The sequence below is a fragment of the Homalodisca vitripennis genome, chromosome X (genome assembly GCF_021130785.1).
Source record: "Homalodisca vitripennis isolate AUS2020 chromosome X, UT_GWSS_2.1, whole genome shotgun sequence".
Taxonomy (NCBI): Eukaryota; Metazoa; Arthropoda; class Insecta; order Hemiptera; family Cicadellidae; genus Homalodisca; species Homalodisca vitripennis.
Window position 1 is genome coordinate 85,025,112 of NC_060215.1, and position 144,179 is coordinate 85,169,290.

The 144,179-nt window shown below is 34.2% G+C and overlaps 1 protein-coding gene and 1 long non-coding RNA gene across 3 annotated transcripts; both read right to left on the reverse strand.

Annotated features, from left to right (window-relative positions):
- Positions 1–4,243: 4,243 nt before the first annotated feature.
- LOC124369291 (protein FAM136A-like) lies at positions 4,244–33,403 on the reverse strand. Of its 2 annotated transcripts, none has more exons than XM_046827223.1 (4): positions 33,108–33,392; positions 22,180–22,320; positions 19,776–19,853; positions 4,244–4,926 (listed from the first exon to the last, which is right to left on the reverse strand). In XM_046827223.1, exons 1-4 carry the CDS (start codon positions 33,192–33,194, stop codon positions 4,786–4,788), a joined length of 447 nt encoding a protein of 148 aa, XP_046683179.1. In that variant the 5' UTR covers positions 33,195–33,392; the 3' UTR covers positions 4,244–4,785. The 2 variants fall into 2 exon arrangements, with proteins under 2 accessions (XP_046683179.1, XP_046683180.1); XM_046827224.1 differs by lacking the exon at positions 4,244–4,926 and adding an exon at positions 17,454–17,626 and having other exon boundaries at positions 33,108–33,403.
- Positions 33,404–40,672: 7,269 nt separating this feature from the next.
- LOC124369292 lies at positions 40,673–87,995 on the reverse strand. Its single transcript, XR_006923065.1, has 6 exons — positions 87,811–87,995; positions 79,321–79,420; positions 76,067–76,203; positions 73,712–73,809; positions 48,065–48,225; positions 40,673–40,721 (listed from the first exon to the last, which is right to left on the reverse strand). It is a non-coding gene; the product is annotated as an uncharacterized LOC124369292 (long non-coding RNA).
- Positions 87,996–144,179: the final 56,184 nt, after the last annotated feature.

Genomic DNA, 144,179 nt, shown 5'->3' on the forward strand with positions numbered 1-144,179 from the left:
CATGACACCTCTCCAAACATATTAGTACTAACAGAACATGGTCTAAAGCAGAATGAATTGTTGAATACAATAATTCCTGGATACAAGCTAGTCACAAATTTCTGCAGAACACAACATAAATAATGGAGGAGTAGTTATTTTCACAAAAGATGACACAGTGATTGAGGCAGAATCTATGAGTGTGGGGAGATCTTAGTGAGGAACTTACATGTGATAAATAGCAGTAGCAGCCCTTAAACATCAGTAAAACCAACATTACTATAATTGGAGTGTACAGACCCCCACAAGCAAATTTAGAAGATGCAACTCAGAATTTTGTCACACAAGTTTTAGAGCAAACTGAACCACATAAAAGTAGCGTTGTTCTGGTAGGTGACATAAACATTGATTGTTTAAAGGTACACAAATCCAAAAACAGATTTGAAGAGACTCTAGCAGCTTATAACTTTAACAGACTAAACCTTCCGCCAACTAGAATTACTTATCACACTCAGCTTCCTCCGATTGATTGTGTTTGTACAAACTTCCCCATAGAGAGCCTCAAAGTGCACATACTTGATACAGGTCTATCAGATCCACAAAGGACAACTTTGTGTGCTAGATATTACCACCGAGCAACCAAGACAGACATCCCAAATCAGAAGACAAATAAATGTTAATACACTTAACCACCTTAAACTTGGCCTTGCACAACAAATGTGGACCGAAGTCTACTCAACGATATCAGCCCGATGAAGCTATAACAATCTTCTAAATACTATGACTATGGAAATAAATGCTGCATGTCCACTAAAGAAACTTAGGCAGAGAAAAAGCAAAACCTATGTTAACTACAATGACATAGAAATTACCCAACTAAAGCAGGACTATCTTCAGTTGCTTCGTATGTATGAATTGACAGGGCTAGAGAGAAACAGATCGGCCCAGATGGCTAGTAAAAAGAAGCAATATGACCTAAGACTGAGGAAATTAAGGCAAGAAGAGTGCAGCAAACCATATACAGCAGTCCAGCAATAAATCCAAAGCAGCTTGGGAGATAGTGAAACTCTGAGAGGGCTACAAAAAGAGGGGAGAAGAACAATCCACTCATCAAATTAATTACTGAAGGGAAAACCATAGAAAAAACCTGAAGACATTGTAGAAGAACTCAACACCTATTTCGCAAACATCGTCAGAGGACACATTAAGAGCAGCTAGCAACCTAAATCAACTATCTACTAGAGTCACAACACCTAGGCCTAGGCTAACACAGACAAAGCTTATTCTAACAGACACAACTGTGAGGGAAGTTGAAGAAAATCATCTCCTCCCTGAAGAATAAAACCTCCAGTGGTCTAGATGAAATCTCTGCTAAGCTAGTAAAACACTGTGCTGAAACAATCATTGCTCCTCTTGTTGATGTTATCAACAAATCCTTCAAAAGCGGCATTTTCCCCTCGGCTCTCAAAGTATCAAAAGTGTACCCAAAACTGAAGAAAGGAATCTCAACCAACCTCAGTAACTATCGCCCCATTTCAATAATTCCCACCTTTTCCAAAATCTTTGAGAAAATCGTCCTGAAGAGACTCATAGACCATTTAAACACAACTTGACCCTTCCTCACTAACTGCCAACATGGTTTTTTAAAGGGTAGATCTACAGCCACAGCCTTAACAGACCTAGTAGAATTTATTATTGGATCACATTGACAAAGGAAAATACACCACTGCTGTTCTCCTTGACTACTCAAAAGCGTTCGACTGCCCTTAGCCATGATATCATTCTTGATAAGTTAGAGGCACTAGGGGTCCAGGAAACTGCTAAACACTGGTTTTGAAAGCTATTTCAGAGGACGGAGTCAACTGGTAGAGCTCAGTTACATGGAAAATGGTGTTACTCGAACAGTAAAATCAAAGTTACGTTCGATTGAAAGAGGAGTACCACAAGGATCGGTGCTTGGGCCTGTACTTTTTATACTTTTGACAAATGACTTCCCTGATTACATCAAGGACTACAGTTCGGTGGTGATGTATGCAGATGACACAACCCTTTTACTGAAAGGAGACACACCAGAGGACATCAGCATCAGTGCATACATTGCCCTAAACATGACATACGACTACTGCCTTACAAATAACTTGGTAGCAAAACCCTTCTAAAACAAAACAGATCAATTTCAGCAGAAGAGGTGGAACAAATCCCGGCCCTTCCTGATATTGACCTTGCAGACCAAACTGACCTTTTGGTCCTCACTCTAGACTCAAATTTGACATGGGGCCCACATGTTGACATCCTGTGCAAGAAACTCAACTCTGCTCTCTATGTAATAAGAAGAATTAAATGCAATCAGCAACATAGAAGCAGCAAAGATGGCATACTTTGCTTTATTTGAGACATACTTGAGGTATGGTAATAGTAGTATGGGGTGGCACATCAACTACCAACTTAAAATCGTATACTCACCATCCAGAAGTCAGCTATAAGATCCCATAGCAAACCTAAAAGCAACGAGACAGTTGCCGAGAAGAATTTAAAAACCTCAAAATTAAAACAGTAATCTCAATTTACATACAGGCAGTCATACTCCATGTTGATAAAATTAGGACTCCCCAAAAGAAACAAGATTACATTTTCATGACACTAGACATTCATCAAAGAATCCCCGTTGCGAGACATAGGACAGCTCTTTATGAAAGAAAACCATCATTCATCGGGCTAAAACTCTACAACCATCTCCCTGCTGACTTCAAGCTACTGACAGGCGAAGCGCTGAAACACAGATTGAGCTCCTGTTGACAGATAATCCAGTTCTACTCAATCGGAAGAGTTTTCTTGACAAGACCAAAGACAGTGGACTTAACTTAAGAACATGATAACATTGTATATTCATCCAATATTGAATTGTCTAAACCTCAACATACTTGACACCATTCTCCCCCCCCACTGTACTTGATGTTCAGGAAAATAAAGCATTATTCTATTCTATTCTATTCTATTCTACTCTAACTCAATATGGTCACTTCCCATGGCAGTCCTGTAGGTCATCTGAAACAAAAATCGGAGGACAGGATGGCGATGGTTGAAAAGGGGCTAAAAGAAGTGAATATTTTATTATGTACAACTTTCTCAGTCATTATCCTTGACTGGTGAGTTCATCCCCACATATTTACTCAATTATTTTAATTTTTGTGCATGCTTAACTTTTTCCTAAATTTTTTGACACCTGGGGATAGGATAGATTTCAATCCTGGAAGTAGTGTTCTATTTTTGTAACATATAATGATTGCAAATGTCCAAAATCCTACTATCCTTCCAAATCATCCATCGTCAATAACAAACTTTAAACAAAGAAATCAAATATACTTGAACAAATCTATGCTTGTATATATGTGTTAGACCTTTTAAATGACAACAACTTTTTTCCATACTCGTATTTTATGTAAATTTACTATTCATTAAAAAGTTATCCTTTTTTATGTAAAAAATAAAAATTTAAAATATGAATACCAATTTTAGGGTTGAATATTCAATTCTATGTTATTTATGTAATGATAAACTATTATTCATGCAATCACTCACTGAAATCAATCCCGAAATATCACTTCCATAAAAATAAAAGAATAAAAATTGTGCAATAAATGTAAAGATGTCCACAGCAGTGATTTTAGCTACCATTTAGCACTAGATCTATTACCAGAAACTAAAATAAAGGCTACCAACCCCGATATTATGAGAGGTTTGACTTTTCCTTTCAACATGAATTTGACCAAAATCAGATCTTTAATCCTTCAAAAGGTACTTTAATATGAAAGTATGTAAAAGTCCTAATGTGGTTGGTGTTGACACTTTGACGACAGCCTAATGCACCACGCATAAGTATATGTAAAACTTATAGAATTAAATAACAGTCTAGTTATTAATGGAAGTTTGACACTTTGACGACAGCCTAATGCACCACGCATAAGTATATGTAAAACTTATAGAATTAAATAACAGTCTAGTTATTAATGGAAGTTTGACACTTTGACGACAGCCTAATGCACCACGCATAAGTATATGTAAAACTTATAGAATTAAATAACAGTCTAGTTATTAATGGAAGTTTGACACTTTGACGACAGCCTAATGCACCACGCATAAGTATATGTAAAACTTATAGAATTAAATAACAGTCTAGTTATTAATGGAAGTTTATTATGGTCACACTAATATTCCTTAAATGCTTTCTAAATTATGGAACAGAGGATCGAAATATGAGACGAAATTTATAAGTGTAACAAATTTATTTCTCAATTACAAACAACAACATAAGTCTCTGGCACAAGGGTGTAACGCATATTTTACCATTATAAATAACAAATATTGTATAATTGTATCTCTTCACTTTTTGTATAAAGAAATTAAATATGACTTTGAGGCGAAGCTAGGACTACTATGACTATTATGAGTCCTCTATTCCACTTAATCTCAAGATAATTAACTAACATATACAGACATAACTATAACAAACTCAATTATTAATACAAGCTTGAGTCTCGTTACACAGTGAGGTAGATTTATTTAGTTGTTATTAATAACGCTTTATTAATTATATGAGTTAAGTAGTGTGTAACATACTCATTTTCCATTTTAAAAACAGTGATTGAGCTTATGATCTATTTATGATATAACAAATTTATTTCTCTGTTATAAAAACCGGATGGCGCAACAAACTTATTCTTTAATTACAAACAATATTATGCTATCACAGTCAAATATAAACCACCCATTGTGACAAAGACTGTAACGACTAGTACGAAGGAAACATTATCCTGGCTTGACTTTATTTTTACCCATTTTTTGACTGAGAACTTCTTGAACATTTTTAGCAAATTGAGGAAGAAGTTGCACATGCTTATCAATGCAAGTACGGGCACAATCCTCAAACATTTTGCTTGCTGCTTCTACCTAAAATATTACATAAACAGGTTAGGAAATGTTTAAATAACAGCATATCATATATTAAGATTTTCACAATTTTGTTGTTTTATCATATTTGTACTTAATACAGGAACGTATGTATACCTGATTGTATTCAATAAATAAGTAATGGCTCAGATATTTTCTCAGTTACTTATTAGTTATTTTATTTAAATGAGTAAATGGATTAAAAATACAGTTGTTTATACCATGTGTGCTTCTGAACGAATGAATCGATATCGTTTAGTGGTGAAATTCTGTTAGCTGCCATAATATCCATACATGGTGAGGCAGACCACCCATCCGTCATGTATAACAGCTGAACCGAGAAACCTACATTCTTTGTTTTACCGAACAACCCCATTATTTGAGCCCAAAGAATTCGGGAAAATAATTTACTAGTATATTGCACTTTTAGTTCATGGTACCTCTTACGGAACAGGAAGTATTAGACAGATGATATGAGAACACAATGGCGTATTAAATGCAACAAAACGTTATCAAAATTACTACTTTTAGCACCATCTCTCAACCATCCAATATAAAGCCAAACTTTAAATATGAGACCTTTAAAATAAGGTATGGCTCGAGCTACCTTTACATTTGAAAATTTTAAAAAAATGACCCATACCCCCAAAAGTGATATTTTGGGTGTTAAAAATTATTTTCAAATTCTTTGGAGTCGAAATATGAGGGTTTTAGTTATAAAACGAAGAAGGTAGGTTTCTTGAGTCAGCCGCTATACATCACGAACTGGTTGTCTGCCACACTCTGTATAACAACAATCTATCTCTAACTTTGATCTATATGGCTATTTAAGCTAAACCGATTTCATACATGATTATACATTGTTAATGAGTACTACAGTGTTATCAATGGAAATTATCTGTGTCTAATGTCTTATCTTATCTGTGAAGATAACACACTTCAAACTTGCCAGCTAGGCTGGGACTACAAATCTTTTACTAAAGAAATATATCCATGCAAATTAGTTTATAATATTTAATAGCTCTCCCAGGAATTTCTGATTAGCCCCTCTAGAATATTATTCTGTTATTTCGTAGGCACTAAGTTGAGGGATGTTTTATGATTGTCACCATCAGCATGGGGCAGCACCACAGACCACACTCATGACCGGAAGCATGAGTATCAGACCATTTCGGAACTAGAAATACTTTCTAATCTTGTACAACAACAAAAAAGACTGTTTTAGTTTACATTACTACTTAAATAGTTAAAGATTTGGGAGCAGTTAATGGTTAACTTGCCTACTTTCAGTTGTTATAAGTCATTAGATATTTACCCCAAAAAGCGTCCTCAATATTAAGACAATTTGTAATTGCTATTACAGTTACCTCTATATAATACATGACAAATTTCAATAACTTAGGTATTAATTACTAAAAGAACTAAACTAAAAGAAGGTGAAACTTTTGAAGATTTCTTTATAAAAAACATAAAAAACTGTAATGAAACTCTCCTAAAAGCCTCCATAAATAACCAAAGTAACCCTGTTAGAAAATCCTTTCCAAATGAATCTGTTGTATCTAACTCCTGTAATCAAGACCATGCTTTTTAGATGGGTTACAGCCCAGGAAATCACGTCAAAAAATCAGGGGATAGAGCAGAATTTTCTTAAACTCGGCTCTAAAAAACTCGAAAGTAATATTTCAAAAATAACTATACTCCACCAAAATATTAGAGGTTTGACCTGGAGGACAAGCTAAACAAGCAATAGAAATAATATATAACATACTGACTACAGCACGATCTGAAACCCGACCAATTATTTTAGTAGGTGATGTAAATTTTGACAGGTTATCTCCAAATACAGATACTATTTTATTTGACAAAGAACTATCTACTTATGGAATCAAAAGACTACCACTCCCTGCAACCAGAATAACTAACAAATCCCAGACATCCATTGACTGTATCTGCACGAACATACCAGATAATAAAATAGACTGGTCCATCATCAATTCTGGGCTATCCAATCACACTGGTCAATTATGTACCATAGACTTTGCATTAAACAACAACAAGACACAAGTAACCCTGACAAGAAGAAATTTTAACAAAACTAATCTTGACTGCTTTAAAACAGAACTAGACACAGTAAACTGGGGCAGTGTGCATAATGCCAAAGATGCTGAAGATCTTTCAACTTAATTCTAAGAAGAGCACTAGATTATTCATGTCCAAACAAGCCAACAAGGTCAAGACCAAAATCAAAATTAAAGGCTTTCTATGACAATGATGCAATGCAACTCAAAAATGGCTACTTAACATCTCTTAATGTTTATGAAATTACAGGCAGTAGTAAAGACACAGAGATAATGGTTGCCAAAAAAAGGCATATGATCTAAAATTAAGAACTCTTAAGCATGAAAACAGAGCCAAACACATCACCAAGTCGGATAATAAGTCAAAGGCAGTATGGGAAATTATAAACTCAGAAAAGCAAAATAAACAGATGGATAATTGCCTAATGCACATAGAAATACACAATAAAATCGAAGAAGACCCTTTAAAAATTGCAACCACCTAAATAAATTCTTTTCTAAAATCGCAGAAACAACGCTAGACGAAAACCGTAAACAGCTCCAAAACCTAACCTTTCCCTCTGAGCACAGAATACAAAATTTTAACCATCCTCATATGGAATTCACGCCAACAAACCAAGAGGAAGTTCTAAAAACCATACAGTCCCTAAAGTCAAAATTATCCTGTGAAGTAGATGAAATCCCATCAAAGGCTGTCAAACACTGTGCAAAAAAATTAGCAGGCCCACTTGTAAGCATAATTAACAAATCCTTTAGCCTTGGCCAATTTCCTTCTGCACTGAAACTAGCCCTTTCAATAATGCTTAAGCATCTGGAACAACACAATCTCATTACCAGAAACCAACATGGATTCCTAAAAGGACTATTACCATCACAGCAATAAATAGCCTAGTCGAATTTGTGACTGACCAACTTGAGAATCACAAACACGTCTCAGCAATTCTGTTGGACTATAGTAAGGCTTTCGATTGCCTAGGGCATAAACTTATCCTTCAGAAACTGTCACAACTGGGAATTAAAGGAAAGGCTGGAGATTGGGTAGAAAGCTACCTTGAAGGGCGTAGGCAGATGGTTGACGTCAAAAAATCAATTAAATGGGAGAGTTCAAATTTATACAGGTAAATCTGAACCACTAAAAATAGTACGAGGAGTACCTCAGTACTTTGTACTGTTTACAAATGAATTCCCACAGCTGTTTACAACTGAGAATGTGGAACCTGTACTCTATGCAGATGACACAACCCTGATTTGTAGCAATGACTCAGCTCAAGAACTGTACTCAAACATTTTAAAATCAAAAAATAAAGCACTTAAATACTGCCTGAATAATGACTTAGCTATAAACCCACTAAAAACAACACAAATAAATTTCAGTAGAAGACGAGACAACTGTCCAGAGATTCCTGACATTTCAGTTAAAAATCACACAAAATTATTGGGAATTACTATTGACTCTAACCTATCTTGGACGAATCACACTGACATCTTAACAAAAAAACTCAGTACTGGAATATTTTCAGTACGTCGGATGAAATGGATAGGTGGCATAGACATAGCAAAGACAGCCTACTATGTGTTGGTTGAATTGCACATTAGGTATGGCCTAACAGCTTGGGGTGGGACATCTGAGGCAAATCTCACTAGAGTTCTTGTTCTACAGAAAAAGTCGATTAGGGCGCTTGCAGACCTTAACCCAAAAGACAGTTGCAGAGAGGCTTACAAGTCACTTGGAATTTTAACTGTTGTCGCTCTTTACATCCACGCAGTAATCATTTACACAGAAGAAGCAAACTTTCCAAGAGGCAGGCATTTTCACTCGTACAGAACCCGAAGAGTTACTGACTATCATCTACCTACTCATCATACGACTCAATACACTAAGAAACCCTCCTACATGGGACGTAAACTGTTCAACATGCTGCCACCAACACTGAAAGACCTAGAAGGGACAGAACTGAAGACTCAACTAAAAAAATGGCTTATTGAGAGACCTGTCTACTCCATTAAAGAATACCTGGACCTGGTCAACACATTGTAAAGCAAGAAACTGAAGCTATTTAGTGATGTATGTTATTAACTTATTTATTTTGTTGACGCTAATACAGATCTTGATGATATGTAAATAAAGATGATTGACTATTGACTATAATTGATGAACTGATAAGCTAATTTTATTTTGAGCAACATGCTGAGTGACATCCTCACATATTTTGTGGATCAGACTCAGCTCAGTATGCTTATCTTCATCTCAACAATTAGTATCCAGAATTCTATATTCAGTCAAAATAAACAATAAATATTTCTTAGCTTCAAAACACAGGGTGAAAGGTTGACTGACATCTTGACATAAAAACTACAAATCTTAAACACACAAAAATCATTTATTCTTCAAAAGGTTTTAATTTAAAATCCTGTATGTAGTTCTTTCCAATATAACAAACCATACTTACCTATATTTATAAACAATCAATTACCAAAATTGTACTCACAACTTATATAAAAAGGTACTTAATAAAAGGCAGTATTTCAAGTAATGTCTAACTCAACTCCAATATATAATTTCGATTAACTCTGTGTAGAACACAAATTATGAAATTGGTGAAATTGAGTAGTGATCCTACTTTAAAACCAAAGTACAAATGAAAGACAATGTTCAGGGCTAGTACATATCAGCATTTTAGCATTCCTACTCTACATGGTATACACTTTATGCAGTTTTAATAAAGATAGTGTACTTTGGAAATTTGAGATTTTGGAATTTTTCCAATACCTTTCAATGTACGACATGGTTCTCTGCGAAATTTAAAGTATTTATATCTAAGTACTCGGGAAATAAAGATCAATTTTATGATCAATCTGGACACAAATAGTCGGGAGCCAGAAGCCTCTTTGCACTTTATAATCACACAAAAGGGTTTTTCTTTAAATGTATTGAATTTTTTCTAATAGACAAATCAATTGTCAGCCACACTAGTTTTGGTGAAGGTCAAAATAGGAAGGTATCACTGTAAGGGTCTGTATACGGTTATCCGATGCTGATTTAATATTTAAATACATGTCTGATGGTTGGTTTTGAGTGCGTCAAGCTAAGAAAATATGATCTGAGAAAATAGTAATAATTTCATATTTTAACCCTATTGATACTTTCCCATTAGGCTGGTGATGGTCTCCATATTATTTGATTAAAAAACAACCCCTGATTTTTTTAAGAGTTACTAATTGATACATTTTTATATCAAGCGGCTTAATACATCAGATAAATTATATATGTTACAATAAGTAGATAAATTTATAAATGTTACATTACAATTAATAGCTTTTAAAAGATATTGAGGAAGAAAAGGAACTTGTTTTTCTAACAAGATAGCGCTCCAACTCATTACAGTAACCAGGTGCATGCCCGGCTCTTGACACTAGCTTTCCAGGAGGGTGAATAGATAGAACTGGTCCAATCTCTTAGTCACCACGAGGTCTGGACTTAACCCCACTTAACTTTTTCTTTTTGTGCCACATAAAAAATGTTGTGCACCTGAAAATATCTGTGACTACTATCACTGACTGGAAAGAATCAGATACAGGAAAAGGTGATAGAGAAAGGATCATATAGGTATCATGTATCAATAATCATTTACAAGAAAGGTATAGTCTATAACACTTGCTATGTTGGTGAATCTGCCAAATACCTGTTAGAGAGGGGAAAACAAGACACATACACATTAACATATTCACAACGACGTGTACCCCACCAGGTACACATGATCTTTCAGAACTACACGTTTAACATTTTAAAAAATGATTATGGTTTTTTGCCATTATTATTGAAAGTTCTATGGCATATAAAAAGTCTGGAAATTAGCCGTCGCTGTGAACGTGTTAAAATAAAAACTAAAGATAAAACAACACAGTACATTACTTATTATTTGGAGTGAGCAAAAGAACTCTTAATTATTTTCAGTTATTTATAGTGAAACTTATATTTATACTACATAACTTAATACATCAAATAAGTTAGATAAATTTATAAACATTAAATTACAACAGGTATTAATTTAACATCATTTAAAGATACTATCACATTTATTATTTTGTCCCTGATCATTCCAGGATTTGGTTTGTCTGAAAAAAGGAAATGTCCAGTGTATTTAATTGCTGCCTCCAATGCATTCTTTATTTTCTGTTTGCAGGTGTTCAGACCAAAGACAATTTAACCTAAATAATATAGGTCCAAATATGATTTATTTATGAAATAACTGTATACATTTAAATGTATACACTTATTATGTTATTTGCTATGGTTCTTAGATTCAGTAACTATTAATTAAGCTCAGATTTGAGTGGCAGCTAAAAATATTTTATAGTACTCTTTAGAAAGAAAATGTATAAAGATTTTGATTTAATACTCTTTGATTTAAAAAGAAGTAGCACAATAATATAAAAATCAGTAGTAATCTTTTAATATGCTTATTAAATGTTTCTTTCACAAAATTCCATAAATATTAAAAACACAATTTTTGCATGAAGTGAATCAATAGAAACATTAAGTCAGACAACACATCTAACCAGAGCCCTGCGCTAAACCCCCTTCTAGAACCCGGGCCCCAGGACTCTGACTCCCCGTTCCCCACCCTCTCCCCAGCTCCTGCTTCAGTTAATTTTTTTGAAAGAAATTAACCATGCCTTGGATGAGTTACAGAATGTTACAGCTGGTGGCTATCTAATGTTTTTGATTCATTGGCTATCTCAAGTAATAAAAATTGAAAACTTATCACAGCCCTCATTATATTCAGTTGTTATCTAGACTTGGATGAGAAGGCACTCTTATCTTAAGTGCATCTGTTTATCTGATAGCCTGCTATGACCTGCTCTATGACAACACCAGTGATGTTTCAAATTATATATGTTGAACTTTTCTTCTTATAAATCCAAACCTTATTTCTTCAAATAATTAATTAATAATGTCCAGCAAGTATGGAAAGTATGATGATCAGTTGATGAGCAGTTATGATGACAGGTTGGAATGTGAGAACAAGTGATTGTAAGACGAAACTTGCGCATGCAGCTGCATAACATGGAATAATAACACGTGCAGTGTGCAAACATCAATATATTGAGAATCCCACTCATAGTCTCTCCTGCTTGGCTAAACAGGACTTGGCTGGCGGCTACAAATGTGGAGCTTGGATGCTGAGGAGGTTGCTGCTGCTTTTCTCCAACCCAGCAGGCAGAATGTATCTCAACAACCACCTGACAGCAAATAACAAGAAGCTCCTGGGAAAGGCAAGGAGGTTGTTTAGAGGGGAAGCTGCAGTAAGCTGTCTTCTACAAAAGCAAACTGCTGGTCTAACTATAGGGCGATGAAAATGTCATCAGTTTTCGAAACATAAGAATCATTTTCTCTCTCACATTAGATTGCAATTTTGCAGGATATCTCATTTTGCATTAATAAAAATTATGTAATGCTCTTATAATTAATCGCTTTATAACTTTTTTGTATAATAACTGACAATAATATCAAAGAATCTAAAAGGCATTTGAATGTGACAAATTCAATTGCATTAAACCCAAAATACAAATGTAATATTTTGTAGTGTAGTGTTATTGGAAATTTGTTTTGTGGAACTTTAATTGCTGTTTAAAGTGCAGGATTGGTGTGTTTTTATCAAGGTTATATGGGTGAAAATTGAGGCTGAAAAAAATGCAGAGACATAAAAATTACACCACTTATGTTACGATAACACAGTTTTAGACTAATAAACCAAATTTTACAAACATAATATTATTTTCTTGGTTTGTATCAAGTTAAGTTGCTCTCTAATTCAAAATTTTAATAAAATTTATATGAGGGTTGCTCAGAAAATAACTTATTTTGGTATGGCAGGTAAAGGATGGAGGCTATGAAAGCCATCTTGGTGTATGAACATTCTGTAATTCATTACATATCCAGCCACAGTATCTTATGGTTCTTCTTGCTTCTTCCTGGTATAATGTAAGTGTTAAAATTGTGTGCCATTATTCAAAACCCTGCAAAAATTTCAAAGTATGGTCTGTAATTAAATTTTTTTATTTATATAAGACTGTAAACCCACCGACAAACTTTTCAAACTAATAGTGAGATCATAAAGAGTGAAGGAAGAATGAGCCGTTCATGGCATTATGTTAGAAATGGACACAATGAGATTACAAAGGTAGTAATAAACGTGAATAAGAAATGAAAACCGCAGTTTCACAATCACAGCTTTCTTTGAACTTTCCACAACTGTGTCACATATGTTTGTATTACATGTTGTGTGCAGATGTGGTCTTGATACAGACATGGCAGCACCTTTTGACTTTTCATGAGGCCTATGACATAGATGTGAATCACAACCTGACCATATTGTGACTGAAGATGCGAATAAATTATGCAACAAGAACATAATCCATGGAGTGCGAATACACAGAATTAAAACAAAATCTATGATGGCACACCTTCTCCATGGCACAATTTTCTGGAAAAGGACAAGTTTTATTTTGTAGATTTCTTGGAACAAGTCCAAAAACATTAACCTCAGAAAGACGTTTTTTAAACACTACGAAAATTACAATTAAAATAAAAACTAAAGATAAAACAACACAGTACATTACTTATTATTTGGAGTGAGCAAAAGAACTCTTAATTATTTTCAGTTATTTATAGTGAAACTTATATTTATACTACATAACTTAATACAATCAAATAAGTTAGATAAATTTATAAACATTAAATTACAACAGGTATTAATTTAACATCATTTAAAGATACTATCACATTTATTATTTTGTCCCTGATCATTCCAGGATTTGGTTTGTCTGAAAAAAGGAAATGTCCAGTGTATTTAATTGCTGCCTCCAATGCATTCTTTATTTTCTGTTTGCAGGTGTTCAGACCAAAGACAATTTTAACCTAAATAATATAGGTCCAAATATGATTTATTTATGAAATAACTGTATACATTTAAATGTATACACTTATTATGTTATTTGCTATGGTTCTTAGATTCAGTAACTATTAATTAAGCTCAGATTTGAGTGGCAGCTAAAAATATTTTATAGTACTCTTTAGAAAGAAAATGTATAAAGATTTTGATTTAATACTCTTTGATTTAAAAAGAAGTAGCACAATAATATAAAAATCAGTAGTAATCTTTTAATATGCTTATTAAATGTTTCTTTCACAAAATTCCATAAATATTAAAAACACAATTTTTGCATGAAGTGAATCAATAGAAACATTAAGTCAGACAACACATCTAACCAGAGCCCTGCCGCTAAACCCCTTCTAGAACCCGGGCCCCAGGACTCTGACTCCCCGTTCCCCACCCTCTCCCCAGCTCCTGCTTCAGTTAATTTTTTGAAAGAAATTAACCATGCCTTGGATGAGTTACAGAATGTTACAGCTGGTGGCTATCTAATGTTTTGATTCATTGGCTATCTCAAGTAATAAAAATTGAAAACTTATCACAGCCCTCATTATATTCAGTTGTTATCTAGACTTGGATGAGAAGGCACTCTTATCTTAAGTGCATCTGTTTATCTGATAGCCTGCTATGACCTGCTCTATGACAACACCAGTGATGTTTCAAATTATATTGTTGAACTTTTCTTCTTATAAATCCAAACCTTATTTCTTCAAATAATTAATTAATAATGTCCAGCAAGTATGGAAAGTATGATGATCAGTTGATGAGCAGTTATGATGACAGGTTGGAATGTGAGAACAAGTGATTGTAAGACGAAACTTGCGCATGCAGCTGCATAACATGGAATAATAACACGTGCAGTGTGCAAACATCAATATATTGAGAATCCCACTCATAGTCTCTCCTGCTTGGCTAAACAGACTTGGCTGGCGGCTACAAATGTGGAGCTTGGATGCTGAGGAGGTTGCTGCTTTTCTCCAACCCAGCAGGCAGAATGTATCTCAACAACCACCTGACAGCACATAACAAGAAGCTCCTGGGAAAGGCAAGGAGGTTGTTTAGAGGGGAAGCTGCAGTAAGCTGTCTTCTACAAAAGCAAACTGCTGGTCTAACTATAGGGCGATGAAAATGTCATCAGTTTCGAAACATAAGAATCATTTTCTCTCTCACATTAGATTGCAATTTTGCAGGATATCTCATTTTGCATTTATAAATTATGTAATGCTCTTATAATTAATCGCTTTATAACTTTTTGTATAATAACTGACAATAATATCAAAGAATCTAAAAGGCATTTGAATGTGACAAATTCAATTGCATTAAACCCAAAATACAAATGTAATATTTTGTAGTGTAGTGTTATTGGAAATTTGTTTTATGGAACTTTAATTGCTGTTTAAAGTGCAGGATTGGTGTGTTTTTATCAAGGTTATATGGGTGAAAATTGAGGCTGAAAAATGCAGAGACATAAAAATTACACCACTTATGTTACGATAACACAGTTTAGACTAATAAACCAAATTTTACAAACATAATATTATTTTCTTGGTTTGTATCAAGTTAAGTTGCTCTCTAATTCAAAATTTTAATAAAATTTATATGAGGGTTGCTCAGAAAATAACTTATTTTGGTATGGCAGGTAAAGGATGGAGGCTATGAAAGCCATCTTGGTGTATGAACATTCTGTAATTCATTACATATCCAGCCACAGTATCTTATGGTTCTTCTTGCTTCTTCTTGGTATAATGTAAGTGTTAAAATTGTGTGCCATTATTCAAAACCCTGCAAAATTTCAAAGTATGGTCTGTAATTAAATTTTTATTTATATAAGACTGTAAACTCACCGACAACTTTTCAAACTAATAGTGAGATCATAAAGAGTGAAGGAAGAATGAGCCGTTCATGCATTATGTTAGAAATGGACACAATGAGATTACAAAGGTAGTAATAAACGTGAATAAGAAATGAAAACCGCAGTTTCACAATCACAGCTTTCTTTGAACTTTCCACAACTGTGTCACATATGTTTGTATTACATGTTGTGTGCAGATGTGGTCTTGATACAGACATGGCAGCACCTTTTGACTTTTCATGAGGCCTATGACATAGATGTGAATCACAACCTGACCATATTGTGACTGAAGATGCGAATAAATTATGAAACAAGAACATAATCCATGGAGTGTGAATACACAGAATTAAAACAAAATCTATGAACATTACCTCCATGGCACAATTTTCTGGAAAAGGACAAGTTTTATTTTGTAGATTTCTTGGAACAAGTCAAAACATTAACCTCAGAAAGACGTTTTTAAACACTACGAAAATTACAGAAAAAGGTAATCCTAAACTAGCAAATGGAAAGCTAAGTTCCAATGTTTTTATTCTTTCACAATAACACTTGACCACTCACAGCAAATTGAACTTGGGAGTAAGCATCATAATAGCCATTTCCATGAACAAAGAAGAAATATAATTTTAATTTTGGTGTATGCTGGACAAGGATAGAAACAGACTACAGGGTACAGCATTGACCTAACGGAAGCTGACCTTGGACGAATGTAATCAGCTTATTGTTATTAGGCCTTCCATTGAACATTGTAGAGGGCTTTCAGTCTCATATACAATATTTGAGTTGAAATTTAATTTTTCTTTTAAAACATTTTGAAAGCCTTTTGTGTTTTATAAATCTAATCATTTTTAGGGGATTCATAACAGAGCCTCTTTTACATTTGTGTAGTATTTTTAAATTGTCATTACAATTGGTGATCTGCAAACTTAGATTGCTGGTTTGGAAAGGTGTTTAGCAAATTGTTTGTGGAATTACATGATTGTGCAACGTATAACTTCAAACAGTCATTGCATGTAAATTTATAGCCACCTGTATCATCTAAGATGTCATCATTCGTTCTTATATTTGTATTTTTTTTTTTTTTTTAATAACAGTACAGTTTATTCTTTATTATTATTTATCCCGGGGGTTTAGGAGACTAGAATACCTCAGTATGGTCCAGGAAGACTCCTGGACATTCAGCTATAGTAAAAAATATTACCTATCAAATTCGCTTTTGCCTCCAAGCTTTGCTGTTAAGTAACTAACTAATTTTGAAAAAAAGAAAACTTAAATATTAATAAACAGCATAAATTATTATTTAGCTGCATTGAAAATTGCTGTTGGTCCTGGGGGATGAGAGATCTGCAGCTAACCAGATCAAGTGGTCCATTGTTTTATTACCTCTCTAGTAATGTTTTCTTATGAAGATTTAAATTAAGTGTAATTTTGTTGTTCAAGTTTTCTGATATATTCTTAGGCCATATCCGTATGAGAAAATTATTACTTACACTGGTACTAGGTAAGACATGACCCAATTCCCTTTAACAAGCAGGCCTTAATATTTCAACTAATCAACTTCCCTGTCTATTCGCCATCCTCTTGCCAGCAACATAAATGCACATAATGTAGAAAAAGTTATAACACTAGCATAAGAATGGAATAACAAGAAAGGTTCTAGTACCCACACCTGGGAGTTTACCCTGCACAGCCCCTGCAGCTCTGGTGGTCACACGTTCAACTTGGAACAGTTCATATAACTGCCTCGGAGAACTCTGATGGTGATACTCTTAAGGAACTGAGATGTGACCCAACTAGCTCAGAGACGACCAGATTCCACACCAAGTGACTGACTGTGAATTACAAAAAGACATGTTAATAGCCTCAATATTGTAGTTAAAAGCCTCAGCTTTTTATTATGTGCACACCAGTCATTGATACGTACAACTGGAAAAGCACTGGACATCTATATACCGCCTTCCACGTGTAATATACTTTAAAACATAACATATGCATGTATGACAATTTTTGTATTTCAATTCACCTGTTCTGTAAAAACTTATGTGTAATTTGTTTGTACTTGAGCAGTGAGATGGAATAAATTGTAGTTATTGGTATTTCCACATTACCATAAATAAGTCATCCCAAGGGACATTTCACCATCCATGTCACAGTTTCTGTTGATACTCAATTTTTGAATTAGCAGTAAACTGATTGTAGAGCAGCCACACAGATATTTGTGAAGATGAAATTTTCTCTCAACGATCATGACTTACTTTAGACATACTAGGCAAATTTTATCTTTTGAAGTTTGAATTCCACATGGTACCACTGTACAGCGATTTCAGATATTGGCTTTGAATTTTTGTCTAGCAAAATTACAATTTTAAAAATAAAACACTGTTGAATATAAAGGTGAAAGAGTTAAAATTTACATCTTGAAATACATTTAATTCTAATTTCATCCTTTTTTTTATAACGCTGTTTTGAGATGCTTTTAAGAGTTATTTTGTTAATTTTTCTCTCTCTAAGGACAAGAAGCTGAGAAATTAGAATCCACTTAGTCCTAAAAGAATCTTTGCGCTAATTTCTGCAGTGACAGATATTCTTGATGGATGGTAAGGACCACCTTCTATCAATATCCATGAAGAAGGATTTTTGCCATTAGTCTCAGTCATGTATCCTAAGAAGAAGGGAAGGTCAGCTCTGTACCAGTCACTCCAGTCAAAGCAGGCAGGAGTAGCAGCACCCTTTTATATCTAAGCTAGCAACTGCTTTTAACACTTAAGAGAGCTCCACTAACTCCAACAGTCATCCCCCGCAGTAGACTAGACCTACCAATCTACTACCCTTGCACTCCAACATCTCGACATTTGTGGTTAGTGATGTGCCACTCCTAACATCCACAACACGGTTGCCCAGACACATCGGTGTTTACTGTACCAACTGTAGATTCAAATGGAAGGTGAACCCTCCCTGGGAATCGCCTTTAGAGTTGCGTGTACTACTAAGTTACATAACGGTGTGCAATTTACTCCTGACACAAACTGTACAACCTGGTCTAAAGGAAAACTGGACTAGATGGGATTGTTGTGTTTTATATTATTTATTACCTTTACAACTCGTATTTAAAATATAACCTGAAATTATAATCTTACTATTCAACTCATATGTTGAAAAATGCCTGACATGGTAATGACATCAGTTACAGTTTATTTCCAGATGGTTTATGGTATTTGCAAAAGATGCTGTGATCACTTGACATCTTAGAATCTAGTAAATTTACAGCTATACAACTGATGTAGTTTCTTGTTATCTAATTTCATGTTTGAATTTCACTTCAATAATACAGAATACTAAATAGAATATTTATTTCCTTTTTGTTACTAATAATTACACATCTAGACGTATATAATGGTGGAACTAGCAATGAGTAATTGTACAAAATGTTGTCCAATTCGAAAATTTGTCAGATAGTGAAAGTGATAAGGACTAGGTCTAACCACAAAATAATGATGATCCTCGTCCAAGACAATGCTTTGAGAAATACCATACCACGTTAAAAAACACAAAACTTTTCATATGATATTAAAAATTATCATAATGTATACATTATTACTAAAAGTTAGAATTTAGAATCTGAACACTTTTACCCATTGCAGCACACAAGCCTTTTGACCCTATATAATGTTATTTAATAGGTCCCAGTTGTGCAGGAATCAGAGTTATTATTTGTGAGAAAGGTTATTTGTAATATTAAGTATTTTAAACTAAAAATGCTGTCTTTAAATGTGATGACACAGGATTCAATGAAATTGCAATTTTTAAGGAAATATATAGAGTTGGACTGAGTGAAACTTACACTAAATGAAGCCAATAATATCAATTTTAGCATTACAGAAATTAAATGTGATAAATTATCATGAATACACACTGAATAAAGGTAAGACAGTGAAGGGTGGACACAATCATAATATGTGCAAAGAATTATATAATACCCACTTCAGCACTAGAAGTTTGAGCGCCCAATTTATCCTTGGCTGCATCATTGCACTCACTGACACACCGCTGGAGTCGATGCTGAAACAAAATTCCATTCAATAATCATTCATAACTTTACTCTTAATTATTGTAAATAGAAGTAAAGAATTATAAAGAGGAAAATTTAAGTAATAAATCAGCAGAGGCCTATTCAATGGTTCATAACTTACTTATAATAAAATGTGATATTTCAAATAGCCCGAAATATGATACTTCAAATAGAGGTTCATGGTGAAACCAAATTTTTTGGTGCACACAAAATATGATATTAATTAACATCCTTGGTTTTGGTATGAATCCTAAGCTAATCTGAGATTAGTAATTAATAATAGGAAAATAAAAACAGAAACTACCCAGTTCAAGCTATATTTAGATAATTTCATACTGAAATTAACTGTATAGATGTATCAACGCTTGAATGATACAACTTAAATTGTTTTCAGAAAATCTTAGAATTGAAGAATTAATAACTTAAAAGGGTGATTTGAACACACATAACAATTTCATTACTGTAAGAACGTTTTCTCCGTAAACACAGCACATTCTCCAATGGAATTCTGCTACACTACTCCCTTCTGTTCTGAGGCTGCCATGCTAATGCAACTGGAGCTCAGCCCAAACTGACTACTTGAACTCAACGATGACAAATGTTGTAGCAGGGAAATGCACGATCGACTACAGCGTACACCGAGGATCTGCCACGTGCCTGGCCGTAATAGCGTAAGATCGGAGGTTGAAAAAACTACCCTCGTACTTCATTTTAATATTTAAATTGAACCTCACAATTAGTGTATTTGAAATTAACTAAAAGTAATACAATATTACAGAATGTATTTTACCGCTTTTTACCCTGTAAGTAAAATTGAAAATTTATCATAGCAAAATGTACAGTCAGTGAAACAGACTTGGAGAGTCTCAATCTGCGAATGGCAAGGACACAGGCAGTGTACCCTGGAAGTAATTCAAGTTTGACCATTGCAGTTACTGTCATCATGATATGGTTGGGTGTATGGCAGTTTAACCTGTGTCTGATTATGTAAAGGCATGTACGGCTGATGTCTGAAGATAAAGCACACTATGTGTTGTTTCATACTCTTCAAAGTAAAAGTAAAGCTAGTTAATTTTGTTGTAGCTTTCAAGCATATTTACAATAAATTAAGTGAAGCAACACAATTTTAACACAAAATGATACTTATCATTCAACAATGGAACACGTTCATAACATAATCATTATTCTTCAAGCATTAATAATATTTGTTCATCTTCAACAATAGTTTTACACTAAGAATTAAAAGGTTTTGTGAGAGCATTCAGTCATACTATTAAGCTAGTTTATTTTGTTGTTAAGAATCGTGAAGTTGAATATTAATTTTTTTTATTAAATTTTGAGTTCTCTTGAAAAGTCTAATTTTTATCGCCAAGATAAATATTATTTAATCTAAAAATATACATTTTATATAAATTGATTTAATCAATTTATGATAAATATTACCCTCATTTAATTTATCACTGATTTTGTGTTTAATAAACTATTAAAGTCCAATTATTTCGTTTAAAAAATTAATTATTGCCCTTCACAATCCAAATTTGTTTGAGTTTATTTATTTTCTTTTACTATACATGATCATACAACATGAGTCAAAATTATTATATAAATAAAATTACAGAGTACTTAAAAGTTATTAAATCATGTTTTGTCAAATACAGGTCCATATTTTGTTTTCTTTCAAGTCAAAGAATTCCTTTTTAGAGTAGAATGGATTGTCCTAAAGCCAATTTTTCTTCTGATTTTCATTCTTCTTTTAAAACACGAATGCCATCAAGAAGCTTTTTAGTGAAGATGAGTTCCTTCTCTAAATCTTTCTTTTTTTTATAGTTAATGATCTTGAAATTTCCTGTACTAAATCTAAACGTTCTTAATATTCAAAGTACACTTACATTTTATTTAAATGCTCTTTTATAATCCTCCAAAGCAATAATACTTTTAAACTCCTGATGTATATGAATAGTGTGTTCTAAATCTGAATCAAAATTGTCATGTAAATTTCCTGTGGTAATAAATATTACTTGGACAGTTCCATCTCTTGATATTACTTGGCTACTTTAACCATTGTTAATTGATTGTACAGATAAAAAAAGGTTAAGTATTAACGTAATAACATTTAAAATAAGATAAATTTTAAATTAACATACATTTTACATAAATACCTGTATCTTTTGAGTGGAAGTACTCTACCCACATTTATATAATAACATTTTGGAGTTATAGTTGAGACAGGACTCTTCAAAAAGGATGATGTACAATTCAATATTATTTATTAAATTTAATTGTAACAAATAAACAATTAAATTTGAGCAAAATTACCTGATAATTGTTGAACTCATTAATACAGTAGTTATGGGACTCTTGGTACTTGGCTGAACACTTCTCTACACAATAGTTGACTTCTTCGACAGAGGCAGTTTTATTTTCACAACACTTTGCTGAACATTCAAACATTTCTTTCTGTAACAACACATTCTTTTAATTAATAACTTTTCAGGCATACCCTCTACCCACATACCCACAGTCAATCTTCCTTGGAGTAAGACAAGTTACTCCTGTGTACAGGTGGCTGTCGATTAAGAATAAGAGACAAATACAAAACAAGCAATTATCAAGACCAATCACAACATATCATTATTAACATATTTTAATATTAAAAACCCCTGCTGTTTATAAATAAGTTTTATAATGATTTAATAAAATATAAAAAATACTGACAGAGTGACTTATTTTATTTTCAAAAGTAAGATACCTATTTGTAGGCTACATGTGACAAAATTCAACAGTGTCATTACTAACATTCTGAAAATTGATATTCTTTGTATTTAATACCACCAGTTCTGGAAATTTGGCTAACGAGGTCATGATTAGTGGATTTAACTCAGATTCTGAGCTTACAAGAAATAATATCAACAGGATTTCAATCCCAAAAGTTATAATCGAAATTTCAAAAAGGATTACCGCAAAGCCATAAGAAACGCCAAGGCACGAGACGTTGAAAACCAACTAAAACATTCCGATAATCTTTCAAAAAGCGCCTGGAATATAATTAACCTAAACACAAAACAACAAAATACTTCCAAATTTTCAATTCCGAAACTTAAAATTAATAATAAAATTATTGATGATCCATTAAAAGTGGCAATTGCTTTTAATGATTTCTTTTCAACTGTTGCTGGAACAGACAGTTCTTTGAATCAGAATATACCCTGCGGAGGGTTATTGACTAGATCGGCCTCGTCCATGTTCCTTCGTCCTGTGAGTGAGGTGGAGGTGGCCCGTATCATGCAGGATCTCAAACCTAAGAGGTCTTGTGACATTAATGGAATGTCTATGTCAAAAAATCAAAAAGTGCTTTAAGCATATTTTGACACCACTCACAAAATTAATCAATCTCTCGTTTGCATAGGGTGTCTTTCCGTCCATACTGAAGATATCCACTGTGATTCCAGTTTACAAAAAAGATGATCCTTGCACCTCTAGCAATTATCGTCCAATTTCTATCCTCCCAGTTCTTAGCAAAGTTTTTGAAAAAGCTTTCCTCAATCAACTTGAAAAATTCCATGATCGCTTCGAAATTCTCTGTCCTGAACAGTTCGGGTTTAGGAAAGACAAATCGACCATCGATGCCATAACTGAACTTATTCATAATGTTGTCGATGGCCTGGAGAGAAGAGAACGTGTTATGAGCATATTTCTCGACCTCTCCAAAGCCTTTGACTGTGTGCATCATGCGACACTGCTGCACCAGTTATGGACTAGTGGTATTAGGGGTTTGCCGTACGATTGGCTCTCGTCGTATCTTAAAGATAGAGAACAATGCGTACGGATTGCGAATGCTCTGTCTAATAGGGTCAAAATGCCCTATGGTGTCCCTCAGGGATCAATATTAGGGCCAGTTCTCTTCCTTATTTATGTCAACAAGTTGAATACATCAATCCAGAATGGAAAGGTGATTCAATATGCTGATGACACGACTCTGTATTAAATCGAAATATAAAACTGATCTTGAAGTGAAATAATTTATCGATTTAAATTCATGCATCGAACATTTCTCAAGACTCAATCTGAAAACAAACAGCTAAAAATCAAACTCAATAAATTTTTGCCTTCGGCATCGACAAGAACAGGAGTATCGTCCCGCGGTAATGATGGACGATGTTCTCTTGGAAGAGGCCGAATCCGTTAAGTTCCTTAGAATGTACCTTGATCGAGGACTGACATGGGACTTTCACATTGACAGCATCTGCTCCAAGGTTGCTTCTGGCATTTATGTTTTGCGTAACCTTGCAAAAGTCTGTTCTATTGATGTATTAAAAACTGCCTACTTTGGCCTGATACATCCATATTTGTCTTACGGTTTGAGATTGTGGGGCAGCTGTTCTAAATACAAATTCGAAAGAGTATTTAGAACTCAAAAGAAAGCTATCAGAATTATTTACAAATTGAATTTCAGAGAGTCGTGCAAAGATGCCTTCAGAGAGCTTGGATTGTTAACTTTACCCTGTCTCTATATTCTCGACGTCGTTCTATACTGTCGACTTAAATGTGAGTTGATCCAAGGCAGTGACGTCCACCAATACGAGACAAGAGGCAGGGACCAACTTTCGGATTGTACAACATAGAACGAGTGCATTTGAACACTTGCCGTCCCAAGTTGGTGTGAAACTGATAAACAAGCTGCCTGAGGGAATAAAACATCTCATTGATTCTAAACTATTCAAATCTCGATTAAAACACCTCCTAGTGTCAAAGGCGTTTTACTCCGTTGAAGAGTTCATGTTGAGTTGCTGGGATGAAAATTATTGAAAACAAGAATAAAATTAAACCCCCAGTTCTGCTATACAATTAAATAGCAATAAGTGCAATGGAACTGTATATTATTATGAATGTACTTGACACATGCATGCAATGTAATAATTGTTGACGCAATAAAGATTATTATTATTATCATTATAATGAACTAATATAACCTCCATAAAACTGGGAAATAATTAACGGATAGATAAAAAGAGAAAATTTAACATCAAACTCAAAACCCATTAGATTACTAATTGAAAACCATTCCTCCAAAAGTTTGCTTCACCCAATGAAACCTATTTATAGACAGTGTTCTAAATTCATATCAGGGAATCCTAATATTTATTCTATGGGTCAAAATAAGACTTTTACTCATATGAACATGCGTCCAGAAAAGCACCTATTAGGAGCAAGTATCGTCCTCCTAAAATGTACAAACAGTCATAGTATTTATGTTAAAAGTTATTATAAAATATATTATAACTGTGTTTTTAATGCAAAAACAAACTTAATTTTCATAAAATAAAAAGTCAGGGGTGTTTGGTGAGAGAAATTTCAAGAGTAAAATAGAAGTCAGAACTATTTTTATTAATTCGCCAAGAAAAGGAGATAATGTAAAAAATATTATCCCTTGAAACATTTGCTACAACACACCTTTCTGAAGATAATTGAGTTTGAAATATTAGCCTCCCTGTGGAGGAATGGCCAGCAATGGTGGTTGATGTGGATGTGTAAGAGACCCTCCCTAAGTTAATTTTAGAAATGTTAATGTTACAATAGTTTTTTAACGAATATTGGGCAATCAAAAAGGTTAGAGAATACCAATCTAGGCCCAAGTTTGGAGGGCTTTAGCTCCCCCATACGGAAAACATTTTGCCAACCCCTTCAAATGAGAAAAATAGTCATATTTTGACCCTAGAATATACCCTAAATTGGTCCTCAACATTATTAGAACGCCCAATATTCACATTAAACAAGTATCATATATGGACCTGAACTCTATTAAAAAAGTTGAGATGGCTGGGATTGTGCAATGGCTGAATTTAGTAAACCTTTACTATAACTTGAACAGAATTTTCATTTTGTTGGTCAATAAATTTTTCTTACAAATATTTCATGACACTATTTACAAAACTTGCAATAGAATTTTTATTTTGCTGATTAACAAATTTTCCATGCAACTATTCCATGACACTATTTACAAAACTAGTGAATTTTTCGTTTTAATAATTATGTAACTTTATTACTTATACTTCAACACAGGAGTATGTTGAGTATTTTGACAACACAGGAGTCCAGTATACTGGACGTAACAATTATTTCAGGCAATTTATTTCCACGTGATGTTACACGAACTAACAGTCTGAACAGGGTGTGATTAGTTTTTAAACGTTTACTTCAGAATATCCCCAGTATTCTCTCTGATATTGTATTTAATAGCTCAGATGCCAATATATTGTTGATGTAATGACGTTAATGCTTATTGTGTGTTTTTTTACATTAAGGGCGTGATGTTGGTTAGCAAACTATCAATAGCTATAATTTTGTTCTTTATGTGAATTTTAGGAGAAAAATGTCCCTAATAGCAAAAAAGTTTACATTTTGTAAAGTAACTTAGATGATCAGTCTCAGCAGCTGATTTTATGTATTAACCTTCATCAGCTGATGAGTTTCACTGTTGCTTTTTTATGTTTTGCTTGGTTATATTGTGATTTATTAATATTATGTACTTGGGGGTTATTTTGTGGGTAAAATAAAATTTAGTGTCTCAGTAGCAGTTAGGTGGACAGATAATTGCAAGTGTATTATTACTTAAAACTTGTGATAGTAATTAAAATATGTGTAAAATTATTATTTTTGCTCAATTTGAGTTAAAATTTTTTGTGCTTGTACTAAAACTATATGACAATTTAAATAACAATTTTCAGATAGAAGAAAGTGTTTTTCTTACAAAATATAACATATTAAACAAATTTTTTATCAAGGAAACAGGATTTTTCCGAGCATTTGCTATTGTTCTGTGATAGAAAAACTCAGTTCAAACTTAACAAATGTTATTTTTGATGCCCTTGCACTCATGGATAATTAAGGTGGTCAAAAGGCCTAAGCATTTGTGACTGTCGCTGTACTATATGAACATACCCAATCACACATGGACAGTGGAGGGACTGGCGGTCACAAATAGCTAACCAACTAACCACCACAATTGTCTGCGACTGCAGGAACCTTTAGAATAAATAAATTCCACAAAATTAATAAGATATATGTGTTGTAAAAATTGAGCTTAAGTACTTTTAAAAAAACCTAAAAAATTTCTCTTTATAAACAACAAGGTTTTTGGACAAAAAACTACTTATCTAAAAAATGAACTAGAATATTTCAACAAGCATATTTTAGTCTACTTTTAAGAGTTAATTTTTAGATCTTCCGATTTCCAAGTACAATGCTCATATTATCATTTGTCCTATGGAATTGTTGTGTGGGGATATGATAACAACACAAAAAGAGTAGTTGATAATTGAAATTTGATAATAATTTCTAGTGCAAGTGGTAGGATTATGTTTAGGCTATTGTTTGTCATTACAGTACTTACTGTGTATGCATTTGTATCTTTATTGTATATTAAAATAAATTTTGCTGATGTTCACATAAATATTGTGTTCATGGTCACTTTCCTAGAGGCAATCACCCGATGTAATTATCAAGTAACCATAACCCCACTGTTGAATATTTATAAAGATATATGCATCATGAATATAACAACAGAATTAAAATTTTAAGAAGATTAATAAAATGATGCCATGCTCAATTAAATATTTAGATGATAGGAGGTTAACAATAGCCTAAATTGAAAATATTTGCTGTTAGAACTAAGTATACGTGATATTACAGATTTCCTTGATTACCTTGCCAAACAATCAAGTTTTATCATGTGAGATGTAACATGAACTGGAGTCTGTTCTATAGACCCCTTTATAGACTGTGAACTAGATATGGATGATGCCAAGTATTTTTGTAATATGTAATAAAGCCATAAAATAATCTGTAACTTATTTCTGATAAAATTGTACCTTTCAGTGTATTTTTAGCAACATAGTTTGTTGTTTTCCATAAATACAGCAGGTTAATTTTTTAGTTACAGTGTTAATATAAGGTTTAAGTTATTGCTAGTAGTTATTATATTTTATATGTATTGCCCGGATATATATTTAATCAAAATAATAGGTACTTTTTTATTAGATTATCTTTTGATCGATGACCCAACTTCAATCAAATACTATATACTGTATAGTTCATTTTCATGCAGATAATAAACATTTTAGATTTTGGTTTGCTGGTTCATATTTTAAACGTCTATTAAATATTTTATTAAGATTTTAGTTTGTGGAGTCTTTTTTAACCTAATATTTTGCAAAAATTTCATGTTTTTCTTGTACTATGAAGAAAAACATTTATTGTTGTAATAAACAACATAATATTTAAGTCTCATGGACCAAAAGACAATCCAGGGTAGTTATTACAGTAATATCGAAGACTTATATATCTGAACAGATATGTGCTAATCAAAACGTGGCATGTAGCCTATGAGTAGCTTGGTTACACACACTGCCACTTCCAAACAGTATTTTGCTTACATAGTTCAATTCTGATGCCCTTTGTTAAATTAAGTAAATGGTGAGATGTATGTTAAAAAAATATTTAAATATTTGGTTGAGTGACCGTGTTGGCCATGTTCATGTGAGACAATCACAGAACAGTATTTTAGCTACGCAACTCTGAACGCTCGGCAATGTTTGTATTCTAATGTCACTTTAAACCTTCTGATACTCTGATTTAGAAAATGCCTTTGTATTATTAGTTGTATGTTTGATCAGTAGAATTTGTTTTGTTCACTTGAAAATGCCAAGAAAGGAATGAGATTGGGCTAATTGGTAAGTTCATAAACAGAAATTGCAAAGGTCACAACTTCTCTGATAGGTCAGTTCCTTTATATTGTTTATCTTGTACTGATCTACACTGTATATGTTTTTATCCTGTGTTAGCATAGTATACTCATAACAGTAGCATGTTCAAGAAACCTTTATTTGTTGAATGTTAGGTGTAAAATAATCTTTTCATCTTAAAATACTGCTGTCTCTCAATATCAGTTCACCACCACTCTAGCTCTGAAGACAGAAGTAAGAAGAAATATTTATACAAATATTTTATTACCAAGCTGGAAACCGGATTGAAGTTTGCAGATTCTTGTAATTGCCAAGCATCGAGTAGGTGTTTTTACTTGTTTTCAAAAGGAAGGTTTCATTTTTGTATCACACCTGTTGAAACAAGAGGGTGTTACTAATAAAGAATGTAAGAATGTACAAGGACAAAACTGTATCCGTCATTACTTTTACTAGACGATGAGTTTGAATCACACTACTTTCAAAAAGGAGCAACAGGTGTACCTTGATTAAGTACCAGCAAAATGTGGTGGAGATACTAGATTTCAGTTGAAAGTGAAAAAATATTACTTTTCACTATTTAGTAGGACCTTTTAAAAGTGAATTTCAGTTTTAAGTTAAGTGTACATACGTTTGCTCTACTTGTCTTTATCTTAGTGAAACAATTACAAGAGAGAAGGAGTAAAGAAAGATTCTCTAATAATTCAACTGACTTTTTGTAAGACAGTAGCCAAAGCCTTTATTACACCTTTGAGACAACAAGATCTGGATTAGTGCATTGTTTTATACGCAAACAAATATTCCAGGTTTACTATTATTCATAGCAACTAAACTTTTTATAGTTATAATCAAACAATATCTGGAATTTCTTACGGCAAAAGCGCCCTAAACAAAATTAATGCATATGGATCGAAAATAAAATAGCAAGTCACTCAATGATATAGTATCAAAAGCCTCACAACTACATAGTAATACTCACCGAAGGAGAATTTGTCAATTTTCATACTGTTTGTTTGGTTGCTGAAGGATGCTGTGATCAAAACAAGAATTTAGTATTCACTACGTGTTTATGTTGGTTTTTAACCACTGTCCAGCAATGTAAAAAGAATGAAAATTAATTAATCCATCTCATAATACACAAGATATTTGAGGATAATTTTACCAATCTTGTCTAGTTGGTTCCATACTTGTATATAATATGAATAGTTTTATTTGTGATAATAATGTCAGTTTGGCTATAATTTTAATAAGCGACGCCATCAATGAAGCTGAACTAGTCACAGGTGAAGACTTCAGATAAGCTATATTTAAAAACTATTTACACATACAGTGTGTTGAATAGTCTGGAAACACCTTAATACTTTTTAAACCATAGCTGAAAAAATATATAGACTTTGCACAGTGTTATACAGCTATCTTAACTAAATTTTTACCTAATAACTTTACATTAGGTGTCATTAAAAGTGTCATTGAAATCTTTTAAAGTGTAATCTTGGGTCAAGTCATACCTTACTTTACAGGTCTAATTTATCAAAGTTCAAAGCCATAAACCATCTTGCACGATCCTATCAGAAATGGTGGAATGTAGAAGAAAACAATTAACAAAAAATAATTGTGGAGAACATAATTATCACCCTATTTTAATGGTAATAAAACCCAATACACAGTTGAGAGGGTTGAATGACATTGTTGTTTCGAATCTTGCAACTTAAAAATAAGTTGATTTTATCCTAAGCACTGTCTTAACAATATAAATAAAGTTTATGTTTGTAAATTTTGTCATTTCTCACTCATTAATAGTTTTTCATGACATTCCTAATCTAGTTACATTTCTAACTACTACTGGTGAATTCTTGTTTATCTAGTTTTCCCAGAAACAGATAAACAAGCCTTATCACTTAAATAAGTCTTGGTTATATGCCTTATCACTCAGAGTGGTCAATGTTTAGATAGAAGATTTTATTTCTTCTTTTGAGCTTTATGAAGGAAGCTAAGATTTTCTGAATTGTAGCCAACATTTTAAAATCGATTTTGCTGAATACTAAAGCTCTGCATTTCTCATTAAAATGTCTCTCAGTGACCTTTCCCCTGAGGATACTGGGTACAATCAGTTGAAGAAGTTGATAATTCATTTAAAGACAGATAGATTTCCCCACCATATCTCAGTTTACTGTGTTCTAAACAGTACAATCCTTTAAAGAGAATGGCAGTAGCTTGTATCACTCTCTTGAATTTCACCTTTCTTTTCATGTTGTTCAAGATGTAGAGAGGAAATAAAGTGACCACCTAGATCACCTGATCAAAATCCTTTAGATTATTTCTTATGAGTATATTAAAACAAAAGGTTTATAAAACTAAGCTTCGTTACATAAGACATTTAACTCTGTGCATCACGGTAGGGGTTCAACGAATACCTCCTGTTGTATTATATAATAATGTTCAAGGATTTTACCTGTTAGCACAATGTCAAATAGGACAGCATTTTCAACATTTATTGTAACTACAATGTACTGTTTCTTGTTTCATCTTTTATCAACAGTTTTGTTATACTTTCTTAATTGTTATTCTAAATTTACGTTGTATTTCAAAAAATATTATTTATAAAGTTTTTTTAGTTGTTTTCTTCTACATCTGCTATTTCTGAGTAGATCAACCTTTTGAGATGTGTTTTTCAGCATTTAAATCTAATCAACAAGACGTATAAGATAAGGTATGCCCATACTTACATTTCAGATTTCTATGACACTCTTTATGGTCTGTCCCCCAATGTAGGAGTGTGATGGTTACTACATAAATAAATTGTTAAGATAGCGTATAAGAAACGGTAACAAAATTGAGGTGTTTCCACATCTTTTGAAACAAACAAACAAATGTATAAAAACAGGACCTGAAAACCAACACAATACTATTTTAATCTACTAACCTAATTTATATCTGATTATTTATAAAGTCATTGACACTGTAACAAGGTTTGTTATCCCTATATCTCACCATTAATTAGAATTTAGTTGTATTTACCATCACATATTAAACCATCAAATCAAATAATGGCCCCCAATAAGTGTTTTATCTATGTGTTCCTAGTGAATTAAGTATAAAATGAGGTACTTTAAACTTTTACAAATTTGTTGGTGGATTTTAATAAACAATAAAAGTGTATGTGTAGTTTTTGAACACCATAATTTTGATACATTAGTTCAGTTTCAACCTTGATACTCATAAAATTCAAGTAATCAACAGGTGCTGTATATCAATTTCAAGCTTAGATGCTAAGCTATGAGATAGTATTCTATGTATTGTTAGAACGTTTTTCCTGGAGAATACTATAGGTGTTATAATTTTTTAAAGTAAATTTATACATTTCACAATTCTATTTCAAAATTTGTTTAGTACAATGAACAATAAAAAATATTTCTCATCCAGCAAAACATACTACAGATACCTTTATTATAAAAAAAGTTTTAGTGTAAAACTTAATTTTTATTTAAATGTTTTACAATTTCTTACTTGTAGATATATTTGCCATTATTTGCTTCTCTTTATTTATGGTAAAATAATTTTGGTTGAATTAAGAAATCCAGAGCTTCATAACATTATATATGGTTATCATATTTCTGTGAGAAAATTTTAGTTTCTTCAAAACATAATCAACTTTTTAATTTCATGCTGTAAAAAGTCGTAGGGCTATTCCATTTAAATCAACCAATGAAAAATAATTTTGGACCTTGATCTTGAGTGTATAAGTACTCAAAACTGTGCTTTTGCGAAGAAAATTTATTACATACTATTCCAAACAATTATTTAACCACCTCTTAGCCTTCTTGATGCTACTTTGAGGTGACTTCTTTTAGCCCACTCAGATTCTGTCTTCGAAACAGCATAGTGTTTAGTACTTATACTGTAGAGGTCTGGGTTAAATTTTAAAAGATACAAGTTTTTTATGGAAAATATATTTTAAAATGAAAAGACTTACAAAATAAGAATAGGGTTCATTGAATGCTTGCCTACAAGACGGACGGCTCTCTAAACCAATTATGATTCAGCGTGTTTTCTTCGGCAGCTGAAAAATGTAATTGATACTGAAATTGTTAAGAGTGCATTAAAAACCAATATAAAATGAGATAGGTGTAGATGCACATGCTCACAGGAAATGCTCCATATTCGCCTCACAAAAAAGTCTAAATGAGGTTCCAAGAATTACACTCTTCGCTACAAATGAAGCACTAATGCTACCACTTTGAATACTGCTTATTGGATCCACCAGGACAATTTTGTGGAATAATACACCAGAATAATTAATTTGTTACTTTCATCCAATAGAATTCCAACACTTAGCCTAGCCTACGTTTGGGGGACAACTGGCACACTGAGCCCATAAAAACATAGTAAGCCCACTTTTATAACAATTTTACTCAAGGTAATAATGTAAACATTTTAGACACGTGTATTATGTTTAATAACTGATTTCTTTTTAATAATAATGACGTAATTCGTATTTGGACTTACCTTTATATCTCTGAGATACATTTTATCTATATAATTCACTTGTTTCTCGTAGGCATTATGTACCTCATCTCTCTTGTATCCTTCCATGCTCGTTCGTTAATTAACGAAATAAAAATAATAAAATTCAGCAAATTAATCTACAGTTAGCCGGCTTACGCACTAGGCATCTAGGTTATTTTTCAAAATATAACTGCCTGTCACTGGTTAACCCAGCCCCTCTCGTGTTCGTGTGCAAATAGAATAGAACTAAACTCTTGACATGACTTACTCTTTACCAGAGAAGTGTGTCGTACCAGAGAACTGTAACAGCTACTTTGTAACGGGTACTCTTCAGTCCCAAGAGTACTCGTTATCGCAAATCATGGTACACATTACAGGTACTTTTACGATATCTATACTTAATACGCTTCCTCTTACAAAGTACTCGGGACGCTTTTAGCACTAAATGGAATATATGCCATTTTGGGAGTACTCTATAACGCGTGATTGTAAATCAGTACAGTTTGTACTGTGTTACCAGGAGTACCGGTTACAAGTTGTCACTAATATAATCAAAGATACAGCCAAAACTAACCTCACTTTCATTGTTGCTGTAGCGGTGAAAATCAAATATTTCATATTTAGAACAAGATTGAATTATTGTAGCCTATGTGCAGTGCCATGTGTTTCAAAAATTAAAATATTTATAACTTTTAAATTTATATATTTGCCTATTTTTCTTGTATTATTAGATGTATAAATACATGTTTTACGTAACTATAATTTATGGTTACTGCAAATTAAAATCATCTGTATTATTTTATTTGTACTTTATACAATACGGTTTTGGTAAAAAAAATTTGGGTTACGTTTAGTTTGCACTGTTTTTAAATCCAATTATTTAGTTTGTAATTAAATTTTTGCAATACCCGGCATTACTCGTCTCGTCAAGGAAGATGCAGTGGCGTAGCTACCTTGGGTGGCACCCGGTGCGGAAGTTGGTGTTGTCACCCCCATCGAAAGTAAAAAGCAACAAATTTTATATGATAAAGGTCATGTATATAATATATTTTTCTTTTTGTTATCTATCACTATTGAATAATACATGTTTAAAAATTCACGCCAACCAAACACAACAAACTTCACGAAACAAATGATAAATGTTGCAACTGAAACGTCAAAGATCGCGAGTATGGGACGTGGAATCCCCCACGACAGCGTCAGGCTCTTTTGCGGGAATCCCTGAGTTATAAATAGAGCTGTGCTAGTGCTAGTGGAGGAATCCCCGAAAAAGAAATTTTTGTGCTAGCGATTGTACATTGTTCTTAAAGTTGAGAGACCAGGTGGGTGTCACCCCAAAAAAGTGACACCCGGTGCGGCCCACCCCCGCCGCCACCCCTTTGCTACGCCACTGGGAAAATGTACATATTTATATGCATAGGTACCAATTAAACAAAAAAGACACAATATAAAATTAAAGGTGATTGTTACTACTAACCTGCTGAATTTAAGAGAAGCAAACAAGGCTGATGTTTATGTAATATGTTTTCTCCTGCAGAGAACAATCAACATCACAAAAGTGTCCGCTGAAAGGTGCCCTCTGGGCATACTGCGCATACTTAATTCCCTGCATTGAGCCATTAACGGATCAATCTTCTCTGTAATGAAGCAACAGAATTATGTCGAAGTTTGCACCTAAAACATCATCAGACATTAATATGAAAATATTTAAAATGTTTCAAAAGCAGATATTAGACTGATAATGATCTGTATATTCCTGATAAATGTTTCTATCTGTGGTGTCCTCTTTCCAGGGGGTTAAAGATTTTTATTTGATTTTACTCACAGCCAAGCCATTAAATCCGATTTTAAATCACAGTATATCATGCCAAATCAAGGAAAACAGTCAGTCAGATCAAAACATCACGTTATAAAACAATTGTAATCATACAGTATAAGAAAGTCAAAGTTTTTGAATATACACTAGATCAACTCAATTACACAAAGAAACTCAAAACACAAACTAAAAAGAGTGAAAAGTGGCATCCAAAATAAATATACCTTACAGTGCATCTAAATGATAATTAACTATTGTAAATAATGATTAAAAATGCCATCTAAAAACTAAAATAACATGCCTTAAGTAGAAGGATATAGAGCCATACATAAATTAAAGATTGCATTACATATGAAAGGAATAAATAGTATATGACAAAACCAATATAATAAATATGCACAATAACAATATTATTTACAATACTAACACAGATAGCAACAAATAGCAAAGGGGATAGTTGATAAACTACAATCATTCAGAATTGTAGTAGGCAAATCTTGTTATAAATATATATATCTTATAACAAATAGCATAATTATAGTACATGTCTACTATACAAATACCCAATATCAGTGGCAAGAAGGAATATAACCTAGGCAGTTTTGAAAAAGTCTATAAATATGTCCAATGACTTCTAATGGTCTCCTATTTTGAGGAAGAACTGTCTCTTGTCAGTAAGGAAACATAGAGGTGTAATCTAGTGGACTGCTAGCATTACTTCGAGGAAAAGTCCTCTTCAGGAGAGCGAAGGTGATTGGTTTTTATGGAAACACATCACAGGATGTTGATCCAGTACAACAAAGCCATAAGGAGGACTAAAGGGCTATCATAGAGAGGATTGTGTAATAACATTGCCGGAATGCAAGAGACCTTTAGGATTTACAATCTTCTAGCTAGTGAAATGTACATCTTGTTTGGGTGTTTGAGGAGCCTTCGAGTGAAACTGTCTCTAATCCACAGGAGATGGTAAAACTTTTGGTGAGCATGCACTTCTATGATTACATTGTTGCTGACTGCTCTGCACTTATCACACAGGAGAGATGGGGACAATTAGTGCAACATTGACAAAGTGGATGAAAGCCAGCCACATTTCAACATTATAAGATGGGCAATTAACAATTTTAAATTGATTGATAGTTGTTGTCCATGCACTATCAACTTATTGAAAAGTTGAACCTGCATAAAGCAGTGACTTTTTTAATCTCTCAAGTATTACAGGAATTAAATTCAAGATATGTTTGGCCCTTGTGTTGTAGTTATGAATGTCATGACACATCTCATACTCATTCAAATTTTCTTTGACTTTAACTAAACAATAATATATATACATAGATGGTACAGTCATTATTAAAAACTCTTTAAAAATTGGTCTACAAGATTCTCTACCCTTCACATTCTTGATCAACCGCAAAGCTTGCTTCTGCCACAGGAAAACTCTTTGGGCTCCACTACTGTTGCCCCACAGAATTATTCCATATGACAGAAGTGAGTGAAAAAAGGCAAAATATGATGTTAATAAGGTATATCAGTCGTAGGTGGTCAGTAGACGAGTGAAGACGCATTGTGACCTGTATTCCGTAGTTTAGTTTTAATGATGTGTTTTGTATAGTTTTGTATTAAGTGCATGTCTTTAGTGTTAGTGAAGTTGACAACAACATGTAGGTTGTGATTCCTGACTTAGGCGTGCCACAACGCTTTAGTAAGATTTGTTTATTTTAACTTAGTTTGTAATTATGTATTAGGTTAGTTATTTACCTGAAGAAGAGATCAGATTGCAGATCTCGAAACGTAGTGTTACTGTTTTCTTGTTTCACTGAACGATGGCAAATGTCCGGAAAAAATCCTGTTTCCTTCACAAGGTATATCTATTTACACATAAACTTAACCTACGCAATAAATAAGTAACCCTAGATAGCTTTGTACATAAACTACTTGTGTGAGTATTACTGTTCATTGCTGTCAGACCCAAAATACCATCAAACAGAAAAAACTTTGACCCAAAGAAAGTGCATACTGGTAAAACCAATATACGAGACAATATGTTAATATTGTCTTGAACAGAGCCAAATCCTGGCTATCTGTTAATTGAGATGAATGCATTTTAGCCAATAATCTTCGGTGAGCAATAAAACAAAGGTTCTAGAAATTCAGGTTTTAAGGCATAAAGATTGCAATTCTGTTAAATCACAGACGATGGACAAATCAAGTAACCTACTAAAAAGTGATACTTCAGACTCTTCAATATATATAGTATCCCCACTAAGCCTGTCATCCAAATGAACCCCCAACAACTTAACTGAGCTATTTATATTTGTTACAGCAGAGCTTAAACTAAATTAAATATTTTCAGTTTTATTAGTGTTTATATTTAGATAATTTGCCCTAAACCATTCAAAAGCAACCCTCATAGCATTACTCTGTACAATGTCTAGGTTAGTTAAATCTTTTCCAAAATTGAGTAAGGTTGTATCATCTGCATATAAGACAGACATACAGGGTACATTAAATGCAAAATCATTTACGGCTACAATAAACAAAAAAAGGCCCAAGGACAGAGCTATTTTAACGGTTTTAAACTCAGATACATGAGAGTCTTGAGCTACCATTTGCCTTCTATTATTTATATAGGAGGTCATTAATTTTAACCCTTTACCTTGTATACCATAACATTGGAGTTTTCTTAAAAGCAAATCATGATATATTGTCAAATGCTTTAGACAGGTCAACTAAAGTGGCAGATAATGTTTCCTTATTTTCGAAGCTTCTCAAGATTTTAATGACCAATTCAACCGCTTTTATAGTGTTTTTGCCAGGCAAAAAACCAAACTGCTCTTTACAAAGAAGTTTGCTCCCCAGAAAGTAATTATATATATTGCTCTTTCATACAATATTCAAGAATCTTACTAAATATAGGTATTAGTGAAATTGGGCGATAACTAGAGGGGCATGATTTATCTCCTTTTTTGTAAACTGGTATAACTTTGACCACTTTAAGAATATCTGGAAAAATACTCTTCTCAAGTATCAAATTAAAAAGAAAAGTTAAGGGCTCAAGTATAATATTTATTATTTCTGTAACTATTTTGTTGGAGAAACCATACACATCTTCACTTTGTGATGAGCTCAATTTAGAGACACACTCAAGTACACCATTTAAATATATCTGTCTCCATTGGAAAATATTAGTTCTAATATTTAAATTAGAAGTGTATGTACTAAAAAATTGTATAGCAGAGTTATTACAATTACTCACATTAGTTACTAGTTGTCTGATTGCGAAATTAATAATATAGTCATTAAAAATGTCAGAATCAACTCTTATTTCTTTATTTACTAAATTTAAATTACCTTCTACCTTAATTACACTCCAAGCAGCTTTAAACTTGTTTTTTGAACTAAGAATGTAATTTTCATGAGATTCTATCTTTGCCTGTTTTATTTTTGCCCTATAATGTCTTTTAGCTCTTAAATATACATCCTTGTGTACATTTTCTTCTACAAGACCTTTATTGTTCTTGAAACAGTCATATGAATACATGACAAAATCTCTATAAGACCTCAACTCTGATGTAAACCACTTATTCTTAAACCTATTTTTTCCTAAATCTATTTTTATTCTCTTTAAAACACAGCATTCTTCAAAAGAAGTTGTCTAGAAATTGATAAACTCATTAAAAATAAAATCAACACTATTGTATGTTTTTACAGTTGGAGGAATTTAGCTGTGCTCGTAGGGCCAAAATACTACCCTTTCAACAAATAAATGCTATCTGTGTGGCGGGTTGCGTTTACGTGCTAGCCGCTAAGATGAAGGCACAACAATCTCTTTAACGACTTTAAACTCACAATTTCGATTTGCAGATTAGTATTGACAAATATGTTATTTTCAAAAACATGTTAAACAACACTATAACAACTGGAAAACCAGGATAAGTCCTATTATTGCTATTATTTGGTATTCTCTTATTATTTAATTCCACTACAGTCAGCACTGCCACAAAACAGACTGATTTTAGAGAGAGGTATGAGTTATTTGGGCCAATACGATTCCTGAAAGGAGGGTTTTACCTATGTATCACAGGAAATGTTTTCGGGACGCAGTGCATAATGCTACCCCGCCACCCCTCCCGCCTATCACCACACACTCAAGGTCACGTGCGCAGTTAAAGTCCTCGAACTGTAAGTATGTCCAGTCAACCTCACTTAACACATCTCTGAAACGTCTAATTGCTTTGGGAGTTAAGTCCCTGACTAACTTGAAATTTGTTTGTTTATTAACGTTGCTGTCCAAAATATCATGAAAGACTGCCCAAACACCAGAGTGGTCAGAGATATGTGGCTCGATGACTTAACATTCTATATTATTTTTTAACACATTAGTAACAATATTATCAATACAAGCTTCATTTCTTGTGAATTCACCATTCAAACAATATTGCAAACATAATGTAATAATATGGACATATTTTCACACACTTTAGGAGAACAGCATATATTGATAAATAAAACTTATTCAACAAAAATACATTTTTCCTACTTAAAACGTTTTGGTCTATATTTTCCAAATGCTGGCTGGACTATCCTAAAATGTAAAATGTTGACAAAGTTAGATTAACAAAGCTTTTCGTAAACCCTGAGATGTGAGAAAGGCGGACCCCAGAAGGTTAGCAGACTTATGCAATAGTCTGTAACTTAATGGACATTGTTAGAAAAGCACAAAAAACCCCACTATAGTATGGGCTTCAAACCATACTCTTCTCAAGGAAAAGTTATCTACCTTAATAATGCCAGGAGACACTTGTTTGTTATTCATGTTTCCAGGTGACATTCTACTTAGATGCCATTGTAACACAACATGTAGCAATGAAACAGAACAAGTAGCAATGAAACAGAACAAGTAGCAGATATGGTGTTTTCTTAATTACTTTGATATATTTCAATGAAGCTAGAGCAATTTTCAGTATCTAAGACTTAGATTATGGATGACATCCTTATTAAAGTTAAGTGTCATTTGTTTTTTGTTCTCTTAGAACAAGAAGCTTATAAATTGCACTTAGTCCTGTAAGAACCTTTGTGCTGCTTTCGGAGTGACAGGATATTCAGGATGGGTAAAGTTAGGGAGTACGGGCTGCCTCCTATCGAGATCCATGAGGAAGAATTAGAGCACTACATCTCAAAGTCGTGTCTCGCCAGAAGAAGGGGAGGCCAGCTCTGAACCAGCCTCTCCAGTTAAAGCAGGCAGGGCGTGGCATACCCTTGTTGAGTTTAGCAAGAACCTCTGATAGTTAGGGAATAAACCCCACCAACTTCAAGAGTCATCTCCCACAGAAAACTAGACCTATTGAATTGCCCATGAACCCCAGAATCTGAACATTTGCGGTTAGTGATGTGCCGCTCCTGGAAATCCATAAAGTTGCCCAGATTTAAGTGACACATCGGTTTTTGCTGTGCCCAGTGGTGGGTTCAACTGGAAGGTATAAAACCAGCCAGAAGTGATCCCTGCTGGGTAAGGTTAAGTGTCATGCAGCAATCATTCATATGTCTTACAGCAGAATGACAGAAAAAAGTGAACAGATGGGGATTTTTCCAAATGACCATGACTCTTGTCAACGATACCAAGGAAATTTCATTTTTCATGTTTGAGTTTAGGAGAACTCAGATCCTAGTGTAATGTTTTACAGTCGCAGGATAGGAAAGACTGTCTAGACTACATTTTTCCAAATAACTATGACCTTACCTATGTAATGTTGCCGTTCATGTTGGGGTCCGAGTGACGCTTCTCTAGAAGACCTTAGGAGCTACAACAGAGAGATACAATAGACTACAGGGCTGGAATGTTCATCCATTTTCCATGACTTTCCACAATGACATTACAGAAATAAAATTTTTGTTGTTTATATTAATGTTCTGGTTGACATCTTGGTAGAAGGCCATGTGTAATGTGTACCTGAGCAATGAGACTGAATAAAGTGTAGTTATTGTGATATCTTAAAATTACAAAAAGAGACTTTAGAAATACTAAGCAACACTATGCTGTTCATGACACAATCTCAGATGATGCCTTTTTTGGATGTCATATAAACATATTGTGAAGTAGCCAAAGAAATAGGTTTGCAGAGTTAGGGATTTCTCCCAAAACCATTCTTTCTTTAATGAAGTTTGGGAAAGCTTTTGCTTTTGATATTTAGTTTCCAGATGACACTACTGTTGGACTTGTTCTCTGTGAATTTTTATAACTATCCCTTAGAGTGCTAAACAATACGTTGTAAGAAGAAAGAATTTCTACGCTTCAGGTGCTTGGATAGCTTCTAAAGTACTGGAGGTGACCTGAGAACACCTCGCTAACTGTAGGACACCATTTTAACTCTTGAGCACTACACAGTGATATGACCCTCTATATACACGAGAGGGTTAATACAATGTATAGGTAGGTAGCTTAAACACTTATAAACAAACGTGTATATGAATGAGATCAAAATAAAACTTTTAAGCTAGAAATTAATCTAATTTGAATTTTTATTTTATTTTTGTGGGAATCAGAATATTGTTTAAACCTATTTTAAAGCTTCATCATTATTGCATATGCTATTTTTTCCATGATAGACGTGGGTGACACTCCTATCACAGACTGTACAACTTGGTCTAAACGATACTGTTGAGATTGTAATATTATTTCAGACTTGGACTAAGTGAAATTTAGACTACATAAAATGTTCCATTTATAATTTTTTTAGAAGATCTGCCCCAAACCTTAAATTGAAGGTTAAGGTTAGTTGAATTGTTTTAGACAAGCAAGAACTTTAATAGTAATAAAACAAACTGTTCATAAAAATATCAGTGTCATGAGTAACAAATTTAAATAGTAGCCAAATTACTATATTTTAATGCTTACAATTAAACTTAATATTTTTGTATAGTTATATGAGTTTTGAAATGAACTAAAATAATAAGAAATATGTTTTACCTGAGATTCCTGGGATCTTAGATTCAAAATAGTATCAAAATAAAAAAGAACAGGGTGATACGCGGGCAGTCCTATATAGTGCCTGATCTAAACAGGTTCTAAACATTATAACTGATCGATTATCATAATTATCATTACATTACTTGCTTCATGATTCAAGAAATTCAGGTACCTATGGAAAGCTCAGTATGATGGCAACAACTCCATTTCAAATTAAAGGAAGATGTTGACTAAACTTCGTCCGAACTGCAATACCGGCTTGTGTCTCTGTTTACTGAAGTTTATGGATGCTACATGATGCTATTTGGTATTTCTGACTCTTTTTAATATTTGTAAGTTATTTTAACTGGCTACTTTTTTGTTCCTTTCAAACAATATTTATGACTGAACACAATAAAGATTATTGATCACTTAACAACGGAATATGTCATCCTAACACAGCATCCATTGCTAAATTGTAAATGTTAAACAAAGAATAAAAACGTTGTGCCAAGACATTTAAATACTGTTACACTAGGTTTTTTCCTAAGAACTGTGAAATTAAGTGAAGTTAAATAACAAGTTTTAACTAGATCTGAAACTTAAAATTTATTGAATTTGATGGCATTGCATATTTGGCATACAATTATTATTCAATAGGCCAATAATTAATGCCTATAAGTTAACAAATGATTGCATCCTTCTGAAAATTTGCACTAAATTTGAATTTTTACTGATAAGATTATTACTATTTATATTTTTACAGAACGTATTATATTTCATGTGAACTGTTTTACTTTATATTAAATATTACCTTACTATAGTTCAGATTTTTTTAAATTAATAAATCATTCCAAATTGAATCAATTGTTTTGCTTCCAACTATAGATCTTTACAAAGTTTGTTCAAGTACATTTACAAGTACATTCAAAAATAAAATTTGTACATCTGCCTTAAAAGCAATATAATATTTTCATGGTCCTAATGTACATGGATATTGTGCAGATTAACACTCTCCTTCAAATCTACATTGGCAATTAAGGTTGATTGGATTGTTCAATTAACCCGCTCAGTGTCAATGCCAATTTACTACTATAATTATTGCTGTTTATAATCAACCTCATGAGCATCAAGGAGTTTTGTTTTCCCTCGGCGTTACCAAAAACGATTTTTTAGGCCAATAACGGGGTTAGGTTTTGGCTCCACCCAACCTATCAGTATGTTCGAGTGATGTCTCCTGCATTACATCTGTAGAACACCTTCAATGCTAAAATACTTTATTTAAATGCTCAGTCATTGATGGACAAACGTGACATGCTTGAGATTGTTTTGGCGGAATCTTGCTCTATTGACTCTGTGTCAGTGAACACTGGTGCTCGGAGCTAACTTCTGATACGGTTAACATCCAAGACTTTGTGCCAGCTAGCATGTTACTACTGCCGATCAATTAGTCAACGGGGTGGCTCGGGTGTACTTCTGAGGCAGGGAATCAAGTTCACTGTTGTAGATGTTGATGAATTTTGCAGTGAGATGAACATTGAAGTGGCAGCAGTTATGTTAACGGAGTATAAAATTATCTTACTTGCACTCTATAGACCTCCTGGGGGAATATGGACACTTTTATGAGTCTCTTAGAACGATTGTTTGACCACCTGATTAAGTTTAAATGTTTATTATATGTTGTGGTGATTTCAATATTGATTTTTTGAATGTAAACTCTTCCAATGTTCGTGGTTTGAAAGACATTCTAAGATCAGTGGACTGTAAATTGACTATAAATACTCCCACAAGAGGCAATGCTTGCCTAGACAATATTGTGACTAATCGGGATGATAATTACTTTCAAGTTAAGGTCTTAAATGAGTGTCTGTCCGACCACAACATGATTGAAATTTCTTTCGTTCCTGAACCCCAGACTAAGAAGAATTGTCAGGAGAAGCAAATCGAGGTGAGATGTTTAGCTCCTAGCAATATTGAAAACTTAATCTCTCATCTGACATTGATTGATTGGCCAACCATTCTTGCAGTAAATAACAAGGAAACAATATTATTTGACATTTTTTTGGACAGATTTTTAACTATTTTTGATCTATGTTGCCCTGTTAAAACAAAAAAATCTTAAAATCGTTAGCAACTCTAAGTTGAAAAGCGTTAAACTCAACTGGTATACCGACCATTTAAGGGATCTTAAGAAACATCTAATGGCAATTTATACAGTCTACCTGTCATACCAAGTCTGAACCTTCACGAAGGGCCTACGTCTGTGAAAGAAACAAGTAATAAAAATGAACTGAAGAAGGCAAAGCTTAAAGCAAATGAGAGGTTAATCAGCTCTGCGTCTAATCCTTGTAAAACTGCATGGTCCATTATTGCTGCAGTAAGGAGCCCTACCCCTCCATCCAGTCCAGATATTTCGCCGGAGGCTTTCTCCGACTTCTTCGTTGAGACAGTGAAAGAGGTACGACAAAGCATATCTCCCAGTAACGTGTCTGCTGAGGATCTCCTGGGTCAAGCTCCACGTACTCCTAACACCTTTAAATGGAAGCCAGTGTCTTGTGATGAGGTTTTGCAAGTGGTGAAAGATATGAAATCTTCAAATAGTAAAGATATATCTATGGCCTGTCTAGTGTTCTTTTAATGAGAATCTGTTTCTCTATCATATTGGCCTCTCACCTGGTTTATAAATCAGTGCCTGTGTATTGGTGTTTTTCCCCAAAATCTTTAAAAACATCTAAAACTGTGCCTATCTATAAGAAGGGTCCCAAAGATTTACCCGTTCCTATAGACCGATTATCTCTGTGGTACCCGTTTTTTCAAAAATTTTGGAATTCATCATGAATGATCAACTCGGTAAATACTTTGAATGTTTCAACCTTTTTCAAAACTCTCAATTCGGCTTTCGAGCAGGAAGAAGTACTTTGGATGCGGTCGGAGCTTTGGTGAGATAGATTTTCGATGGTTTTTGAATCTAAAGCTGCCACCTTGGCGACTCTTTTCGATCTTACCAGGGCTTTTGATTGTGTCCCGAGAGAAATCCTGCTCTCTAAATTATCTTTTTATGGCATAAAACAACCTGAATTGGCGCTTTTAAAATCATTACCTGGCTGAGCGTGGGGCAGAGAGTTTGTGTTGGTGGTGTTCTTTCTGCCTATCGCTCGGCGAGTTTTGGCGTGCCGCAGGGATCGGTACTCGGACCCTTGTTATTCTTAATTGTTATTAATGATCTCCCTTGTAATGTTAAGGCCAACGCCATTCTGTATGCTGATGATTCTACTCTGTTTAGCTCTGACAAAAATACCATTAACTTATGTAAGTTTTATTGACGAGGCTTGCCTCGAGGCTAAGACATGGTTTCAGGCTAATGAACTTGCTCTGAATGAATGTAAGACACACAACAAATATTATTTGCACTACAACCCCGATCAGTGCACTTTTTTACCTAATGTCAAACTGTTGGGAATTGTCTTAGATAGTAAACTAACATGGTCAGATCACATTAGCCAAGTTTGTTCTAGATTATCTAGAGTTGTATTTTTGTTAAGACAGCTAAAAACACTTTGTACCTAAAGAATACTTAAAAAAACTCTTATTTTGCCTTTTTTAACAGCATACTCCTTATACGGCTTACTTTTTTGGGGAAACGGAGTTGGAATTGATAGAGTTCTTCTTCTAATACAAAAGAAAGCAATTAGGATTTTAACAAACTCAGACAGAAGTGCTAGTTGTAGACCTTTATTTATACAAGAATCCATTCTTACAGTAATAAATCTTTATATATACACCTGTCTTGTTTATGTTAAGAAGAATTCAAATGATCTTGTCCATAGGAGTGATGTGCACTCTCACAATACTAGAAATAGGCATTTACTAGACAAAGATTACTGTAGATTAAGCAAAACTCAAAAGAACTTTGGTTATTTATCCATTACCTTTTTTAATAAACTCGGTCGTATGGCAAATTCTGTAGACTTAAAGAAATTCAAACAGGTTATTTTCATTTGGCTTGTAAAAAACCCTTTCTATTCAATCAATGAGTACTGACTTGTAAAAATGTAGATTGTAGATTTTAACTTAAGAAAGTCCACATTTTTATTTTATCTACTAAATTTTATCTCGTTGATTCTATCTTGTTGATTTTGTCTTGTTAAATTTTATATTTTTGGATTTTATCTTGTTATCAATTTTATAGATTTTTTGTTATTGACTTGTTGATTATTTGTTTTTCTTGTTGACTCAACATTGTTGGTGTTTAGTTTATAAGTTACTCTAGTATATAATATTATGCTGACTGATTAATTGTAAGATGACTGTGTCCATTGCTCACAAGGCCTAAAGACATGAAATAAAATTCAATTCAATTCAATTCAATATTCAAAGGGGTATTCAAATTTAACATAGAAATTATTTACAATTTTTTAAACTAACAATATTGAACGTATTAATGTTAGAGTTAGAGAAATGCAGTGTTGAACAAATAGTTGATATTGTAACGAACTACTATTTATAAGTGTGTAGTGTAGCAACACTACTTTTATCCCAGTAGCAAAGTGACAACACTTCATTAAAAATATTAATGTAATAGAAATCACACTATTTTATTAGCTACTTTTTAAATCACAGAATATAAAAGGTGAGAGAATTCAATAATGATTTATTAAAATTTCATCATCTATTAACTATTCCAAACTGTGAAAGTGTCCCAGTTCAAGGGCATAGACAGCAAGGGGGTCTGAATGCTCTAGACCCCCCAAATTAAAACATTTTTCCATTTCTTTTTTAGTATATTTTTATTATTTAACAGGTTCACCACAACGGCATATTTCCAGACTTTTTAGTTGCCGTTAAATTGTCCAACAATAACATAAAAAACCGTAATTATTTATTTACGTTAAACATCTAAGTATAATGAGAAAAGTATGTAGGCTTCACATTTTTCAAAAAACAAATTATTTCGATATGTTGTGCCAATGTTACTCCGTGTACCCCAAGGGGTTCCTAAAAATCTAATTTACCTTAAGAATTACGAAATTGTGCACCTGATGAGTGTGAAGTATTTATTTAAGAGCGGGATCAAATTTTACAAACCATCAAGACAGGCAAACAATAAAAAAAAAATAAGGAAATTCATAGCAACGTGTACCCCATTGGACGCACAACACACTTTACAAAAGCCCGTTATGTACCCTATCGAGCACTCGATGGCAGTTGTGGAAGATCGCATTTACCCTATAGGGTATTCAGTATTACTGACATGTACTGCCGAAAGATCGTTCTGAACATTGAAACGGGTCAAGAACTTTTAAAGAACAAAATGGGGACTAAACGGTTGAGTGGACTTGCCTTAATTTCTGTCCACTACAAGGAAATATCAGTTGTCTTGACCCCCCCCCCTCCCCACCAAATTTTGACCTTGTTAAGTTCTTGTCCCAGTTGTCCCTAATTTTGGACAGAAGGAATGTGTTCGTAGTTACATGACTTTATGATGATTATGTTTAGCCTACACACAAGCTAAACCATGAGAAATATTATATATTACTTTCACCTTTCATTAAAATATCTACAAAAAGTATATTTAAAATAAGCCAGCCTATATGAGCTGGTCTAAATAATATTAAATTCCCTCAAAGATAAACAGCCTCAGGTGTACACTCAACCAAAGAAACTTGGCTATCCTTAGACAGTTGGATTCTTGTTAAAAATAAGTTGCGAAAATTCATTGGAAGAGTTGATACAGAGATTTTACTGACATACCTGTATGCTTCACATTGTTGTACCCTTCTTGTACCTAAAACTAACTACAAACTCTAATTTCCCAATGCAACAGAGTGGTAAAAATTTCAATGATTATATTACAAAGAAATTATATTACAATTGTTTTTAATTTCGGTTCTATGCAACATAATAAGTTTTAATAGTAAGTGGACCAAGATTTTTTCAGCATATAATTCCAATAGTCAATACTTTAAAAACAAATATTAATAAATAAAGATGGTAATTTGCTATAACCTATTTAAGATATGCTAATAGTAGTTACACTAAAAGAACATTAATATATAAATAATAAATATACACAAGATCTGGCACTTTTTAAATCGATTGTTTAAAATACCAGCCAATAAGGACGAGTTATTTTGACTAGCGCCCTTTCAGTATGTTAACCAACAACCAATATAAATGTTGAGTTTAGCTCCACTTTACCTTCTGCTTAGTGCAGCATCTGAAATCTGAATCTGGAGTCCACATCAGTCTGAAGAGATCCAAAATAGTCGGCGACGATGATGCTCAAAACAAACCCTTTGCATCACTTCGACATCAGAGACACAAACTGAATCAAGTGTGATCGAAATGAAGAGACATTTCTGAAATTAGACGAAAGAATACTTTCCCATGAGAAAAAGCAAGAGGGATCCTAAAATGTTCATTGGTGATAAGCTTCTTTAGCAGTTGCTGAAGTAAAGATTTACAGAAGTCATAATGAAAAGTTAAAATGTGGTGATTTTTCAAACAGTTTTTGACCTGGACTTTACAAAATAGCATAAATGTGAACAACTAGCCATGTTGGATGTCAAAACATGTTAATTCAGCTAGTTGATATACCATCTTATAGTAACTGTTATGGCCCTGCCATCAAGTTATATGCTGCCTTATTTATTAATTAGATATTCAACAGGTACGCCAGCAGTTGGCTACAACAGCTGATGGGTCGTGTCAAATAAAATCATGTTAGTTCAGGCCCAAACCTGAAAAACATCACCTTTATGGTATCATCAGGCGGGTAGCCTCCTCACCCTATGATGGCATATTGCTTGTTGAAACAAATCTAACACCTGATATTTATGATGCCGAACTTGGTCTCACAGTATTCAATATTTTTAGATGTGACAGATCTCAACTCACTAGCAATAAAATAAGTGGAGGGGGAGTTTTTATTGCTATTCGAAGCGGCATTTCTTGTGCCAGGATTCCCACTAGTATTGATGCCATTGAATGTCTTTTTATTCTCTGTAAGTTTTCTGTATCTACAATACTTCTTTGTGCTGCTTACATACCACCTGGTCAACCCACACGGATCTATTCATATTTTAATGATGCTGTGGACGATGGTCCTTGGTTCCTTGCGTTCGCCAGTTGAGGTGATATTGATGGGTGACTTTAATCAGCCTGATACGGATTGGGTAAATTTTGACGCCACTGCAGTAATCAAGCTCTTCTCGCTGCCTCTTTGAGCTTTCTTCTACCTACAATTTAAAGCAAGTTAATTTAGTTCGAAATTTTAGAGGGATGTGCCTTGATCTGGTTTTTACATCTTACAAAAACTCTGAGACAGTCCGAGCACATGATATACTGTTGGAAGAGGATAGACACCATCCGGCTTTGGCTTTTATGGTCGATGTCCCTCTTTTCTACAACAGTTAAGGAGAGAAGTGAAACACTGGACTTTCGCAGATGCGATATGGATGCAGTATACAGAGGTCTTCAGGCGATTAGCTACCCAAGGCAGGGGGACTTAAGTGATCCCGAGCGTGCATTCGACAACTTTTGTGATCACCTTAAATCTTTGATCATGGCCAGCACACCAATTAAGAGGATCGATAAAGCACGATTTCCTGTATGGTTTTCAAATGAGCTTAAACAGCTTTGTTATTAAAAAAGAAAATAATACACAAGACATATAAGTTGTCACGGTCCTCCAGTTGTGCTTGGAGGATTTCAGAGAGATAAGGAGGGAGTGCAAGGACCTTACCCGTCAATGCTACAATGATTATATCAACAGGGTTGAAAATAGCATACCCATAAATATAAAGTCCTTCTGGTCACATGTGTTGAGGGTCTCAAGAGCTCTCATGGTTTACCTGAACAGTTAAAGCTTGATGGAGGAGAGGAAGGCGAGCCCTTAAATGTGAGCTCTTCGCCCAATACTTCGCATCGTTTACGGTGATAATGTGGTGAATACCCCTATATTTGATTTTTGGTGTAAATCAATCCTTTTTCTTGCTGCTGCCCAATAACAGCCTCTAATGTGTATATTAAGCTAAACTCACTAGACGTGTTAAAGAGTGCAGGACCTGATAATATCCCTCCAAGTGTCTTAAAGTATTGTGCGCCGATCATTTCAATTCATTTGTCTGTTCTTTTTGAGCGGCTTCTCACATCGGGGGTTTTTTCCTTCTGTATTAAAGCAAAGCTATGTGGTTCCTATATTCAAGTCTGGAAACCGACGGTGATGTGCGAAATTACCGCCCCATAGCAATTCAATCTTCTTTGGCCAAGGTCTCTTTGAAAGTTTAATCCTCGATTATTTATACTTCAATTTTGAAAACCCAAATTTGTCTGGAGCAGCATGGGTTTCTGAAGGGCCGATCTACCACTACAAATCTTTTGATGCTCCAGGAGTATGTGATGATGAGTTTTTCGGATTCTTCACAGGTTGATTGTGTTTACCTTGATTTTAGCAAGGCTTTTGATAAGATTAACCATAGCCTACTAATAGCCAAACTTGAGGGTTATGGGGTCTGTGGCTCGCTGCTCCTATGGCTGAAGAGTTACTTGAGGGAACGCTTTTTGATCGTCAGGTGTGATGGTGGTCTGTCTAGGGCCTTTTCCTGCACCATCTGGTGTACCTCAGGGAATCGCATTTGGGGCCTTTGCTTTTTACCCTTTTTATTAATGATATAGCCACAAAAATAACATCTGAGTGTCTACTGTTTGCCGATGACATCAAGATTTTCAGGAGGGTGACATCTCTTCAGGATCAAGAGGACCTTCAGCACTCCCTCCTCGACGCCGTTAATCAGTGGTGCAGAGCCAATGCTATGGAATTAAACGTGTCAAAGTGCTTCCAAATCACGTACATTCGTAACAGTACACCTATGGCTTTCGGTTATTGCATCGACCAATTCTACCATCAAATCAGTTGAGAAGATTAGAGATTTGGGAGTTATAATGACACCTTCCTTTAAACCCTGAAGAACACCTAATTCATATCTCCAATAAGGCGTCTGCTCTGCTTGGATTCATGACTAGAGCCAGTAGAGACTTTCCGATTACCTCACACATTAGTCACCCTGTACAAGGCTCTTGTGCGCCCCCTGTTGGAGTATTGTTCAACCATCTGGTTCTCCTTATCAGATTGGCCATATCGAAAAAAAATTGAAAGGATACAAGTGCGCTTTATTAGATTGCTTGGAGTAAGGCTTGGATATGACTATCTGAACACACCGATTGCGAAGGTGGGCAGTCTCTTTGGTTTGCAGCCTCTGCACGAGAGAAGGAAGTACATTGATCTTCTCTTCTTGTACAAACTGGTAAATGGCATCCTGGATTGTCCCTCATTGCTATCAGACATTGACATTTAACACCAAGAGGAACAAGATCGAGGTCAATTTTTCTAAGGAGATACAAGCCCACGAACTACTCTGCAAACCATGGAATGGCTAGACTCCTAAAACTGGGAAGTGAGGCAACATATGTTGATCTCTTTGCTGAAAGCGCACAGTCACTGCGAAGGAAGTATAACTTGCATTGTGCACAGGAGGGGAGATGATGAACATAACTATAAAGAACCACTACATCAACGCATGCTTTACCTTTACATTCCCAAATGCCAAATCCTCTTTCTTACCAGAAATTTATTATCCTATATCCCCATAGCTTTATGTTTTCAATTCACTGTAATTATTTATTTTTGTTATTTTTTTTGTTAATTATTACTTATAAAATCTTTGTTATGGTTGCTTTGTTAAGTTTGCAATATTTTATACAGATATGTTTCTATACTCTTTATCCTCACTAATTACTTGTTGCATTTTCTCATTGTTACGCTTAAATTGTCATCTTGTTATCTGTTAGCTTTTTTATTGTTGTTATTATTATTATTATTATTGTTCTCATTGTTGTCTTCTAGTTGTATATGATTGTTCTCTTTCGGTTGTATATAATATAGATGTCCTCACAAATTATTGTTTGCATTATCTCATTGTTACGATTATAAACTGTCATCTTGTTATCCGTTAGCTTTGTTATTGTTGTTATTATAATTATTGTTGTTCTCATTGTTGTTTTCTAGTTGTATATGATTATTATTGCAGACTCTAAGTATCCTATATAGCTGTTTGGTCACCTGTTGCTATGATAGTTTACTCACTGAATAAGTGCTACTTATTGTCATCTAACTATTACTGTTGCATTGTTTTATGTAATTTTTGTAAGATATTTAAGCTGTCTTGAAATGTTTAATATATAGCAAATAAGTACTTTAAAGTAAAAATGGTGGAACCGTTGATAAATAAATAAATAAATAAATAAATAAATCATCCATAAGTAGATGCCTGCAGTGTGAAACAACAATACCATATGTTTTGGTTATTGTTGTTAACATTGTCAGATGTAAATCACAAATAAAATTCTTTTATTTTCATTATATTTATTAATTCTTAAAACAATTACATATGGTGCTACAGAATGAAGGTTTACAACAGGGATTATTAATAATACTGATACAAATGAGTCTACAGTGGATTTAACAAAGTTCAGGTTTGATACATTTGACTCCAACAAAAGAGTCATGAAAATATACCAGTGGTTATAACTGGAAATACATGTGAATAATTTATAATATGATACTAATGCACAACAAGGGATTTTACTGTTGAGATGGATTGGTGCTGAACATTACGAGGTTGACAAACTGCACATTGGATTTGAAAAAACCTTTACATGTTCAGATGAGTTCTACAAGCATAAGACATCATACTTGTCTTATAAAGCAAAACTTTAGCAAGATTACTAAAGTTCAAGAAAAGATAGTAGCCTATTTTGTAAACACTCTGAGATGGGGGTTGCAAAATGATCAGTTTCTTTCAGGCTTAGACGATCCCAAGATGAAATAAAATGAAAAATGATTATTTCATGCAAAGTTACATAACTATAAAGTCCTCTTTACCAATCAACCTCAGGATGCAAGAGAAGTTAATCTGGGCACATCCTGAAGATGTTGCAAAACTTTCTAACATTATTAAGGGACGCTTTTATATTAGAAATGGTATACTCTCAATACAATGAACTGAATTTAATACAATGTAAGGTCTTTTAAACATATCACAACATTCGTACAAATGAATGCCACTAACATTATCCTATTAAATCCGTATTCAATGTATAAGTTGTGGCTTGCCTAAGTGTGGGAAATCTAAACACTGGAAAGTTTCATAGATCATGTGGTAAAACTGAACACTTTGTGCAGAATTGTTTAAAATCTAATCATATCAAGTTTGACTATACAAATAGTGAAAATACACTTAAAATGAATATTAAATTTATTGGAAATTCTGAAAATAGTACTTTATTGTATAATAACATACAGCATCCAGTTTAGTAAAACAATTATTAGATTTAAATAAGAATAAGAGAACTTATAAAACCTACGAATTATTATAATTCAGAATTACCTGATTTAATACCAATTAATAAGATTATATAGTCCAAATTATTTAATAATAACTTTTCTTATGTGATTAATGTAGGGATTCAAAATGTTCCTATTACAATGAAAATGACACAGCTGCTGCTAGAACCATTTTAAGCAAATATGCGTGGCTGGATATCAGAAAACCAAGTATAAGTCCAACTCTTAAGATTAAGTTTGATATATAGGGACATAACCTTCTTTTGAAATAAATATGCTAGGTCAAGATAGAATCACTGTACAGTTAGGGCTAATCATATAAGAGTTAAATATTGCTGTGACAGAAATTTCTATAGGTTTTCATTGGTAAAATCTGGATCGTGGCTTTAAAATTAGAGCCAGATTGCAAGAATGTTTTTAAACAAAATAATGCTACAGTTAATCATATTTCTACTGAACACAGATTTTATAGGGATGGTATTGCAACACAGATATGCTGTGACTATAGTGACATTATTACAAACTAGGAATAGTAAATAGTTTTAAAGCTAAAGTAAACAGTGAGAATAATATAGTTGCTTATACACAAACCTAGATTAGTGACATTCTCTTTGCAGGAAGTATTCAATGACGAGTAGTACAGGTAGGTATCAATAGATGTTATATAGCCATTTGACCCATCTGTAACTCTAATTATTTGCACTTCGCCTATTGTCCATAAGGACAATGGTGAAGATCATATTTGTAGAGAGTTTAAAGTTTCTAAAAATGTCTATCTTGTTAATGAAGATTACAATATGCTTACATTTAAATAAACCACTTAAAAATTGAAAGATTCTTCGATGTTTTCTGTCATTGATTTGATAGGTGCTTATTTACAACTACTTGTTGAAGAAGGTTCAAAGAAATATTTGGTTGTTCTGAAAAGGAATTTTTTCACTTACAAAAGACTTCCATTTGGTCCATTCAAAACCTACAGTTGTTACAGTTGTTCAAGGAAAGTGTAATTTATCTCAGCCAGAAGATCAGTACTGACGAAATTCATTCAGTTGAAGATCAAGTTGGTGCAATAAAAAATCAATGTACTCCAATAAACGTAACACAGTTAGTTTCACTCAGTTTTAGATGCTGTCACCTACTACTCAAGATTCATACCTAATGTTCAATCTATGTGTTTTTTCACTTCACAGGTTACTACATAAAAGGTCTATCTGGGAGTTGAATAAGGATTGTGATCAATTTTTCAACCAAATAAAAGTTTCAATTTTTTCAAAAATGACCCTAGTACACTATGACCTAGAACTTCGCCTGACTTAAGTAACTGATGCCCGTAATCAGGGTCTTGGAGAAATATGTAATAGTATACCCATAGCAGCTACTTCAAGAACACTCAACAATGCTGAGCGAAACTATTCTTCAATCAATAAAGAAGAATTAACCATCATTTTTGGAATAGACAAATTTTTCAGATACCACTATGATAGCCATTTTACTTTTGAGTGAGACAAGCAGTTCCTAAACAAGCTGCCTCAAAGATTTTCACACTGGACCATCATGTTAGCAGTTACGATTATGGCATCAAATACAAGCTGGAAAAGACAATGTTGTAGAAGATTGTGTTATTGTTGTCATTTCAGAAATTATTTTGTGTGAAGAAAATCAAATACAGTCCATGAAGATTGAATACCTACCAATTACAAAGAGGATTACACAATTACATACACAAAGAGATAGTTTAATCATACTGGATCAAGAATTAAAACTCTATTTATGCTTTGGAAGAAGGCCATAAGAGTAATACAGGACTTGATCAATCTCAATCATATAGAGTTTCTTTAGGCAATTTAACCTGTTGTAAGTAAATTAGTCACTTAACAATTTTCGCAACACTAACTCATTCGCTCTCCCAAACAACTCAACAACTTTTCCAAAAAATAAATCTTTTTTCCAGTATATAATTTTACAATAACTTACCATCTGGGTTCAAGGACGGCAATACTCTTGCCCTTTTGAAATAAGCTCAAGCTTCTGTTAAGCGAAAAGAATATTACTCACTGATTTTTAATTGATATTGAATTGCAGTTCTTTTTATAAGGTAGACATTAGCTTTTTCTTAAATGCTATGTATGTCTTCAACAATAAAACATTTGAATTGAATTGAAGAAGGGAAACTACAACTGCAAAGGCAGTCTTCAATAAATGTTCACCCATCACTGCTTACAGACTAGAAGAAGGGGAGACTATTGAAGAATTCTTCAACAAAAATATTAACAACATTGAAAAAACACAGCTGCTTCCAGCTTCCAGGTAAATATACTACAGGAAATTTTAAAATATAACTTACCATTAAATACAACTGAAATGAGGGCTGACATCGAAATTTCTACCCCAACCCCTCCAAGCAGTAATTTTTTAGAGCAAACCTAGTACACAAAGAAGTGCTACAAATCAAAAACATTCCAACACACAGCAATAAATTGGAGCAAAAACCTAACAAAGTAATACAAATTCTTCACCAAAATGTCCAGGAGATGGAAAACGAGGAAAACTGTGTCATCCATCTTCTTCTTGAGAACATACAGCCAAACATAGTCAAACTGACGGAACAGGCCTTAGGTATGAGTTACTACTCAACACAAGAATCCCAGGATATGTACTTAAGACTGATTTTAGCCGGATGGTACATAGAAAAGGAGGAGTGGCCATATATGTGACAGAAGAATATAGAGGGAAAATTGAGAAAATAGACATCGCGCACCAGTGCATAGTACTAACCTGCGAAATGGCGATGGTAAAAATTTCTCAAGGAAATGAACACCTTTATGTTTTAGGCATCTACAAACCACCTAGTGGAAATCTTATTGGTCCTCTGGATATAATATACGATGTACAGGAAGGTACAAGAGCAGAAAATCATCCCCTAATTATGATGGGCGATGTAAATGTGGATATTTTAAAGCAACATGACCAGGACAACTGTATTCTAAATTAAACATTATGGAGACACAATCTGTCCAGACTGACTTTTCCTCCCACAAGGGTAACTCCCCAGTCCAGTACTTCCATTGACTGTGTATGCACAAATTTAGAAAATGACAGATTAAAAACATCAGTAATTGAAACAGGCATAGAGAAAACAAACTATAACAATATGATAAAAATTTTTAAAATAACAAAATTAAATTTCCTAAAGAAATAACAAAAGATACACCTAGAACAAACTTTAACAATCAGGACGATAACTATAATAAGTTAGGTAAACTGAGTGTAACAAAAAGTGTAGACAATTTACTCTCATCAGAAATTACAAATGTGGTTATCTCAGGAAAAAGTGTTGAGATGTCCACTTTCATAGGTCTCTCAATGATTAAATACTTCTTGTTAAGTAAAACCCTTTTATTAAACTCAAACAAATCAAATTTTATCTCTTTTTCCACAAAACAAGCTCTAAACAGGATTCAACCCAATATTTTCATCGAGGAAGAACAATTGCTAAATGCTTATAGCACAACATTTTTAGGATTGATTATAGATACAAACTTAAGTTGGAATGAACATGTGGACTATGTTTTAAATAAAATTTCCAGTGGTCTATATGCACTGAGACGATTGGCTAAGGTTTGCAGTGTAGAATCTCTAAAATCAGTTTATTATGCTCTCATAAATTTTCACATTGCTTACGGTATAGTTATTTTATGGAGCTACCACATCACATAATTTAGACAAAATTCTAGTTAAACAAAAGCAAGCTATTAGAATTATAAAGGAATTAAAAAGAAGAGATTCAGTCAAGCATATTTTTAGGGAACTCCAAATATTTACTGTCTACAATCTTTACATATTTGAAACTACAAATTACGTTGTACATTTATACAATTCTACAAACAGAAAGAAAACATCAATATAATACACGGTTCAATATATTTAACAATTCTCATCACTTGGAATTTTATAAAAAGAAAACCTCATACATGGGGGAAAAAGTTTCTAAATCATTTACCGATTGAGTTGAAAACTAACTTAACTACAACACTAATAATTTCAAAACTAAACTTAAAGAATATCTACTAAATAAACCTATATATTCATTCCAAGAATTTTTTGAAAGGGCTAATTGACTGGTTTAGCTCAGCATGTCTATATGTATTTATGTATGTGTCTGTGTATATGTATATGACAACTATTTATTACCATAACTTAGAATGAATGAATGTTTATTCCAGCAACTGTACATGAAATACACTTAAAAATCATAATAGTAATGCTAGTAGTAATGCTTGTGATAGTTAATATTTTATAAGTTAATGTTAGGTAATTTTTTATTAACTATAATGTTCTTGATGTGAATATATTCATTGTACATTCTGTGCATTTGTTTTATGAATAAAGAATTTCTGAATATGAATCTGAATCTGAGCTTCAAGCGCAAAACCTTATCAGGAGTGGACGGAGTCTCATCCAAGTTATTACAACACTGCTGTGAAACTCTTATATCACCTCTGTTTTTCATAACCAATATGTCACTAAGATCAGGAAAATTCCCAATGGCATTAAAACTAGCCAAAGTATATCCTAAGTTCAAAAGCTGAAGTCCAAAGCAAGCCAGTAACTACAGACCAATCTCGCTCATCTCAACCTTCTCCAAAGTGATTGAACGAGTTGTACTTAAGAGATTGATGGACCATTGTGAGCAACATAAGTTAATGACAACAAGACAACATGGTTTCTTAAAAGTACGATCAACTACTACTGCAATAATTGAACTTGCCGAGTTTATAATTGACCACCTTGAGAAAGGAGAACTAGTTACAGGTATTATGCTTGATTTTAGTAAGGCATTTGATTGCCTTGGCCATAACTTAATTTTAAACAAACTTGACAACCTGGGTATCAGAGGTCTTGCTCTAAACTGGTTTAGGAGCTACCTTGAAGAACGCAGCCAATTGATTGAAGTCAAACACACAGAAAGAGGACTAACGCATACTATAAGATCCAAGCCACTTGCTATAACCAGGGGTGTTTAAAAAAACACCTCATGGATCTGTCCTTGACCCTGTGATGTTTATCTTATTCACAAACGACATGCCACAATACCTGAACAGACTCTGTCATACGCTTATGTATGCAGATGACACCACCCTACTGTCCTCAAGGAGTTCTGCTGACAAATGACCTAGTGGTTAATACATTAAAGATAAACCAGTTGGCATTTGGTCTTCCAGAAGTTGAAGTGAAACCACAGGCAAAATTTCTAGGAGTGACTATTGACAAAAATATGTCATGGATATATCATGTTGATGTCCTGTGTAAGAAATTGAATACAAGCCTTTACATCTAAAAACGAATAAAAGCCATCAGCAACACTGCAGTAACAAAATCAACATACTGCCGTATTTGAAACACACATACATTATGGCATAGCTATCTGAGGAGGAACATCTCAAGGGAACGTACAAAGAATTCTGCGTCTTCAGAATCAAGCGATGAGGATCCTAAATTGCCTGGGACCAAGAAACACCTGCAGAGGATCTTTTACAGACCTCAGAATTATGACCGTGATATCCCTTTATATCCAGGAAGTTATATTACATGTTGATGGGAAAACTTACCTCGAGCAGCCGACCTCCATGACTACCGCACCAGACCTGCTGCAGACTACCACCTATCGGCACTTCATCTCAAACTGTACCGAAATAAACTGTCATATGCAGGACAGAAGCTGTTCAACTTATTACCAACAGAAATGAAGATTCTCACAGGAAAGAAGCTAAAGAAATCGCTGAATGAATGGCTGACTTGAAGACCTTTCTACACATTGGAAGAATAAACCTAGCATTTTAACTTTATAAACACAACTATATGTACTTTTGTGTAAACAAACAAATAACCAGTCAGTCAGTAATCAGATGTTTACACTATTTATATTGCTGATACAAGTAGTATACTTTGGCCGTTGCTGGGACAACGCACCCGAGACCGGTTCTGGGACAAACCGTGTGAGACCGAATCTGGACAGAATTTTTAGAGAGCGACTAAGAGTGTGAGTACGGGTAGTCAGAACCGCGCCGCGCGAATCACCACGCATGTCATCGCTGTCCCGCCACCCCCCGCAATTTTTTTAGAGAGCGACTAAGAGTGTGAGTACGGGTAGTCAGAACCGCGCCGCGCGAATCACCACGCATGTCATCGCTGTCCCGCCACCGCCACCACGCGTTGTTACTGTAAGTGTACAAGCAATCGGCACGCGCCTCGTCAGCCACCGCACCGCGCGACTGCTGAACCGTCACCGCCAAGCAAATCGGCACGCGCCTCGTCATCACCGCGCCGCGAGACTGCTGAACCGACACCACCACCGCGCCGTGTGATACACCGCGTCTTGTTTCTATAAGTATACAAACAATCGTTACGCGCCTCGTCACTGTCCAGTCACCGCCGCGCCGCGCGAGACATCGCACCTTATAAATTACTAGTTTGGTATACTGTAAGTGAATTGTAGTTAGTATCAGGAATTAATGAAGCAGAAAAGTCGGAAAGAAATCCTGCTTCGAGCATTAGAGGTTCATAAACCTGTGTTAAGCGATTCCCTAAGAGAAAAAATTGTAACTTTGGGTATTGATGATTTGTGGGCTGCAGACCTTGTTGTAATGATTAGGTTTTCAAAGGAAAATGATGGATTCAGATACATACTTAATGTAATTGATACGTTTTCAAAATATGCGTGGTCAGAACCATTAAAAACTAAAAGCTCACAAGAGGTTACTAAATCGTTTAGTAAAATATTAAGAAGAGCGAAATTGGTTGGTCACAAACCCCCGAACCTTCTTCACACGGATAAAGGACGAGAATTTGTTAATAAGGAATTTAGAGAGTTTTTACACAAAAATCAAATAAAGTTATACCATACTGAAAATGAGGAAAAAAGTGCCATTATAGAGCGTTTCCATAGAACTCTCAATGAAAAAATGAAAGTGCAACTTTGAAATTCAAAACTCTTTTAGATGGGTGTCACATTTACAGAAGCTTCTACGTCAATATAACAGTAAATTTCATAGCACTATAAAGATGAGCCCATCAGAAGTGAAATTCAAGCAATGAACAAACTTTAAGAAACATGTACGCAAACACTGGACGATGTCCTAGTATTCAGACCCAGACTTTCGGTTGGAGACCGCGTAAGAATTACTATAAAGAAAGATGTATTTGGAAATAAATACCGCAGAAATTGGACAAGAGAAATTTTTTCGGATTGTGGCTGTCAACAAAACTTGCCCCGTTACCTACAAAATCGCAGACCAGTCTGGTGAGGAAATAATAGGATCGTTTTATGAAAAAAAGAGTTACAAAAAACTATGTTCTAGTTCAGAGTCAAATGTATTAATAATGCTCTCATCCTTCCTTCCACTCATCCCACACACCCACCCTCTTCCTACTCCTCTTCCTATTCTCATCCATCCATACCTCATCCTTTTCCATCGTCAATCGCCCATACAGTAAGAGAGTAGCCAGCTCTATAATAATGGCGTTTTCTCCTGCTAGCAAGCAAACAGCATTTCTCAATGCTACGGATGGTCTTCGAAGATCATCAGTCAAGAAATGTCCGAATTGTGGAGAAGAGGTTACTGCATCTAACCTATCCCGCCACCAAGAAACAAAGAAGTGCATCCATACCTCATCCTTTTCCATCGTCAATCGCCCATACAGTAAGAGAGTAGCCAGCTCTATAATAATGGCGTCTTCTCCTGCTAGCAAGCAAACAGCATTTCTCAATGCTACGGATGGTCTTCGAAGATCATCAGTCAAGAAATGTCCGAATTGTGGAGAAGAGGTTACTGCATCTAACCTATCCCGCCACCAAGAAACAAAGAAGTGCATCCATACCTCATCCTTTTCCATCGTCAATCGACCATACAGTAAGAGATTAGCCAGCACTATAATAATGGCGTCTTCTCCTGCTAGCAAGCAAACAGCATTTCTCAATGCTACGGATGGTCTTCGAAGATCATCAATGAAGAAAATGTCCGAATTGTGGAGCTGAGGTTACTGCATCTAACCTATCCCGCCACCAAAAAACAAAGAAGTGTATGTCAGCGTCAAATCCACCAGCTTATGCTTCTTCCAACGGATTCAATGAAAAACCTCCTTCGATGAAACAAGTATGTTCAAGGTGTGGTGCTGAAGTCAGGAACTCCTCCATGTCCCGCCATAAAAAAAACAAAGAAATGCATGTCCAAGTTAGACAGACAAACTCCGGATTTTGATATGTCTATGTATGGAAAACTACGCTGATGCTGTGAGTGACAATCAATTCCAGAACGTGACTGCTGATTTTGATATGTCTATGTTGCCAGAGTCCTATTCAAATCTCAGACCTGAAGAACAAGACGCGATTGCTGATTTTGATATGTCTATGTTGCCAGAGTCCTATTCAAATCTCAGACCTGAAGAACAAGACGCGATTGCTGATTTTGATTTGTCTATGTTAGACACTCCAGATTTCTATTCCAAAATTAGAGCTATAATTGGTCCATCTACAGCCGACGCTCCAAAGTTTGAACCACCAGTAAAAAGGATACACCCCGATTCATCGAAAATTATATCAATACTTGGTCCACCACCATTTGAAGTTCCGGATACGTCAGACTATTCACTGCATATACCATACAGTCCTGTATACCATTCACCACTACATATCCCAGAGAGTCCAACATACAACGTGCTTAGTCCGACCGATGTACGTGCTCAAATAAAACCCAGAAGAAACCATGTCCAAAATGTAGTAAGGAAATAACGGTTTCCAACATGGCTCGGCACCAAAAATCTAAGAAATGTGCCAGCAACCAGCATGGTATGACATATAACGAACGTCTGAAAAAGATGGAAATCAAACCAGCTCCTAAAAGTAAAAATGTGTTGGATTTTGTGAAAACACCAATAGAGTCATCCAACTGGAACCGTCACAAACAATCGAAACGCCATATCCGTTTGTCAGCACTTCATGAAGGTCCTCGATACAGGAGTGAAATATTACCCATTACGAGACTGACACCAAGACTGCCGGCACCCACTCCAGACATCAACATGTTGGTAAAGAAATACCCAAAACGACCAAGGGAAATCAAACAAGTACCGAAGGTCAATACAAACGATATAGCTCTTGAAGCGATGATCCGAAAACCGACTAGACCACAAAAGATTCCTACAGGTGTGAAAAAGATTATTAGTGAGACACCGACTAGTACAATTAATAGTGAGAATTCGATTAGCCCTACCATGGAAAGAGAGACAGCTTCTGTCTGAAACAGAATCGCCTTCAACACCTCATCTGGTTCCGGTACGTACTCCAGAGGAGTCACAGACAATACTTGATGAAATATCAGAAGTCCAGTCGGCATTCACGGGAAGATTGAAAAACGTATGTGATTATGAACAAACGTGGGATCAAAGATCCAAAAATGTTTCTTGAGATATGCAAACCACTCGTTGTTGAAAAACTTCAGGAAGCTGTAACAGAAAAAAATCTTAAGGTAAACATGGTTTATCATGCTGAATTCAAGAAAATAATAAACGATGTGGAGGTGACTCAAGTCATGAACTTTAAAACGAAAAATGAAATTCTTTACTCGACAACGTCTCTGTCTGACTATTATAACTCAGCAAAACTTAAGATGTTGGTTGAGATGGAGGAGTTTGAGGCAAACGGTTCTCAATGGTCACTAAAAAGTGTGAAAGACTTGGAGATCAGAGTCAACCGATACGTTTCCTTTTCACGGATCCAGCTATGTGGTTCTACCAAAACAGATTCAATCCAAAAAGGCTGTTATTAATGTAAAAAACGAAGATCAGAAATGTTTTATGTGGTCTATTCTGGCAGCTTTACACCCGGTTAAGGTTCATCCAGAAAGAATCAGCAATTACGAACCTTTCAAACGAGAGCTGCTTCATGCACTAGCAACTTGCGAATGCCCCATGAAACTTGATGATATAGCAAAGTTTTGAAAGACGTAGTGGAATTTCTGTTAATGTCTATGCTTATGATGACAAGTTCGATATATTCCCCGCTGAGAATAACTGATAACGAGATGGAAAAACATGTTAATCTACTGTTTATCAGAGAAAAACAACAACACTCACTACTGTTGGATCAAAGATATGTCCCGTTTGGTTAGTTCACAGATCTCACGAAATGGACATAAAGATGTGGATATGCAATAGGTGTTTGCAACACTTTACGAGAGAGGAATTTACTCATCAAGCATAGAGAAGACTGTAACACACACGATGCTGTGAAATTGGAACTACCAGAGCCAGGAACTGTAAATTAGATTTAAAGATTTCAATTGCTCAATGAGAGTGCCCTTTGTGTATTACGCAGACTTTGAATGCTGTCTAGCACCTATTTCAACATGTCAACCGTGTAAAGTGGATTGTAATGGTAATCATCAATCGTTCACTATTAAATATCAGAAACATAATGCCATTTCATTCTGTATGTATGGGGTGTCAGAGAACGGCTTTTCCAAACCACCGATTAAATACTTTGGAGACGATGCTGCACATGTATTTGTAAAATCATTGATTGAGGAGTCGATAAGGATTAATGAACTTTACAAGAGTGAAGCAATAGTCCCCATGCAATTGATTGACAAAAGAGCAACAGGAAATGTTTGAATCTACTACTACATGTCCATATCTGTGGAAATTATCTTGGTGATGATCGTGTTAGAGACCATAACCATTTGACGGGTTTGTTTAGAGGAGCAGTTCACAACAAGTGTAACATCAATTTCAAAAAACCTAGGTTCATTCCTGTTTTCATTCATAATTTAGCAGGTTACGACACTCACCTATTCATTAAAGAGTTTGGTAAGTTCCAAAATCGCATATCATTGATACCCCAACAACGAGGAGCGGTACATTTCCTTTACGGTCAGTGTGGAAGGTGGAATTGAACTACGATTCATCGATTCATTCAAGTTCATGTCACAAAGTCTCGATAGGTTGGCAAAGAATCTGACTAGATCTCAATTCAAACACATCTCAACATATTACAATGGTAAGGACCTCAATTTATTGCTACGAAAAGGAGTGTACCCTTACGACTACATGGACAGTATAGAAAAATATAGTGAAACATCACTACCTAGTCAAGAAGAATTTTACAATAGACTGAATAAACAACACATAACAAATGAAGATTACAAACATGCGTGCGATGTATGGACCACCTTTAACATTCAGAACATGAAAGAATATACAATGCTATATAACGAAACCGATGGTCTTACTGCTTGCAGATGTTATGGAAAACTTCAGGGATGTATTGTCTCAATACATACAAAATTAGATCCTGCATGGTATTTCACAGCACCTGGGGTTGGCTTGGAACGCAATGCTGAAAATTACCAAAAGTCGAACTGTCTCTATTGACTGACATCGATATGGTACTCATGGTTGAAAAGGGTATTCGTGGTGGTATTTTCACAGTGTTCTCATCGATATGCGAAGGCAAACAATCCCTACATGAAAGACTACGACAAATCGAAACCAAACAATTACCTCATGTACTTGGATGCAAACAACCTGTATGGGTGGGCAATGTCTGTAAAACTACCATATGCAAACTTTCAGTGGAGCAGTACAGACATCGATGTAATGAAAGTTAGTGACGATTCACCCACAGGCTACATATTAGAAGTTGATTTGGAATATCCTGAAGAACTACACGACGTACACTCTGATCTACCTCTCGCTCCAGAACGTAGAGTCCCACCAGGATCGAAAATGGCAAAGCTTCTGACAACTCTCTACAGCAAAGAAAAGTATGTCGTACACTACAAAAATTTAAAGCTTTATTTGAGTCTGGGTATGAAACTAAAACATGTTCATAGAGTTTCTTAGTTTCAGTCAAAGCAATTGGTTGCAGCCGTACATTAATCTGAATACCATGGAGCGTACAAAGGCGAAAAATGATTTTGAGAAAGACTTTTTTCAAACTTATGAACAACTCAGTTTTTGGAAAAACTATGGAAAATATGAGAAATCGTGTGGACATTCGTTTGGGTACTAAGTCCAAATTAGTGGAAAGATGGGTTAGCAAACCGAACTTTAAGAGTCGAACCATCTTCACAGAAAACCTAGTTGCTGTACATTTTAGTAAGAAAAAACTTTTGTTATAATAAACCTATTTACGTAGGTATGAGTATTCTAGACATATCAAAGACACTAATGTATGATTTTCCACTACAATGTAAATGAAAGAGAAGTATGGGTCTAATATAAAAATGGTGTACACCGATACCGATTCCCTGATATATGACATCAAAACTAAAAACTTCTACGAAGACATGAAACATTTAATTGGATTATTTTGATACAAGTGACTACCCCAAACCCCAACCAATATGGGCTTCCCCCACGTAAACAAAAAAGTTCTGGGTAAAATGAAAGATGAACTTAATGGTCGAATCATGCGAGAGTTTGTAGGACTACGATCCAAGATGTATGCGAGCAATATAGAAGACAACCATTTCATAAGAGAGGTCTAAGGGCGTGAAAAAAGCTGTAGTTTGAAAATGAAATTACCTTTAGCAACTATAAAGACTGTTTGTTTAGTAACAATCGAGCACTACAAAACGATGAATACAATTCGGAGTCAAGCACACAATCTCTACAGCGTAAGAACACCATAAAGTGGGTACTTTCATCAAAGGACGACAAGCGTTTCGTACTCGAAGACAATATCCGAACCCTAGCATGGGGTCATTATAGAATATGCGAAAACTGTTTAAATTGTAAATGTATGTAAGAGAACATACTATGGAAATTCAAGTGTATTGTAAAGATAAATTCGAAGACCAATTTTTTACCTAGACCGTTACGGTTGTCTTATTGTAGGACCGTCTGGGAGTGGTAAAACGAACTTGTTATTGAATTTCATTTACAACAAAGATGGAGTTTCCGTTCAAGAATCTATACGTGTTCAGTCGTTCAATAGAACAACCTGCATATGTAGATCTGCGTGAACAATACAGTAGATTAGAAAAAAACCTTAGAAGACAAATAGCGTTTTTTCTATTCGTCCTGTGAAGATCTCATTTCTATCGATGACTGCAAACCAAACTCACTTTGTGGTGTTTGATGACTGCCTCCTAGAAGAGCAAACTAAAATCAAAGACTATTTCATTAGAGGACGTCATAAAGGGATTTCTTGTGTCTACCTGAGTCAGAGCTATGGTCGAGTTGATATGCAGGTCATACGAAACAATGTTAATCTGTTGTGTCTGTTTTTACAATGAACAAGTACTATACAAAGAGAGTGTTCCAGGACTTTGTAGGTTCTGACATGACTTTCAACCAATTTTGAGGCTCTCTGTTTTGAGTGCTGGAAAACACCTCATGGGTTCATATCTATTAATATACAACAGCTAAACCACAAAAAAGGAAATACATGTGCAATTTAAAAAAAGGAACTAAGTGTTGAATAATAACTTCGCTGTACAACGTACCAGTATAAACGTAATTTGATGTTTAAGTATAAACGTAATTTGACGTTCAAGTATAAACGTAATTTAACGTTTAAGTATAAACGTAATTTAAAACGTTCATAAACGTTATTTAACGTTCATAAACGTAATTTGACGTTTAAGTATATAAACGTAATTTAACGGTTTAAGTATAAACGTAATTTAACGTTCATAAACGTAATATGACGTTCATAAACGTAATTTAACGTTTAAGTATAAACGTTATTTAACGTTCAAAACGTAATTTGACGTTTAAGTATAAACGTAATTTAACGTTCATAAACGTTATTTGACGTTTAAAGTATAAACGTAATTTAACGTTCATAAACGTTATTTAACGTTCATAAACGTAATTTGACGTTTAAGTATAAACGTAATTTAACGTTCATAAACGTTATTTAACGTTCATAAACGTAATTTGACGTTTAAGTATAAACGTAATTTGACGTTCATAAACGTAATTTGACGTTTAAGTATAAACGTAATTTAACGTTCATAAACGTAATTTGACGTTTAAGTATAAACGTAATTTGACGTTCATAAACGTAATTTGACGTTCTAGTGTAAACGTGACTTGAAAGATTTGAAGAATAACGCTGTATCTATTACTATAAGTATACAACATGGCGAATAAACTAGATGCAAAAGAAGCAAGGCGACTTGAAAAAATTCAGACTGTCTTGGCTGCAAAGTTCAAACGTGCTGAACAGGATGAATTAAAAAACTTCTCAACAAAAATACTATATCATCAAATGCTAATGAGACGTCTACCAATCGTAACATATCAATAACACATGATCGACCGCTCACTGTTTCTAAAGCTCGAAAGTTGGATGAGGTTAAACCGGAAATTACAAAGTGAGTTTGCTCAGACTCATTTTAAAGAGTTAGAAGATGTTCGTGAAAATGAGAAAAAGTACGAACCAATCACCAGAGCCATTAGGGAACAACAACATAGAGAATTGGAAACACAAAATATACGTAGTCAAAACCGTATGAAACAGTTGGTAAGATTTCAACCTCAAGCATCAGATCGTCGAACGTTTGAGGATGTAGATTACGATGATGAGGCAGAAGTACAACCTCAAGAGCAATCGATGAAACAGTTGATGGATTCTAAAGTAGTTAACACTTGGTTCTCTAGGAGCCCGATACCTTCCAAAATCCAACGACAAACAGTTTGGTATTTGGTACGATGAAAATCTAGAGCAGCCGATGATCGGTTCCGAACCGATTACATTTGATTATGATGACATTATATTAGTCACTCTCAAAAGAAATACAAAGGGACTGAGGGTCTTTGGAGATTGTTGACGAAAAACAATATAGTAGAGAAGGATCTGTACACCGATGAAGACTGGAACTCTTACAAGGACATATTGGTGAGGACAAACTCGCTTTTTCCAAAGAAACAATCCCAAAAGTAATCGTCCCAAATCAAGTCAAGGACTAAAGTGGAAACATATGATAAAACCTATTTGGGATGAGTTGGTGAATGGAAAAGTGGCAACAATTGGTTCAGGGTTAAAGGTTTTACAATGAAAGTCCGGTCGAATATAAGTACATAAAGAACTTCAAAGACCTCATTGACAGGTTACACTACATTCAAGCTCAGGAAGAAGCTGGAAACAACAACTTTCATAATGAAAAAACTGTCTGTAGTTGATTTCCTTCACGATGAAATGGAAGACCTAATTGCTACACCTAAAGGTTGAAGTACCTAGTCAGATGTTTTGTCTGTCTTTTTGCCTGAACATGTTATAGAAGGTAAAGGGCTTTTGAACGACATCATTAACAAGTTACCATTCGAGTTACATGCGCCCAAGAACTGGAATCTTGATACGTACAACTACTGTGGGCCCGGCACCCAGCTTGACAAGAGACTTGTTAGGGGAGATAAGGGGAATTAATCCCCTCGATGAAGCTTGTAAGAAGCATGATATATGGTATAGGGATCATAAAAACACAGAAGACAGGTGGGAGGGCGGACAAAATATTACAAAAGAAAGCTTGGGAGAGGGTTTACCTCAGATGATGCTGACTTGAATGAGCGTATGGTCGGTCTAGCAACAACAGGAGGAATGTGGTTGAAACGTAAACTCGGTATGGGGTTAGGAACTTCAGGATGTATCTACCCATCAGATATATAAAGCAATGAAAGCAAATATTTTTTACCCTATATATAAGAGAGGATATAATAGAACAGTGATCAGTGTAAAACCAGTGATGGAGAAACTGTATATTGAATTTTCGAGCGGTATAGCAAGAAGTGAGTATAGAACTGCAATGCCAGTTTCAGAGCTCAACTTCAATGCACCCAACAACAATACAACATTCAAACTGGATCATGGAGACGCATTTTATGATTCACGCATAATGTACCACATTCAAGGGAAAGTATGTGCAAAAATCTGATGGATCTGATTATCAAAACTAACTCTACCGTCAAACTGGTAGACAACTTCGCGGCCTTCTTGTTTTCAAGAATAGAGCTGAGGAAACACAATACATTGATCGACACAGTAGAACTCCCCGGCATAACCAGCACTATAAAGGGGATTGTTAGTTACAGTAACACTGAAAAACAAACACTCTCAAGTAGTGGTTTCTCATCATCGTTTACAGGAGGTGGGAAGTTTGAAGCACTCGGCACACTTGGGCATTTAGGATTAGGGTTCTTTGACCACCTACGTTACCCGATGTACAAGGGAGGTTTTTGAAATCACATTTACTAGGAATGAAGATAATGATGCGTTGTTTCACTGGAAAGGGGCAGGGTCCACAGCAACGGATCCTGGCGATGGGAAAATTGTGATAGAGTCGTTTGTGTTACGAGTCCCCATAGTCGATTATACCAGCACTTCCAAAATTCAGTTAATTGATGGTTTGAAACATCTGAGTGACAAGGATGCTTTAGTCTACAACTTCTTTCAATGGCAATGCATCGACAAAAGAGGGTGTTCGGTTCATCATTCAGCTTCGATATTACAAGTGTTTACAGAAATGTGTACAATCCTAGATTTGTTATAATCGCACGTTCAGACAAACAGAACAAACACACCAGGCAAAAGATCCCAGTAGATTTGACAGCTGCAACATCAAAAATGTGTCTGTGAAAATTAATGGAGAAAGGTACCCTCAGGAATTGCAGAATTTTGATATTACTAATGGTATATACAGGATCATGTACGATCAGTACCTAGGGTTCCGAAAAATAAACTTCGGAGACAATAACGTGTTAGTAAACCTGAAAGAATTTATTGATAACTCACCTTTGGTTGTAATTGACACACATCTACATCAACCAACAACAGACAGATCTCGAAGTGACATTCAGATTGAATTAGATTTTTGTAAAAGCTATTGCATCTCCACAGGGGAGTAGCGGGCACCACAGCATATGTTGTTGTTGTATCTGAGGCACATTTCTCATATGACATTACTCGAAACATAATCAAATTCCTGTAAAAAACAAATAAAAAAAACAACAAAAAACAAAAAAGTAAAATAAAAATGTTTTTTTTTTCATTAGTAGGCGCAATTATTGTTTTTCATGTCAGTGTTTTGTATATAAGAAAGCGTAATAGAATGGAAAGTCAGCATAATTATACAGTTCGGCTATCCGAAGCTCAAAAACGTAAGCTTCGTACAGCGTACAAAAGACGGAAACCTACAGTAATCAGATTATCTAATGAACAGCTGTCTCACGGAAGTGATCGTATACTTCTTTCTGGAGAGCAACACAAAGCCGTTTCTAGAGCTGTTAAGAACAAAAAAGGTTACAATTGCTTCTAAGTTACAACCAACTCGTATCCTAATAAACAAGGAGGGTTTTTGAAGGAAATTATGGAAATTGTGGATTCGTCAGTTCCTGGAGGTAAACGCTTCATCTCTCCATTAATAAGAAGAAAGTTGGCTCCTTTACTGAGAGAAAAATTTATACCTTGGTTTAAAGAGTTTAGTCGATGAGGATTTGGACACCATTATTGAAAAAGACCCTACGGTAGAGGGTTGAAACGTCGTATTGGTCGGAAGCTTGATGCATTGTTGTCTGTGAATAAAAAAAGAGATCTTCCCGCTGTCTCTTGGTGAAAATAGAAAAATTAGCAGGTATATTAAACATTAATGAAGTTTTAGAGGTGTTTTCATGCGACAGTTACTTCCAGACAAACCTACAAATATCGAACGTGGTATAGTAAAATCTTGGTGACCTTTCATCTGGTGGTACTCACTGGACGTGTTATGTGAAACGTGGTGAAAAGAAATTCTATTTTGATTCATATGGTGATGTCAATCCTCCAATAGAAGTAGTCAGGTATTTGGGGCCAAAAGGGTTGGTTTATAACTCAGAGCGTATTCAGGGGTTTGACGATCCTCCTATCTGTGGACATCTGTGCCTGGAGGTTCTACGACGAGATTCAGCTGGTGAGGACTGGGAACATATTCTTCGTAGTATAAGAAAACAATAAAAATGCATGGAAAACCGTGGTTTTATTTTCAACAGATTTGGAGACGAAATTGAAATAGGATCAATACCAACTCAACCCAATTCAGACCCTTCTCCTAACGAGAATAATTATTGAGCTTGCAAGTGATGTATCAAAAGTCTCACAAGATTTATTCGAAGTCAAGAAATTATTGGAATCGCATTTGGTAAATCGGAAAAAATAATAAATGCGATCGAGATTGTCCCCACTAGTACCGTAAATGGTGAAAAGATATGGGGCAGCTTCCTACTGAAAAACCACCAGAGAATTGGTCAAGTGAGCAAAGCAGTGGAGCCATATGATGTGGTTGTCAAAGTTCAATTTGAGTGAATTAGAAGGCAAGATATACATCATGCAGAAAAAATTCAACAACGAAATAAAAAATATATGGAAAGAGGTTTTGAAGACTTCCATGATGGTAGCAACTTCATCTAAAACTTGTATAGAATTATAAGTATATAAAAAACTGCAACCATGCCATTACTCAAACTAACTGGAACTGAGTCTGTACTGACTCTCCATCTAGAACACCCCATCCACTTGGATCCAAACGTAGAGTATTATATGGCTCTTGTTGGATTTTACTCCGAGAACAACATATACAACTTGTTGCAACATGCAAAAGTCTATTTTTGGGACTTGGGAATACATTTCATTCCGAAACCACTGATACTTCAATGCGGTTACTGGACCATTGAAAAACTTGAAAAGAGTTTCAGAGATTTACATACAATCGTTGAATCTTAGTATAAATTCTGACGATTTCAAGATCTTTAAAGACGGTGACAAAATATCAATTAATTCTCCCAATTAAATTCTACTTGGATAAAACCGTTAGTGATCTCTTAGGTTTTGAAAAATCTGATGCAACAAACTTACAAAAAGAATCGTCTTACTTCAACTCAAATGAAAATGTAATTGCATCGAATCCACCGAATCTCAGAGCCGTTGATGTCATCGAGATACACTGCAATATTGTCAACAACAGTCTTGTCAATCATGATGTTCACTCTCACAAACATTTGGAGACAGCAATCCTCTACTCCTTTTCCCCTAATGTACCCACACGGCTACAAAAATATCTCAATCACCTCAAGAAAAACACTACATACCTCTTCGGAGCGGTTTACGAAAGATTCAACAGATCACAATCACACTTGTAGACCAAAACAACCAACTGCTCCAGAACAACCATGCAAACAACATCGTCTATTTAGATCTGATCAGTAAATCACAAACACATACATACTCACAATTGTGGTAAATAAAAACGCGTGGTGGCGGTGGCGGGGACAGCGATGACATGCGTGGTGATTCGCCGCGGCGCGGTTCTGACTACCCGTACTCACACTCTTAGTCGCTCTCTAAAAATTCTGTCCCAGATTCGGTCTCACACGGTTTGTCCCAGAACCGGTTCTCGGGTGCGTTGTCCCAGCAACGGCCAAAGTATACTACTGATACAGACTAGTAAGGAATAAGTAACTGACAACAGAAATTATTTTTCATCTAGAGATTTCCGAGACTTGTTAAAAAAACAATATTATAAGTATGAGAACTACAACGTTTCAAAATAAATATTTAATGACTAATAGAAGTGATCACTTAATAAGGCTACAAACTATGCTATTGTCATATAAAACTACACCACAATATTCAACTGGCATAACACTTGGTGAACTCTTCTTCAACAGAAAATTGAAAATATTCATTGATACCTTTAAACGTCATATAAGGGCAAAAAAGGAGCTCTCAAACAAAACAGAAATATTATCATGACCATCACTCAAAAGATAAAAGTTTTGAGGAGATAAAGTGTGGATTAAAAGAAACAAAAATGAAATATGGAAAGAAGGAATTACATTACCTAAAACAATGCCATTATCTTATTGTAAACAATTTGAAAACTCGATCAGATGCCATTTTTGCTATTGTAAACCTATCTAGATGGAGTGTGTGCCATTGCATTCTACTAATCTAGACCTTTAATTTGATATGCGCTTTGAACTATGCTCCTATTCAATCTTTTCCTCAGACTTCTTGTGTAAAATTTGAAGTACATAGAATTGAAGTACATACAAAGTTACAAATTTTTTTTAATGGGAATCTCAGAATTGTTTAATTAAATCTGGCCTAAATTTGTTTTATATATCTATACGTTATACTGAAGTATAGGGGGATACACTAATAATTAATCATAGCTGATAATTAAAACAGCTCCAAATTAATTAACTTTAAGTTGAAATATTAATTAATAAAATAAAATCCGCTTCATCTGAAGGGTTAAGCATGTGCAACTGCACTACTGGCTTCAATCATCAAAAACAAAAAGGTGAGAACTGGATTACTATCATGATTTACTGTACAGTATATTAATTTTAATACTCACAAGTAGTTCTTAATAACTATTTTTATATCCAAAATTAATACTTACAAACACAGCTCGTGGGAATTTGGCTTTGTTGCTTAGACAGATCAATTTGTCTAATGGATATCACCACACTTATGCTGGAAGTGGGTGTTAAACTGAACCTTGTAAAAAAGAAGCGTTCATGACAATTGTTTTATCATACTATAAAATATTATTATTATATATAGTACAATATGTTTCTAAAAAGAATTATAACTTACAAAGCTACATGTACAATCAAAAAAATCTATTGTCATATTAAAATGGTGGATATTACAAAGTATTGAATTGAAATATTAAAATAAAAACCACTATTTTTCATGAGAAACAACTCTGACATAAACGAAACCACAGATTCCACTTGAAGATACAAACTTTTTTTCCCACTTAGGTACTGCAGCTCTGTTTTTTCTTATCTTTTGTGAGAGGGGAATACATGCAAGCCAGCACTTCTTTGATAACTTCTAGCAGTTCTTTGATCCCTTTTTAATTGCTTCAGTAACATCAGAGTTACTAGGGAAGAAGTTCGACTCAAACTCTAATGTCTGGATACCAAAAGAAGGAGCTGGCCTTTTATTATATCTCTTCTTCTGTATTTCATAACTGCCATGTCCATCTTGTGGAACCTTTACAAATATTTTCAATGAATCTCTATAAAAAGGTATATTTCAAAGAAAATTCCAGAATTACTCCATTGAAATGAAATGAAATGAAAGAAAGAAATGAAAGAGAGTTTATTTCCTGTATAATTAAAATACTATTACAATTAGTATCAATATACAAATTGATAATTAATATATGTACAATAAATAACATTACATATACATTACATTACATTACTTCAACACATAAGGCCAGTAACCTCTTAATTTCACGCTTTTCCAAGAATATCTCCTGCCTGCTTATATATTTCAGACTGACTTTCATATGAACAAACTAGTAATCACAATAAATTTATTTTGACATGGCAAGGGTATGCAATAAAGTTTATCTCTCCATATTTATGTCAAAGTGTAAGGCTTAGCCACCTTCCTATTATTGTGAATATTTAGTTAATGTGATAGCTCTTTTACTGTTAACCTTTACTAAATTCTTAACATCTGCTGGCATTCAGCAGGGCTCCTTATTAGATATTTGCCTCTTCACTGTCTTTATTAATGATAGGCTATACGCCTAATGGAAGTGGTTAATGTCTACACTTTGTAATTTGTCAATGACCTGAAGATTTCCTCATTTGGTGACTCTGATAGAGTTCATCCGAGACTTTCCACAATAGAGAAATGTTGTTTAGTAACAAGATGTCTGTGAACCCCAGTAAATCCCCTGCTATCATTTTCCATAGAATCAAGACATTAATATAATTACCTATTACATCTCTTGCATTTGAATTCAAAGAGCCCTATGCATAAAAGATGTATGTGTTCATTTTGATTATTTCAATGCATATCGACAACATTTGCAACCAGACTAAAAAGATGCTCGGTTTTATATCATGAGTGACACTTAATTTCGTCTTTTCAGTCGATATTCTATTTTGAGAACTGAATCTTCCATTTCTTGCCCTGCAGTGTGATGTGCTCTTTCTTTTTAAAAATAACCAGTTACCACATGCAGTGCTCAGGTCTCTTGGCTAAAATTGAATTCTGAGTCCCAACAAACACCAGATTCACATGATCTAAAGCAGAAGACCCCATTTCACCAATTTTGACAGCAACATTACTCTGGCAAAATTTTCAAACTTAGAATCGTATTGCATATGAATGTGACTTCTGCGATTCTATCAATTCTAGCAACTTCACAGGTGATATTTTCTGATATCCTTTCTGTCTATTACTGATGTATGCTATGCTGTACTCTGCAGATTTCAGTCAACTAATATTATATATTATTATCAAATCTATATAAACTTATTTATTATTATTATGTACTTTTAAATCTATTTATCATCTCGTGGTTTCTCTGCATACAAAACATTTATCTGGCCACCATTATTTTCAAGCTAGGATCATCCTAATTTTATTATTCTTAAATCATCATCCATATTTTATAACACTTTTAAAACTATACATGTAGCTTAACTATGTTTACTTTTTTATATCTATTTTATGATTTTTTAATGAATTCTCACAATAAGAGAAGGTAAAGAGTTGCTGAAGATGAAAGTATTTTCTCTTTAGGTCCTATATTAATTTATTTAACTGTATTTGTATAAGAACAAGAATTTAACAAAATATTAAGGTAATTATTTACTTTTGAAACACTCTGAATGTTTGAGTGAAAGTACTGTGCTCTATTTCTATTTTATGATACAATATTGAATCGGTCTTTAAACAAGCAATTGAAAAATTATGAAATACAATTAAATAATAGCAAAATTACCTAATAGACGTTAAATTCACTGATGCAGGGTTTACAGGTTTCTTTATACTTGAATGAACACTTCTCTATAGCTGACTTCTTTAGCAGAGGCTTTCTTGTTGTCAGAAACATTTACAGGCACATTTGTACACTTCCCCCTGTAACAAAACAATATAACTCTTGTGGCATACATTACATAAATTAACTGTCAATCTCTCTTTGGTAAAAATAAGTTATTGCTATCTTCATATATGAGTATACATTAGTAAGAGACAAACCCTATGCAAAGAATATTTAAGCTCTAGACCAATCGCAACACATTATTAACATCTTTTAGTGAGAGTTAAAAACTGCAAGCAAACAAGCTGACAGGGTGACCTTTATTTTATTTTGGAAAATAAGGTACCTATTTGTATAGAAGGTCTGTTCAAAAAGTAACAGGATTTTTTAGTTACACTGGTTTCAAGAGTCCAATTGTCAAAATACTATCTTGATACTTATATTCCAGAAATATAATAAACTTTCCAGCTGTATTCATTGTTTAATTTTTTAGTGGCAACTGCTAAAGTTCAAGGTGTTTTATGATAATAATTTTATGAAAATATATTAAAGAATTTGTATAAAACTTTATGTGAAAAATTAAATAAAGCGTAAAAAAGTATGGGAAATGCTAACAAAGCCCTATGGTGAGTCTACTATGAGTAAAACAAGGGTTTATGAGTGGTATAAACCTACATCTAAGATGGTTGTGAAGACATTGAACATGATGAACTCCGGTTGTTCCAGCACAACAACAACCGTGAAAAAAAATGGAAGAAATGGTTATGAATAATCGTTGTATTATAATCAGAGAAGTCACTTTTGATGTTAGCATTTTTTACATTTTTTCCAAAATTGTTGAATTTTTAAAAAACTGGCATATGGAAGTTGCTCAAGAGTCACTAAATGAAGTCAATGACGATGCAGAATTACTAAAACGTGTTATAACAGGTGAAAAAAACATTTTTATGGATATGACGTCAAAACTAAGGCTCAATCATCCCAGTGGAGGTATTCTGGATCGTCAAGACCAAAATGTTCCAACAAGTCCCGTCGAACATGAAGGTTATGCTGCTCACTGTGTTCTTTGATTTTATTTTAATGCCATAGTGCTTGAATTATTGCCACAAGGTCAACCGGTCAATAGGGAGTACTACCTGAAAGTTCAACGCTGTTTGTTTGCGTGAAACAATCCTTAAATTGGCAAAACAATTCATGACTTTTACACTATGACAATGCACCTGATCACATTGATTGTTCATAAATTTTTGGCCAAAACCAGTACTGTAACGATACCCCAGCCTCTATATTCTCCAGACATGGCTCCGTGTGACTTTTTTTATTTCCAAAAATAAAGAGAACCTTAAAGGGTCATTGTTTTCCAAGCATAGATGACATTAAAAGTGCATCACTGAAAGAACTAAAGGGTATTCCAAAGATGGAGTTTGGGAAGTGTTTCGATGAATGAAAGAAACGCTGAAACAAATGTATAATGTCTAATGGAGACTATTTTGAAGGTAACAACAGCAGTTTAGACAAATATATTTTTTTTTCAAAAAATGAAAATTTCCATTAATTTTTGAACATACCTTATACATGATGATTTTGGAAGCTAAACTCATGGATGTTCAACCTACAGAACAAATCAAGATATTTATGTTCATAGAGTAAACAACTCCTACAGATTTCAATACATTAGACCACACAGATTCCCTGACATGGTGAATGTGCGATATTCTACATAATTTTATCTAAATTGGTCAGTGAACTCATTTACACAAGAATACAAGTTCTAGTGCCATACAACATCGAAGAGGAAAAACATACAACCATGGCTCTCAGCTCGCATATGATGTTTGATGAATTCATCAGTTAAGAGAACTGAAGAGTGCCCTATTAATAAGTTTTATGTCTAGGTAATTGTTTTATACTAAACAAGAGACTACTCCTTCCTATAATTTTATATATAACACCCATGCTATGATTGCTTATAAAATATTTCGAAAGCAAATTATTTTAGAAAAATTGTCTACTATTTGCTCAATATTTAATTGTTTTCTAATTAATTGTGATGACAATACATGAATAAATATTATATGTTAAATTCTAGTTAGAATATTAATTCAGTATATCTTACATATTGACTTAAAAAATGGATATTTTATACAATTTATATCTATAATTAAAAAATAATTACCAAACAGTTATATCCTTGCCACATATGGCTTTGTAGTTGATTTGTACATTTACTGTGCACACAAATGAAGTAATAATGTATGTGAAACCACAACTAGGCATGATATTATATATACATGATGTGTATATATATAGTCTTAAAACCACCAGTATGACCAGTCTAATGTACAGTTGGTGGAATTTAGCTGTGCTCGTAGGGCCCTAAATACTACCCTTTCAACAAATAAACGCTATCTGTGTGGCGGGTTGCGTTTACGTGCTAGCCGCTGAGATGAAGGCGCGACAATCTCTTTAACGACTTTAAGCTCACGATTTCGATTTGCATATTAGTATTGACAAATACGTTATTTTCAAAAACAAATTAAACAACACTATAACAACTGAAAACAAGGATAAGTCCTATTATTGCTATAATTTGGTATTCTCTTATTTTTTAATTCCACCACAATCAGCACTGTCACAAAACAGGCTGATTTTAGCGAGTGTGATGAGTTATTTAGGCTAATAGGATTCCTGAAAGGAGGGTTTTACCTATGTGTCACAGGAAATGTTTTCGGGACGCAGCGCATAATGCTACCCCGCCACCCCTCCCGCCTATCACCACACACTCAAGGTCACGCGCACAGCCAAAGTCCTCGAACTGTATGTATCTAGTGTTCATTCACACAATATTTGTTGCACCACCAATTTTGAGGACTGGTTTTGAATAATATTTATGAAATTACATTCATTAAAAAATAATCTGTATACAAAAACAGCATAAGTAGTCAAAGTCAAAGGTGTTTATATCCATTTATCATCACAAAATGAAATGGGAAATGTAAATTCTTACATATAATTTTACAGAATTTTATGTGTACTCATAATATATGTATATAGTTTATCCAAAGTAAAAACAATACCCACCTCACAAAATAAAAATTATTTTAATATATAAAATGGATCAGTTTGTAGTCAATTGATTAATTTCTTTTTAAAAACTGCTACTGAAGTGCTTCTGGTGGTTTCATGATGTTTATTGAAATTTTGACTGAGTTTACCTGATGTGATGATGATCCTATCTTTGCCAGTCTATCTTGTGGGAGAGTTTGTCGAGGGAAGTTTTATCCTGTTCTGCTGAGATGTGGGTGGATGTCAAGCCTGGTGGAAAATAAGTGCAAGTTAGTTTTAGCAAACATTAATATATGGTATGTGTAAAAACTGATGGTGGTTAATATTTTATTGTGCTTAAACAATGGTTTGCAGTGATCCTGAAGTGCTGCTCTACACATTGTTCTTAAAATCTTCTTCTGAATCAAAATTCTATTAATTGCACAAGTGTCCACACAGAATTAATCCTTATGAGATGTGTGACTGCAACTGCCCGAAGTAGCGTGTTCTCAAACAATCAAATGAGATTATATCCCTCAACATCCACAACAGAACAATTTCCTAGAGAGTTTCTTAGATAGGTTGTCAACATGTTCTGACCAGGTCTACTTAGAATCAATCCTGATTTCCAAAGGTTTTGCTGACTGCACATTATTTATTGACAAGTTTAATAGGATGTTCAGGGTTCATCCTATTATTATCAGGGTTTAATAGGGGTTCAGGGAAACAAAGCAACTAATTCCCTATTGTCAAAAGCTTTAAGGGTATAATCACCAATTTACAAGGCAGCATCAGTTGTGGATATTCATACTCGAAAACCAAATTGTGAATCTGACATGAGATTCAAATGTTCGAAATAAGAAGACAGCTATTTTTTTACGTATTATGGTTTCAAAAATGTTGTACATGGTAATGACCTTGGAGATTTTTAGAGAGTCAGTGAAAGAACCATGCCCTAAACACCCCCTTAAAATGAACACTAGAGGCACTGTGATATAATTAATAGTTCTTTTGACAATATTATTTGATAGGCTAAAGAAATCCATGATCTTGGAATTTGACAAATTGTTAACTTCTCCAAATACCCATTCAGGTTTGACCTCTTGCCAATGAAAAACATCATCCAGTGGTATAAGACTGTTTCCTAAAAACATAACAAGTTGAATATTTTAAAGAAAAGCTTTCAGAAATTTCTTTGACAGAGTCTAAAAAGTAATTAGTTGTTCATTAATTCTGGGTAAAATGCCTCTTCATGAGTCTGGACATGATTGATAAATTCAATACTAATTAAAGTGTTTAAACTAATGCTATCATATTTTTGAATGAGAAGATAGTATGGCATTTTTAAAATCTTAAATTATATGTTTTAACAAGTGTTGAAAAACAAATAGCCTAATTTTAATTGAGTGATTAAATTAAACATTTAAATCCTACAATATTATAAACCATAATGTTAATAAAAAGGCACAAAAATCCACAGAAAAAGTTTAAAATATGAACGAAAACTGTCCATTTCCTTCAAGGATTCATAAAATGTTATTTTCACATGTTGTGTAGGAGGAGAGAATTCTAATACTCTCTGCCACATAAAAGGATTGATCAAACTAATTACTTTTTTTTTAAGGCATGACAAGCAATTTAATATACAATGCAGGGGATCACAAACTGTGTCTTACTAATTAAGGTTTAAACAGTATTAATATTTACAAGAAGTCGTGTGATTCATATAGTACACAATGGAACAGACAAGTTTTCTGTGCATGTCAACAATACTTGTAAAATATTCAGTAAAATCCTAAACTAAGTTTAAAATTCACAATATAAACACTTTAAATAGTATCACACAATTAATGGAAATGTCAATAACTAAGTTTAAATTTATAGAATAATTAATTTGCACTGCTTATAATTTTTTAAAGGATTCTTGCAGACTTAGAAAGCCCATAAGACCTAGTATGTCTTAACTATGATTCTAAAACTACTGAGGGAGTTGATTAATTTTAACGATATTATTAAAGAATTAAAGAGTTTTGGTCCATAATAATGTATCACATTAGGTACATAAGTGATAGTCCTAAATCTAATAGAAGCAGCAGCGTTCCTTTGCTTATTATTCTATGAGTTAAAATTACTGTACATTAAATTAGTAAGCCTGTAAGTGTGAGGATGCCACACATTCTGAAAAGCGTGAACCTATAGTTGTTTCACTGTTCAATGCCCCACACCACCCTTAAAGCCCTCTCTCTTCTAAAGCAGAAAAATGTGTTGGAGCTGGTGAATACCCAGGATATGATGCAATATTTCTACCTTGATTCTGTCAAGCCAAAATAATCCAGCGCTTAATAATTAAGCGTGTTCCTGTCTGTAAACATTGACAGGCACCTTAGGACATATAGTGTAAAAATAACAACCTGTTTGCTTAGCTTTCTCATGTATATATCATTTTAAATTTGAGTAAAAGTGAACGCCCTATATTTGGTAGATAAGACCTTGTTTAATGCAAGGTAATTGATAGAAAAATCGAATGATGTCAGACAATATCTCAATTGTATAAAAAAATAAGAGTAATTTAAAATACCAAACTGATGCCTTACTGCCGATAGCCTACTGACAATATTTATTGCATAATAACAATAATTTGTATGCTCCCTTATAATAAGTTAAAGTTACAAGGAAATAACGAATACTGTTTACGTAATCCATTAACACCAGTATTTCTATTATATACCAGAAGTATGACATTTCATAGTATAGAAAACACAAGTTCAGCGATTAGTATGTGTACAGTAGTACAAGAAAAACAGTAGGCTTAATTATTTGAGGTTTTTATGTTTTAAATTTCAATATTTAAAAGTTTTTAAATAATATTGCTTGAAATTTCGGTGTTGTGACATTGATTATTCTATTTAAAGAAGAATCTTTTATGTATCCTTGAAAGTTTTTATTCAGATAAGTATTATTGAAGTGTTTTGTCTTGTGTTATGAAAAGGGTGAGCCTATATATAAATGTGCAAATGCAATGCTCATTACTTGGCCTTCATTTCTTGAGTGAGTTATATATTTTATTCATAAATTGAGTTTACGGGCAACTTTTTCTTACATTGCAAGTGACATAAATGGAAATACGGATTATAGGAGAGGAAAGGATTGTTAGGAATTGTGATACTCATAGTACTGAACACATTTCGTTCATCCAATACAACACACATATGATAGAGGTGGATGGACTACCTGACCCCACGTCTGATGCTCATCTTGTTTTACCTAGAAAAATATAGCTACATCAGAAAACCCTTAGGGTGATTCCCCTAACCAGGCCAGGCACAAGACTCAAACTTCCTACTGTGTCCTATGAGACAGCCAAATCCTGCATGAAGTGATCGTGCAAGACGTGTGTACTATCTCGATATAATACTCGATAGAGAAGTCAGTTTCAGTGACTGGTTATCTTTAAACTTGTGCCACTTTCCAAGTATGAAAACCACTCTTCACAGAAACTGCAGTTACCACCTTAATGCCTGTGAAACACAGATCATTGCTTATTTTACAGACCTTATCGAGCTTACAGCAACCTCCTTCAGTGTCGCTCCTGTCCCAGCATCCAGATAAATCTGCTGCAACTGTGTTACATACAGGCAGCATCATGATGTTTCATGCAAACACTGAGAAGTTGGTGACATCATATGAGAAGCAACCCTTAGCACATTGCAATTTTAATGATTCTGATCAACTCTCATAATTACGGTAACTCTGGATATGATAATAGCCTACAAACAATTTGTTAAAGAACAGAATTTACATGCAATTGAGAAACATATTACTGCAGATGCTTAATAAAAACCCTTGAGCATATCTGCCTCTTAGAAGTAAATAACTTAGGCCTGTGTTATAAGATAGATGAGCTGTTGTAATCCTAGGTACAAAATGACATTCACACTAAAGTTTCAATTTGATTTTAAACTGTTGAAATATTTGGTTGATCAGGACCACCTATTATGGCATCACAGAATAGGCTAACTTGGCTATTTTTATGACACTGCCCTCCAATACATTGTATAATGTAATATATTGGTGTACACCACTTGTATATATATTTTTTGCATTTGCGACTATCCAAATGCTTTAAAATTACATGAATCATTTCAGTATTAACTACAGGAAAAAGTGATTTTATGGATGATGGTCTGCATGTTATTTAGCAAAGTAATTTCCTGGTCTTGGTGTATGGTATGTTTTGTTGGCAGTTTATAAGGTATCTCTTACACATTTCATCATGAAATTATAATTTTGCATAGTTGCTAGAACACAAACTGTTAAAATATTTAACTAATTTGAAATTGGGTCATGTGTTTCCTTACTAATATAGTAAACAAGTACAAATTAAAATTAAGAAAATCTCTTCAGTTTTTTAGCATTTTAAAATAAAGTGCCTCATAATATATATTTATTGTTGGGAAGCTTATTTTTATAAAGATTGTCATTAAATGTTACTTGACTTATGATAATTAATATGAAAATACATTTCTAATTAATTAAATGTGCCTTGTAGCACTTTAAGCTGCATTATGGAACCTTCAGGGTTCTAACCGATAAAACAATTCTGGTGTCCAAACAGTTCATTGAGTTCCTTTATTCCTATCACTAGCCTAGGTTAGGGTCAGTGGCGTAATACATACCCCGCAACCCCCGCAATGCGGGGGGGCGCGGCGTGTCAAGGGGCGCCACACGAAGGAATGAAAAAAATAAAAAAAATTATACCGATTTTACCAAATTTCTTAAGGTTGATATCACTATTTTCATTGTAATTCCCTATAATTTTTTTTGTATAAATGAGCTAGCGAGGAATATCGTAGGCCTATTATCATTTCTTGTTTTAGTTTTAAACGCCTTCAAAACTAAGCAGGCAAACTATTTGCTGAACCGCGCCACGGAAGTGTATTTTAAGGCGCTTTAGGACCGTGTGTGAGCGTGGGGGTGTGCGTGCGTGTACTGCCTTGTTTCATGTTGCGACTTGAATACTCCCCTCCCTCCCTCCACACTTACCAAGTACAATTATTGTTAGGTAGTTCCTTCACAGTATACTGTGGTTCCTTGTCACTCAGTCATTATATTCATTACTCGTTACGTTTACTGCATTTTCGAAAGTTGTGATTTATTCAGTAGCCTACAACTGTGGTGGCGGTGAAAAGTGTTTGCAAACTACACCTCTTACAGGAAACTTATATTATGGGACGATGGTACTAGAAAACTAAATCAATAATTAAACAAAAATTGTCTAAAAAACCTAGTGGTGCAGAATACCGAAAGCGGAAGAAGGAGGAGGAAGAAAAAAAGCAAAAAAAACACCAAAAAAATTGATCTATTTTTTAAATCTGACATATCTCTTAGTAAAAACAATGACAGTGTAAGGAAAACAAATAACTTCCGGTTTAATTTGTGAGTGTAAGTGAAATAAGTTCTGACCTACCTACCATCGAGACAGAAAATGGAACATCTACTCAGTCCCCACCTGAATTCACAAATAACGAACCAGACGTGAGTCTAGACGTTAAGATAAATAATGATAGCTGTAGCTGTACCGTAGACATTGATAAAAACTGTGTTTTGCATATTGATACTAATGAAAAATCAGTCAACAACGTGGTGTTTTTAAAACTGACATTGGGCTCTACACTAATGACGGAGTATCCCTCTTAAAAAGAAGAAGATAAAACTTTCATTTTTGAATTCTGAACCATGTAGGCCCACAGGGCCTTTTCCTAAAGACTCGACAAACAATAGATCTTTTTAGCAGTGATTTTTATTACAAAATTTGCCAAAACGGGGCCAAAAACTAGAACGGTTTTGGCTTTGTTATTCACCTTTATTAAATGGCGTATACTTGTGAACCTTGTTGGTTGTTCGCTGACAGAACTGACCCTAATTTTAAAGATGCTTGGTGTAAAAGGTCTAATAAATGATTGGCAAGGTTTAAGCAAAAAAATTAAAGAACATGAAACATCTCGTATACACTTAAATTCATGTTTAGCATATAGTACCGTAAAAAATAGCCAAGATGCAAAATCACTTATTCAAAAGTATGAACCTGAGTATTGTGAGATTCTCAAAAGACTTTTAGATGTAGTAATAACTATGGCTACTTGTAACTTAGCGTTCAGAGGGCATCGGAATGAAAATATTGAAACAGTGGACACTACTTCTGGAAACTTTTTGAATATTATAGATTTGTTGTCACGATACGATCCTCTTCTAAAAAGTCACTTAGAAAACGATCAAAGCAAAGTTAAGTATTTGTCTCCCAAAATCCAAATGAAATGATCATGTTTGCGTCACAGCATGTTCTGGATGAAGTTGTAAGTGAAATCCAAGCAGCTCCTTTCTTCTCTCTGGTATTAGACACCACTCAAGAACGTCTCAAAAAACTGATCAACTATCGATAGTAATACGACATGTGGCAGTCCAAAAACTACGAAAAACTTGAAATTAAAGAATCATTTCTTAGGGTTCATAGCTCTTACAGGCCAAAATTCGGAAACAAAAATTACTAACGAGGTTTGTAATTTTTTGGAAGAAGAAAAACAACATTAAATTGAAAAGTGTAGAGGCCAGGGTTATGGACGGGGCAGCCGTAATGAGTGGAAACTATTCTGGAAATCCAATCTAGAATAAAGCAAAAGTCGCCAAATGCAGAGTACGTGCATTGTGCCTCGCATAATTTAAATTTGGTACTCAATGACTCAGTTACTGACATAAACAGAAATGATTTTATTTTACGATTTGGTCAATCAAATTTACGTGTTTTTCGGCGAAAGCCTGCCAAGATGGCAAGCTTTGAGAGAGAAATCTATGGAGCAAAGGGGGGTCTATACTTAGCAAGACACTCAAAAGATTGTGTCCGACCCGTTGGTCATCTAGGTACGATTGTTTACTGGCCATAAAGTGTAACTTTGTTTCTGTCTTAAGCTGTTTGACGAATATTATTCTGACTTCTAAAAAGAATAAAGAGGTTTTAGAGGCAACTGGACTCAAAAAAAACAAATGAAGTGTTTTCAATTTGTATTGATGCTTACTTTCCAAAGTAAGGTTTTAGAGAGAATTAATATTACATCTAAAACACTACAAAAAAGAGGATGTATCAATTGACGAAGCTACAGCCCTTCTTGGAAAGTGTTATGGACTGAACTAAAGAGAGCAAGAAATGAGTTTGAAGGTGTTGTTAAAGAAGCTGAAACGCTAGCCAGGGGATGGAATATTGAGTTCTTCTCTGCCGACTAAACGATGTAAAAAAGTAAAAAAACTTTTTTGACGAACTGACCAACGATGTTGAATTTTCTAATCCATTGCAAGAATTCAAAGTAAAAGTATTTTACAGGAGCTTGGATATAGTTATTGCTCAAATTCTCCAGACGTTTTGAGAGCATGGTCAGGATTAACGATCAGTTCATCTTTTTAACTCCAAAGTACCTCACAGAGAAAAGTGATGATGAACTAATTTTTTCAGCCAGGAAGTTTTTGTGAGAAGTATGAGGAAGATGTTTCACACGGGTTGGAGACACAAATAGTGTGTTTCAGACAGAAACATTGTTTCGGATGAAATAAAAACAAGAGGATTGAAAAAAGTTAAAGGATTTAGCCTCATATTTAATGATAGAAAACGTGACTTTGTCAAGCAGCCTTCCTGATGTCTGCACAGCGATGATGATGTTCTTGACTCTCCCAGTTACGTCAGCGTCAGCGGAAAGGTTCGTAATCACCAAAAATATCATAAAAACCCGTACTAACTAAAATTAATTTTTGTGTTAAGAAGAGTTATTATACCCTTTAATTATATACTTGTATTATAACCTGAAAATGGCATATATGTTAACAACATAGTTTTTTAATCTTATATAAATTTTTCAGGTCATTTTCTAAACTCAAGCTCATAAAGAATTATTTGAGAAAACACTATGACCAATACCAGGCTGAGCGCTTTGGTGAGTCTTGAGCATAGAACATGAACGGGCTCGTAGGATCAACTTGAAGATGTTAGCTGAAAAATATTTCAGTTTTAAGAAGAGGAGAGGGTTTAAATAAATGGAAATAATTAACATGTCTACAATTTTTTCTATTTTTATTTTAATGTTTGAGATAGTTTCATTAATAAATAATTATGATGAATAATTCATTTTAAAGTTTTCTTTTCCTTTTTGATCTTTTTACAAAATGTATAAAAATAAACATTGCCACAGCACGGGACTATCAACTATTTACACAAATTTAAAGCCACTCTTAAAAAGTAAAGGTTTGTTTTCTATTACAATTTACCGTAAGTAGAGTGAACATCATGAGAATAAAGGTAGACCAGGGGAAGTAGGCTATAATTATAACGATGCGTGTAGGTTCAGTAGGGAGGAAGGGGGGGGGGGTGTTAGGAGCCGACAGGAGGGGCGCATTTCAGTACGCTGCGGGGGGGGCGCGACTCTGTCTAGTTACGCCACTGGTTAGGGTACAATACATTCTTAAGTAGCTACCAAACTAATTGAAATAAATGCTGACTATTAGTAACTTATGAAAGAATCTTAATCAATTTAATGTTTTTTAAAGAATACTATGAACAACATGAATTAATTAAATAAGTTGGTTTAAATGCAATGACCTAATCCCAACCTTAGACCTACCTCTAACCCTCTGGCAGTGTCCTAATAAATCTCATTCATGTAGTATAAACACCGGATAGGTCATCTTTCTTGTATCTCTCCATGGTAGTAAGAAAAATACGAGTTAAAGGATAAAGTTGACGGTATCCTAGACATGTTTCGCCGACGTTCTGTTTCAAAACAGTTCAATGCTACTTCCAAGAATATCTTTGAAAAGTGACTGTCATACCGCCACCAGTTTCGTTATCTGTTTTTTTTTTTTATCTCCAATAGTACCGGGTTTGTCATAAGCCATGCTGCCTCGCTACTTTCTTGTGATTGCTTTGTAATTTTTATTCACTCTTTTCACTGTAGCTGTAATGATTATGTAAGTGATGAAATGTCTGTATTTATTTTACTGTATTAGTTTTGTGCTTCTGTTGTTTGTTATCATGCTGAATCTGTGTTTTTTATGATTGTTAACCCTAGGACTAGAAGTTAACCCATTACGAAAAGGATGAAGGCCGCAGTCAAGGACATCCATGGTGGAAGAGCTTACTGATAATGGCCCCTTCTGAAAAGTGAATTATAATGAATATCATATTGAATGGCAATTGTCGCATACTGTACTTATAAATCTAGAACGTTCCACACATCCTTCTATTTAAATCCCTTACCAATATAATTTCTACATTCAATCATCTCAATCATTCAAATTGTTCCACTCTAGCACCCAGTCAGTCTTCTAATTCTGCGATCTCCCAATGATGGGCTATGAACCCGTATATATTTTTAAATACTTCTGTAATTAATGTAGTTTTCAGCAAGTTTAAAATGCTTTAAACATTGGGACACTTTTAATCGAATTTGGTAATCTGTTGAAAACTTGAACTCCTTCCTGGATGGTGCATGTGCTACCATCCTGTGTCTTCCATTTCGGCAGTATTCCCTGCCTCTAGGTGCATAAGAGTGTGTTACCACTTCTTATGATATCGCATTTTAACTTAAAAAGACATTTCTTAATTTTTTAAATGTTGGCTTTCACAACTCTCTCTGTAGCAGTTTTGCAATTATTGCTCAAGTTGATTTTTAAAGAATAAAAAACATGAAAGGCTTGTTTTTATTTGTATTTGTATTTTATGTTGTTGAGCAAACATCCTACAGTAACAATTCGTAGGAGACGTGTGGGTAGATTATTCCATAATATTTCGTCACCAGGACCTGAGTTTAAGCAATATTCAGATAGTTCTCCAAAACGTAAATACTTGAGGGCAACTTAGAACCAACACAGTACACGTGACAATTCTAACTCAAGCTTTGGTCAAGGCGTATTCCAAGGAACTTTGTTAAGTAGACTTCTTCAAACTCGGTCTCATCCAAAAATAGGCAGTTATATATTTGTAAGAGGCCTTCCTAGCCTCTACTTAGGTGTTTATCATGGAGGAATAAGCCAAAAAGGACCTCTAGTGCATACTAATAAAAAAATGCGGACGCAGCCATGCTTTTGAAGGCTGGCAAGTCTGTGGCCAGCGTCTATTTGACGTGACTTTGGCCATAAGTGATTTGTGGCCTGATGATTGCAGAATAGATCCGATTGATTAATAACTGGCTTCTCACTTCAAAAATAGCCAGTTAAGCGTTTTGAAAGCATTAGCGCCAATTTTGCTTTGTGTAAAACACGTCCAAGGTGATAATTCCAATCAAGGGTTTGTTCGATTTCAAGCCTGGCCAAAATAGAAGACCACCGTATAGAGAGAGAGCTTAAATGTCAGTCAAGCTCCTTTTCTTTGTGAACGGTACAAGTACGATCTTAGCAGGGTTGATGCCTTAAGTCCTCCCCGCTGCACCACGCTTGAAGCCTCATTCATGAGCTCCACTAGAATTTTCCGGATGTCATCAGCATAGCCCTGGATGTGGATATCCCCAGAACTAAATACCATCTAAGAATCCGCCAACCACGAGGCACCACATCAGTGGTGACTAATCTCCCCTCCCCCTGAGACCAGCCCCTCGCAACTCAGACGTATAGGGTGTCGAAAAAAGTAGTTGCGATTTGATGCGCCTTTCATGGAGAAGAGAGTCTATTTAGTAGCTTATCATTGTGGTGACTTCTCTATTCCCATCATAGGCCACCATAGCTGAAAAGAAAACATTGTCGAAGGCTCATTTATGTCCAAAAAAGACACACAGATAAGATTTTCTGCCTACAAATTGAATCCTCTACCCTGCTCACCAAATGGTACAAGGTTATAGATTCGCAAGATCTACCTGGCTGATACGATGAAGGGGAGTATCAGAGAGAACTCTTTAGGAATGCCAAGACACAAGGCGCTACAAAGGTTTGAGTAAAAAAAGAAGAAAGACCTATGGGCCGAAAGATTTATCATAAAACAGTCAGAGTTTTCTCGCTTAGGGATGAAGACCACTCCGCTAACTCAACAGTCTTGGGGAAAATAGCCAAAGTCTATACTGATTCTGAAGAGACCACAGAGATGATTAAACAGAAGTTCCGGGGCCCTCTGCAATAATGCTGGGAAGATCCCATAATCCCCGAGTGTAGGTGTTACATTTATATATTGCCCATTTAACCTTCGTTAATGTAACTACGTATTTGTCCAGATAGCATTCCTGACAAGCTGAAGGTGGTCATGCTAATGTACCACTGAGGATGTAAAGCTGCTGACTGGAGGAGGGCGCTTTTCAATAACTCTTTAAAAAGACCACGTTTAGTCCTGATCAGCAAGGTTAAGTGAGAGCAAAACTCGTCATCGCATGCAAACCTCCCTGTATGCCTGGCGTTTCAGGGAACCTGTTTCGGTTGTGTAACCGATGTAATTAAAAGAACATGTATGAAAATAAATGGTAAAGATATAAGGTCGGTAAGGGTGGGTATAGAAATAGTTTGTATACACAATATTTCAATAGGTTCTAGTTTTAAACTTTAAATATTTCCCTTAACCAATTTAAATTACAAATAAATTAGATTTAATGTAATGCAGAACCAGATTAAACTTTGGACAAGACACATTATTAACGCTATCTCTTGAACTATTTCACGATGAAAACGTTGAATCACTTTATATTCTGTATCAGATTTCTTAAGTACAGTACATAAAATAACTGCCCGTACATAAAAGTACATCTTTGAGAGCCCTTATGTTCAATACCTCGAGAGAAAAAGGTGAATTAAATTAATAACGATTCCATGTAAGTTTTTCAAATCTTTGATAATACGAGAAGTATTGCTGCACATGGCTTTGTTTTTGTTAATTTCTTAATTTGATGTATGGTTTATTTTATACTTTCTATTGTCACATAAAACATTACAAAAAAGATACATGCTCTGAGAATTCAAATCTTATAACAGTCCATCTTCGTCTGTTGTCGATTGAAAATTTTTTGACATTTTTTATTTTGAAATTGTATAGTATTAAAACTTCTACAGGGTACTTTTTTAGTGTTGAATAATTCAGATACCGTTAGTTTACCATTGTTAATTCTTAGTAACACTTGTGTATATTTCGCTGATATTTATTAAAAACAAACGATATGTATAAAAAAGTGTTAGCAGTAGATACATGCAAACATACTAAAATGTGTAGATAAGTTAACTTATAAATTATTGGGGGTTAATGCAAATTTTTGACTTTTGCACATTCGGTACTTTCTAATATTGACGACTACGCGTAAAAATAAAAGTGCCGGACTATTATATAAGTGGTTACAAAATATGAGTAATATCTAATATATCCATGACGCTTCAATATACCTTCTTCAGCATCCTCAATGCATTTCACATACATCATATAATGCAAATTTACTTCAACTGTGTAAGACAGAGTGTGCAGCTGCAGGGTACTAGTTCCAATACTCTCAAAGTGTGTCACGTAACATTCGACCACGAATTCCCTAATCAACCAACTTAAGCAGACAGTGACGTAATGACTAACTTAACATGAGTGTACGTATTCTAACACTATTAATACATATCACATAACATACTACTACTAGTCAACATCTATTGAGTCGTGTAACACAGACTGAGATTTCACCATACTCTCGCTACTCTATCAAACTTAACCAAGTGTTACAATTAGTGTACACATTCGAATACCCTTAAAGTGCATCACAAAAACCCACCAAAAACCCATGGTTCCTTTCAACCATCTGACACAGTGTAATACGTCCATTAATTCCTTCGTATCCCGAGTATGTCACGGAACGTCCCACCAGATCCGCTTCCTTCAACCATGTGACGCAGTGTAAGACATCCAATTATCAATTCCTTCGTACCCCGAGTATGTCAAGGAACGTCCCACTAAATCCGCTCCCTTCAACCATGTGACTCAGTGTAATACGTCCAAACATTAATTCCTTCGTACCCCGAGTATGTCAAGGAACGTCCCACTAAATCCGCTCCCTTCAACCATGTGACTCAGTGTAATACGTCCAAACATTAATTCCTTCGTACCCCGAGTATGTCAAGGAACGTCCCACTAAATCCGCTCCCTTCAACCATGTGACTCAGTGTAATACGTCCAAACATTAATTCCTCCGTACCCCGAGTATGTCAAGGAACGTCCCACTAAATCCGCTCCCTTCAACCATGTGACTCAGTGTAATACGTCCAATTATTAATTCCTTCGTACCCCGAGTATGTACCCCACCAGACATGCTTCCTTCAACCATGTGATGCTGTGGATGATGCTTTAATATATTCATTCCCACACCCTTAAATTACGTCATGTAACATCCCACCATGCCTGCTCCCTTCAACTGTGAGTCGGAGTGGATGCCGTTCCATAGTATTACATTCCCACCTAATATTTCAGACGCCCTTTACTAAGTACGTTTCGTATATCATACATAATTTTTGTCTAGACATACTGATTGAAAATTAATTTACAGCTATTATGATTTGCAAAAAGTTTATTGAATTGGAGTTAAAGTTATAATTTATTGGGCTTTAACGACTAAAATTGAAAACGCTTTATTCGTTTCTTAAAGTGAATATTCGAGAACTGTCCGTTGATAATTAAATCTGTGCGACACATTTTTATTGTTTATTGGAAATTTTCAATTAGTACGAATTTTTATATTTTAATTAATGCTAAATATATGTTATACCATTTAGTACAATACTCTATATAATGTCTTCTGTGGCTAAATAATGTTAAAAGAACTTTTATTAGAAACAAAGACTACTACAGCTTTTAGTTGATTGTCTTTTTACTTCTCTCTTCTCTTGGAAATATATAAACAGTAATCTCTACTACGTGATTCATCAAGTGAAACTGCTTCTAAATTAAAATGTATGCAGATAATCAGTTATTTGTGTACTGTTCCGATGTTGAGACCTTTTTATCAACATAGTAATAGTTAGTTTTTTTAAACCAATCACAAATTTTCATTCAGTTCCATATTAACTTTGGCTGTAAAAAGAAACTAATATATAATCATAATCATGATTATGTAGAACCAAACTAGTGTTAGTAAGATTTTATATAATACTCATACATGTTGATACGAGTTGTCGTTTACCGACTTTTAATTTTTCATGTGTATAAACATGTTTTCTATATTTATAGAGACATAGATGTATTTTAAAAACTAAATAGTTCGACAGAAATTTTGAAAAATACTATTTTAAATGTTTTATGGTAATAATTATAATGTTTTATCGGTTTCCAGCTGCTAATTCTAATGGGTAACATTTACTAAAGTGTCCTGTAATGATTTAATAAATAATTTACGAATAACAAGTAAAAAGATTATGTGAGAGAGCGAGAGGGACCCGAGTTTCGCAGCCGCTGTACAGCAAGGTTCACTGACCTATGCCAAGGTTTTGCACAGTAGGCAGACGGACCGAGGTGTGACGTCACGTCGTGCCGCGCCGAGCCGCGCTGTCGCTAAGCAACCGACCGCCCGCTAGTCGCTCAGCGCTCTCGCTCGCTAACTTCGCTCCGTCTTACTCCACTCGCTTATGTAATACATCACATTCACACTATCCTCAATAATGTAATCGATTCGATATTGTCAACTATTTGTTCTGCTAACCCCATTTTCATTACCCGGTTATACGTTATTCAATCCCTAACCGACTGTACTAGACCTCCACAGGAGAGATTGAGGTTAGTTTAAAATGGGTTGGTTAACTGCATTCTCCCGCCATTTCTTTGAAAACGAGTGAAAATAATACTACTTCGCTCTTTTATAACTTTCAAGGTCAATCTCGTACCAAGTGCACGAAGCCTGAAATTTAAACACGACACGTAAAAATATGTATTTAAATAATTTACTTGATGTGTTTAGAATTAAATTTGTACAGTAAGTGAATTGCTTTGGAAAAATACAATAAAACAAATAATAAAAAATGACGAGTCGAGTTATTGTGAGAGAAAGACGAGTCACGATTAAAACGGAGCGCTCGCGCGTACTGATTGAAGAGAGCACTCACCCCTACACTCTCACTTACGTCTTTGACAGCGCGCAAACTCGCGCGAGCAATGAACGGTAGGTAGTACATACGCACGCACTCTTACGTGCGCGTGTAGACATTTGTAGACACAACAACTATACATTCTATGCTTCTTTCACCATGTACACAATATTCTTTACTATAACATGCCTCGCAAGTTTGTACTATATTTTACTGTTTAGATCAACTGAATCCGAAAGTTATGGTGTTAACACGTTTTCAGAGTGATTTTCAAATACATCTAAAAATGTAAAACATAATGAATAATTTCGTTAAAATTTCACATTGTATAAAAGGTATATTGCTATGATAATCTCACGAAAAGAATTTATTTTAAATTTATGGAGGCTAATTTTTTATTTAACCTCCCAATATATTCTGTATGACATGTAGTCAACAATATAACCATCGAATCCAATACAATTCACCATAGGCTTATATAAAAAATATAAGTGAGTATAGAAATGTATATAGTTCCATAATACCCAAGTCAATAGAACATTTTTATTTATTTATTATTCGTTATTTACGATGGATGATTTAAAAGGATATTAAGGCTTCGAGAATTTGCCATCGTTATAGGTAAAAAACTTTTTTGTAAGAATAGTTTTATTAAAAAATGAGCAAGTTCCTATACTTACTCCTTTTCTTAGCTTGCTTCGAATATATTCTGTCTACATATTGTATATACCATACCTTTAAATTGGATCTACTCGCCTATGTGTTGACAGATTTCGTTTACCAGAGTGCCATTGTAATCGTAATACAAATTGCAAAATATTTGTTACCTTGTAGATTTCATACAAAAATATAATTTTTTAGTTATTTGACTATACACATTTTCAACGGGCGGCATTTTGTTAATATTAATGCAAATCTACCATTATTTGTTAACATTTTCTTCTTATTTATATCAATGTACAGTATGTGCAAAGTTTGGTATCTGTAGCTTTACTAGTTCTAGAGATTATAATATGTTATTTAAAAATACAAAATGGTGGCTAGTGGCTAAACGACACATTTTTGACCTGTATTTATAGGACTTTTTTTAATGAAAACGATGTCAGCCACAGAAGTTTGTGGCACCGTTTTCTGAGCACCCTGTATATATGGCATGATAATGAATTGTGTACCTGGTGAGACAATGAAACTTCCACTTCACATATGTATAGGTGACTCTGATGTTACAATGTAAATGTTTCGTTTTGAGCTTTTCCGTCGTCGGAGGATCTCTTCAGACGAACATGACTCCAGATTCCAGGAGTCAAGTCTGGAAAAGGAAAAGGAAGGTGAACTGGAGCTAAACTCAAAATTCAATTAAATCAACCATTCCTACCATAGCTACGTTATGTGTAGAAAACTCGGTTGCTCCACTATTCTTAAATATCGTGTCTATCACATAGTGCACTCAATTGTGTACCTGATAAGACAATGAGACAGTACAATAAAATACTGTTTAGTGTAAAAACACGCACACATGCAGATCGATGGCTGCTACGATACGTCAATAGGAATTCTTCTATCAATTTCTCACAGTTAGGAGATCCGTATCAGACAAAATCAGGGTATTACAATATTTTAATTATTTAGTTGAATTAAAAATAACAATATGTCACTTACGTTTTCGCATTTATACAGTTACACATTCCATAATTTCTATTCGGTGGAAGTACCAGTTTCAGAATTGTATTGTTAGAGTAAGATCCATTTCTGTAATATACGATATTAACCCACGCACTTAAAGAAATAAAGGCTGGTTTAATAAATCTCCAAACTCCTGTATAAGCTGCGGAGAAATTGGAGGTGAAGTAATAGCGCTCGTTGGAAATGAATAACATCAAAACTTATACACCCGTTGTCCTGACAAAACGACATCTATAATTAATTATTGAAGTCCAATCTACAGATTAGTCTGTCCGATTTTGAGGATTTCTGATTATAGAAAAATGGGTTATATTTTTATAATTGCGAGTAATTTTAACATAAACGTTAATACTTATGTCATGGACTCTGATTTGTTTAATATGTATGACTAACCATATTTCATTTTATTTTATATTTAACACAAAGTAAAATTATCAAAAGATGAATGAGTTGAATCAAACCCAATGAACCGTAAACATTGTGAAATGTTAGTAAAGGTAGTGCAATCAGTTTTGGGTTTGGAAAGTAATTTGTATGTTCATGGCTATTTAAGATAACTTCCTGAATTCAGAAAAAGCAGAAACAAGCTTCTTGATTAATCCACGTAAAATTACAGGTATTTCAAGTAGGAAATTCAGAAAATTTTTAATCAGATCTAAATAAAAATGACTGAAAATAAAAATGTGAAATATTTACAACATATACGTGAGTTATTGCTTAAAAGAATGACACATGTTCATTCAAAAAATATGTATTACGTCAAAAAAATTAAATACGGGTAATTTATTAAATTATATACAACTAAAAATAGGATTTCATTAAATCGCAAAGGAATAAAAACTCCACTTACGAAGCTATAACTATCACATTCCATACTCAGCCGTGTTTATTTAGGCCTGATTACAAGATTGTCTAAATTTCATGTTTTAAATGCTCGTAATTTCAAGTGGAATAATAAAAACACTTTTTCTTTATTCGGGGTAATTTTATAAGGTATACATTGTGCATTAAAAATATTTAAACACCCAAAATCAATTGCACCACCTTAAAAATTCAACATTTCACACCTCAGCGAGCTTGCTATAGCTAAAATGAATCGATTATGATTTTAACAACTTGACCATCCCTATTCACAAAACCTGAAAGGTGAGGTCTAAGGAAAGAGATTTATTACCATCTCTGTCATAAATATTTATTTTACAGAGATAGACACAGACGCCAACTGCTTTCTGGATGTGTTGACGGGAATGGAGTATCGGTGGGAGTAGCCTATTGATATACGAGACATACGACAGATATACGATATCGTTCGTACTGACTTGTGTTCGCTAAAGATAAAGTCTAATTTTTATCCCTAATACATTCCTGAGATATTGTACGTATACATATTCAGATTCATCTGTATCGACCCTTTTTCACAGCAGTATTCTTTATTTTATATATTTGGCTTCCTACATCCTCACATTTTTATCCTTTTTTTTAGCCATTCTGATTTAATTTCCTACTTCCTTTCCTAAATGCCTGTAATTTCATGTGGGTAAAAAAAAGAGTTTTCTTCTTTTTTTTAGGGAAGTCCTTTTGAAGAACTATGAATTAAAAATAACAAATATTTTCAAACCAAAATCTATTGCAATACCTTTTAAAGAGTAATTTGGTGTTTAAACCCACATACTACGATCAACATTTATGAACATTACTTTAAAGTATATGCAAATTTCACTTATACGAAAAATAGTATATTTATTCAAGCAACGGTAATCTCGCAAAGTCCATTTTGTAATTAACCTGCAGTAATTAAAACATGAATAGTTAAATTTTATTAAACACTATATAAAAGAAATAAATTAAACAATGTTCCGACGAAAATATACAAACTAAATAGGACTCACTGACTCAGTGGTAGCTATTTCTCAAGAAGGTATGAAATTTGACTCGGTGGTTTCACTTAAGCTTTTTATGTGCAATAACAAATCATTTAAAACGTAAAATTCAGAAACAAAATTCATTTTATTAAACACAAATAAGTGTTTGGCTGAAGGTTTGTTGGTTGCACTGCTTTGCATGGTTTCAAGTTGTGGTCTAAAAAAACAAATTCATCTTACCTGTGGCCTAAAGTCTTCGCCTCATCCTATGGGGGAGTCTAACCTGAGGCGGATGAATTGTCCGACTAAATAGGAGGTGTGAGCGTAAGTGAAGAGAGTGGTAAAGTGAACATTCCAAACAAACTATTTACAGTCGTCACGGATATAAACAATGTAAATGAACAAATTTATCCCAATTTAAGCACACTAACGCAGATGATCGTAAATGGCTGAAGGAAAGAGCAATTATTACAACAAAAACTGACGACGACAAGCATTACGATTTCTTAAGACAATTTCCCACTGAGATATTAAAATGCGAGTACCTTTTAGACTCTGTTGTTGAGCTGGAGGACGTGAATCCACTTTAAAATATTCCTTCGATAGTCAGTGCTCCAATAATACTTCTGCGTAATGCGATTGCTCTGAAACTTTGTAATGACACGGGACTGCAGGTTAAAGTCTACACATAAATGTTATTGACACAACCATCTTCACAGGTTATGGTGTGGGACAACAGTTTTTCTGCCTATAAACGCCTTGATTCCATCCAACTACCATTTTTAGTTTAAACGACTGCAGTGTTCTGGTATGTTGCGCCATGACAACACACCATATACATATGACATATTGATAGTTCGTTATTTTTAAAAGATGCAGGAATTGATTTAAGGAATGACTGATTCTCCCACGGCTAGTTGTATGTTCACATGAAAGCTCTCCTGACAGACGAATAACATTACAGCCTGGGAGCGAACAACACATTGTTTATCAGGAAGTTTATTCTAGCGGTGGTGTTAAGTAAAATATTTTATCTCTTCAAATCACACAAAAATGTATTATCACTCAAGGAATTGTGCGCTATATTTACCATAGCGAGGCACGAATACATTGAGCTAATTAATATATAAAACTATACAAATTAAGATCAAAATATTTATGCCTATAATATGATTCAAAAGTGTCTGTACATTTATAAATATGTACTGCATTTTCCATCATATCTAATTTTAAAGTGGGTTCAATATTGACTATATCGCAAAAAGAACAAACTTGCTATAAAGGAAATCGTTGCCTGCAATGTGGAAATTACAGTAGAACCCCTCATATCCGACCTAGGCATAAGCGACTCCTCGGGATATCCGACCTAGAGTCAGACCGTCTACCTGTTTCCGGTACCAGGCGATAATGTCAAGCATGTTTCGGGTTTTCTGTTACTGTATACATTACGGTATATACATTCACTGTTATCTAAGAATTATTTGAGTAATAGACTACTGTATACATTGTTATAATTACTGTATGAGTGTATTTCGTCAAACTATTTTATTAATATTTTTTTAAATTCAAAATTACCTGTTCATTGCTGTCATTTTGTACACCCGTTATAGCATTTGTTTGGATTTTGCCGAATCGATCATTCAGTTTTGTTGAATTTGTTTATGTACTGTACACAAACATCAGTTATTAAATCGAATGTATTATTTAACATAATTTCACTACTGTATATGTTTCTTACTGTAAATGAGATTGTTTACTCTCAACAACGGGTTGGTTAGTTTTTGTTTTGTTACATCATTATTTACATTTGATAATACCATAATTGAAACGGTGTTCTTCTACTTAAACAGAACACCGGTGTTCTTTTTAAACAGTGTAAACTGTTAAGGTATATATCTGGTTGATTTATGATGTGTTTTTAGCATAGTTTCGGTTTTAAAAATATTTAATAAATAATAATTTCACTTTTTAAACGAAAATAATGCTTTTTATATAAATTTGTATATGGTACAGAGCCGTCCATACATTGTGCTATTTATGGTTCAGTCAATAGTATCTTGTAGTTGGATATACCAAGCATCTAAAACCTTCCCTGGAATTAAGTGAGCGTACTGGAATTGTCGAACAAAATTGTGTTTGCCAACAAAAACGGATAGGTCCGCCCCACAACCGCGAGACGCGACGGCTACCTGTTTGTTTGTTACATATATGTTTGTCATTTCCGAATGTTTGTTACATTAAGATTAAGAAGCACGGAGAAAACATTCATACCATCGTCAAGTAGCTATGAACTACTGCAGTCTTCAGACAAAAGTCACAACCATTATGGAGTGTGCTCGTGAGAATCTTCGTCTGTGGTATAGGAGCAAGACGACTACCAGACAGCATTGGAGGCGTTGACTCTCGTGTGTATTGTGTCTGGGATTGTTATCATGTTGTTTTTTTCTCTCGGTTGAATCAACAAAAACACTGTCACTTCTCAACAGTTCTGTGAAATTCTTAGGTGTGAGCCCCACTGTCTCGAGGTGGATTCACTAAGAATATATGGGAAGGTGGAGATTATATCCGGGTCTAAGAATGATCAGACTACGGGACATAGGCATTTGAGGAATTACAGGGTCGGGATGTTTAAGGATAATTCGCTCTGTAGAGTGTATAATGAGCAGGAGGAAACTGCTGAACACGTGCTCTCAGGGTGATAAATTTCCCTAGGAGGATCTGGTTGAATGTTTTCGCCGGTTTGTAGAACTGCGGGAATTGTAAACTGGCCTCAAAGTACAATATCAGGGTGCGCAAAAGGCCCTCGAGGCTTCAGTGTATGACAGTAGATCGCCCCTTAGAAAAAGAAAAACCATTAGAAAGTATCGCTATACGGTAACCGAATGCGTTGCACTTAACACTACCAGGAAACAGCCCTATGCAGCGCATTGCCTAAAAGACCCTATTAGTTAGAAGAACGCTTCCAAACCTCCAGGAGACCTTCACGGTCCTGTAGTGAAGAGTTGAACGTATTAAAGATTATATTTTTGCAGCATGGCGTATCTTGGTAGTCAATCTTCGATAGTACAATTTTGGTTATTACTACAAATGTGATTTTAAAACGCAATTTCTACATTCAATGCTCAATTAATTCTCTTGTTCAATATGTTATGTATATATATGTTTCAATACATTATAAAAGCCAATAAACCTAGAGTGTAATGTGAGAAGTAGAGATCGAAGAGATCAATTCATTCATTCAAACGTGATCTATAATTAACCTGCCACACGTCTGCGTCCGACCTCGGTGCTGCAGTATGGCTAAGGACGCCCTTTCACCGGGCAATGCAGAAACATATTACAAACCAAGACTGAACGGCAGGACTAGGACAAGTTGGATAATTTACTTACTTAACCTCTAGAGTTCCACGAAAAACGACGGTTAAGCACCAAAAATTGGGTTTTTCATACTGCACAAACAATAGTTGTTTTGATACAGCTGTAACTGTTTTAAGTTGGTCTATAAAATGACTGTTTTTCGTTACTTCATAACATGAGTGTAAAAATCAGATGGCGCACAATCTTTCAGTGCGCTACTCTCAAAGTTTGTTATTGTTTCAGAAGAAGTGAACGCACAAAACACAAGTGATTTTGATACGTAAACTTGGCAGAAATACTTTGTTGAGTTATTGTATAGTAAAAATTAAATATAAAGTGTAAGTTTCAATTTTGTTTCTGGTATGATAAAAATCGCGGTTCACCAAACGGAGCAAAAGTGTCTTTAAGCTCTCAATTGTATTTCCAATTTCGCCTTCGCCTGAAACACAATTACGCACCGAAACAATTCAATTCTGCTCCTCACTACTCTTCCTGATCACCTTTCAAATACAAAACTGTAATTTAATCAAATTGTGATATATATATGGAGTAGGGAACATTATGCAAGGATTATTGTACACTAGGGCTGATACAGAATGAATCTGAATCTGCGTTGAATCTCTCAGGAACATATTAGGGATCTAAATTAGATTTTATCTTCAGCGAACACAAACCAGTACGAACGACTTCGTATATCTGTCTCTGTTAAATAATTATTTATAAGAGAGATGGTAATTACACCCAAAAAACACTTGTTTCTTATTCATTTATGACTGAAGGAAGTCATATTTGTCTAATTGATAAATTAATTAACATTAATAACTGATAGTCCAAAATGTTTGATGTTTTCTAAAATAAAAAAAAATTTAAAAACATTCGCTGAAATTCGTTGAAGAATGCTGTCATCTTCTTCTTGAGGTGAGAAACGATTTAAGCAGCCATCATAAATGCTTACAGTCAAAATTACAGGATCCCAAACATTAAATCTAGAACAAACGATGTCATGTTACTGTCGCGAATCTAATTGTTCTACTTTATTAATAATACTCATTATCATATTTATAGTTTTCTAGTATAAAATATTTTTGTCGGAACTGTAAGGAGCTGTGAATAAAAGGCTCCCTCAAAAGAAAGTCTCAAAAGAAAGTTTTTGAAGGATGAGCCTATAACAATATTTTATACAACTAGGCAAATTATTAAATATTTTTGGCCCCAAACATATTGAATGTTTAAATATTGGAAGATTATGTTTACGAATTCTATAGCCAGGTTTATTTCCCTGTAGTACAAGCGGTCAACTACAAACTAAATTTACTTAATGAGATATAAAATTTTCATACTTATAGTTTTGCAGCACGTCATTTATGTTGTTGGATTGTGCAATGTGCTGTAAAAAATAAATAAAAAGCATTTATTTCTTAAGCGCTTTTCAGTACATTCCTGTTTTTTCAGAATAACTTGCGTCAAACGGTGTACGTTTCATAACTACTTAACTAAATAAGAATAGCATACATAACAACACGCAATCTTTAAAAAACTATTACAAAAATAGTTAAAACGCTGTAACTCAAATATTTTAAGGCAAGTCAAATATAGAAATAAAAATTATGTAAGTAAAATATATAAAAGTTCTAAAACCTAGAAACTAATTTAAAAAAATCCCTACTTAATATACAATTCCCATAAGCATAAGACATTATGGTGTCAGGGAGGTTGTGATTGGGCCAAAGCATCTTAATCTTCTCCTCCCGACCTCAAGCCGCACTTGAGGAAAGTGAAGTTTTCGGTCTTGGCGGGTGCTCCTTTGAGTGATCTCTTCCCGATACGACAGTTTGTATGCAAGATACCGAGGTTCTCTAAGATATAGGACTTTGTGAGTCATGCAGTTTGTCAGGACCCTGCATACGTCTTCCACTGGGGCCAAACCGACTTTCTCTCTATAAAAGAGGGATACATGTTCCTGCCAATTCAGTCAAAACCTAACGGCCGAGTTTTTCGCTTTTTGAATGCTACAAGCATCCCCGCTGAGATACTATTTCCGTATGAAGGCTAGCAGTAGTTAAACATTGATACTATAAGTTACTGCATGATCTGCAGCTTTGCGTACTTTGGAAGTATATTTCTTAATCCATACAGACCCCTCATTCTACCCAAGGCACACTGTGTAGCACACGTTACGTGGTTACTAAAAGTAAGGCCTGAATCCAGTATGACTCCCAAAGTTTTCACTTTATCACACACTACCAGACTATTGCCACACAACCTGATCTGTAGGCTGGTCTGGCCGAGGGTCTGTACAATAATGTGTGGGGCCACATAAAGAACTGTACACTTGTCTATGTTGAGCTTAAGGCCATTTGTCACTGACCACAGGCTCACACTGAGTATTTGACCAATAGCCTCGCCCAACCTGTCCGGGTCACATGACAAGTGCAGCTGACAATCGTCCGCGAGTACAGGAAATAACAGTAGTACAGCACAGGAGTACAATACTGCACATACCTGGGAAAGAAGTGTACAGATTGAACACAATTGGGCCAATACAGCTGCTTCGGGGAACACCCCGCTGTCTGGCACGCGTCAACGATGATTCACTACCAATTCTGGTTACCCGCTCTCCCCCACCGAGGTGTTAACGTATCCAGTTCAAGATATGTTGTCCAAAACCACAGTAATTCACTTTAGTCACCAGTATATCATGGCTGATAGAGTCAAAAGCTTGCGAATTATCAAGCAAAAGAACAGAGCTTACTATACATCTGTCCTTTTTATCCACCACACAACACGTTAACATGTTTGTGAGGGCAGTGAATGTGGTTTCCTCTACATCCAGATTGTAATGCTGGCAATGTTATTCGTTTTTATATGTGTGTTTATTAGTGTGGTCGTCCAGTATTTACTACGCAACGACACCATATTTTGAGAATTCCACCAAAACAGATTCAGCAATAAAATAAATTTCCTCAATAACATTTTCGTTTGTTGTGGCCGTCCGGGACTCAATACTACGCGACCCTTCCTATATGTTAAGAACTCCGCCAAAACATGGCATTCAACTAAAAATTTAAATTAAATTTAAAACTTAGTTTTTTCAGTAACAGCTTGTGGTAGCAGATACAATTTTGTATTATTATAGATTTGAATCATGTTATTATACATAATAGTCGATTCTGCTATGTTAAGTGACGATCTAGTTCTCACTACGCAACCTTTTCTATTTTAAGAACTCCACTAAAAAATCAAGGCGATCAACTATAAACTCAATTATCAAATACCTTAGTGTCGTAGCGGATAAAATTTTCATACTTATATTAATGTTGCATATCATTATGATGATCAATTCTGCTATATGCTGTGACCTTTCTGGTTTCATTACGCCCCCTCAAGTTGATTTTTCGAAAAACAGAATTGATCACTATTACTAAATAATATTCCTCATACATTCTATTAACCTCTCAAATATCTTTCAAAAAATTAGAATAAAGAAATTGCTCTGTAGTTCTTGAGATATTTTTATAACCATTTCTAAAAACTGGTACAACGTTGGGATACTTCAAAACAGTCTGAAAATAACTTTGGGAAGTATTGAAGTACTAAAAAGAATTTTTCAACGAATGCTTACAGATAGAGATATTATTTTGATGAACATTAGTGATATGTGCACATCATAAGTAAATCTATTCTCCCTAATATGGTGATAGTTACCACACACTCAGTAGAAGGCGCCAAGAACAGAGTTGGAATATTAAGGTGTTCTGTATTGTTCTTTAATTGAGATTTTGTAGAAGCAAATACTGGATTTAAAAGTTATGAGTAGATAAAAATCCTTCAGAAACAGATGCAATCAAGCAAGGAGAAGAAACATATGAACCTCGGTTGTAAATTTCTGTTGTGACAAGGGTCGTGTAACACATTTGAGGAATGATAGCAGGAAGTGCGTTTTATGGAGGCATATCTTGAGTGCTGTCCTGGGGGAAAGTCGTAAGTATTAAAAATAGATTATTAAGTTATGTAGGTTTAAGTTTATCTGTAATATATATTCACGTTAGCGCAAACAACCTCAGGAAAGAGTGTTGGGGGGGGGGGGGTCCAGAGCATAATGGTGGGTATGGTAAGCGGGAGGCTCTCCACAGCATGGTGGCTCTGCTGTTCACTGTCAAATAAATTATCAAAATTCAAAAATTTACTTGGACAATGTTCTAATTCGACGTGAAATTGGGTATAAAGCTCTGCACTACTCCAACCTGTTGGAGCTCATGTGCAATAACAATTTGTGTTAGCAGGCAGGACCTCACCCGGGATGGAGTGCACTCCTCCAAGAGGTGTTGCTCGCTTGGGATCGCTGTCTGTGAACACTACTACTGCGGATTTGCGGTACCTGGATGCAGCACTAGTCTGTAACCGGGGCGAAGACATGTGTGATCGCGGTTTAGTCACTGCGATGTTTCTCGGGTACAGGGAAACTAGCTGAGATGGGGGAACCAGGCATCTCAAAGTCACGCACCTTAATATGAGATCTCTCAATACACGATTTCATTAAATGTGTTCACTTGTGTGTGACTTTGACTTTGATGCAATTGGCTTGTCCGATATCTGGCTTCACCCTAGCACCCCATCAGATAATCATCAGATCCCGGGATACACACTTGTGCGACGTGATTGGAAAGTTAACTTACGCATAACTTACGTGACCGGTGGTAGGTTTGACTTGTATATTAAGGAGTAATTCACCTTCGAGGAGCATACATCTGCTGAGGATGTGGATTCTGTGATCGAGTCTCTTTGTGTTGTCCTGAAGATAATGGGATTAAGGCTTGGTTTATGCGTGTTGTACATGCCATTGCATGTAAGGTATCCCATATAAAAAGAGTATTTGATTCACATGCTCCAATCGTATGAAATAGAGTAACCAAAAAGAAGGCCCTGTGGAGAAGTGATGTCATAAACAAGCAGACTAAATTAAAAAAATAAATAAACGGTAAAATATATTGGAAAAATAAGGACAATAAAGATTGGAAGATCTATAAAAAACATAAAATGAATTATATGGGTTGGTGTGGAGATCAAAGAGAGCGTTTTTCGCTGAAACCCACAAACAAGGGCCCCAAAGATTTAGACGTGTTTAAAGCAGTGTGATATAGTTATGAAAAACAGAAATGAAACAATCCCACGCCAACTGAAGCTTGATGACATCAACCAGTATTTTTTTAATATGGGGGATGGAAATGAGGCAAATAGTGAAGAAATTGAAATAAAATCAAGACCAGTTGGTAGTGATGAAATATCAATCCAAATGATTTAGGCCGTGAGTTCATATGCCTTGGGTGCGATTACTCATCTCATTAATGAATCATTGGATAACAGTGTGTTCCCGCAGACCTGGAAAAAGAGTATCGTTCATCCATTGCTAAAAGTAACGTGCCTTATAAATGTGCAACAACTGAGACCCATCTCGATGTTACCAGCACTATCAAAGATTCTGGAAAATATATTTACACGTCAAATGGTACAGTATATGAACGAAGAGAACATATTGCAACAAATACGATCTGGATTTAAAAACAAATCATAGCACACGCACTGTCCTAGTATCTGTTCAGCGACTTAATTTTTATTTTGTTTATATAAAAGATAGAGGGATGTGTATTTCACTGGTGATGCCGAACTACTCTTAAACATTTGATTGCCTCAACCATGAACTTTTATGTACTAAGATGCAGTTTTATGGCTTTGTTGACAATTCAGTCAAATGGGTAAAATGGGTAAGGAGACAGGTTACAAAGATGGGAAGTTAGACGTCAACTTCACCTGTCAAATGGCGAGGTGTGCCTCAGGGAAGTTTTCCTCATATACTGTTCAACTTATACACGTCTGACTTCCCCAGTCAAAACTGTCAGTCACAGTTGTGCTGGACAGTAGGCTCACCTTCTCTGATCTTGTAGCTCATGCTATCCAGCATATCCTTGGTAGACCGAGGGGTCTGTACAGATGTAGACGTCTGCTGCCAGAATGTGCTAAGCTCCAGCTCATGCGTTCACATGCTTTCTCTGTATTTTTACTGCTATCCTTCCGAAGGAAACAGTATCTCTAGGGGAGATATGGACCGAATTCAAAAGCTGCAAAAACTGTGCAGTTAGATTAATTTTCTTTGTGAGGCGCTTCGATCATGAGTCTCCCGATGCTGTCAGTTTGCCCACATTAGAAAATGTGTGCAGGATCCTGACATGTGGAATGATCCACAAGGTGCTTGTGCAAGGTGAGCCGCAGTACCTGAGCGAGAGGTTACGTTTCCGGGAGGAGGTCTCTCAACGCAGTATCCGCCATGGTGACCTGCTTCACTTTCCCAAAGTCAAGAATGAGTTTGGGAGGAGAAGCTTCTCGTACTTTGGCTCTAAACTGTACAATAACCTCTCCCGAAACCTGAAACGTTGAACTGTACCTGTATTTAGGAATACGTGGGAAAAAATGACTGTAAAGTAATTATTTGTTTTGTTGAACTGGTTGTCAAATTTTTATTTAGGTTATAGGTTTTTAACTTTTATGTCTGTGATTTAAATAGTATAAGATGACTTGCGTTTTTTTGGAATGCAGTTGTACTGATGAAAATAAAAGCTTGCATTTTTATTTATTTATCTAATTCTATACTCTCACTACGAATATAAAAATAAATGTCTGATTTTCTTTTTTTATCTCGACATATGACTTTTTAAAGAACAACACCCAAAACAGCTCAGAAATTGGGGATTACAAAATATTTATTTACAAAATTTACTTCATTTTCATATTCATAATGGAAAAGAATTCGCAATAATTCAATAATTAGTTTAGTTGCGATAACGCAAAATCCTGTATGCTAACTTTGGATAATTCCAGTTACAATAGGAAGCATTTATATGTTGACTGGAAGAATTCTTATTTCCACGCCAGAAAGAGATGCCTAGGAGGTTATCCGTTATTGAGATCGAGTATATTTGTGTTTCAAAATGAACGGGTTCCTTGTCTAGGTTTTTGAAAAGTCATAATTCCTACAATTTTAATACAATTAATTGTTAATTAAAATTTTTTAATATTTAAAAATCAATACTTTTTATTCTATTGCACATTGTTAAGTGGATATAGTACTAAGAGTTTGACGTGCGCACAAACAAAGTCATTTCTTGTTGTTTAATTCTAACTCTAACTACAAATTCATGCAAAAAAGGAGATAGTTTTGTTTATTATTTTCATTAAAAATCTAAAAACTCGATAGAATTTTCATAATTAAGCACTGTATTGAATTAATTATCATTTAAACATGAATAGATGTTTAAAAACTATTGGAATGGTTCACAAAAAAGGAATTTGGTAGTATCCTACAATGGTTGTATACAAAATTTTATTCTTAGAAGTTCTGACGTTCTATTAAAAGATGAATAAAATATTCAAAATTAGGCTACTTAATTTATCTGGGGAATTCTCGATCAGTAAAAAGTTTTTTTAAAATTTATTTATTTGCATTTAAGCCCAACATCGTAGCAATGTTATAAAATACCACAAAAAGGAATTGGAGTGGCAGCAATTTAATAACAGTTATATATAATGATATACTTCCACTTGTCATTGTTTCATTAATTTCCTTCCTGGCATCTAACTTTCAAATTTACCAAATCGATAATAAATAACAACAAAAAAGAACCACAAATAAAACTTAACCATAAATATAAATAACATTATCTACAAGAATATAATTATACATGGAATCTGATATAGTAATGCAGCTGGATTTCTTCTACATACTCATTTATAATCATTATCTAACCTATCAATATCTGAAAACTATAAATTACAAAGCCTCATCATGAAGTTAAAAGGAGATGAATAATGAGATCTAGTTCGAGAACAATTTACCTGAAACAATCTACATGATCTGTTAGAGAAACTGGTGAATATACGTTTTTTGAAAGGCATACAGAAGTATCCACTTCCCCCTTTAATGAATGAAACAGAATAAATAGGTAACTAAATTTCTTCCTATCCTAAAGACTATCAATGTAAAACATTTAGCAACTCCCTATAAGAGTTGGGTTAAAGAAGTTGACCAACAACTTATGTATAACAGCTAGTTACTGTATAATTTATGAATCACAAAGACTTTTTTATCCTTTCAAATTAATCGATGTATATTGAAAATATGTGTTCCATATTGCAGCAAATAATTTCAGAATATATCTTACTAATCGGAAAAAGTTTTAAAGCTGAAATAGATTGAAATTAAAGAGATTGCGTAGTAAAAATTCCTTAATAACAAAGTTTCTATAAGCCTTATTAACGCAAAATATTATATGCTGATTAAATTTTAATGTAGAATTTAGCAGTAGACCAAAATCCTTAAATTCATACACTCACTGAAGCACATATTGATGGTGTTCTACACAATAGGCAATTTTTCCCTTGCAAAAGTCATTACTTTACATTTAGGGATATTAAATGAAATTGCTTTTCATACCAAGTAACAGTAACAATTAAATCATTTAGTAAGAAATGTTAAGATTCAACACTATTTACTTCTCTAAAAGGCTTAGTATCATCAGATTTACGCATCTGCTTTATTTATTTTTATGGATTAATTTTAAAATGTTTGATTCAAGTTTCAAAATTGTGTTTTAAAAATTGATTGCATACTTTCTTATATACATTATCTATCGATCAGCTTAACAATATTAATTATTCACAATGTGTTGATTAAAATTATAGATTATTAATTATGAATGTAGGCCATTCCATTGCTATTATTGTCAAGATAACCAATAAAGAAAGAATACATTTATTGGAAACTCATGTTCCATATTGTCCCAAAATAAGCGGAAAGAAGCTAAGTTTTTTATAAATTTGTTCAACCTTTAGAGTTTTTTGTCGCTCTATCTAGAAAGTTTGTTATCCTTCAATAAATAAGCACCAACTTTTAATCAGATATCGCTTTGGTCATGAATGTATTTGATGAGGCCAAGCATTGAAGTTCGATGTTTAAGTAAGATTTTATAAAAGGCTATTTGAATCATATTTGCTATAGTTCCTAAATTGTAGTATATTTTCCGGTTTCTTGTTTGTTTACGTACTGGTCGTGATATTAAGCAATGTCTTATGAACCTTTTCTTATTAATGCTTAAATTAAAATAGACATTTCGCCATTTTCTTAAATTCATGTCATTATAAGACAATGCCCAAGTATGTTTATCCATTACGTATGTCGCCTGCTCTTGACTAATTTGATTAAACACGTTGACTCATGTGGACCCTCGCGTGGACTCCGCAGTCGTGTGTTTAGCGACAGGTGCCTGTGCCTGTAGCGGCAGGGTCATAGGTACTGGTGTCCACCCCTCTGATTAAATTAATACTAATTATTTCACCTGCGCAGAGGCGGGAACCATGTTATTACTGTACTGAATCAATGACATCTTCATAAAATAATATATGTTTACTGTGCTTTTATTAAACACATTATTATTTAAACATGCAATAAAATGAATTAAAATTTTAAAATTAATTATTTAAAATAATTTTAAGTTAACGATATATGTTACCAGTACATTTAACAACGTATTTTGTAATATTGTTATTGTTAATACTACCGAGTTTCATTTATATTATTACGACGTAAATAACTAATTTTTATCAAGAGAGTTACAACTTTACAGATACTAGCAAATGTAATATTACTAGGGGTCCAATGAGTCTTCTCATTAAAGCCAGTGTTGTGACTGGTGGATGGAATCCCGCAGAAAGATACACATATGGATCTGCGGTATTGTGGGTCCCGCGCCTCACCGAGTGTATCGCCACAACACTTGGCCAGCATTACCTTTTTTCCATTTTAAGGTTATAATAACATTTTCATTTTCATGGAATTATGTGTTCTTACCATATGAAAAGGCAATAAACTGTGTTTATCTCAAAACAAATAAAAAATGTGCCATTAAATAATCAAATTACGTTGTCACAATCAATGTAAAAAGGATGTTTTATAGAAAGTATATACTTCAAGTAATGTGTATCCCAAAGTTCAAGTTGATACAAGCATATTAACTATTGCAATATAAATACCGACAGATAAGTAGATAGCAACTATGGATAGGAAAGCTAAGACAAGAAAAAATACTAACTTTTTTAAACATATTGTGAATTTCAACAAACATATGAACATACTGTTACCATTCTTCATAACAGATGTGTGCATTATGTTGCAAAGCTTCTATACGATATCCACATTTTTGTAATTTTAGTCTATATGACCGTTATTTGGTATCGACGACCTAATTTCCTAATTTACTAATATCGCTCATACTACGATCCTAATTTACTAATATCGCTCATACTACGATCCTAATTAACTAGGAGGAGCCAAGAGTCAATTAGCAATGTAAAAGCACACAACCTCGTTTTTTTTAAATCGATAGAATTTTTCTCAATAAAGAAACCGATATCTATAAATGGAGTAAACATATGTAACGATATATTCTTTCCCTAGATTATATTTTTTCTAGACACATAAATAATAGTTAGACAGCCGACAGAAATTATACGAAGGGACTGAAAGTAGTCACATTTATACGTGTCTGGCGGTTGTTTAAGTGTATCAAAATAAGAAAAATTTGATGTTAGATCAAAATAATCGTTCCGTATAAAATATAAATCCCTCTGATGCCCTCCCATTCAAACTCTCAAAAATAGTGAGGCTGTCGATCCTTATCTTTCTTAGGAAAAATTCCTTAACAATTTCAAGAAAAACGAGGTTGTGTGCTTATACAATGTAAATTTCCTCTCGGCTCCTAGACTGCTAGACTTGTAGGCGTGTATAACCCGTATCATTTAATAAAATGAACCATATGAACTGCATCATTTACACAATTTTGGCATGTCATGTAGATTAATTATAGTGAATACTATTTCATTGTTTTAAAGATTCAATTAGGCTATACTCAAGATCATAATATAGAATGTAAGTAAATATTTTAATAATATAAATTATTTTAATACATAAATGGACGATTTAAAGTTTTAAAGCATGTATAGAATTTTAAATGTAACAACGATCCCAACGTAGGTTGATGTGCACAGGGGAACGGAAGTCAAGGTAAGTACGCTCTCTGTCATCTGAAACTATAAAATGTAACGATTTAACCATACATAGGTTAATGTGTCAAACCATGAGAATTAAATGTATCATATAGGACTATGTATAACATATTTCATCTTGATAAGGAAACAGGATTTTATGGGCATTTGTTATCGTTTAGTGATATAAGTAATCATTAACACTATGTTTCGAGATGTGCAATCTGAGCTCTACCTCAGGTAGATAACTGGCCTAACACATAACTAAAATTTAGACTAAAATAAAGGAATCATACCATAGCATTGTGACACACAAATGATAACAAACTTTTTGTGTGTCAACTCCATGCAAACAAATTGCATGCAACATCCACTTGGTAAAAACAAAAAATAAAGAAAACGTATCACAGTAGGGACTGAACCAACCACTGAAAACTTAAAAACTCTAGTATGATTTCTTATTTTAATCCAAATTTTAGTTATGTGTTAGGTAAATTGTCTATCTGAGGAAGCGGTCAGATTGCAGATCTCGAAACGTAGTGTTAATGATTTCTTGTATTACTGAACAATGGCAAATGTCTGGAATCCTGTTTCCTTCACAATATACTCATAGACCTATGTGATTTATTTAGTTCTCATACTTTACATATTAAACACATTCGATAACAGATGGCGTATTTACTTACCTTACCATAACAATTTGTGTACAACCATTAGTACTGATAACATTGCAGGTAAAACCATAACATATGAATATTGTGGAGATATCGCTGACGTGTAATCATGAACTATGAGAACTGATGGAAAGATAAGTAATGATGTCATTATATTATCGTAGGTAACAGACTTATATCAATGTGTACAATGAGAACTAAAGATATTATAGTAGGTACCATGATATATTACTCTTTTCAGGTAACATTGACATAAGTCAACGCTTGCAACTATGAGGACTGATCATATGGTAGGTAATCATGACATCTGAGTATTTGTAGATAACTCTGATATATATAGCATGTTTACAACTATAAGGACTGATAACACGGCAAGTAACCATGACATATTAATATTTTGCAGGTAACACTGATATGAATTTCAAGGCGATAGTTTTAGCGTCCGGTGATCGTATTCTATTAGAACACAATCGATAAAGGTATCAATAGCATAAAAAGTGTTCTCCAGGCAGTCTTAGAGGTAGATCGTTTTAACCTTAGTTTGGCCCTCTCCATGGGCACATTTCTGTGAGAGGATATTATCAAAGAGAATAAATCAGTAAACCAGAGTATTGAAGCTCCCGAATAAACGTAACAAAGGGGATAGCGTACAGACATCCAGATGTAGGCCTACTGTTCTTTTCCCTGCAGACATATTGAATACCCATTGACCTTTGACCTCAGAATCAATAGAATTTTTCCTTGCACCAAGAGAAATCAATGGACTAAGTTTCAAGTCTCTATGACCTTTTTATATCGAGAATGATCGCACAGACAAACTTCTCTAAAGAAAATACTGATGTGCTCTTACATGTGGGAAATTCTATGAATATCTAGGAGTGGTACATCACTAACCGCGTCTGTCGAGATGTTGGGGTTTATAAAGTTAGTTTAATGGGGAGGGTTCTTGGAGTGGGTAGAGCTTCTTCTAGTGGCTGGTGCCAGCTTTAACATGTGGGAGTACTGTACCCTAACCGCTGTAAACTGGAAGAGGTTAGAACAGTGATAGCCTTCCATCATTACTTATACTCTTGACATGACTGCATTATTCGTAGAAGAGAACAATTTTTCCCCATTTTTCCAACTGAAAATAAAAATAAAGCATTTATTTAAGTTAATGTTTACCTCCCATAGGTCAGAACTATTATTTCTGATAATTTTGGATACAGATAAATACAAGAGTTCTTCTACGGTATGAATGATAGCTTTGAAGAGATTCGGAATGCCCAAGTAAGCATTTCATTCAACATTTGGATCCTCCAGCATTTTGTATTAAACAATAATTAAAAGTTATAGTCTACTGGATTAAAATAGTCTTGGTTTTTCAAAATTATAATTGTACCATGATAAAATTATGATTGGAAGATAAAATACTAACTGTGAATCTTGTGTAATTTAGTTTACTATGACAGGGTTAACCTTGTGCTGGCTATATAATTTTGGTTTTAACGAAAATTAAAAACTTCCCAATGTTAATAACCGCTATTTTAATGAACCATCATTTTATGCATGATACTTTTCTATACTAAATTTAGATCTATATTTGTTTAGAGCTAGTTTGCATTTTTGTTAAAAATTACAATACAAGCCTGCCTTAGGCCCACTCACTCCATGCTGATTACCCATTTCCTACATTAGTTTGCATACTTCCAATGTATTGAAAAATCATAGAACACCATTTTAAAAAACTTAGCAGGAGAAAATATGTTCATAATGATGAAAGCTATTGATTATTACAGTTTCTTAGTCATTGTATTTTTAAGTGGAATTGTACAATATTATTATTTAGACCTTGTATTTGAACTTAAATTGATTTTTCATTTAAACTTAAGAACATAATTTTTTTAGTACTTAAGTTTGAAATGTTTTAACGCGAAGAACTTACTTGGTAATGTTAAAAAGTTGAATATGAACAAAATTATTCTGGAGGTTTTGATAATGCCACTATTATCACTCGTCCCTTTTCACTTTCACTTATAGCGATCACACAACGTTTCTTATTTTTTAATTTTAGGCCATGTTCTATACATTCGTCAGGAAATATGTTTTAGTGAAATTAAAATTTGCATCTTGACCTAACTCACAATTTTAGTGGTTTTCCTTTACGGAAGTTAAGTTAATAAGTTTTTGGTATTGGTCCCATTTTTATTCTAGGACACAACTTATCTATAGTCTACAATATAGTTTACAATCGTTTAATATTGTGTGGTTGATAATCGTACATCCAGATTCTCCAAAGTTTCAATGCTTAATGGTTCAAGTTAAACTGCACATAATTTGAACGTGGACGTAAAAACTACTTGTTTGTACATTAATAAGTCTGTAAAACTACACGTAAACAAAGCAAGACGATTTAAAGGAAATATAAAATCATAATTTTGCCATATAATTTAACAGTTAACAATAATATTTGGAGAAAACTAAACATTAAAGATGTTGGAAAAAATATGGGCCTGTAAGGTGGTTTGCGAAACCCTCAAATCAGACATATTGATTTCTACATACTGATTGCCACACATGTCTGAGTAAGCCGATTTATATTTGTGATAGGTTGTAGGTATACGTGCCAATAAAAGTCGACTTTTACTCAAGAGACTTTAATGGTAAGTAATGCCATGTATTAATAATATGTCAGATTTTCGATTGCATAATATGAATTGCATCTCCTGAGTTATAATTAAATGCATAAATAACATATGTTGACATATAGACTTTGAGTAGTATTATTTGTTCCATTATAACATCTTTAGCACACCTGGCAACGTCTGCACAACGGGCAACTATGCATACGACTCGATGACACATATATGTCAAATAGAATGATAAACCTCGAAGAAATCGTCCTTGAAATGTATAGAATCATGATTTTTGAAACACTATATTTCAATGTGAATGTTTAGCATCAGTTCATCATCCTCTTATTGTATTTCAGTTCAGTTCTGGAAGGCGGCCGAAATAGCATTGGTTTTATTTCGGCTGTTCTTATCACATGTATTGCAAATTCAAAAGTTTGAAAATTCATCTGTTTGATATAGTAGAATGTTGCAGCTAAAATTAACTACGAATTGGTTTTCAATTTGGTTCAATGTTTTAAGATTTTGTAAATACCACCTCATTAGACACTTTTCCTTAAAATGGAAAAAATAGTATGAACAATGTTCTGATAACTCTACAAAGAATTTGTGACATTTAAAGTGGTAATTGGATCATCTTAAAACCTTCCCAATTGAAAAGGGCTGAAGATAATGATTTGAAAATTAAGAGGTCAAATTTATTAAAAACGTGACATTCCCTTTAGTATTCATATACATACTGCAAAAACTGCTATATTCAGCTATTGTCTGTTGAGGCTTGAACATTGCCACAAATTGCTATTTTTAATGCTCATAATTCTTCATTGAGTGGTAAAAAAACTTTTCCATCTTTTCACGTTCAGGTGAAGTGACTACTAAACTGAAAAAAACTAACCCTAAAAACCAATCGCTCCAATGTAAGAAACTTGTCTGAGACAAACTTCTGATTTTTGCAAGCCTTTCGTTGTTAAGGTCGTGTAATCGGCGTTTCGTTGGATATTATTTGAATTTGAAACTGATAGTCCTTTCTCTGAATGCGGAAAAACTTTTTTTCATTCAACGATGAATTATAGACATTTAAATTAGGAAATTAGGCAATGTTATAACAAGGCCGAAATAAAAACGACTAAGAAGACAGACGTGTTTACAGCATATTATACAGGTGTTCTAGCTTTAAGAGGCTACAGGTTTTGAGTTATTTATGGACTAAGAAAAAAATATTTTTACGAGGTATAATATAAGAAAATTATTATTTTTCCGTAAACGTTTTCTTAAAGAAATTATTTTGTACACAAAAAAATCTCATTAAATTAAGTTATCTTTCGTTAATAAACTGTAAAACGAATAATCCTCATATTAAACAGTTTTTATTGGGGCTGATTGTAAGGTGCACCAAAATTCTGCATCAAATGCCTAGCACTCATTTATTGATGGAAACCATTTTTTCTATTTTCTGTCTATAGGAAAGATTTCTTAAAGAGCTGTGACCGAAATTCAGTTTAAACATAAAAAAATACTCCAACACAAAAATCTATTACACTACCTTAAAGTATTGTAATTTATTTTCTTGGCAACTATAGTCTATTCTGTTAAAAATGATCACACATTTAGGAGAAAGTATTTAAAGAGAAGAATTTAGAGTAATATATGCTACATGCACTTATTTAGATATCGAAGATTCAAGATATGTGCAACAACATCGGTAAGAACACAATAAGGTGTTAAGAATGAAACTGCATGGAAAGTTAGAAACAAAATAGGAAAGCAGTTAACATGATTCAGCCACACCAAGATTCTCTCATTCCTCGTACTTATCGTTGGACGATTCCCGTACTACTGAGTCGCACCTGCAGATCTGAGTCACTTTTGTGTATAGTGTATGTGAGGCTCTAGCCGGAACCGTTGCAATCGTTCACGTATAAAAGGATCAAACAGGGGTTGCAAACGTATACTCGACGTCATCAAGAGACGCTGAGCTATGTTCTTCAATAGCGTTATTAAAGCTTTACCTATTACCATGTAAAGGAAAACATGGCTATAAGGGATGCCATCCATTTAACAGAGAAGGGATAAGCTCTAACAAAGAACTTAAAGTTCCCAGACGATAATTTTAGCGCCTGGCGGTCATGTTCTACGAGCATAAAATCAATACATATATCCCTCGGATAAAAATTGTTCTCCAGGCAGTCTCAATCATCATCATAACAATAAATCAAAACACATAGTACAATTAAATATATTTTATTTTTTTAAAGAGGAGCATACCTTTTTTACCTTATTTGGCAATTCAACATAGTACCGAAGGATCCAACAAAATAACGCACAGATGGACGGAATGCTCTTTAATTTATCGCCACAAAATCAATAGAGCTCTTCCTAGGACCAAGAGGAACCTATCTCCCAAGATTCAAATCTCTAAGATCTTTCCATCAAGAGTTATTGCACAGACAGTCAGACAGCCGGCTTACCTTTTGCCCTTTCGACCCCAAAATCAAAAGGGTTCTTCTTTAGATGTACCGTTTCAAATTTGTTGGCCATTCGTCTGTAGGTAAGTGTTATTGCACGGATCGACGGACGTCAGACATTTATATAAGCCTCTGATGGTACTTAAGAGAAAGTTGACTATCCTTTACGAGGTGGGCAGTGCAGATCAAAAAGCTACGAACACAAACAGGAATATACTGTGCACTATCTCATATTCGGACACAAATTTGAGCGCTTGAAAGATGCTGCCATGAATCACTCATGCTTGTCATGTAATTAATTACAACCTTAATATCGCTAAAGTAATTGTCATTGCTAGGTTAAGTGTAAGAAAGGATTGTGTATTCCTAACTTCGCCTGAAGAAAATAAAGAGAATTTCCATTTCGTTCAATTTCACTGATGTAGGTTTTACGTATTATCCGTTGTATTTACTTATATTATTAATTCGCAATATGCGATATATCTGGCACGGAATGTTTTATATAAGAAGGGGACAATTTAGTTTGTAGACAACAAACAATAAATTATCTACCGATTTTCCATAACTTCGATTCATTGTGAGTAAATAATACGTACTTGTTTAGGAGTAGGCAAGAGAAAGAAATAATACATCATTGTTGTAGATAAAATACTCGACCCGACTGAGACCGATAAAGGCAGTGCGATGAACGATAAGGTGTTAGAACTATCAGGAGAGTTTCACGCTAAACCTATCTACAGCTGGGTGTGTGAGGCGAGTTGCGGAACTGGGCTATTCTAAGAGTCTGATTCCACAAGTCTGTCTGTTGGGGGAACAAACTGGATAAAGAATTCTTGCTTAGTGTTAAAGGCGTCACTCAGCAGCTGGTTAGCGCGAGAAGCTAGACCAGATTTTTCTGCATCTAAGGAGTTTGTGAAATGAAAAAAAAAATCACAGAGATTGTGTATACAATACAAATTTATATACTTTAGGGCTTATATTAATCCAAATGTAATATTTTTCTACACAAATCGAGTTATATGACAGTAAGTCAAAAACATCTTTAAATTCAGCAATCGTTAAGATTAGCTAGGGCTTGCATAAAACCTCAATTAAAGAATATTATTTTGTATTTTTCTTGATTTCTTTAGCAAATGGAATATTTTCAATTAAAGGTTCCATTGTGTATTGCAAACTGAGCGATGTATGGGACCAAGATACCAAAAGTGAAACTATTCAGTATTAGTAAACTCGTTCTTTGAGACACAAGCAAAACGTATAACATTTTCCAAGGAAGGTTGCACCCAAGAACCAAGATACAGCTTGCATAATATCAGTGTTAAATATACAAAGTGCCCCATTATATAAAGGGTGTTCGCAAAAGGGTGACATACACTTTTGTGGCTGATAGTACTCGTCCTTTTAAACAAATTATGTGATATAAACATAGGTCGAGAAATGCCTCGTTTAGCCGCTAGCCACCATTTTGTATTTTTATAAAAAAAAACTATTATCTCTAAAACTAGGTAAGCCAAAAAACCAAATTGAGCACATAGTAGATTTTAATAACTAACACAAAAGTAAAGTAAAATAATTATATAATATTCCCTAAAATTAAAAAATGGCTTCTGTTGCAAAAAACAGCTTAAAAAACAGTAGAGTCATAAAAGATTTACTAGTCACCAACTATTTCAACAATTCCATTAATATTCATATGGTACTTGAGCGCATTTACACAAACTGGGAGCGCAATTCAGTTGTTTGTTGCTCCTGGCTTCTGCAAGCATATCTTTATGCGTGGTCATGTTTGCTTATGCGTTGACGGATTTCGTTGGGAAAAGTACCATTGGAGTGATTAAAAAAATTATAAAATAATTAGTATCTTTTAAAATTGGTAAAACCTATGTGAAATAGCTGATGCTTATCAAAAGACACAACGTTTGCTGTTCCCGGCTAGTGCAAATCTATCTTTAACATTGTCGTGCTTGCTTATGCATTGACGGATTTCGTTGAAACAAGAATCGTTGGTAATGTAATTGTTCAAATACCTGATGACCAACAGATTGTTTGCTTCCTTATACAGTGTAGATCGGTTCTCGGCTCCTACACTATTACGCTTACTTATAGTTACTTTTTAATAATATATAGCCTATATATACACAACATATATATGGATATAAACCATAAGGTATTAATTTTGAAAATACGTACCAATTTCAGTTATTTTACTAAATACTACAAATATTACTTAAATTTGTTTGTTGAATACTTAAGAAAGGGGAAACAGGCAGAGACTCTGGCAGTTAGGTCATGATAAGGAATATTATATCAGAACATATTATTTACATAATATTGGAGATGGACTCCTTTTTTTTAACCCAGTTTAGCAATTACAAGCTGATCGTGAATTAGCATGTAAAACACTATTAAAAACTTAATTTTTTAACTTTAATACAAGAGAGAGTATTAAAATCACTAATATTCTTTTCATAGCTAATTAAAGTTTATATCAAAATATTCATCTGAAATATTATAATTAACTTAATATTTAGGTCAGTTATGTTTAACATACTAGTATATTTAATTTTGTTTAATCTGTATAATATTGTAGAACCTGAAGTTCTAAAACGTTTTTAATAGAACTATTTGGAGGGAAACTTAAACGCAGACCGCTTTTGCGACCTGAGCTCGTCATCGTGCCGTTAGGCCCGGCCGCTGCGTGACGAGCCCAGCTCGGCAGTGATCCGCAATGGGTTAAAACAGATATTTATTAAACTAGCAATTTTTCAAATTGAACTTGACAGACCACAAACGAAACAAAATTATAACGTAAAGTTTATAACTTTGACCTGGCAAGTCATCTGGTGAAGTTGAACAGAGTAGTTTGTATGTTTATAGGGTCACGTATAAAATCTCGTATAGCGTCAATATAAGGATTGTCCATTGTTGTGAAATGTTTGTTATATTTAAGGTGTTATCTTTATTGTTCAAAACCATCCATTATCCCGGTTATGAATGAGAGCTATGCTGTAATATAACAACACATATGATCAGTGTTATCTAGACACCTGAGATGAACAAAACCATCCATTATCCCGGTTATGAATGAGAACTATGCTGTAATATAACAACACATATGATCAGTGTTATCTAGACACCTGAGATGAACAAAACCATCCATTATCCCGGTTATGAATGAGAGCTATGCTGTAATATAACAACACATATGATCAGTGTTATCTAGACACCTGAGACGAACAAAACCATCCATTATCCCGGTTATGAATGAGAGCTATGCTGTAATATAACAACACATATGATCAGTGTTATCTAGACACCTGAGATGAACAATAATGAAAACACTTCGGCTTTGTGTTTATCGCGAGCACGAGACACTTTGTAAACAATGGTTTCACTGTATCGGCGAGACTGCTGTTAATTGTGGCTTAGGTAGTTAATAATACATATTTTAAAACATTAAATATAATATATCTAATTATATATCCATACAATTATATCAAGGCCAACATTTAATTTTTGTGTACTGTTTTTTGCGATATTTCAGTATATGAGATATTAACCAAAATTCTCTTTTAGTTGAATTCTTTTTAAGTTTTAGTAAAATTTTTGCACTTAGAACTTTTAAAATAACGAATCGATGATTTTGAAAACTGTAAAGATATTTTACAAATGGCAAGACGGTGCCTTTTACATGTTTTAAGGGAATATTATATAGTCAGAATCAGAATTATTTATTGTGCACAATATTATAAAAACAAGATTTTCTATGCTAGTCATAAAAAATCATGTTTTATGTAGTAAGTTATTAAAAAACTAGCTAATTACATATCAAAGTAAAATTAACCATCAGACAATAAAATATCACAGAAATACAGAAAATACCGATATGTTTGCGCCGCTGAATAAGGACAACTCAATAGACTACTGTAGACTGAAAAAAACCTTCACCTTCAAGTAGACCCTTAGTTCCCTTTTACATTTGTTTACATTAGTTTGTACCAGAATTGAATAGGGAATTGAATTGTATAATTTAGGCCAAACAACGTTAAGTATAAACCTGTCTGTGATCAAGTTTTCCCTATATTGAGTGTGGTACTAATGATTTAAATTAGGACTAAGGTGTTTTGTTCCAATAAAAAAGGAGTGAAAGATAAGGAAAGAGGCTAGGACAAGGATCCCACCCGTTCGTAAACGTCGTTTGCAGCTTTCATCTGGTCTCATTCTCCAGACGGCCCTTTTTTAAAGAGTAAAAATTATTTAAATTTATGATACCACAGAACCCCCAAAACCCAATGCCGTACTTCAACTTGGACAGTAAACTCTAGTATTCCAATTTAAGAAGAGCGAACGTTGCTGAATTGAGCTGTTTTAAGAGTATTTTAATGTGGGTGTTCCATTTCAGATCATAATCAAGTTGCGCCCACATAAACATACTCTCACAATAATCAATTCAGCTTTTGGACAAAGTAATTATTCATAATATTGTTAAAGAATATAAATATATTTATAAATTTTGGCAACTTTGAGAATAGAATTCCATGAAGTTTGTTTCAGAATAATTCGTACATAAATTATCGCAGAGAACCAATCCAACATTGAAGAAGACATGATGGAAATTGATCTTAAGGATATGAAAACGCTTTGTTGTGAAGGATAAGGCTTGAGTCATCTGCAAATAACGCGACATTGTTTGAATGCTTGCCAATGTGTTTAAGAAGATCGTTTACGAAAATGAGAAAAGAGTGCTCCAAGAATAGATCCCTGACGCTCTCCGGTTTTAGCCACAGAAAAGTTAGAAAAATGTTGTTTACCGTCATTACGATTGTCAACACACTAACCGCAATCCAGCAAATATGATTTAAACCACTGAAGTGCCAATCCACGAAATGTATATCTTTCCAGTCAAATGGAAAATTGACAATACTGATATGTTAAACTACTTTTCTGTAGCCCTTCTTCCATTAATTCCCAAAATGTTTGAAAAAGTAATCGCAGTCAGAACTCTTAAACATTTTACTATACATACAATTTTATATAAAAATCAATTCGGTTTTAAACCAAACTCATCGACAGCCTCGGCAATTTTTGAATTGATTGACACAATTTTATCTTTTTTGACTGCATTTTACTGTGTTGAACAAAGTATATTGTTAAAGAAATAAGAATGTTATGGTTTAAATGGCTCAGTTCACAGTTTATTATCTTCATACTCAATAGGGTATAGGAAACAAAAGATGACAATTATAAATAGGTCTTCAGTCAGTGGGTTGCTGCTATTAGAGATGAGCATACCTGGATCTGGTTTCACTAATTAAGTCACGATAACGGCTCCTTAGTAGGCTACAGTGCAGTAAGCTCTGAGCTCCGGAGGACCGCTCAAGACCGCTCAAGTGCAAAACGTGAGCATCCTTTGAGCGGCCCTCAATTACCTGCCTTGTTGGCCACTTTGGCCTCCCAGAACACAACCATCTTTGTGATAGGAAATAATAGGTCAAAACATTCTTGAGGATGTCATTAAATGTTTAAAATTTGACTTCAGCGGATATTTTTTAAAATAGTATTCCATGATTCATTATGAAGAAATATTTTGAATATTTATTATTTTTGGTAGTTTTAGAATTTCCTGCTAAAAATGGTTTAATTTTTGGGAACATTTTCTGATCCATGCATGAAAAATTAGATAATCAAACTCTCATGGTCAGACAAACACGTGAGAACAATGATATATTTCAAGGGTAAATAGGGAAAATGTGTGATGATATTGTTGAGACAAGATCTCTTAATTGAGGTTTTACTGTAGCGTATGGTAGGAAGGAGATGAAATCTATGCAAGAGATCGATGAACAAAGATGTGTTTATACATGGTTAAGGATATTGATATTTAAATACCCGGTAAGAAGAATCTTGTTATTTTCCTTTGTAAGTAGAAACAAGAGAACAGAGAGCCTGTCGTAGAATACATTTAACAGGCCCTCAGGAGATTTGTACTCATATACTATTGTTATTAAATGATCGGGGAGAGAGACAGCCGTCACCTCGAAATGAAGATAGAGACTGGACTTTAAAAAGGTCATCTCGAGGTTTTACAAGCAAAGAAATATGTACTTTTAGACAAACAGCAGCATCACCGCGAATTATATATTTAAATTGCTTATCAGTACAAAAAACCCAAGACCTAACCCAATGATTATGCGAGGGCAATCGAAGTTAAAGCCATAGCCTGAAATCCAACATTGGCATCTTTACCACTTAATTTCTAAGGGAAAGCACAGAGTGAAGCTGTAACTCTGAGGATACTATGCAACTTTCGTTTTTTGGAATAAAGGTCATTGAGGCATAAGAGCAAACTGTTTTAGTCATATTTTGATGTACAGATTTTTAAATTAAGGTAAGCACAAAAGATATGTTACTGATTCCATATATTTGGAACCCGTTGTACATATTGTTAAAGAACGGACAGTCGTGTAGAAGGATTAATAGAATTTGAATATTTGTTCAATTCATTCAGTTTAAAAATCGCTTAATCCTTTTCTGCATGTATGACATTGCCAGTACACGAATATTCTATCTTAAGCACTTAATACTTTCTTTTTAGCAATAAAAAAGTTGCGAATGTAGAGTTTATCTCCATTACACCTTTCACTAAGTGCGGTGGCTGAATCTGAAACTGTCACAGACTTGACTCATGCAATCCTGAGTCCACGTCCGGCAGAAGGGATCCAAAGTCGGCGATAAAGACATTTAAAACGAATTCTTTGTATCGTTTCTACATCATAGACGCCTAGACTTAATCCTAGACCCAGCAGTAATCCAGTATAGTCTAGATGAGGAAGTATTCTCATTGTCTCATTCAATGCAACTGGTTTATACCTTCCAGTTGAACCTAGACCGGGTACAGTAAAATCGTATGTGTCACATACTTGGACACCCCTGTGGATGTGCAAGAGCGGCACATCACAAACTGCAAATGTCGAGATATTGTGGTGGAAAGGTGGATATATAGGTCTAGTTTACTGCGGCGGATGACTGTTGGAGTTGTCAAAAGGTTGTTAGTGATAAAGGTTGTTACTGGAATGGACATGAAGGAGTGCTGCCCTCTTCCCGCTTTGTCTGGAGGGGCTGTAACAGAGCTGCCTCCCCTTCCTGAAGGTGACATAACATATATATAGTGTGCCCGGTATCCCTCCCCGTGGGATCTTGACAGGAAGCGGTCCCTACCCCTAACATCACCCATCCTGAATATCCTGTCACTCTGAAAGCAAGCGCAGATTCACTCTGGAAGCAAGCGCAGAGGTACTTTTAGGACTAAGTTCAATGAAAGGTTCTCTTCTAAGTGAACAAAAAACTTAAGTGAGAAAAGTAAAAATCTGGGGATGATCCCTAAGATGACAGAACGGTGAGGTGAATGGAGAGTTGTTTGTCCGAGTTTTACAAAAAGTACTGTAAATAAATAAGTAGCCCGGTAAGCTCAGTGGATATGTATATTGTAAAAGTGGAGTGGATGAAAGAACGTAGGATTACTCCAACCGTTCATTAAAAATCTTCATAAAACGATAAAGATAGAACGTTCTAAAGATTAAGGTTGGTCAACATTGTACCCTTTCAACAAAGGCATCCTTAACACCAAATATTCCGTAAGGAACTTCGGTAATAACTAATCATTACACTGATAGCAGAAATATATTGAATAATTGTAATTAATTATTCCCAAATACATGGGCATACATACATTTTTTCGTCATAGAATAATTGCTGATCTCTTGAACGTCATACCACATAAGGTTATTTTGCGACTTGTTGGCCGGTTAGACAATTTGGTCGCTTATTCTGATTAAAATATTAAATTTACAAAGTAACTTTATAAAATGAAAGAAAACACCTTTTTTCATAATCAGATGATTTTCTAAATAACGCACTTGTTCGTGAATGCTTTACAAAATATTAGAAACATAGATACAGACTGGAAAGAGAGTTTTTAGTCCCAAAACTCAGTCAGTACTCACAAGGTCGGGAAATAAGATCGCGTGCGAGACGCAACAGCGCTGGATTGTATTATTGTACTGGCATGAAATAAATCCCACCCAAATTACATACGGTATTTACATGACATTGGTCGGACAAAATCGTATTCTTTGTTTACTATTGGCGATGGAAGGTTTGAAAGGATAATAGGATTTCGAACATGTGCCATCGATATATATTACAAACAAATTATTACACTGCGTTTAGAGGATTGTTTCACCACGTTAGTTCGAATGTGACGTGTTTGTGCTTTTGGTATCTGTGCAGTGAGATCGCTTGGGTTCATTATCTCTAGTCTGGACTTCATGCAGTTTGTTAGTTCGAATGTGACGTGTTTGTGCTCTTGGTATCTGTGCAGTGAGATCGCTTGGGTTCATTATCTCTAGTCTGGACTTCATGCAGTTTGTTAGTTCGAATGTGACGTGTTTGTGCTCTTGGTATCTGTGCAGTGAGATCGCTTGGGTTCATTATCTCTAGTCTGGACTTCATGCAGTTTGTTAGTTCGAATGTGACGTGTTTGTGCTCTTGGTATCTGTGCAGTGAGATCGCTTGGGTTCATTATCTCTAGTCTGGACTTCATGCAGTTTGTTAGTTCGAATGTGACGTGTTTGTGCTCTTGGTATTTGTGCAGTGAGATCGCTTGGGTTCATTATCTCTAGTCTGGACTTCATGCAGTTTGTTAGTTCGAATGTGACGTGTTTGTGCTCTTGGTATCTGTGCAGTGAGATCGCTTGGGTTCATTATCTCTAGTCTGGACTTCATGCAGTTTGTTAGTTCGAATGTGACGTGTTTGTGCTTTTGGTATCTGTGCAGTGAGATCGCTTGGGTTCATTATCTCTAGTCTGGACTTCATGCAGTTTGTTAGTTCGAATGTGACGTGTTTGTGCTTTTGGTATCTGTGCAGTGAGATCGCTTGGGTTCATTATCTCTAGTCTGGACTTCATGCAGTTTGTTAGTTCGAATGTGACGTGTTTGTGCTTTTGGTATCTGTGCAGTGAGATCGCTTGGGTTCTCTCCAGTTTGGACTTCATACAGTTCGTCAGTTGTCACTTAATAATCATTTTTAGATAAAGTGGCAGTCCATTACAGTATTATTTAGTGTTTTAGTGTCTTCGGGTCTTTTGTACACCTGAAGAAGTGGGTAGATTTCGATCTTCGAAACGTAGCGTTATACTTTTTGTAACATATAACAATGGTAAAAAAATATTATTGCTGGAAACAAAATTCGATCAAACATAACATTTAATCGTAATGGATTCATTTTCAACGTGTAATAGAAACGTACTATTATCATATTGATGTGATAGGTAGGTACAAGGCGATCTCCGGACAATTTAAATGGAACTCCACCTCTTCTAATTCTTAACTTCACCGATTATCCATCACAGTTTACCTTCTATTGTTCAATTCTGTCAGTTTAAAATGACCACTAGCCAATCACAGTAGAAGTGGTGTAGTGTAAGCTCTATATGTTGGCGAGTACAGCAGTTCAATGCCTTCCACTGCCTATTGATTTCTACGTCTCGAGACGTTTACACAGAGTCGAGCGGAGCGGCGCTGCGGTTATTAGTACGTACATTGTGTTGTCGGAATCGTACCGTACGTCTTGCTCTACTAAACATATTTCACCCAGATATTTGGAGCTAAAAGTGTGTATTAAAAAAAAAACTGTATAAATTACACCAAACCCATCTTCAAAACATACTTATTTATAGTAAAAACACTTTGAGGAAGTGCAATCGATTTTGGGGTTGGAAAATATATTTTTATATTATATTTATAGCTATTTATGTTATATTTAAGACAGATTCCAAAACATATTCATAAAAATATTACCTTAGTCAGGAAAAGATATATTTAAAAACATACTTTTCGTAAATAATATTTAATTTAAAAAATCTAACTCTCAAATGAATAAATTATATTTACAGGGAAGACTAATTCATAAACTTACTACAAATATCTTGCATTTTTATCTTCAGCCATTTTAATTTGGGCCTGATTATAAAATTCCCCAAATTGACTTATTTCGATTTACTGTAATTTCAAGTGAAGTAACAAAAAACGTTTTTCTACTGTTTTTGTATACAAGAAAGTTAATTTTAGTTAATTTTTTAGTTAAGTTAACCTTAAATTTATGAATATGACATAAAACATATTTTAATATTTCAAAATTTATTGCACGCCCTTAGAATTGATTGATTGTTGAATGATTCTACGTGTATAGTTCAAAGAAAACTTGGGCAAGACTGAAATTTAATCCCCAGGGTCCAGTACATTTACCAAAACATGTCCAGCAAGTAAATTGTATTAAATTTGGATACTTACTACTCTGTACTCTTTATGTACCGGATACATTAGCTGTTAGCTGGTTTGATTGTAATTTATAAAGTTAAAACTAACAATAGACATCACGATAAACATATAAGTGAAGAATCTTCAATCAGACCAAGTATTATCAGATAATACTTTATTACAATCTTAGTATAATTCATACTAAACTATAAGCTCTGGTATTTTACTACAAATTAATGCAATAAATTAATCCATTACCTCCCAGGGGCCTAGCTCAGTAGCGTACACGTAAAACGTAAAGAGTGCGGCCTGAAATAGAAGCCCGAAAGAAAACTTTTTTTTACGACAAAGTATTCCAGAAATGCTTTGTATAAAAAGATGTTTTCTTCCAACAACATATAAAGGCAATAAAATTGCTGTCTTTTTCTCAGAAAAAAATATATTTAAAACAAAAAAAAGGTTTACTATCAAAACCATACGTGAAAACGGACGTGATTAAATAAAAGTAAACGGACAAAATTAAACTTAAAACAGATACGCCGAAAGTACATAAACGGTAAATTAGCGTATACTTTTTAACTTTACCAGGTAAATTGAAGTTTTAAATTATATTATATCATTGATATTCATTTTTAAAGAATCATAAGTAGTTGAACACGTGTTATATTAGTTTGGAAGCGGAGAGAGTCAATCTGCACAGCCTATAAGCACACAACCAAGTTTTTTTGTGTGAAATCGACAGAGCAACTTCATCTAAGAAAGACATCAATTATCAACCACGCATTGATGAAGGTCGAAGTGGTAGGAAATTATTTTTTAAGTTTATGTTTTTTCTACTTTGAAGCACTTAAAACCGATCGCCAGACACATAAATAATACTTATATCATCGCCACTTTCAGGTTCTGTATTCGGTTAGTTGCCGATGTTTTTACATTTATTTACTAGTCTGACGGTTGGTATTAAGTCTCTCAAGCTAAGATAAAAATAAAAAAATAAAAAAATACTGTTCCATATTTTTCACCCTTTCGATACTTCACCATATCGAAATCCACCAACCTAGCGTGGCTGACGATCGATACATTTCTTAGGAAAATTCCTCTATCGAATACAAGAAAAACGAGGTTGTGTACTTATACAAAACAAATTGACTCTCGGGGTCTGGACAGTAAAGCTTGAGTAGCCGAGTGAACAACAAATAATGTATTGTAGCCTATGAAACGTAAACGTATCGACAGAAAAACTTACCCCAAGAAAGAAAGCGCTAATCTCGGTGGAGATTGATATGGTAGGGTCTCGGAAGGGTTTACAATTCCAAACTATATTTTCTTATGAGTTATTTTTGTAGACTTATACAATTATAAATAACCCTCAGACACATTTTAAATTATATACAGGGTGTAAAAAAGTCCCGCACGGGCTTGATAATTTCCGAACGATTAAAGGTAAAGCAATAACACTTTGTACATCATTACTGCACCTATAAATGTACTTACCATATTTTTCATGTCAGGGGGATGGCCAGCAAGGAGTCAGAAGGAAATCTTAAATGAGAGCATAGGACGAGTAGTACATCAAATTAAAGGTGGTCTTTATTATTATAGTACAATGCTTCAAATCCAACCTCACAGGGTTCACTCTTGACAAAATTATGCTGGTATAAAGTTTGAAAAATTAACAATTTAGGTCCTGGTCTGGATATTTAATATTCTTGTCTTGGCTCAAGTTCTGAAAGGCAAACTTAATCCTGTCATAGTTTTTGTTGTTAGTGACTCTTCACATCCAATGGAGGATGGTCTACAAGGAGTTCGGCAAAAGAATTTCACGTAACCATAATTCAAGATGTACATTTTTTTAAGTGTAATGTAATGTAGGACATCAAGTGAAATCCAAAGCCCAAACTAAAAATAAGAATGTTCTATTATAATAACTGATACCAGGTTTTTACCTTTAGCATTCATATCTGCTAAACAACCTCTTTGTGATGATGTACATCTTGAGTGACGCTTACGATAAAAACTCCTTGTAGACCATTCTCCATTAGATGTCTAATACGTTAAAAACACATACGAGTAAAGATACAGAAAATAGCAGTTTTCAACCAAATAGTCTTTACCTCGTTGGCTAACTCTGATTTAACTTTTATTTATTTGTCTGGCGTTTCGTTTTAAGTATGTCAAGATAAAAATACGACCCAAGAAATAATACATCACTTCTTATTTTTAACCCTTTCGTTGCCTTCCCACTTCGACCCTGACCAAAACCGACTTCTTTCTTAGTGGGAAGTCCTATATTGGTATCACGAAAAACTACTTTGTGTGTATATGCAGTACACATTGGCTCTTAATATATATATATATATATATATATATATATATATATATATATATATATATATATATATAATATTATTGTACATGGTTCGAAAAACCATAATACACTTTACTTCAAATATTACACCCTTTTCGTGTAACATTATTAAAAAGCTTATTATCCTGAATACAGACCTTTTTGTGTTTGGATAGAAATGCTCCTGGGTTATTTTTAAATGTTTGGACAGAAATTTTACGCTTCTTTAAGATCCTGAGATATACATTTTCAGTACAAACATAACTTATTCGAGTTGTTTCTAATTTTACTTGAATTATCACGTACATTTTATTTTGAAAGGAATGAGTCCACTGCTTCTCGATCATTTAAAATGTGTTGATAAAATAAATGACGTTGGAAATCGATGGATATTTAATATTTAAATAGCACAGATGCCAGACCTTAAACATTTTATCTGAGGTTAACGGCGAGTTACACTGTGTTAGAACAGACATATTGTTGCAAGCCGTCTGGCTTTATTAATAACGTAAAGAGATTTCAGTTAATAATTGTTAAATTTGTGTTATTGCGAGAAACTAATCTTCTATTCATGTGAAGTTTAAACAATATATCTCAGGCGTATATGCATTAAACAACAGTCTATTTACCACAGCCCAGGCTTACGATATCTCTCTTATTATAGTAAATAAAAATCTTGATATATACATACTTAATTACACTCTTTTCTATTTTATTACGGCTTTTCGTTAATATACTAGTAAAGTAGCAGATATTTAGGGCACGACGAAATCGCATACGTACGCCTAATGCAGCCTTATAACTATGCACGCTTTATGCAGCCTATAGGCTATATTATATATAAATATGTTCGGAAACTTTTCAACAAGGAACATACTCACCAGGCAAAATAAATACGATTGACATTAATCATATTTCCATGTATATTCAGTTAAACATTAATAGGTCATTCCACTATCATAGTATTTGTCGATCATCAATGAATTTTGGTGAGTAAGCTGAAATAACATGTGTTTATATATATTTATATGCGTGTGTGTGATTTTTACAAGTTTTAAAATACATTTGGATATGCATGAAATTAGTATATGAAACCAACCCCACGTCGCATGCCGAGACATCAGCTGATTCTCACCTCCAATAAATACAACAAGTCATGTTTCTTTATTAATTCAGTAACCATTTAGTTTGTAATTTTGTAAAAACTATGTTGATTTTGGTAAAAAGCGTGTGGACTAGCTAGTGTTGATCGAGGCGATACCATTGGAATAGACATTTCAAAGTGAGAGAACCAAAATTTAGAAAAGAAATTATAAATGATCTTTTTTGTAAGCGCCTTATTTAATTTAAAAACGTACAAATAAATTATATGTTAATGTTGTTACCATTTTTTGATTCAATTTCAAGACGTAACAATGTAAAAATTTTTTTAAACAAGGCACCGATTCAATATATTATATATCAAGTTAATTTCTATAAATAACATTATCTGAATGTACATATTCGGTATCTAGTTTTCTTCTAATGAATTTCACGCCCTGATTATTGCGGAGCCGTTATTGTCTGGCAATGGAAGACGCTGCAGAGAGGGATCAATGAACTCTCAATGCCGTGGTCGTTTCCCTCTGCCTTTTGGCGCGGGTAATGGAAACACACACAAACAAACACAGGGGCACGTAAACACTGACAGGCAGCAGCTGCGTAGCGGCTGACCTGGCAGATCTACCGAGGCGGCTAATATCTGTGTACCTGATCAAACCGAATATAAATGTAACCGAGGTTATGTACGGGGACCGGGACGTTGTTGTAGGTTAGGTTCTGTATACCGTGAGCTGGGACGGTGTCGATGTGCGCCGTGCGGTGTCGTGCTGCTGTAGTGTTCTGTGCGGGTCTGGGTACAGTAATTGCGCACTATGCGCAGGAGGATGCGCGAGACACTCTCCACTCCCGCTCCCGCTTCGTTCCCGCTCCCGACCCACCTCAACGTTGGCTAGGTCAGTACTCCTCAACACGTCATACTAGTGCGGCCTTCCTCCATCTACCGGCGAGCTAAAAGTGCTATTCTTTTATTGTTTAAAAATTTAAATTAAAATTTTTCTAAGTGTCACTCGAGTTTTTTGTGCGAAAGGTAAGCATTCGATTTAATTTATTTTTTCGCGCAGAACTAATTTCAATTGGTGTGCGAACTCAGACGCGGCCCCGATAGAGGTCGATGACCTGCTCGCAATTCCGCGGCGCCTCTCTTCTCTAAATAGATTCTGATTCGCATCACCTCCTCACTGAAGTTTAACTCTTTATACGTTTGTTCAGGCTTAAATTTATTTAATTATCTGTTTTAAGAAAATATAAAATATCCATTTACTAACTCGTGTCGTCTAAGAAAAATGTAACTGGTTCTAAAAATGCCAAAGTTGCACATATTATTCTTTTCATGCTTTTTCATTTAATAATCCTACAGTTTAACACTTTTATTTATTTAACAGAATCAGTGATTTCGTTCGGCAAGTAAAAAGTATAAGACATTTTTGTTTAGTTCAAATTGATAAACACAATTTTTATTATTACTTTTACAGATTAATACCAATTTTAGAATAATTTATTGTGTATATTTAAATGCTTTTCTTGTACATTAAAATAAAACTGGTATTATAACTAGAGCTGTGGAGATATTTGACTTATTGTTTTCTATATATAGATGCCATATCGAACTCTTGTGGACGCTCGAATAATTTTTACACCCTTATAATATGTGTAGTTGTGTGTTATATTACCATCATTAACTGGTTTATTAAAAATGTTCAGACGATATGCCTTTTTGGACGTCTTGAACAATACACTTTACTGAAAGGTGGCGAGTTACTACCACTGATAACTGAGTACATCCGATACGATGTACTGAGTTATACGTGGTATGTTAGCCTTCTAGTATATTGCCGCCCTTGTTGTTGCTAACGGATCCGTATTCACAGAAAAAACTTCAAAGTTGTTTTGACTAAAACTAAAAGTTTTAAAACGTTGAGCTACACATTTATGGGATCATTGGTAGTACAAAAATGCAACCTGAACCGGCCCTAGCATAACAGTAGAGTCACCTGAACAGTTCCGAAAGTAAGAAAGTTTGAAAGAGGGAGACGGGTCGCACATGCCGGGTTACGCCGAAGCGGCTGGGTTTCGCTAAATATCCAAGTGGGTAGTGACAGTCCCTGTCTTCTCCGCCAGGCACGCTGCACTCCGTCATAAAATATAACATAGAATAAAACAACTTAACCTAGGAACTTATAGCTTTTTTAAGAATCTCTCACAACATTTTACTCAAGTTATGTGATTACGTTTTATTTCAATCACACGTAATTTAAATAATATACAAGATGTACAACACCAGTCATAACAGGTGCTTCGTTTCGTCAGTGAACTTTGTTATGTAGAATGTGGATTTTAAAATGCGACCCACTGAAAGCATCAAACAGAATAATTCATTGTTGCCATTTCAATACCTCATAGGTCAACTTTCAGGATAAGGGAGCAGAATAGGGTAGAGAGTAAAACTCAATTTAAAAATACGTTACTTGATAGTTAGAATAAAAAAATCATAGTGTGTAGCAAATGAGAGTAGTTTTTTTGGTAAATTTCAAATAATTATTTAACACCTGATTTATGACAACATAAACTTATTTTTTAACTGTACAACAACCATTGGTTTCATTTATTGAATTTCAAATGTACATCTCTACTACATACACAAATAGATAATTACGAACTTATGTCATTATAATTATTATATTTTGATAGGAATACAACAGTGTATACTCCTAACATTATTTGTGTGTTTTGGAATAGGCATTTGTGTAGTGTAAATATTTATTAAATATTAATAATATTATTTACTAACGTCGTGAATTAGGTTATACTATTTCGTAAAAGCAATGGAAATTTAGAAACTTCTTTTCCTATTTCGCAAACTTCTAGCAATGTTTTTTAGGTTTCTTGATGCGTTTATCATATATTTGTTTTATCTTTTCTCTAATGGGTGGGAAGGTGGTGGTATTCTGGAAATTTCAAGAGGCATTCTCCATCTGATGGCCCATAAAATAAAAGTTCCGTACATACTTAATCAAAAGCAATAGAAATTTATTTTTGCTTAACAGAGAAATATGCTGGTTCAATACAGTAAATTTTAAAATTGCAAAAAAAATTTAAACTGCGTACTATACATTAAAATACCATTCAATTTTGCCCTTAAAGCTGATTGCCATTTTGGTTCAATATCAAGCCGCTGTACTTATATTTTCGAGCCGTCTATAGTGAAAAGATCTTCAGCTTTATCCTATAAAAACAATATTTAACCCAGCGAACAACGAACATTGACATGTGTACTAACCGATTAAACTTCAGAAACCTTTACGCCCTAATTATTGTAATATATTTTGTCTTATAAAGAGTACACTGTTTTAATATTTAAAATATAAACAGAAAACAATTCGGAATAAAAAGCGTTTGAATACAAAATAATTGTCTCTTTTAAATGAAACATCTATCATAATCGTATGATAAAAAATAACAGCGTAAACATTTTTACGGCTTAACATTTTTATTATGGAGTTAAAATCATGATGGCCAACAGTATAACAGGCGCATAAAGCGTTGAATTTTATTTTAATTATTTTAATTTTGGTCCATAATATGACTGCGGATATTTTCAATTTATTCTCTAAAAACCCCTCTCTAATGGTTTTTGAGAATTGGTTTCCTTTTTGGGTTTATGAAAATGCCCACCATGTGCTATGGACTATGTACGAAGATAAGATGAAATAGACGATTAAAAAGAGACGATATGGTACAGGGTGGTTATTACAGATAAACGAATACGGATGTGTATATACAATTCTGCCACTACATTGGACGTCGATAGTAGCTGAGTGGTTAGCGTATCGGGTTGTTACTCCAGGGACCTGAGTTCGAGTCTAGGTTTGGGCATGGATTTTTGTAAACCAACAAGACATTTTGTTACCTAGCTTACAATAATGTATACAGCCCAATAAAATCCAAAATCCAAGTCCGACGCCTTATAGTGGGACCATGGCTCTCCTAAATATTGCTGAACTTCATATGAACAAAGTTATTTTTGTTATTAATAAAGTGATGTGGTGGAATTTATAGAAATCTTTGCTATGTACGGTTATCATCTATAACATATAATACCAAGTGTCTTATAAGTAACATGGAATGAATAACCACGTATTATTAATGAAAATTTACTAACAAATACTTACTAAGAATTCCATGAGATTTATGGAAACACCTACGTGTTTTCTGATTATAGGAAATATACATTTACACAGCTTAACGTTTTAATCTCTTAAACGTTTCATACTTATGTAAGAATTTTGATCCTTTCAAATCTAGCTCCCTCCATGGCTGACTTAGTACCTTTGTTGTATATGTGATGTGTTGAACATTTTGTGCTAATTCGTCAAAAGCAGGTTAAATATGTGCCAGATGTGTGGCACTGAATTTTACTGCTGGTCATCTAATACTGATATAATTCATAAACATTGTGGTACGTACTCGTATAGTTCTGAACTCGTGCAACAAGTCAGTGTAGTGCACTCTAGGGGTAAAAAATGTGACTTTTTGTAGATCGCCTAATGATATTTGTAGGAATCAGAGCCAAAAAGTGTAATTTGAAAACTTTTTCATTACTTCAAATAATTACCATAATGAGCCATTACGACATTTTACATTAGTAATCGAGTAGTGACAAGGCACTCATTAATCGACATGACAACTACAGTGAGTCTGCCTGTCGCAATTCTACCCCTCCTTCCCCACTCGACCAGTATTTCACAATGAAATCTTATTAACTTTGATTATAAATTTATCCTCTCTTGATACTGAAACAGTAAATTAAACACAAAGATGTTGTGTTCAAACCACCCCATGAAAACAATAACTTTATCAAATCACATGTTTTGTTAAAATAATACACTATCTTGAAAAACCTTTCACTGTTATTTATAGTCTACAGTGGTTAGTTTGGATAAGATTGGCAGATATTATTTTTAGTTTGATCAAATTCCTTAATCGTATTTTTTATAGAACATTTTTGTCTTTCTATCCTTGATAATGGATGAACTAGAAATACTTCTTGTTTTGATCGATTGTTTCCGATGAAACGTAGTGTAGTGGATTTTCTTGTTCAATGCCAAGAACATTAATTACATTTTTCAACAAAGGTTGAAGTTGTAGGGCATTGATACAACCATTATTATCAAAAGCAAGAAAAAATTAAATATCAAAGCTGAAAAAAATAAAATTTATGACTAAAACAGAGAAATTCTAAATTGTACTCTTAATGACATAGGTTGAGTGTCATAGAACCACAAACACTTATAAACCACTAAAATAAAATCAGTAGAAATAAACAACGTGCACACGTGTAAACATAACCTATTTAGAATTGAATACACAGAGCATCGTGGGAAATATGGCTACAACAGCGCGTCTGGTGATAATTTACAGAACTACTTGGGTACTTCAGCACCCCACTGTGTTCCAGCGCTAAAGACAGTAACCACCCCTTTCCTGGCCTTGTAGAAGATGTAACTTACTTTTAAAAATCAAAATTTAATTTAGCATCAAATGTAAAATATCCTTAAAAACACGTATTGTCTCATTATTTACGTTTATGCCAGTAAAAAACTATTCTTCTAACTTTAGGGAGCTCTGATTACAAAAATTGGTTTTAGATTGGGGGGGGGGAGGGATATTCATTTTGGCTTGGGAAAAATGCTTTCTAAAGGATTTGCGTTTGTTTCCAAGACACATTTATATCTAAATTTGAAATTATGCGTTCGTTCTTCTTTTATTCTAAACCCCATTCATCGTTCTTCGATAGGGCAAAACATTTGGGATGACTTTTTCTATCCATTCCAATATAATATAATGATTATTTATGCAAATAAATATTCTCATTTCAGAATGGCAGCAGTTTTTCCTGAGACTACTTCCAAGTAGTAACTCTTAGGTGACATTCATATGGATCAAGCATTGTTAGATATAAGTTATTAGATATAATTTTGACTATACAATGAAGTCACTCTATATTTTATTTCTAACGATACATAGAAATCACTGCCTGCGTGACGGATATAACACGTGATAGTGTACAGCGTGCACATAATTTTGTACCAACCTAACTGAGCTGTAAAGGGTTAACCCCCTTCTTTCTGTAGTGACGGTGATGATTGTAGTGCGATAATTTGTAATTAATTATAAACAACTGATTAATGGATGTTAAATTTATAACTATTTAAAATTATCATTGTTAATTTTGGCAAATAGAATACTAGAAACTGAGTCAAATAGGAATCAGTTGCAGTACTACATGTTGTGCTTTGGGGCGCTTCCGCAGGAACTTCCCAAGTTTAGTTGTGAAACTGTCTCGCGACATACAAACAATGATATAGCAGTAGAGGATATTTCATTTACACTTTGCAGACTATTTTAATGATTAATTCTTATAATCCTGCTGTATGGTTTTGATAATCCACATGATGATACTGTGCCTTAGATGTATGTAAAAGTATAAACAAAATTAGATTAGAGCCTTCAATATTGACCCCTGTAAGAGCAACGACCTTTGTCATCACATTAAAAAATATTGTATAAGAACATTAAAAATAGTTTGTTATTCAAAATCTTAAAAATGCGTAATTCATACAGTACACCGCAAAACATACCGTTTAGAAAATGGCCGTTAGATTAGCTACAATACCTTACACACTCCATACCATGTATAATTTCCCTTCATAATTGATGTTTGGAAACTTCCAGATAGAAAATTAGGCAATTCTTGTCTTTTCCTAAATATTTAGGAAACAATTTAGTAAATAAAGTACAGACCATAGAAATCACTTATGCAAAACACAACCTGAAGGTCGTGTTCAAATGTTTGACACTGGAGCTGCAACAGTGCACACCTATTAAAAAATAAATACTTTCTAAAATAATAACTGCAGGGGTGTTTAAGAATAAAAATTATAAACACTTTTTGATTACGTCAATTGTCATGATTATAAAATTGTCAAAAATTGTCAAAAGATTTGAAAAAATGATCCTATCTCATATACTTTAAGCTTTGGTTTGTATCGCAAAGGATTATGCCTAAAATAGTTGTTCTTTTGGTTAGTAATTTATAATTAAGTAATCCATTTTAGATAAAAACTTTGAAAGGAAATTACAATTCCCTTAAACCACATATGCCCAATTTATCAGCTGACTTATCAGTTCCCAGATAGAGTACTAGTATCTATAAGATTTCTGAAATGTAATTTACACCTTTTTTAAGTTTTCTGTAGTTTGGCATTTTTTAACATTGTTTGTAAAATAGAGTGCATTGGAGTTCACGGCAGGTATATCGGTTCTTGTAAGATAAACGTAAGAGGGTGGATTACATCAGACCTTTTAAAAGAGACAAATACTCATAAGGTAATTAATTTTAAATGTCTATAAATATAACATTGACATAAAAATAAAATAAATTTTGGACGACTATAAAAAATGGCGGTTAATGTTTAAATATCCAACATACAATTAACCGTAGTGTTTGTACATGGATGTGTCAAAGATAAAACGTTCGAAAACTATATTTGAATAGTTAGAGCTAATATAATATGTGTCTAAAGTGTAAAATGTTACTCTACTTTAACCCTGTCTATTCAAAATTTAAATACTCAAACTCTTTAACTCATACATATGTATGTTTGTTTATGTGTTGTACATATATTCAAGTGTCACCAACACCTTTATAATGAGAATGTATATGTTGAGTTCAGCTCCAGTTCACCTTCCTATTAGTGCAGCGTCTGGAATCTGATGCTGTCACAGACTTGCTTCTAGGATCTGGAGTCACATTCGTCTGAAAAGATTAAAAAAATGTCGGTGACGACTCTTTACATCGCATCGACATCAGAGACACCTAGACTACAATATATAGTGTAACGTAGGTGAAGAGGTATTCTCATTGTCTATCACGTGTACAACTGAGTGCACTACGATACGATCTGATCTCTAAGCACTGTGGAGGAATACACATAACGTAGTTTTGGTGAGGGATGACTGGGACCTCACTGGGAGGTTTTACTAAGAGGAAGGTGAACTGGAGCTAAACTCAACATTCACGAGAATCGACTCTGTGTATCTTATAGCTATTCAGTGCGTTTTATAATTATTGTTTACCTCTTCTCTCTATTTCTCCATAACGTAAATTCTTGAATTTCATACATATATTGTTAGTAGTAGCCGCTGCTCAGTAACATTTGGCAAAAAGTTGCGCTCGATAATTTCAAATAATAAAAATGTTATGTCACCTTCAGCATCCGTTTTTTAGCAATTATAATTTTCATTATAATCGGCATTTTGTACAAATGAAACAACAGAAAAGTGTTGAAAGTCTAGTTATTTATTGTAAAAACTCGTGTGATCACCAAGAAATATTGATTGTACCGGTTATGCGAACAGCTGATTTTAATGAAATATTATTACTATTCATACATGTATAACAGGTATATAGACTCGAATTAGAATAAGCATATGTTTGGTCGTATTGGTAAAATATAAAACTAATTGTATATTGGTATAATTTACTTAACATTATACAAATGTAATATTTATTTAAATTAACTCTTATGTTTATTTTGCACTATTTTTAATAAATATACTACAATTTAATTGCCCCAACATTTTAATATAAAACTAAAGACACGTTTTTATTCTAGTGTGATACTATTGAGGCTAGAAAAAATGTTAAATACACAATACATCTGGTCTTCAAAGGCGAATAGAAAGGTGTGACACGGCATATGTTAGTATTTACAATTTTTAAGATATGGTAATTGTGGGCTTGCACTACCTCTTTGAGAATATTATCTTGTTGGATACCAAATAATCCTGAGTTTACAGTACAAAGAGAAATTGAAATAGTTTGTTTAATCTTTACAACTGCATTTATTATTCTGTAATATTTAAGACCTTATATTTAGAGGTCTTTTGCCCACTATTTTGAAATGTTTTTAAATAATTGAATTTAATGTTTACCAACGATTTATAACTTGATGTCGAAACAATTTATAGCATTAAATATGTTTGCATTAAAAAAATGTAGAATCTAACCCCAGACTTGCATATTTTGGCAGACCCAGTACTTACAAATTGATTTTGTGGAAAAACTATTGATCCTGTTCGACGTTCAATTCAATCGATTTCAACCGCCTTAAATGAAACTGTCTGTACATTCATTATGTTTGTAGTTTTGTAATTTGGCAAGGGCAGAAATAAATCAGTAAAGGGATACATAATTAATGGAATAAGATACGAATTTCCTGTCATTTCTGAATGGAATTAAAAAAATAGTTATAATTTTATTTTTTAACCAAATTGTTACATGCCACTTGTAGTTTTAATAACTACTACATGCATTATCCATATGACATTTTTTTAAAGTAAACACATCCCCCACTTTCTGAATTATGTCCTGATATTCTAGAAAATGTTTATAAAAATTGTTGTAAACATGTTCAGCACGCAGCTGGTAGTCTAAGGGCCAAAATAGAATAATAAAGCTAGACGTGTTGACAAAACCTTCACTATCACAAGTTATAGTAAACGAATTATAGTATTATAATTCCCCAAAATAGACCATGCATCTGCTTGGTAGAAAAAGGACTAACCACAGCTTAAATAGTAATTGATGATACATGTAGAGTACAAGGAGTCTTTTTTCACAAAAATTAATGTTGTTTGTTCATAATTGTATACATAAAATAATTATATGGCAATTTCTGTGGATTGTATCTAAAGGTTAACGGCTTTAGTTTAATATAGGCCTACTTATAATTAGATTGTTGTTTATTATTGGTGATTAGTGAACTATAGTGGGTAAATTTTAAAGAATTATAACACTTTTTTCAATATGGAATGTAATTATTATAATTTTTATAAATATGCATGAAATTTAGTAAACCGATACATTGAAGTATCGAAGGCCCCAAGAGAATGCAACGAACATCTTTATCTAACTAACCATCATGTTTTCCTGGATTAGTGACTTTCCAGGTCAGTAACTTTCCTCCTATTTAACCTTTTACCACAGAATCAATAAAGTCCATCCTTAGACCAAGAGAGACCTATGTGACAAGTTTCAAGACTCTAGGATTTACCTAGACAGACAGACAATGGCATAATTTGAAGAAAGACAAGTCCAGTTCCTTAATAAAACTAACAGTATAAGTTGGTTTATATCACGGTTTCGGTGGTTTTCTTTAAGATAAACTCATTGTTTAACATATATTATATTAATCATGATATTATTTCTGAAGGATGTCACACATACGTACCCGGTTACATTTTTTATCTCTCGCGATTGACATGGATAAACCAACGTTTTAAATAAATTTTTCACACCACTATTTTTCACTAGTTTTTAGTAAATTTCGTACGAGTTTTCGTAACTTAAGTGTCCTAGCAAAACTGAGGTGTTCTGAAAAATTTAGTTTTGGTGTTATATATTTTTTAACAGCCACTCACTATATACTGTAAAGAAAAGTGTTAAACTAGTTAGTGCAATCATCCTGGTTCGATGCAATCTCACCAATTTCACACACTCTGTATATCACGCATTGAAAAGAATTAAACTAACTAGTACGATCATCCTGGTTCGGTGTAATCTCACCAATTTCTCACACTCTGTATATCACGCATTGAAAAGAATTAAACTAACTAGTACAATCATCCTGGTTCGGTGTAATCTCAGCAATTTCTCACACTCTGTATATCCCGCATTGAAAAGAATTAAATTAACTAGTACAATCATCCTGGTTCGGTGTAATCTCAGCAATTTAATACACTCGGTATATACTGCCATGAAAAGAATTAAACTAACTAGTACAATCATCCTGGTTCGGTGCAATCTCACCAATTTTACACACTCTGTATATCCCACATTGAACAGATTTAAAATAACTAGTACAATCATCCTGGTTCGGTGTAATCTCAGCAATTTCTCACACTCTGTATATCCCGCATTGAAAAGAATTAAATTAACTAGTACAATCATCCTGGTTCGGTGTAATCTCAGCAATTTCATACACTTGGTATATACTGCCATGAAAAGAATTAAACTAACTAGTACAATCATCTTGGTTCGGTGCAATCTCACCAATTTCACACACTCTGTATATCCCGCATTAAAAAGAATTAAACTAACTAGTACAATCATCCTGTTCGGTGTAATCTCAGCAATTTCATACACTTGGTATATACCGCCATGAAAAGAATTAAATTAACTAGTACAATCATCCTGGTTCGGTGTAATCTCAGCAATTTCATACACTCTGTATATACTGCCATGAAAAGAATTAAACTAACTAGTACAATCATCCTGGTTCGGTGCAATCTCAGCAATTTCATACACTCGGTATATACTGCCATGAAAAGAATTAAACTAACTAGTATAATCATCTTGGTTCGGTGTAATCTTACCAATTTCTCACACTCTGTATATCCCGCATTAAAAAGAATTAAACTAACTAGTACAATCATCCTGGTTCGGTGTAATCTCAGCAATTTCACACACTCGGTATATACTGCCATGAAAAGAATTAAACTAACTAGTACAATCATCCTGGTTCGGTGCAATCTCACCAATTTCATACACTTGGTATATACCACCATGAAAAGAATTAAACTAACTAGTACAATCATCCTGGTTTGGTGTAATCTCACCAATTTCTCACACTCTGTATATCCCGCATTGAAAAGAATTAAACTAACTAGTACAATCATCCTGGTTCGGTGTAATCTCAGCAATTTCTCACACTCTGTATATCCCGCATTGAAAAGAATTGAATTAACTAGTACAATCATCCTGGTTCGGTGTAATCTCGGCAATTTCATACACTTGGTATATACCGCCATGAAAAGAATTAAACTAACTAGTACAATCATCCTGGTTCGGTGTAATCTCACCAATTTCTCACACTCTGTATATCACGCATTGAAAAGAATTAAAATAACTAGTACAATCATCCTGGTTCGGTGTAATCTCACCAATTTCTCACACTCTGTATATCCCGCATTGAAAAGAATTAAACTAACTAGTACAATCATCCTGGTTCGGTGTAATCTCACCAATTTCTCACACTCTGTATATCCCGCATTGAAAAGAATTAAACTAACTTGTACAATCATCCTGGTTCGGTGTAATCTCAGCAATTTCATACACTCGGTATATACTGCCATGAAAAGAATTAAACTAACTAGTATAATCATCTTGGTTCGGTGAAATATCAGCAATTTCATATACTTGGTATATACCGCCATGAAAAGAATTAAACTAACTAGTACAATCATCCTGGTTCGGTGTAATCTCAGCAATTTCATACACTCTGTATATACTGCCATGAAAAGAATTAAACTAACTAGTACAATCATCCTGGTTCGGTGCAATCTCACCAATTTCATACACTTGGTATATACCACCATAAAAAGAATTAAAACTAACTAGTAC

Excerpts from the sequence above, each read along its gene's own strand:
- LOC124369291 (XM_046827223.1), bottom strand. The coding sequence starts at position 33,194 with ATGGAAGGATACAAGAGAGATGAGGTACATAATGCCTACGAGAAACAA. Across the intron at positions 22,321-33,107 it reads TGTATCTCAGAGATATAAAG|AAAGAAATGTTTGAATGTTC; the intron begins GTAAGTCCAAAT and ends GTGTTGTTACAG. Across the intron at positions 4,927-19,775 it reads CTCAAACTTCTAGTGCTGAA|GTAGAAGCAGCAAGCAAAAT; the intron begins GTGGGTATTATA and ends GTAATATTTTAG.